At 44.8% G+C, this 141,204-nt stretch overlaps 7 protein-coding genes across 27 annotated transcripts; 3 read left to right on the top strand and 4 right to left on the bottom strand.

Moving 5' to 3' along the window:
• Positions 1 to 309: 309 nt before the first annotated feature.
• On the bottom strand, positions 310 to 10,113 carry RAPSN (receptor associated protein of the synapse). 8 transcript variants are annotated; one of them, XM_086612665.1, is made up of 8 exons: positions 9,799 to 10,113; positions 6,908 to 7,246; positions 5,615 to 5,773; positions 4,807 to 4,905; positions 4,590 to 4,712; positions 1,869 to 1,922; positions 1,053 to 1,252; positions 310 to 382 (listed from the first exon to the last, which is right to left on the bottom strand). In XM_086612665.1, the coding sequence occupies exons 1-8, from the start codon at positions 10,012 to 10,014 to the stop codon at positions 310 to 312; spliced, it is 1,263 nt and encodes a 420-aa protein (XP_086468791.1). In that variant the 5' UTR covers positions 10,015 to 10,113. The 8 variants fall into 8 exon arrangements, with proteins under 8 accessions (XP_086468791.1, XP_086468792.1, XP_086468794.1 ...); XM_086612666.1 differs by lacking the exon at positions 1,869 to 1,922 and having other exon boundaries at positions 9,799 to 9,990; XM_086612668.1 differs by lacking the exon at positions 4,590 to 4,712 and having other exon boundaries at positions 9,799 to 9,990.
• An 11,207-nt stretch (positions 10,114 to 21,320) lies between these two features.
• On the bottom strand, positions 21,321 to 74,923 carry CELF1 (CUGBP Elav-like family member 1). Of its 13 annotated transcripts, none has more exons than XM_086612656.1 (14): positions 74,886 to 74,923; positions 59,388 to 59,428; positions 43,484 to 43,671; positions 42,584 to 42,666; positions 42,122 to 42,170; positions 38,589 to 38,723; positions 38,316 to 38,395; positions 37,768 to 37,929; positions 36,305 to 36,386; positions 33,074 to 33,202; positions 26,729 to 26,842; positions 26,367 to 26,552; positions 25,360 to 25,503; positions 21,321 to 23,783 (listed from the first exon to the last, which is right to left on the bottom strand). In XM_086612656.1, the coding sequence occupies exons 3-14, from the start codon at positions 43,659 to 43,661 to the stop codon at positions 23,656 to 23,658; spliced, it is 1,470 nt and encodes a 489-aa protein (XP_086468782.1). In that variant the 5' UTR covers positions 43,662 to 43,671; positions 59,388 to 59,428; positions 74,886 to 74,923; the 3' UTR covers positions 21,321 to 23,655. The 13 variants fall into 13 exon arrangements, with proteins under 13 accessions (XP_086468782.1, XP_086468786.1, XP_086468787.1 ...); XM_086612660.1 differs by having other exon boundaries at positions 36,305 to 36,374; positions 38,589 to 38,720; XM_086612661.1 differs by having other exon boundaries at positions 26,729 to 26,839; positions 36,305 to 36,374; positions 38,589 to 38,720.
• Positions 74,924 to 75,316: 393 nt separating this feature from the next.
• Positions 75,317 to 77,879, top strand: PTPMT1 (protein tyrosine phosphatase mitochondrial 1). The gene is made up of 4 exons (XM_086613787.1): positions 75,317 to 75,487; positions 75,577 to 75,657; positions 76,092 to 76,283; positions 77,520 to 77,879. Exons 1-4 carry the CDS (start codon positions 75,317 to 75,319, stop codon positions 77,649 to 77,651), a joined length of 576 nt encoding a protein of 191 aa, XP_086469913.1. The 3' UTR covers positions 77,652 to 77,879.
• Positions 77,880 to 78,269: 390 nt separating this feature from the next.
• On the bottom strand, positions 78,270 to 85,655 carry KBTBD4 (kelch repeat and BTB domain containing 4). Of its 2 annotated transcripts, none has more exons than XM_086613217.1 (4): positions 85,609 to 85,655; positions 82,873 to 83,493; positions 80,280 to 80,386; positions 78,270 to 79,688 (listed from the first exon to the last, which is right to left on the bottom strand). In XM_086613217.1, exons 1-4 carry the CDS (start codon positions 85,625 to 85,627, stop codon positions 78,828 to 78,830), a joined length of 1,608 nt encoding a protein of 535 aa, XP_086469343.1. In that variant the 5' UTR covers positions 85,628 to 85,655; the 3' UTR covers positions 78,270 to 78,827. The 2 variants fall into 2 exon arrangements, with proteins under 2 accessions (XP_086469343.1, XP_086469344.1); XM_086613218.1 differs by lacking the exon at positions 85,609 to 85,655 and adding an exon at positions 84,002 to 84,066.
• Positions 85,656 to 85,778: 123 nt separating this feature from the next.
• Positions 85,779 to 91,228, top strand: NDUFS3 (NADH:ubiquinone oxidoreductase core subunit S3). Its single transcript, XM_086613797.1, has 7 exons — positions 85,779 to 85,854; positions 85,925 to 85,978; positions 86,995 to 87,092; positions 87,345 to 87,494; positions 89,478 to 89,603; positions 89,891 to 90,010; positions 90,980 to 91,228. Exons 1-7 carry the CDS (start codon positions 85,779 to 85,781, stop codon positions 91,145 to 91,147), a joined length of 792 nt encoding a protein of 263 aa, XP_086469923.1. The 3' UTR covers positions 91,148 to 91,228.
• A 2,467-nt stretch (positions 91,229 to 93,695) lies between these two features.
• FAM180B (family with sequence similarity 180 member B) lies at positions 93,696 to 96,360 on the top strand. The gene is made up of 3 exons (XM_086612826.1): positions 93,696 to 93,762; positions 95,402 to 95,481; positions 95,914 to 96,360. The coding sequence occupies exons 1-3, from the start codon at positions 93,696 to 93,698 to the stop codon at positions 96,358 to 96,360; spliced, it is 594 nt and encodes a 197-aa protein (XP_086468952.1).
• A 2,260-nt stretch (positions 96,361 to 98,620) lies between these two features.
• On the bottom strand, positions 98,621 to 99,724 carry C1QTNF4 (C1q and TNF related 4). The gene has a single exon (XM_009977963.2). It carries the CDS (start codon positions 99,722 to 99,724, stop codon positions 98,621 to 98,623), a length of 1,104 nt encoding a protein of 367 aa, XP_009976265.2.
• Between the last annotated feature and the right edge of the window lie 41,480 nt (positions 99,725 to 141,204).

Here is a 141,204-nt window from a genome sequence, read left to right as displayed (position 1 = left end):
TGAGGGGGAAGAGTCGGCGCGCGTCACGTGAGGGGGGACAAGAGCCGCCGCGCGGGTCACGTGGCAGCGGCCAACTGCGCGGAGCGGCGGCGCCGCCATGTCGGTGCGGGGCAGGGGCGGGCGCAGCCGGTAGCGGAGGCGACACCGTTTATTACCGTCAATCCCCGTACAGAGAAGCGAGGCGGGAGGGCAGCGAGCGGGGCCGGGCCCCCGCCGGGCGTGGGGGGAAACACCGAGGACGCCCCCGCCGCCAGCCCGGCCCCCGGGGCGCGGCCGTCAGTCCCGGCGGCGCGGGGAGCCCGCGGGCGGTCAGACGTAGCCGGGCTTCACCGCCAAGCGGCGGCAGTTGGGGCAGCCGCGGGTCCCGTCGGTCTGGAGGCACCTGCAAAGGGAGGAGCGAGTGTCGGGGCACGGGCGGCTCCGCTGTTCCAGCCGGTAACGGGAACACGGGGAAAAAATTCCCTCCCGGCGCGGGCAGAGCTCTGAGCCCCGCGCGGACGCTGCTGGAGACAAAGCCCCGGGGCGCAGCGGGCACCGCGCGCTGCCCAGGAGCGTCATCCTAGTGCTGGCGTCGTTTTGAGGCAGAGTTGTTAAATTCTGAGTTTTCAGAACGGAGGCTCGTGTTAACACTCGTGTTCCTTCCGAAAACAAAAGCACAGCCCGCTTCTTTCCTGGCAGTGGCACCGTGCCACACTGAACACCTTCCCCACCTCTGCCTCTCCAGACAAGGGAGAAAGGGGCGGTTCGGGGGAAAATCCCAAAGAACTGCTTCCCCAAGAGGAATTAAATAGGGATCTGTGAACTGGGCCAAGCACCTACAAGGTGAGGTCAGTGGTGAACGATCATTTAGAGGCCAGAAGTGGGAATGAGATGGATGTCACGGCTCAGTCTCACCCTTCAAGGCCATGGCATCCCTGGCACTGCAATGGGATCCTGCGGGGCACGGGCACGCAGGACAAAGCCCTGGGGAACAGCATGCACAGGGCTGTCCTACTCTGGGCACCAACACACGAATGGCACGACAAGGCTCTTTGGTACTTCCAGCTCATTACTTTAAGTGGAAGAAGTGGGAGCAAGGCAGCGCCTGGAGCTGGTTGTTCTTCTCCCCAATGGACTCTCCGCACATGCCACAGTACAGCTCCATCTCCTCCACGCACTCGTGGAACTTCACCACGTGGTCACGCAATTCTCGCTGCTGCCCCTTTGTGCGGTAGATCCTTTCGCACAGGCAGTGGAGCTTCAGCAGGCCCAGCTGCACACGAAGGGCAGAAACATAAGAAAAGTGAAGACAGACCAGTATCAGGAGGAGCGGAAACCACCACAGCCCCATCAGCCCACCAGAAGAACATCAGCACAGACAGCTGCCCCAGGGACAGGATCAGTCGTAAGGACAGTTGGTCTCTCAGCACTTCCTGCCAGTAACTTTACTTCTCTGTGCCACAAAAGGGGACACCAGGTTGGAGGCGCCCTGCAGCCCTGTCATCAAGATGGTTTTCCTGAGCTGTCCATTGCATTTCACTTCCCTTTGCCTCCAGCCAGCACTCAGCTCAGCTGCTGCTCAGGGCCATAGTATTTTTCAAGAGGAGACTCCCTAATCCTCTAGCTCTCCACCTGTTTCAAACCCCAAGTTTTTACTGCTCCCATTCCCTTTGTTTATTCCACTCTTCCCTCACTTTTCAGACTTGCACACTGATGGTCTGTGCAACTGCCCACAGCTGCACACTTCACAACAAAGCCAGTCCAGCATCCACTGGTTAATGTGGACACGTTAACACGCAGTAACAAGTCTGGACACTTGAACGCTTGGCTGCTTCAGCTGCCTGACAGAAGACTATGGACAGTGCTGAGGAGAAGCTGTAGGATCCTACCTTGTTCCCTAGTCCCTCTGCCAGCTCCTGTGCCTTCTCAATGCTTTCCAGAGCCTGTGAATGGAGAGCATGCATCATCAGTTCCCAGACTGATCCATCAAACCCAGACTTGTACGAATGCCCGTGGGAATCATTAAAAGAAAGAGGGAAAGAGGTATAGAGTAGAATTTGGATAAACAAGCATCCCTGCAACTCTGGAGATGCAAGGTAGGTGTCTGGCAGATTTCCCTCCCCTCCCAAAAGTTCATCTGTATGAACAGCTTGGTTTCTGAAAGGCCACAAATAATCCAAGAGCTACGTTTCTGTTCCAGCCACGCCATGCCAAGTAGGGGTACCATGCTGGCAGCGGCTGATGTTTCCAAGCAGAGAGAATCCAGACTCAGTTAAACTCAGTCACATATGGCCATCGGGGTTGAGAGGAACCACAAGCAAAGCAAACCTTTCCCCCATCCTACCCTACAAGCTCAATGATCGTTGGGCAACTCCAATTTCACTTGTACAAGAGAGGAGGAAAGGGACCAGCACTACCAACGCACCGCCTTCTTCCATTTTTCCCTGCTGCTCATATATCCACTTTATCCTACTTACACACGGTGTGATGTAGGAGTGTTCTGCTCTCTGTCGTCTTCAATGCGAAGGAAAGCATTCAGCATAGCAGCTGTTGCACCAAATGAGTCCCTACTTCACCCTAAATGCCACAGTTTCTCACTGTTCTCATAATCAGTCTCTGTTCTCCACAACTATCAAGATCTGCTTCAGATTTATAGAATGGTTAGGGTTGGAAGGGACCTCAAAGATCATCTAGTTAAGGGGAAGAAGAGGGCTCCCTTGTGAGGCAGGTTTTTTTAGGAGAAACATTACACAATTTCTACCCTATAAGTGGGCATTACTGCTATTCTAGGAGAAGGAGAATCTCCTATTCCAGATGAGATGAAAGGATGGATTTTGAATGTAGACCTGTGGTGACAGCAACAGCCCAGGAGAAGGAACTCGAAGAGGGAAGCAGGAACTGAAGGCTGGCAGGTAGAACACAAGCGAGAGCTGTGCCTCGGAGGAGTGGCTGTGTTCTGGCAAACCCTGAAATTAATGACCAGGACTAAGAACCAAAGTGAAGCGTGTGGGGTAGGGGAAGAAATGCCAGGAAGTCCAGGGGACAGTTTGTCTTCCATAGTCCTGAGACTGCACAAGAGTTTGGGCAAGCAGGCTGTGACGGCAGCCCAGGGGGATCTGCAGTAGCACTGACTACATGCAAATGAAAGGAAACGGACCAACTGGCCAAGGAGACTGGAAAGATGGGGGAAGCTAGGACAAGGACAGGGAATCTGCAAGTGGAAAGTTAGCAAACTGCCTTATTGGGGTGAGTAGCATGAGAAGTGGAAACTGGGACTGGTACGTTGAGGAACAGGCTTGGGTGAGTCTTCAGGGCCGTGACATTTGAGGAGGTCACATCTGGGGCAGTGAGCCTTAGGTCCCTGAGCACCAGGGCAGACTTCCCTCGAATGGCTGGAACAGCACACAAGATTCATCCATTCCTTCCCTTCTTTTGTGGGTTTTGGTGAGATGAGGACTCTGTGCAAGGCCCTCACGGGCGACAACTGCTTGCGGTGCCAGAGAGTGGCAATGGCTGGAGGAGGGGTCAGTGGATGCAGGGGTTTGAGGAGTGCTCCGAATATTCTCTTCTGTGGAAGCCTACCTGCTGTGTCCTGTCCTGTCCTGAATACGAGATATGAGTCTGGGAAGGGATTACACTCAGTAAAGTTCTTAAGCCCACGGTTTCTTCTTGCATTGCAAACATCATGTTTACTTACTGAGACTGCAAGGTGTATCTCACCCAAGTGGTTCCCTGCTGTGGGCAACCCAGATGCTGGCAGCACCTTGGACTTGTCCTTTCTGACAGACACATATTTGATTTCCTAATATCTGGGTTGCTTCATTTGAGCTAAAATTCTTTGTGTCTCATGAAAACGATACGAGTGAATCTTCATCACATCTACAACTCAAACCAGCATCCTGGTGTGGCACTGTGCAGGCATTCCGGATCGTTCAGCACTGGTTCAAGGCTGACCTTTGAGCAGTTCATTCCGTAGCCATGCCACGTTCCTGCGCTGCAGTCTGCTGCAGCTAGTGCGATCTGGATTTCAACACACATCACCTGCCTAAGGGTTTTCAAAAGAACCAACGTCACCCCCTGGTACTGTATTGATCAGTTGTCTGTTCCCAAGTGATTTTCTGCTCTCATTTCTCTTGTTTCACATCACAGTTTATAAACTTTCAAAGTTTTTTCTAGGAATTTGATGCCACACTTGCCTGCAAAGCACACAGTGGAGCTGTAGAGCTGTCTAAACATCATCACTATCACAACAACGACCTTAGTCATACAGCTACAAAGCAGGCAGTGGGATCTATTTCAGAGCATAAGCGTAAGCTGATTGCCTACAACGGCAGGAGAAGGCTCCCTTCCCTCAGTGTGGTCATCAGGACCGACTAATGAGACAATTCTGTAAGTCAGTCTGACTCAGAACGGGTGTTCAGACTGTAACAGATTCCCAGGACCCCGGGAGGGACCATTCGGAGAAATGGAACTGTACAAGAAACAGACTCTGTGGGCAGAACCAAGGGGTACAGGTCCCTACTGCACTTTGATGGGCACACGGTTCAGAAAAAGACACTATGCTCTCATGTTGTCTAACGCACTTCTGTAGAAACAAGCTTGTAACTGACCTTATCCAGCTCCTTCTGGATCATCCAGCACTTAGTCACTCCCAGCAGCACCTGGACCAGGCCCAGGCGGTTCCCAATCTCCGTCATGATGCTCATGGAGGAATCATACCGAGGAAAGGCTGTCTGCAGAAGCAGGGAGGAGAACACATGTTTTGCTGTGGCCTGCTTTTCACACCCTCTTCCTATCCCCTCTGTCCTTCCTGACAGGAAGCTGTACCTGCACGTCTTTGCGACTGCGATGGATGTCTGCAAAGCACAGCAGACACAGCGCTTGCAGGGGCCGGTCACCGTGCTGCAGGGCGATCTTCATGGACTCCTGAAAGAAATTGTCTTTGGTCGGTAAAAGAGCTTGTTCCAGGTTCAAAACAGCACTCCAGACACCGAAAGGTCAGCTCCAAAGAAACAGCACAGTGTTTTTTAAGGCAAGTAAAGACTTGTTCTCATGTTCCCCATCAAGGGCCATTCATAGACCCAAACTTTTGAGGCCCCCTGAGCTACTGAAACCACAGAATCTCAGAATGTCAGGGATTGGAAGGGACCTCAAAGGATCATCTAGTCCAATCCCCCTGCCGGAGCAGGACCACCTAGATCAGATCACACAAGAACACGTCCAGGCGGGTTTTGAACATCTCCAGAGAAGGAGACTCCACAACCTCTCTGGGCAGCCTGTTCCAGTGTTCTGTTACCCTTACTGGGAAGAAGTTCTTCCTCATGTTTAAGTGGAACCTCCTATTCCAGCTTATATCCATTTCCCCTTGTCCTACCATTGGATGCCACTGAGAAGAGCCTGGCTCCATCCTCATGACAGTCACCCTTTCCATATTTATAAACATTAATGAGGTCCCCCCTCTGTCTCCTCTTCTCCAAGCTAAAGAGACCCAGCTCCCACAGTTCTGAGACTGGGAGGCAGCAGGAATATCTAGAGTCACGAGCGAACGCCACGGGATCCCTCTTCCTCCCAGCTTTGTGGGCAAGATCCCCTTGCAGAGACCCCTGACAGCTCTGCACCCGCCTGCACCCTGTACCTCACAGCAGTCCATGGCATCTGCCAAGCGCCCCAGCTTCCGGTAGGCTACTGCCATGTGGTACTGGCTCATGGCACGGTACTTCAGGCTCCAGCCCTTGCCATAGTCATTCACCAGCTCAGCTGCTTTACATGGGAAGAACAAGGCTTTCTCGTAGTCCTGTAAGGCAGAGAAGCAGACAGCCAGCAGTTACAGCAAAAATAAAGCAAAAAGCAAAAAAAATAAAACCCAACTCAACCATTTTTTAATTTTCTAACACTGCAACAGCTAGCAGATTTTTGTACAGCAAATGAATTTTATACAGTATGCTACCACCTTTACTCTGCAGGAACTGTTTACCCTCTTCTGTAACCAAAGGCTGAGAACTTCCTCTGCTCTTACATCACCCCTGCTTTCAACATCTACACGGAGCCCTATGTTCTTCATATAGTGAGTCAGGATCTCCAAGAGGCTGGTTGTCCATCGTTGCAGGAAATGGGAAGAAAAAAATCATGGCCTCACCAAATCCACAGTAAGTAAGAAGACAACATATTTTCATTTTAAAGCATATTTTGCATTAAAGGCATTTAGAAAGAAATCTTATTTTACAATAAATATGTAAAACTATTATCTATGAATCTAAACCCATTCACGAGTAAGTTACATGAGACTGCAGAAAGGAAAAAGTCCTCATGTTCTTTAATTCTCCAAGATGCATGAAGGAAATCACAGGTTTTAAAATCTTGCTTTCTCCTGTCTTATTTCACTCCTTAAAAGTTTCCAGTACAATGTTCTTTTCTTAGTTTTGGTATTATGAGGGAGTTTTCAACACTTCAGTTGGTGAGTCTCCCGCTAGTGACAAAAACCAAGACTTTGTAAGAAAAAACTATTTGTTGCTGTTTGTAACAGAAGCTGGAACTGGCAGATCTCCCCCCTCCTCAGTCCCTGCCTGTCTGTGCTCATATAAATAGCTATTTGCCGGAGAGGGTGGTTGGAGTAGAGAATGCCCAAGTTCTGGCTGCGAGCCCTGCGTGCAGCAGCACCTCCTGTGAGGGGATCTTCTTTGAAGCAAAGTTTGATCTTTTCAACACGCAGGAATACTCACGGCTGCTTCTGCTACGCTCCATCCCCGTTACACTAATGCTCCCACCCTTACTGTGAACGAGAGCCCCTGATGGTTTTAGAGAGGAGATTTGAGCTTATAACGCGCTCTCAGTGCCTCGCTTTCTGCAGCAAAGTGATAAAAGCTGCAATTCACACCCCTTCCAATCCTTTCCTGCATCCACAAGACGACAATCACTCCGGTTACCGCACCTTTATCTGGGCGTAGAAGTTCCCGAGGCTGCAGCAGACTCGACACTCCAGCATCTTGTCGTCGTTGTTGTGTGCGTAGCGTAAAGCTTTCTCGAAGCACTCCAAAGCCTTCTGGAACGTGCTGAGGCCCAGGAAGGCATTGCCCATGCTGAGGCTCACCTGGCCGTTCAGCTGCAGGCTCACGGCGGTGCCCTGCATGTTCAGGCACGTCTTGCAGTAAGAGATTGTCTTCTGGAATTCACAGAGTTTCTCGTTGCTGCGAGCCAGGTTTAGGTAGCTCTCCGTAAGGAAATCCGGGTCTTCCAGCTCCCGCGCTGTGTCGATCTGGACCACTGCGAACTTGAAGTAGAAAAGACAGTGGTTGTAAAACGGTGCAGTTTATTTAAATGGGGATTTATTTAATGGGCAGTTTATTAATGGGGATTAGGGATGGTTGGACTCGATGATCTCTAAGGTCTTTTCCAACCTAGAAATCTATGAATCTATGAAATACAGCTCGGGCACCCACAGAGCAGCACCCTGTGCTGAAGAAGTGGTTCATCTCTGACCAGGGCAGAGGAGCCCAGCAGCACGGACTGGGAAGCACCTTCGACACCGAGCGGTCACCCAGTGGTTGGCAAGGTCTATAAGCAGTCTGGAGAAACCTCTCCCTCTGTCCACATGGTCTCTGGGCAAGGACAACGAACCAGGCTGGCAGTTAGCAGGGAAAAAAGCTGTTAAGTGGCCCTAAAGAGAAGCAGGTGAAGCAGGAAACATCTGACACAATGCAGCTCAGTTTTCTTTCGCTCAGTTTAATTTATTTCACTTTCTTTGGAATTCTTAAGATATTCAAGTACTCCATTAATAAAAGAAAGCAAGCAAGCTACTTCTTCCATCGATTTTATACTAACAAATTGCAATCTTGGCAGTTTTTGTTCTATAACCTCCAGGATTCATTGCATACAGTTCTCTTAAATGATTTGAAGTCTTTTCCTTTAGACTGCAAACTTATCAGCGGGGATTCCCTTCTGTGTTTTGTGGTAAATAATTATTTAGCAATTTTCTCAGAATGTGTTTTCATTAGAGATTAGCAGTTAGGTTTATGCGTAACAATTCCCAAGGGCGCCAATTGCTTCCTTTTTGTCTAATGACAACACATAATAATCCAAGCTGCTAGAACATTTTACATTCTCCACAAAATAAATAAAAACACCCAGAAATCACCTGTGTTTGGGTACATACGTTCCCAGTTTCCTTAGCACTTCAGGAAGGCTGCTGTGTGGACCCAGTAACGTGCAGTAGCTCATACTTCCCCGCGTTCCCTTACCTTTATACAAAGTTCTTCATTATTTCCCGATTGCCACAGCCTCTTTCCTTGGCGTGAAGAAATTTTTCTCTCCAAAAGAGGTTGAGCATCACAACCCTTCTTAAACCACAGTTAATGTCATGCCTTTCATGCTGACCCCTTTTCTCCTGTTATTTCCTCCCTCAAGGGTTTAGTGCTAAAGTTCTCCTTCCTCTGGCTTTGATCACTTGCAGTCTAAAGCCTTATTTTTCCTTCCTAATACTGGGAAGAACTAAAATTCACCTACTCTGATCACACTTTCTGTTCTCTCCTCAGGTAACGAATGAAGGTTCGGGTGCAAGGAGCCCAGTCCTTTGCCTGTTTCTTGTTTTCCCCTGGAGCCTTCAGCATTTCCTTCCAGTAGCTGCATCTTACCTTTTTTGCTTCTCTCTTCCCTAATTAAAGTTTCTGTCACCGCTAATTCCACATTATTTATCAGAATTGTTTTTCTTGACATGTTTTTTGAGTGCAATAATACCCCTCTTTTCTTCTTCATCCGAAACACTCGGTTTGAGGCCAGGCCTCTGACGTGTGCGGGGGTCTGCCAGCAAGATGTGCCCCCCCGGCCCCCCACCCTTCGAAATGGAGCTACCGAAAACTTTTCAGTGAGATGTGGACACCTTGTGCTAAACGCTGAATGACTACCAGTCCAGTAAGAGGCAACCAAAACCATCGGGACAAGAACATCGAGGCCTTTTAGCAAGACCCCACTTGAGGCTAGGATAGCTTCTTGAGACTATTACAACATCCTTTTGCCTTGGCTCCCAGCTTCCTGAGTCGCCCTCCCAAACACCGCCTGCTGCTCTCTGTATGCATCCTGTTCCTTCTCAGATCCACACGTCAGCTTCTTTTTGTTCACTTAATCCAAGGCATTTATCCTCATGCTCTTGAAATGTCACTTCAGCTTCTTTTTATTACTCTTCCACCAAGCCCACATCCCTCTTTCTTCTGTGCTGTCCTGACAACTGAGAGCCCCTCTCTGACCTCAACGGTCAGATGCCTCCTGGAGTGTCTCTCGACCCCTCTGCCAAAAAAGCATCCTCTTCCCCTCTTTTCCCTCTTAATCAGCCCCCTTAGAAACAAGCAATTGTAATAAAAACCAATGTAAGATCTATATTAGATATCAAACAGCAGTCAAACAAGATAACAGACACATCTCTACAAGGCTGCTGCTTATTCTTCGGAATCCATTTGGAGATCTCTTTTTACACGGACATACACAGTGTAAACAGCTTCAAGGGGAGCAAAAGCCCTGTTTTCCTACCTTTTCCTGAAGCCTCATAACGTGGCGTGTGTGTATGTGGGGAAGAAATCAGGAAAAGTCCTTGTAATTAACAGAACCTCAATGACCTGGGAATCCTGAGGGACCAGACCCAATGAGAAGTAGCGTTCTGTGTATCTCATGGGCTGGAGCTATGGGGCAACACAGTGATTACACAATCTGCACTCAACAGCTGGTGCGTTCTCTTACACACAAAATAAACCCCCAAATTCCCATTCTGATCTCCAGCCACTCTCCGTAGCGAGTGCGACACAGCGGCATGCATTCACCTCCAGTTCACCTTACCTTCAGCATCTCTTTGTACCTGCCCATCTCTGCGTGAGCAGTGATGAGGCAACCCAAAACCCGAAACCTGCCAGCAGGATCCGCGGACTTCTCCAAAACCCTCATCCAGACTTGCAGGGCCTTTTCGGTCTGATTAGACTGGTACAGATGGAGTCCTTTCTCTATCTGTTGCTTTGTCTGGTCCTGCCCCATCTCCCAGGCATTAAAAAGCCTCATGCACTAGCCTCTAAGGACAGCAAAAAGGAAGCACACAGAAGAGAACACGACACACAACGCCCCAACAGAGGAGGGCTGTGTGCTCAGGAGGCTCGGAGCCACAAAAGCCCAGCCATGCCGGGGGGCTGGAGCTGGGGGAGGCAATGGCAAGAAGGGGTTGCTCAGCACTGAAGGTAGAATCCCAAATCCACCAGGCAAACGTCTCGCTGGCTACGACTCCGTCAGCGCGTTCGCCTGTCCGCTCCCATAAACAAAGAGGAAAAGCACGACAGGGAGAGAAAGAAAAATCTCAGGAGTGAAACTCAATCCGAGCAGCCAGTGCTGGTCTCCCCCCCATTGGCTACAGCTGCGCCCGCCACTCCGGCTCACACGGCTCCCAGGAATGCTGGTCAGGCTGCCCAGCTCCCAAGGTCACGGCGAGCCAACCGCCCACCCCTGCAGCTTATAAACACCCCCGGGAGAGACCATGGGCTGCACTCACAGGGATGTCTCAGTTGTCTCCTTCCTCCCTCTCTGGCCATTCCCTTTCACAACCACTGGTGGTGGTGGGCCAGCCTGGGAGGTCGCAGCCTCGGCTAGGACCACAGCTTTAGGAACAATACGTGCCTTGAAAAGTAAGGTATGATCTAGAAGGCTCCAGCGTGTACGCACGTGCAGTATTATACTTGCAACAATGTGCCCGATACTTTGCCAGGCACAAAATTCAGCCCCCCTTTCGAGGATCTCAGCTGGCAGTGCCGACTGCTTCTGCGGACACGGGTCAGCTCTGGCACAGATTTGCTGCAAACATGGCACTGGGACCACAAGAAGCTAACCATCCTGAAAAACTTTGTTCACGACTGACTGTTGCTCACTGCCAGCCGGTGTCTGTGACAGTCCTCCCAAGAGTTTTCAACATCAGCAGTGCCTTTGACAACTCAAGTTCTGCATTCAGAACTTCATTTTTTACCACGAATGACAATAATGACCCAAAGCAACAGATTTCTGCACCTTCCGACTGCATAAGAGAATTGTCAGCCCAATTAGAAGATAGCTTTAACTCTTCTACACACCATTGAAAGACTCAAAGTTAGACTGGTTCCTCTAGCAGTCAAGTTTCATACCCCCATTGACGTGCTGTGCTTTTAATGGATCCAGTCTTGGTTAGCTATAGATTTCCTCTGTCCTTCCCAAGAAGAGATACCAAACTTGGGGGTGGTGGAATGTCTTTGGGAACTCTGATGTTTTTCAGATACCTGTTCTGGGATCCTTTTACAGGCCAAAGAGGAGAAATGGCAATTCAGAGTTTTAGCTACAGACCTGCATGCAGAAGCAGGCACGTCTCCAGCTGCCTCCCTGCTTCTGTGTGAATTTGGTGGCAGTTCTTCCCCAAGCAAAGGTAAACACCAATGGAATAATCTCACAGGCCACCAGCTGGTCCATCCTGGCCTGTGTCACGGCTGCCTAAGGAAACACAAACCCAAATGAGCCTTCCTGAGGTAATATCCCTAAGGAAAGCAGGACACAAAAGAAAAAGGAACCACAGTCTACCCAGAGGCTTTACATCACAGCAGTCATGATCTTAAAAGATTCCATCCATATCTTTATCCAAAATTTCCTCAGAAAAATTATTTTAAGAGGAAAAGCATTTTAAATGGTAGAAAAGTCTTGCTACAATCAGACTGATTCTGTTTTGGGAGCTTATATACTCTATAGTATTTGATTATTTAATTTAGCATTGTTTTTCAGAGCAGTAACGTGCCAGGTGATGTTTCAGCATAGACTGTGTACTCTCAAACTTTGGAAACAGCAACTGTGGAAAAAGCTACAGAAAGCTGAAGAAATGAAATGCTGAGGCACAGCTGCTTAGCGCGCAAAAATCACGTCAGCAGCACTGTAACTATCTAGGTACTTCATAGATTTTAGGGCTTCCATAAAAGTCTGATTCCGAATTTTAAAAAAAGTCTCTCCTCTCTGCAGTAATTCTTACACAACCCTCTGGAGATGGGCAGTGGGATGAACACAAGATGCAGAAGACTGATCCCCATGGAAAGCACTGATAACGGCGAGGCCATCCGGACTTAGAGGAGGCCAGGGAGAGCAACCACTGGAGTCTGCTCCATAAAAGGATCAAGCCAGGACTCATGAGGGGGGAAAACAAAACCCACATTGTTCTTTGGTGGAGCAGACTACTTTGCAAAATAAACCTGCCTGTAACTCACACTCAACCTGATCCTTTCGGACCACTTCACCAAAGCACTGCTCCCCTCAATGTTCACTCTCACGTCCCATGAAGAACAGGCAAAGTGAGGACACCTTGCAGCCTGACAAAACCCATCTAACAGGAGGGAAATATCTGTCCTGCCCTTTGCTGCTCACGCTGTACTCCCTTACTTTGGAGTTCTCCTATGAAACAGTGCTTTCTCTCTTAAGAATCAACTCACAACTCAGCTACCGAGATCAAAACTTATCCTAGTAAAATAAGGGCTAGATCCATCAAGCTCAAATTGGTCATTTTCAAAAAACCAGAAAGTTAAGTCTCATATTGATCGTACCACGCTGAGCCCAACGCAGCTGCCTACATAAGGAGGGGAAAACGGGCAGAATCACCCACACTGACCACCTGTGCTGCTCCGATGAAGTTACGGCAGAGCCACCGTCAGTCTGCGGCTCGAGACAGCTCTAGGTCGTGCAGGACCCAGGTATGGCTTCTACACTAAATGAGGCACGGCTTCTTCTCAGGAACTGCAAATGAACAAGCCTGCAAGGTGCAGGAAACACCAGATTAGGGAGTCTCACCTGTCGTGCAGTGGAGCTACACATGCAGTCACTTCTTCAGAGTGACCACACTGAGCTGCTTGTCCTCCTCCCCATTGCTCTTCTTAGTGTATCCCCGGTGACTCCTGGCCATATGGAGACAGCAGAACATGGCTGGTAAAGTCAGGAAGATTGGAGACTGGAGTCAAAACAAGTAGTGAAAGGTGGAGGTGGATGTGAGAGGAAAAAAAAAATAGATTTATCCTAAAACATTCAACATCAGGACTTAATCTATGGGTTTGTGTATTTCCTATTGATGTTGATAAATATAACAACTCATATGAAATGCTGATTATTTTCAGAGATTAATACGCTGGCTCTTATTCGTAGTTTAATTGTCTACTGATTGGTGGTGGCCTTTTAAATTAAACAAAAAGCCTTCAAAAAAATAAAAAAGCCACCTACCCAGAGGGATCCAGTGTCAGTTCTGTAAGATGCAATTGAGAGAGCTTTGACTGAGCAGGATGAGGCTAGCCAACTTTTTGCACGAGCAGGAATCTTCCATCCTGCCTCAACAACCCCTTTTTCTGATTCAATTGTTTCTCTCCATCCTTCAGCTCAGACATATCTGACCAGAACTCCCTCCTCAACAGCTGCGAGTGAACCGCAAGGATCCATCCCAGCATACTTGGCAACAGGTGGCCCAGGGCCTCGCTTCCCAACTGGTGGGCTGCAGGGAAAGGAATGCAGCGCCAAATCCCGATGCTTGCGAGTGCTCTGAGATTTATAATCATGTAGGAAGTAATGGGGTGGAACAGAGTACGCCAGATAACAGAGGGAAAGGACACGGAGGAGAAACACAGCTGCCCTGGAAACGCTTGCAGTCTGTGAGATGCAAGACAGCAGAAGGAAGGAATGACACCGCTGAATTTTTAGGAGCTTTCAGAAACGGGGCAAAGGCATGGCCATTGTGGTACTTTCCTTCTGAGAGAGGCAATATTAACATCAAACTTGTGGCAAGTCTCTAAATGAATTACACTTTGCCTACGCCAAATATTTCTTTTTTTTTTTTTTCCAACTCATTTTATTTCAAATGATTAACATATCTTAGTTCTAAAAGCAAAGCCGGTAACTTTCACTTATCGCAAAACCTGAGCCAGTAGCCAGTAATCCCAACCCATTTGGGGTTGCCCTGTGCAGCACTTCCAGGAGCAGAGGCACTGGGAACTGCGGGTACCTTCACGACGCAGAACCAGGCCAGGTCCAGCAGCCTGGCTGTGCTCCTGGAAGGGGTAAGGAGACAGCGGCGGGTACGGGGCTCGCAGGAGCAGTATGAGCTGGTGCCCATCTAATCCCACACACCACCACGCACGTGCTGCTCCCATGTAGCCAAAGTCTGGCGTTACATTGAGGTTATTTAGCCCCTGAAACGCCACGAAGGGCACTGCACAGACGGGCACGTGGCTACGCAGCACCGATTCTGAGAGGCTGGTTACGCCTACACCTCACTCACCAGTGTGTCATGGTTGCATTAGCCAAGATTCTCTAATGTCTCAAGGGGACCTGCTGCCAAATGACACAAAGTGGAGGCTAAACAACCAAAAAACCTTTTCCATTTCTACTCAAAGTAGCTCAATCTACATAGAGGTGAAAATTCAGGGCTATACTGTACATCTGGAACAAGTGGTATTGGGCCATGAAAACTTTTGTGGCTCACAGCTAAAAAACTGGCAGATAGTTCTCTCATCTCTCTCCTCATCTTCCCACGCTTGGACCCAAAAAGAACCTCATGTTTAAGACACAAATACAACACACAAGGACTCTTCTCAAACAGTTTAATAGCAAATAAACAAAGGAAGGTACCACACTTGGCATATACAAAATGACTTGTTGTCGGTGTGTCTGTGCAATTAAAACAGCTTTAAGTTGCCCTTTGGGACAAAAAGAAAAAAAAAACAAAAACAAAAACAAAACACACACACAAAAGGAAGAAAATTCCTTTAACACATACTCGCTCGTTCCAAACTTGTAACAAATCTTTTCATTTTTAAATCCACTACACAAACTCTGCGATCAGATCAGAAAAGCAACACGTGCTCCTCCACTTTTTAAACCATCAAAGTAAAATCCGTAATTCTCTACAGAGTACAACACCATTTCACACAAAAAGACATTTTGTTTTGCAAATCAAAACAAGAAAAAAAAAAAGGAACAGCTCAAACAAGGTAAAGAAAAGCATTTCTACGACTGAACCACGACTTCGAGTTGATTAAATCCCGTTACTGCAGAACAGACTCTACATTTGGTCATAGTGGCAATTTGTTTTCTCGTCACATTGTGAATCACTTTACATTGTTTTCTAGTAGAAAAGGCAAAAAACTGTACAAAACCCCTAGTGTTAAATACAATGTTTGTACCAATAAAAAAGCCCACAGGTTTGTCTCCAAAATGTAAATCTTCTTTTTAAATTATTCACAAAAAGCAGCCAAAAATCAGAAAGGCAGCTGCTGCTCCACTGTCTCAAATCCATTAAAACCACCACAGAACAATTAAAACAACCAAAGGAAGAAAAGGAAAAAAAGAAAGGAAAGAAACATCCAACGTTTGGCATTTTGGTTTTCTTGGGATATTTTTCCACAGGTTTCCCCCGAAGCTCCTTACGGAACCAAACGCGCGTGCACGGAGACGCGCTGGCAGCTCCTTGGCACGCTGCAGTGCCAGTGCCCCCCCCGACACGCAGCCCTGTGCATTCAGACTGTGGGACTGACAGCAGCCAGCCCCCAACCCTACCCCCAGATAAACCAGCCCCCTCCTCTTCTCCTTCAGCCTCACGCTCCACTCCCAGGCACGTGCACCATACCCAGCCGTGTTCTGCCTCTTGAGCAGAGCCAGGACTGTCTGCCCGAGTCCTGCCAGTATCCATGGAGAGCATCGTATCCTCAGCCAACTCAGGAGTAAGGTAGAACAGAAATCCTTTTGCGTCTTTGCGTTATCCCGAGCACTGGACAAAAGTAAGATCTCTATCCAATCAAACATGACTTGTTTTCCCAGCAAACCTGCTTCTCCTGGGATTTCATGTCACATTATGTTCTGCTTCTCCTCACAGCACACACTCTTCAGGTGCCTTCAGCTAGAAGCTCCCTCCCAGTTTCTACCTGTGCAGACGGTACGTAGGGTAGGGGGACGCCTGCTACCCAGAAAGCAGCAACCTGTTCTAGTTCCTCCCGCAAGCTGGAGAAACTGCTTAGCTCATCACCCAATTAAAAACGAAACAAAAAGTAAAAAATCTCCGTAGAGATTCCCCAGCTAAGGCCCGTGAGAAGAGAGCTGGGGATGGTACCCTGTTCAGGTCACAGCTTCAGAGGCTGTTGTATTGTGCTTGTCACTTGGGAAAAGAGCCAGCAGTTGTAGGATCAGGTTTACAAATGCTTTCTCTGGGATATTTCCAACACTTTATTTCAAGAGCTAACCTAGATCCCTCTCAGGATCCTGCCACCAGGGTCTCACTGATGGAACTCGACTGGGGCTGGACTTCACAAAAATGTGCCCTGAACTACACAAAACGCTCATAAAGAGCGTTTCGAAGGAGCCCGAGCTTCGGGTAACTTCAGGAACAGAAATACCGTGAAGTTTCCCCACCCTCCTGCTCCCCAGCTATCCCTTTCCACCAAAGCTTGCACTTCGGGAACGGTGCAACCAAGCCCCCGGGAGCCTCTGACGGCACTGGAGATGGAACAAGGTCCAGGTGCTCTGTCAGGCAGACAGTCTAATTGCACAGGGAGATGCCCTCAGGTGGCTTCTGATCAGACGGTTGTCATATCAAAACCACCAATTTAAAGGATACCTTTGAAACTCATTAAATTGCTCAGTTTTTGCACAAACTATAGAAAACAGAGAGGTGAAGGTGATATATACGAGGGTGTGAAGAAAACAGCAGGAAACATGCAAAACACTTCTGGGCACTATCTTAATTTGAAAGATTAAAACAAAAACATCACATTTTGCTGAGGAGATCGTAGTTACAAAAAAACCAAGCATGCTGGAGCTTAACAAAATACAACATCAACTTCGATCAAATTTTCACTGCAGACTGTTAATCACACGGGGAAGCGGCGGGGGGAAGGAATAAAAATAATTAAAAAAAAAAAATCAATAAACGCCAGGGCAAAAATGTAGCTACAATCAGAAGAAAATGTAGTTCAAGTGTTTTCTGCTGATGCCACTCAAGTCACAAGTTTGAACTCATAAAAACACATGCCGTCTCCTCAAGCACAGAAACCAGATCAGCAAAATGTGACTAGGAAGTCTCCTGAAAGATTGAGTCACACCGTATAATTGACTTTTTGCTTCGAAACTGTTTCTAAAACTAAGCACACAGAAAAAAACTAAGCCTAGAAAGTGATTGGCTGTATGTTCACAGAAATACAAATACTCCACACGGTATGCTAGCAAGGCTGCTCTGAAGACAATTACAAAGAATCAGATTCACAAAATCAAGTGGTTATTCTTACGAAGGTCTAGAAAAATAGAAATTCTTTTATATTCAAATGCAAGTTTAAATATTCCCCTTCAGCAGTCTTTCTAGCAAAACCAATTTGGCAGCACAAAAAAAAAAAAAAAAAAGAAAGAAATAAACATAATAAAAATACACATCAGCATCAAAGGTCAACACAAGGTCAAAGGTGAGAATTCAAGCATCAGAGAAGCTGAAGAGACAAGGATTTGGACGATGTACTTGAACGCCACATCGACATGCTTTAGGCACAACGATGAACAAACGGCAGGAATCTAGAAAAAAAAACAAACCAGAAAGAGGGAGACCCACTGAGTTACACAGAGCAGTACATCCAAACACGGAGAGAGAGAACAGGAATGGGCACTGTACAATGAGATCTCCTGGGGAAGGGAGTCGACAGGGAAGGGCAGCACATGCCAACGATGGACAAGTAAAAAGTTGAAGTACATGAAGGACACCAAGTAACATCAAACTGCCAGAAACCAAATGGAAGCAGAGGTCTGGATTTCCCTCTCGGCACCCGGTCTGCAGAGCGCTCCACGGCCCCGTGGCACATGGATCAGCACGCGTCCACCTTGCCCCGTGCCTGCTGTCTCCACTAGCTCTGTTCAGGAGACCAACAGAGCAAGCTCCCTCCCCAGGAGACCAACTCCAAAAAATACGGCTCCAGGGCTAACGTTTGCCCAGAGGTTGAGGCCATGAGAGAGAAGACAGAGGACACGAGGGATTCACAGGTGGTTTGACAGCTGAGACTTTTCTTGCATCCTACCATGGGAAGTTCTTAGGCAGTGGTAGCCCAGGAAATCCATGTTCTTTCCTTCAGCTACAGGCCCTTCCCATTCCCTAGGAGCCCATGAAACTGGGGGTGGGTGATTTGGAAAGGAGTGTGTGTGGGGGAAGTTACACAAGACAAAAACTCCACACATTAGAAAGAATTCCTTAAGACTTGACTGCAAGTTAAGACTTGTCCCAGCTGAGCACTTTTCATACCATTAGACCTGCACAGGGCTTTTCCGTTCCCAACCTTTTATATGAACAGCCCCCTGCTCCCTGGCGTGGTGAGGAGGGATTCTGGGCTCTGAGAAGCTCTACAGTCACTGTTGCCAGTTTGATGAGTAGAAAAAAAAAAAAAAAAAAAGTGTTTCCTGAAGACTTTATAAATAAAATAATTCTTATACCTTTGTTTCCTTCCCTCAGCTTGTGAACTGCAAGAGACAAGGAACATTTTTGGGGAAGAATGGGGGAGGGAGGGGGGAGAGGAAGAAAGTTTTTGCTTCCCCCCCACCCCGACTCCCCTTTATCTCCTCTCTGTCACCTTATTCTTCAGCACATCTCAAAGTTGCTGGGGAGAGACTTGCGTATCACCTTACAGCATCTACAGCATGTTTGGGAACAGCAAGTGTTGCATTCGAGTTCCAAAGCAACAAGGAGCACATCCTGTCAACCTGCAACGCTCCGCGTGCCAGAACTCTGCGGGGTTAACTCGCTCTTCACGCTTTCCCATCCAGGGAAAGGACTTAGTACGGAGTTTAAACCAACTCCAGCAAACAGAGAACGATGCAACCCTTGCAGTAATTTCTATAGTTCTAGAAATACTCTAGATAGTTTGCAGACAGCTGCCAGGTTTCAGTCCTAAACCAGAAAGGGAAATTCGTCACCAACTCAGGCTTGAAAAACAACAAGAGGTGTGAAATCAAGTGACATCCAAGCGTGCACCACAGACGTTCTTGGTGGGAGTTGTTTGAGGGTTTTTTTGATGGAGATTTTTCAAGTATTTCACTCAGCAGTTTTGAGGGGAAACACTAACTTTCACTAAAGCCCTGAGGAAGGACTGGCCTTACAAGAGCAGAGCCATGAGATGCTGGATAAGAACTTAAAAGACTTGGGAAAAGTTATTCCAGTTTGTCCTTGTTTTATTCTCACAACTGGGATAATTCTGCCTTCTGTTTTATGTTTTGTGGCAGGTATGCTCAGGGATATGGAACATCCTTGCGTTTAAGTGTTTGCAGTAAGAAGCTCTCAAAGCATTTTACGTGTTCACGGTTGCACCCTTCATTTCCCAGTTGCTTTTAGATATTTCCAAATGAAATACAAACAATTTCATCCTGCTTGACTGTTCTTCCCTGGCTCACAATCATTACCAAGAAGAAACACTTCAGTTAATTCTGTCCTGCGAGCAGAATCTATCATGCTATGTGACCTTCAGTATTCAGATGAAAAGCTTCTTCCTTACAGATGTACTTGCCAGTGAGAAGTTTTCTGGAGGTGCCTATTCTCCAGATAGTAGTGCCCACAGCTGGTAAACTGCCTCACCATTAAAATATAGAGAGATATTCACCATCATTGTCTCAGATGCTTTTGAAAAATTTGAACCCTCATTCTTCTTAGGATTAAAATTTAATCACTGTATATCAAAGGCATTTTCTAATAATGCAAGCTTCGTATTACTGGAAGAACAACCTAAACTACAAAGAGATATCCTATTTTGGACTGCTGATTATCTGGGGGACTGACCAATCTATGATTTTGTTTACTATAGTATTTGATACTAAGTAGCATCAGACTAAGACTTCAATTGTTCGTAATACTTTCATCTTATTACGGCATATCTAGTAAAACCAAATGTCTTCTGAGACAAAAAAAATATATCTATGAAGTAGAGCATTTCCACCTTGTTTCTAAACATAAGTACATACTTCCTGGTGGCACATGTAATATGGAATTCCATTTCATCAGAACTCATCATAGCTTTTGTTGTAGAAAATTCGGATTCTTTGGTTTATGAGCATACAGAATATTCTGTCTGTGTGGCTACTTAAGCCAATCCTTCTGCAGTTTATTTGAACTCACCCAACTCTTATCCTACTATCCAGGAAACTGATTTGATTTGCACTTGAACGAGAGCAAGACAGGAATTAAAAATAAAATAAAATTTAAAAGCCCCAAGTCCCCATAATCCCAGACTTTCCTGCTACTGAGTGAGGAAGAAAACTGGCTTAAGACTGGAAGGCAAGAAGAGGCTGAATGTCCAGAGTCAGCAGCAGCCACCAGACAGACACAGAAACGTTGACTTTATCTGATCAGTTCTCTCATCAGAAAAAAATCTGCCCAAGTCACAAACTTGATACATTTATTAACTTTGGCAACACATACATTAGTACACCAAGAAAGGGAAATCTGAAACAAATACACAAAAACGGGCAACATCTTCAGCTGGTGAAAACTGATGCAGGTCTACTGAAGAGAGCAGACCTGCACTGATTCAAACCATCTGAGGATCACATCTTTTAAAATTTAACCTGCATAGATTCTGTTTCCTTTTCTTTTTGGCAATACTTATAGTTATGCCAGTAAGGCACAAGAGCTAGCCCAAGTTAGGTGTCTCAAGGTGATCATGTCTGGGAGGAGTCACTGATCAAACTAAGCCAGTGTAAACTGGTGAACCTCCTAAAATCAATAGGAGCTGCACCTATTTGCAACAACGCCAAGCTCGATCCGTAAGTTTCAGTATTGAGGACGCACTGTAGGATGCAGAAGCTAAAATACCTAATTTTGGGCAACTGAAATGACTATTAAAGAGGCCAGAGCATCAGGTTAAAAGAAAAACAGGACAAAGGTCTCAGGCAGTACAGTGGGGTAGGGTGAAAAGAAGGTAAGAGTGACTGTAGAGACCCCAGAGCACAGTGCTCTCCTCCACTGGTTCACAGCGTTCGTCTTCCCCATTTAGCAGTTGTTGGGCTGCAAACAGGCCACTGAAAATCAGTAGTTTCAATCATGCACATCATTATGTGTGTAAAACAATCACATTCAGGATTCTACAAAACCCTGGCCTTTTTTTTTTTTTTTCCAGTGAAATAATTTAGGTAATAAATATTCTCCACCCTGGAGCGGTATAAAACTTCTATAAAAATAGAAACAACATTCTTGGTTACAGCAGGTTGCACTTGGAGCCGTTGCTCCCAACTATGTTTGTTTTTTTTTTTTTTTTCCTTTTTTTTTTTGTCTTTTTTTTTGAAAAGTATATTATTTATATATATATATAAAAAAATCCCATTATCACCCTGGAGGCCTTCACACTCCAACACTCTTTTCTCAGAAAACCAGGACACATCTTTCCCATTGTGCAGAATTCAAGTGTACATGGTTCACTTAAGTGTATGTTTACGTTTCTAGAGAGATTCAAATAATTAACACAGAAGGGTACCACATGCCAGCAGAACTGGGAAATTTGGCAGTCTGGCCTTTGAACTTTTGCCACCACAAAACGATTTGAATAATACTGATGGATTTACCTGTCTGTCATCAATACAGACAGACCGGCATCGACTAACTGTTTGATATCCAATTTCAGATCAGAAAGGGCTCTTCTTGGATGCTACAGGTCAGGCCTTGTACTTCTGAGGTCTGAGATCCCAGGGGACCCAGTCCCTGGGAACGCCTGACATGCCCAACAGACCACCACACATGGGTGCAGGTTCTGAACGTGATCTCGGGTCTGGTGGGTTCAGTGCTCCTTCTGCTGGAGCCGGACAGAAAGTCCCAACCCTACATCTGACCCACAGGCTCATTATTTAGCGGTTGGCTCCCAGATGGCAGCATCAGCTGGTGCCCTGGGAAACAGCATCACAAACTGGGGATACAAAGAAAACAAGGAAAAGGAGAAAATATGAGGTAAATTGAACTCCTGTTAAAGACGCACAGAAATTGTAAACTTCCTCTTGTGACCGAGGTGGATTTTGGTGGTTACGAAACGGGACTCGACTCTGATTTCTTGAAACGACTCAGGCCAGAGTGTCAAAAGTCCTTTGAGCCCCCTAAAACCAGTGTGCAACAAAGGCCCTTAGCAACGCACTAGCGATTTCACAGGTGTGCAGAAAAGGTGTGTGTTCGTTGAAGGGGTGTGTACGATCTTCCTGCAATGCAGAAGGCAACGGCGAGTACCAAAAGGCAGAGTCAGACTGAACGGCTCGATGCTCTGCTCTGGTTTCACAGCTCCTGCGTCGGTCTGTTTTGCACTGGTACACACCACCTTGAAGGAAAACTGCAGCATAAAAGAAATAGCTACCTACTGGACAAAAAAAAACACTGCACAAATTGGGTTTGCGTGTTTTGATGGAGGTTTTTTTGGTGGTTTTGTTTGTTTGTTTGAAATCAGGAAGTTATCTTCACAACAGAGCTAAGACGGAGAAATCCAACCCTACAAGAACCTGTATGAAACAGGAGCCTCAAGAGCTGTGTTGGGGTAACTCTGGGCTTTCTCTCTCAGTTTAACAGTCATTTTAATAGAGAAACAAACAGCACTTATATTATGCTTATCAGAATGAATTCAAAGTAATACTCTGCAAAAACGACACTATCCCATAGAAATGGGGAATGTGATGGACTGTTAAGAAGAAAAATTGTCAAAAAAATTCTGCAGGTTACCAGGGATCAAAAGTTTCTTGTTTCCAGCCCCAGATGTATTCATCCAGACTAAGCTGTCTGTCTCTATGCCCTTCTCTAAACCTACATAAAGTACGTAAGACAAGTTTTCTTAAACATGGAGAAATTCACTGCATCTTGTTAATATTCAACTGTAAATGGACAGTGAAATTTTCTGGGCAGGGACATCATCTAATAATTTTATAAAGTGCTGTGTACATTCACAGTGCTCTAAAAACACTACTTTATATCGAGCAATAAAAATCACTGCAGTTTTCCTTTGGCTTGTTAACGTGTTCACCCTCCTAGCCTGTCTCCTGCTTTCGAGATGATTTACTAGATGCCCACCATGGCATACTGTTAAGGAAATTTCCAAGAGTGGATGGGGCATGACGAAGGCTACATGGAGTCAGTTTTTTGCTCACCCAACCTTGGATGGACTCAGTTCTCCTTCCCATCTTTGCTTTCATCAGCTGTTCTGCATTATTTCCACTTTCCCTTCCCCTCTCCCCCATGGTGGTGTGGTGTCGGTTCTGCTTCCCCTTCTCCTCTCTATCCCAAAGCAGTGTGGTGTTCAGTTTCTGCTGCTCCCTTTAACCTTCCCTCCCCACCCCACGGAGCTGGCATTGGTCCTTCTCAACACACACTGGTTACAAACACAGCAAACTTCAAATAAGTGGGGGGGAAAAAAAAAAACAAAACAACAAAAAAAAAAACCACCTCAGCGATATGGCACCTAAACTCCAAAGTAAAACACTGGAAACAAAAGCACAAACTTGTCCTCCATCCGAAGCAGGATTCTCAGCAGAGGCTGCAGCCGAGTCTTCAAGGGAAGATGTGCCAGACAGAAGGCATGGATCAGCTTCCAGGACTGTAAAAACACAGCCTTAGGGCTTCGAATCACTAAGTGCGCTCCTCTCCAACTTACCAGAAGATCCTTCTCACTCCAGTGGCGGAGGGGAGGGTGCTCAGTATGGCTTGCTGTCGTTCTTCGAGCGCTTGAGCTGCACTTTCAGGCGCTTCATGCCAATCTGAAAGCCGTTCATGGACTGGATGGCAGCCTGGGCAGAGACAGGATTGTCGTAACTCACGAAACCTGAAGAAAGGAAAAGACCTAATTACACCGTGCCGAAGCTGTCCGGGACAGCTGCTCACACCTGAAAATGCAGGTACTCACAAAGTAAGAGAGGCTTGCATGAAATGCCATTTTCAGCTCACAACTGGTTTAGACTCTTCATAAAAACTTCTTACTAAGGGCTCTCAGACAACACATTGCTTTCTGATGTATGGAACTTTGGCCAAAAAAGATACACAAAGCTCAGGAAATTAAAATAACGTTTTCTAGTCTTCCAACAAAAATGAGTACTGCTGTTTGTTTTACAAGAACTCATACCTAGGAGAAAACCAAACCTGGAAAATGTTCATCTAAACACGAAAGCTCATTAAAGATACAAGACTGAAATCACCCTCTTGGCGTTATGGGAGTAGGTTTGTTCAGAGTGAAGTAGCTGTCAAGGCAGTGTGGCACTTGCACCGCTACTATGTTCAGGTTTCTGTCGGATGAAAAGGTGGATATCATTCAAGGGAAAGAGCAGCCTCAAAATAAACTTCTCCAGGGTTTTGAAGGAACTAATTTTAAATAACTCCACTCAATGGCTGGCATCACTACCTGGGGAGATCAATCTGTATGCTCGGCATATTTCCGTGTTCTCACAAAGCATCAGACTATCCACATCTTTTGGCTCAAATATTAAAAAATACAGGATATTATGGAGGTGCAAAGCTATCAAAATCATAGAGAAAAGCTCACCTCTCCTACTCCAGCACAAGAAATCATCTATCAAAACAGTCACGAGAGCTTACAGCACCCCAAAAACTCTACAACCACTTGCACTGGGGTTTCAAAGTATGGAAAATAAAACCATGAATCTTTCACTCCACGTGTGCAGCCTCCTGCTACATAAGCTGAGGAAGAATACGTTCTTCACTCTTTTGGCATCACAGACTTCAGCAGTTAACTGAAAATAATCTATTTGGATAGCAACAGTAGCACAACAGGTTGATTTACATTTTTAGGGTATGCTTCCCACCCTGATGTGTGCCTCCCATCTAAATACACAATAAGCAGAGCAAAATGAGATAAGAGATGCAACCAAAGTTAGGCAGTTAACAGCAGCTGAAATGGTTTTACTATTACAAAGTTTTCAAGAATTAGAAGGAAGCTTTAAAAATTGCCCTCAGAGCATTTAGAGAGTCAAATGCTCCTGTACTACATGGTAGCCATAATAATTTATACATTAAAATATTAATAGAAATCATTCATAATGATAAAAGTAGTATATACAGCAATGTAAACAATTAGTGAAACGACAGAAAGGGGGAAGAGGAGGAACTATACCATGATTATAGTCTGCAAACATAAATCATGGTGAATTATCTAGGGCCAAAACAGCACAATGAGGCATCATAGTAGGAAATCAGGAAAAGCAAAAAGTCACAATGAAAATCAGGAAAATACAGTTCCTTGCTGGAAGAGTTCAGATTGATTTATTTATTTGTTAGGAATATAGAGAGTTACTACTTGACTTAAAAGCAAGACTAGACAATACCCTGGAAAAGAGATTACTAGAAAGAAGTCACCTTTCTACTGGTAATGATTAGACCCAACATACCAAAACACTTGCTTAGATTGGTCTGCTTGTCAATGAAAACCTTGGCAGAGACGACATTTCCAAACGGCATGAACATCTGCAGCAGATCCTGATCCCCAAACTCCTGGGGGAGATGGTAGATGAACAGATTGGCTCCCTCCGGACCTTCAAACAAGTAGGAATATAAATTCAGAAAGAGCACAGGTAACACAGGCCCACTTCACAAAAAAAGTTGAAAGAGCCATTCAAGCCAAATTTTCTAGATAAAACAATGAAACTGCTGTTCGCACTTCTGCGCAGTACTTCATTCCAGAATAAATCAGCACCATCCTTTGGGATTGATCATTCAAATAATTCTAGCTCTTTCTCACCATTTTCGCTTGTAATTTCCACATTGTGCCACAACTGGTTCTCAGATCTTTGCTGTAATGAAAGCTGAACAGTAAGTTTGAGCCCCAGATGCTGACTAAACCAAAACTGGCCATGCAAAGCTTGTGGCCCAAAGAAACTACGCAAAATTTCAGTACAAAAATACAAGTAATAGCATTACTCATCATCTGACACTCTTTTCTAAATATCACCCTATGTTCTGCTGCAAACTTACTCCTACGTTCCTTATGACTTTACACTACATGTTAAATTGACTCTGGATCTGAAGAGATCGGCATTAAGTACCCGTGGGAAGAGGTGGAGGTCCAAGCAAACAAAATTAACCAAATCACAACTGATTCTCTGGCAGTAGGATGTACCAGGCTGAAGACTCACACTCTCCTGTCCTCCGAGAAAACGGAGGAGTACAATTCCTAAGCATTTAAGACTAGACAAATCCTGGGAGAAACCTCCTGTATAAAAACTGCTTTGGACAGCCCTTAACAGAGAGACCTCACAGGTTTCCCTCTTTATCTTTTGTAACTCCAGGATTCTAAAAAAACACTGCCAAAAAAAGCCCTGCAGATACAGTAGCTGCAAGGGCTGAGTTGGCCCTTTTGAAAATCCCTCTCGAGTTGTTTCTCCAACTTTCTGCCTACCTTCTTTCTGACTTCCCGCTGCACCGATACTCTGCTGTGTCAGGAGACTCTGGTTATAGAGTGTGGGCAGTGCAGCAGCAGCATATTGCTGGATTCCAGAATAGGCCTGCGTGAGGGCTTCCATTGTGCTACCCGTGCCATTGGAGAGACCACCACTGCCAAGTCCTCCATTTAAGGCTGCCATTCCTGCGTAAGAAAGAGGAAATAAAGATGACTGAGTGCTTCCACTGAGACAGATCAACTACCTTTTGAGTACTCAGCACTATTACTAAAAGCAGGGAGCAGGAAAAAACCCCAGAGGACTAGCTCAGCCTGAGAAATGATAATCAGCCATGCCCCCAGCCCACCACAACACAGCTTACCTGCTAAAGAGCTCACGTTGAGGCCCGCCGTGGCCCCTGCCAGTGTCTGCAACGCTCCAAGAGAAGCCATTGGATTAACAGAGGAGCTGCTACTGGAGCTAGGTGAGGAACCTGCTATTAAAATAAGATAATTAAGCTTCAAGCAAGATCCTGATAATTCAACTTCTTCATTAAGTTATTTCTGTAGTACGGAACAGATCAAGGCAACGCAGCATACACTATGTCAATAAAAGAATCCCAAACCCACACCACTTGATTGATCATACTGCTTGTATCTTCTAATTCCTTCCTACGTTCTCGAAAAATTTCCACTTCCTCATAGTGTCTACTCTTCATAGCAATAATAATTTCATTAAGTGTAAGACACCTGAGATTCAGACAACACAGGAATGTCAGCTAAACTTTGTACCTCAACAGAGGGTGACCAGCAGCAATGCCTGTTTCCTGCTGGCTAAAGAAAGAATCACTTGCTACAAGGTGAAAAAGACTTGAGGTACAGATACTAGGGACATTAAGGAAAGCTCTACTCAAACTGAACATGTTCTCATACTGCCAGAACAGGAACAGCAGATGCCCAGATTATTCTGACACATGAAATAATTCTTCATCAAAATTCTTGCTGCAGCAGCTGGAGCTAGGGCCAAGAAAAGCCTTGGAGTGTACATTCAAAATACATAGTCTATCCTCTGCTGAATGCGCCACTAACACCTTCAACCATGTTTACTCAGTCTACAGATACAGTACCTGCCAGACTGACAGCTTACACTGTCAAATTCTACAACAGGTAGAGCCAGCTCTACAGAAACAGGCAGCAAAACCATGAGAAGAAAGTTTGCCAAGCTGCTATGTCAAAAGAAACCAATGTTCAAATTCAGGTCACCTACAAAGATGATAGACATGATAACACAAGAAAATAATAGTATTTTTATGATTACATATCAGTGGGTTTCCTAACAGGTTTGTGGACTACTTAGAAATCTGAAGAGGGTAAATAGGAAAAGCTATGCATATTGCTATTAACCCAGAAGTTTAAATTTACTGCACAAGACGCACTGGAAAACATTTATGGTTTCTACAAATTAAAAAGATATTGAAGACTGGTGGTGTAGAGGCATCCTGTAGTCTGCTTTCAAGAGGAATTGATATGTCTGACCAAGCGGGTAACAGAGGAACTGAAATTCAGGCATTTTCAGTTTCCTTTGTGCTTTTGTGGTTCTCAGGTACGCTGTGTACATCCATTAAAACTTTCAAAAGGATTGTTAGCATCTTTCAAGCAGATTCACACACACGACACGTTCCCCACTTCATCTATGTGGCACAGAGTCTCTGCTGGAGTGGAACATGGTAACTACTGAAATGAGCTGCAACCTCTTATCAATGTTTACTTTTTGTACTGACTGAGGAAATGACAAACCTCCTCTAAGAAAAGTTCTAGACAAACTCTCTTAAGTCAGAAATCAAAAGACAATGTCCCAAACTGTATTTTACGATGCTTACTCTGAAGAAAAGGAGACATGTCCTGTCTTACCATCAGTAGCATGTTAAATGTTGGAAAAATATAGAGAACAAATTACAGTACAATCCTCAAGCTGGTAGAAAAAAAACAGCAGAGCTGGCTGAATCAAAGCCAGAGCTCAGAAATCATACAGCTGCCTTGATTTTAGAGTATCACTTGTTTCTGCAACACTTTATTGCTAATCTGCATGATTAAAAAAAGACATTACATTTGACAGATGAGAACCCCATTTAAAAAAAAAATCAAAATCTCACAATAAAATAGTAGCGGTATGGGGAAAAAAAGAGAATGAAGCCAAGGCTAGAGAGCAAAGTAGGAGAGAGAACAGATGCCTTCCCTACTTCAAAAAGGTTGTGATTTTCAATAAATTCATTTAAACCACTACAAAAAGCTGAACACACAGTTATTTTAGGTTAGCTGACTTTATCAGAAATCTCTTTAAGCAAAACAAGAAATACTTTAGCACTGAAAACATCAAGAAAAGGTAACAGTTTGGTTTATTTTCTTTATCATATATATATATATATATATATATAGGAATTGCTGTCCTGAGTCAGCACCCTATTTCTGATGATGAATAAAGCAGATAAATATAGCAGAGCAGAAATACAGGGCAATTACAAAGGAATACTTTCTAGGCACAGTCTATATACCAATGCAGCAATCTGCAAATCAGGATTTCTTCAGCCAAGGGCAGTGTCTTTACATTAAAGTTACAATTTTCATGCATTAATGTCAGGGCATTTTGAACCCCAAATTGTCTGACTCTGCTACGTTCTAAGGCACGAGTTCTGCAAGTTAATCATGCAAAGAACCAGCTCTTTTTATTTTTGAACCGTCAGCTGACAACTTCACCTGACAGCCTGTAATTCTTGTCTTGAAATATCTAATGACTGGTCTTTCCCTATTCGTCTTCCTCAAAACACCAATATATTTGTAGGCTTCACCCATATCCTCCCGTGCCAGCCTTCTATTTTTCAGGCTCCCTCATTGCTCCTAACAGGGAAGGAGTTCCACAGTTCTAGTCATCCTTTCTTTTTTCTGTTTTTTGTGTATTATTTTAGATCAGAAAACAGCACACATAGTAGGGATGGAAAACCAATATTGCTTTATACATGTTCTTTACTCCAGCTCTAATTCCTAACACAGTTTCTGTGCAGTTTTTGGTGGGTCGTTTTCAGAAAATTTGAACACGGAGGAAAGATAAAGAAACCTGGACAAGGACATCAACTACCAGCTTATGGGGGCAGGGAAACTGAGGGAACAGTAAGGACGTTCTAATTCAGTCATTTACCATCCAAGCAACGAGCTAAAGAGCACTAAAATTCAGGCAGTGAATCTGAAGGAACTGTACCAGAATTAGTTCCAGAAAAAGCAGAAAGACTACAATGTCTCTGAAAACAATTTTGCTGGAGACACACTAAGGCCAGCAAAGCCATCTAGCCTTTGCTGGACCTTTGAAAGGAGAAGAAACAGAAATATACATCAGCTTTTGCAACCATTATATTTTGCTCTGGAGCAGACAATTTTAATTGATGTTCGAGTTGAAAAGACGGCAGTCAAGATGTTCCAATCCTGAAATACTTCTGTAATATTTTCTTGGATGTCCCTTCCACAAACTAGCAGTTTAAATGAGTTTATCTAAGGCCACAGTTTCTGTAATAGCAGCAGTCTGTTCAGTTCCAAAGAGTAGCTGCTTTATTGCAAGGCTGAAGGTTTTGCTCTATCCTATTCTACACTAAAATACAGAATACTGCTTGGAAATATCTAAACAAAATCACCTGAAATCATAGAACGGTTTGGGCTGGAAGGGACCTCAAAGATCATCTCGTTCCAACCCCCCTGCCATGGGCAGGGACACCCTCCACTACACCAGGTTGCTCAAAGCCTCATCCAGCCTGGCCTTGAACACTTCCAGGGATGGGGCAGCCACAGCATCTCTGGGCAACCTGTGCCAGTGCCTCACCACCCTCTGAGTGAAAAATTTCTTCCTTAGATCCAATCTAAATCATCCCTCTTTCAGTTTAAAGTCATTGCCCCTTGTCCTGTCACTACACGCCCTTGTAAAAGACAGCACAACCAGCACAACAATACTACTTAACATCTCACAGTTCCACCATTCAGACATGTAACCTATCCATAGTCCACAGGCTCTGCTCTGTGTGGACTTTCAAGTTCCCCAAACACAAAAGGTATCAGTGCAGATGAAAGAAAATCAAAAAGTTAAGTATTCATCATGACTGTCCGGATTTTTCCGCCAATTATGCAATTGGAGGACAATCTGGGAGAGATGTCCAAATAAGCATCAGGTGAACGTTTGGATGACAGATGGACAGAAGTCAAGCCAGTAGCCATCTTATCTGCAGTCAGGTTTAAGAGGTTATCCCAGTAGATGTTGCCATATGTCCCAGACAAGGGACACATTTACTAACACACGTACTGAACAGCTACATACTGAGTGTTTTCAAGGTCTAGGCATGGTTCAGGAGGGATGCTCTGAGTGCGTGGAGTCCAGCCACCTTCTAGGTCAGCACATACAGTGTGAATGCACATATAAATATTAATCAAAAGATAATTTGAGGTTTGCTTTTATAAGAGGAAATAGCTAGTTCAGAGTAAAGAGTTAAAAAGTTATGATACTTCCTGTAGTTACACGAGATTGAATGCTGCCTGAACACACTGAGGCTTCCCCTGCCCCAATTTAAGTCTGTTTTTCACAGGTGAATCATGTTCAAACCTCTCATGAAAAGCACTGGAACTGTCTCAGAGTTTGACATCACTGACTACACACAAACCACATATTTTCTTTGAGATTAATTCAAACGACCCACCACGATTACTCAATTGCTGACACACAATCATTTATTGATGTGACAGGCGATCGGAAAGTTGTTTGGATTCAGCACAGAAGGTACTTAAAAATGGACTGATCCCCACTCTCCAGCATGATTAAAAATGGAACAGAGTCCTGAGATATCTGTCTCACCATGGAGATTCCACGCTTGGCACGTGGTTCCTGAGCTTAATCACTCTCATAGAATCATAGAATCGTTAGGGCTGGAAGGGACCTTCAAAGGTCATCTAGTCCAACCCCCCTGCAAGGAACAGGGATATCTCCAACTAGATCAGGTTGCTCAGGGCCTCATCATTAATTTTATTTTTCTTTTGTATTCGCTCAGAGTTTTCTCTGTTGCAACCTGTGTCCGTTGCCTTTGTCCTTTCACTGAACACTTCTCTGCCTTCTCTGGCACACCTGGCATTTGGACTTCACAGCTTGCCAGGCCCTTTCCCCACCTCAACACATCAGAGAACAAACTTGCTCCATCAGTAGATGAGAGAGCCACCAAGGAAATCTTAGTCCTAAACACCAATCACAGCAAGTCGTAACAATTCCAGAGCTGCTACTGCATGAGGAAACACGGGAGCAATTCTCAGATATATTCACCTCCGTGCTTTCTTTATGATGAAGCAGCATTAGTGGGTTATAGATGCAGCTCTTCTACAGCCTCAACTCTTTCAAGTTTTTCGGATAGCATAGGCAGAACAGGACACCATAGCTGGGAGTCAAGATAAATTTTGAAATTTTAATCTTCAGGGATTGCAGACCAAAAAGTTTTTATGTAAAAAAAACCTGTCCAGCAACAGAACACACTTTGAACTGAATTCTTTCTTGGGGATTTCTTTAAGTAGAAAACTGTGCAAAGCACCCACGGTTTAACTCCTGATCATGTGACAAAAGGTTTTCTAAACAGCTTTTCCTTGTAATCTCTTTATAATCTCTTAGTCCAGCTTCTTGGTCCTCCTACACAATACAAAAAGCTACTTGTGGAAATTTAAAACACCCCCTCAATGCCCTTTGGTCTCTCACAATCACAGGTGAGGATACGTCAACTCTGCAGGCTGGATTTCAAAACTGGATAAGCAATTTGGCTTTTTATGAAAAAAACCAAATCCACACACAACACTGAAGATGCTGTAGAGTCGACACCCTGAAAATACGGGGTCTCTCTTCCCATGTCAGGATTTAGAAATAACTGAAAATACAACAGATATAACTGAGTAGGATGCTGATCCTCGTTTGTGGTAAACACTGAGCTTTTTTTAAACTTAAAATCTTTTTTTTTTTTGTTGAATTTAATGACCACAGTTAACTGTAAGGCAGCAAAAGAACACTACCTGGACATTCTAGCCTCCCTGGATAATGTACCTACCTAAAGTGTAAAAAAAAAAACAACCCCAAAACCAAAAACCAAACACCCAGAAAAGCAAGATACTGATTTTTACATGCAACTCATACACTCAGTTCCAGACAACTGCTTTCCAATACATATGCTAGGGGTCTGTTTATTCTACTTCTATGAAGTAGTCACAGTATCCTCGTCTTCGTTCACGCCAGAAGAATATAAACTGTACTGTTGTAGTGTGTACAATGCATTAATTCAGGCTTAAGGCATCTTTTCTCTCCATGTCCAGAGGAACAGGGCACATCTGCCACAGTATCTGCCCAAAATCACAGATAAACCCAGTATGTGATGAGATTGTAATAACGTGACTGGAAGGAGGTCACCTACCTTTCTGCTTCATTATGACCTCAAAAATTCTTTTTGCTCTCAATTAATCTGACCATTTGGAGGAATGGACACGGCAGGTAAAAAAAGCCTTTGCTGGCGGCAAAGATACCTACCCTACACAAAGGCCAGTGAACCCACTGGTAAAACTGCTTCTCTGTTACAGAATCAACGTGAGGGTGACAAAGAGGGACAGACAAAGCAGGTGACATCTACCCTGAGATGACTCCTACGGCAGTAACAGCATGGGCAGCCTCTTACCTGAGCTGGTGAGCACACTCAGGGGACTGCTGGAGGAGGTGAGCGCAGCGGTTCCGCTCGGGGTACTCTGTGCTGCGCTGGCCGCAGCTGCTAGTGCAGCCAGGTTCTGTAACTGCATGGCGTTCAGACCTGCAACACATGGAAGAATGTACAGTTTCTCCTATAACAAGTCACCATCATCCAAGCTTAACAGATCCAACAACCTCAGCACATCACAAGGGAATAATGGGAAGGAGCTTAAAAACGACAGGCTCAGCACTAGTTGCTGATCTTTTCTACATTGCCATTCTTCATTATAATGAAAAATAGAAGTTTTTCTCTGCCCAGATAGGTGAGTTTTGGTAAAAGACCAGGAAGTTGTGATCCCAGATGTAGCCTCCTGAGTACAGAAGTGTTCAAGCAGTGTTCTCTTCAGTCACAAAAGCAGAGCAGCTTTAGCTGGGAGTAAAGCCAGCATCTGACAGCTCATCTGCACCTAGAGAACTTGCCTGGACACCAGGCCAATAACCCTCTTCTCTTGTGCCCCTCCGCTCCCTCTGCAAGGGAACAGCAATAACTGCAGAGTTCTTTCAAGAGGACCTACACACCACAGCGGCCACAACATCACACCTTTAACCCACCAGCAGCTGAGTATCAGCACGTTTTGGTTGGTGCCCTTAGCAGTCAAGAAGCGATGAGATAATATGAAGTGGCAACTCCTGACCACAAGACCAGCCAATGTACAGGTAAGCTGGGCAGCTGGTCAAACAACAGAGGGAAGGAAAACAGGAAAGATCAGGAATGTTGTGGGTAAGCAGCCAGGAATACTGCAGGGGGAGGAAGGTGTCCCTGTGCTGATGAACTTTTACTGGTCAATCTACTCATCTGACTCACCTTAATTTTGTGTCATAATTTTTGAATTAAACCATTTGGTCAGTGCTGACACTGTGGTCTGCCCTCTTTTCCTGCCATGGTATTAACATTGATACCCATCTTCTGAATTCTGTACTTCAGCCATCCTTTGGTAGGCTAGCTCTGTTCTTCCAATTCTGCTTCTCTTCCCTTTTCCCTCATTGCCCTTTGTCTCCACCTTTGCTTATTCTAACAATTCCTCCTCTTTTCAGCTAACTTCAGACAATCCCTAGTAATTCTTCCCTACAAAATTAAAACCAAAGTTAAATTAATCACCATTCATATAACACCACCAAAACGTCCCAGGCAGATGTGGCACCTCATCTTTTGGATGCTTAGTAAGTACTTGGTGCCAAAGCACGCATCTCACATAACTAAAAGCTCAGTTTTGTAATTTAAGTATGTAAACAGACAACATAAGAATCTAAGTGACAATGTAGTATAAACTATTTATTTTCTAAAAAACTTCTACTACCTTTACCATAGTTCATTTAGTTTTTTTAATCTTTTTCAATTGTTTTCTCTTTGCGACAGGGTCTGTTTCCTTAACCACATTCAGTGCCTGAAGCAAGAGGATTCTGCCTTTATTTAGATTCTCAAGGTGCTGTTGTAACATAAAAGCATGAAGTTAAAACCAAAAAGTTGGATTTTTTTGGTTTTGTTGTGCTACAGAGGGTTAAATGTGCAAGTGTTAGAGCTCGTGAAGAACAGAGCAGCTTGCTTCCTTTCTGAAGCAGTTTGGCATGTGCACACTGCACCTGTTCTCTTGCCATCACATTGTTTTCCCATCTGTTTTCAAACAGAGTGAAGATTAAATTTTGTCTACAAAGTCTGATATAGTTTGGGATCTAATCGCCTACTTAATTTTTCTTTCTATGAATTTCAAGAAAGGAGATCAGCTGAGATATTAGCAGGACTTTGAAACTAAAACTTTTTCTGTGAAGAATCAGAGACTTGGAATAATTCTTTCAAAACACCATGCAACATACTGTTTATATCTCCAAGTTCTCAATTTTTAAGGTGTTTTCAAAATAAGTGTGTTTCAAGGTGTTTTCAAAATAAGTGTGTTTCAAGGTGTTTTCAAAATAAGTGTGTTTCAAGGTGTTTTTAAATAGTGAAGGCAGAATTACCCTGGAAGCTTCACAACCAACCTCAGCTCGTTAGCCCCTTTCCCAGTCTTTACTGTAGTGACAATTAACGTGAACTGCTGTAGTGTTTTTCTCCTTTATTACCACTTGCTTTTAAACAGACAAGAGGGAGGAAAAACAGTACCATGCACATAACAAAATCTCTTCTAGATCACCACCAGGCAGGATATTAGTGAAACTGATTTCAAAACAATTGCTTTTGGAAAGAGTCTTAGACCTAAGAGCTCTGAAGGGGTAAAAAAGTAAACAGAAGCAGCTAAAGTTAGAATCCATTTCAAGTATAAATCAAAGTTCTTATCATCAAAAACTTTGCAAAAAGCTTGTAATTGTTACTGATAGGTGTACCAACACAAGTCAGATGTACAAAGACACTTGACTTTCTTAACACCTTTAGCTCAACCTGTGCACAGACAGGGCATGTAATATTGTGAACGGCCGAACAACTCCAGGAGGCAATTTTAAAAGCTTAAAACATTCAGTATTAAAACCAAACCTACAGCTTTTCTGCCAGCAGCAGAATTTAGAGTATGTGCTGAATAGTTACTAACGTGTTTTATTATCCCCCACCCGGTGAAGACAGGAGGAACAACCAGTTTGCAGCCCCAGTGCTGCTACACTTGGTGAACGTTCTGACTAGCGGTCCACAGCAAGGAATTTGGCTTGTACCTGTTAAGCTGATATTCCTCTAACAGCAATGGCATAATCAATTGTAACTCAAACAAAAGAATTAAAAAACTTGAATGAAGGATTAGTTCACATTCCCACCAACGTTGCGTTTTCAACTTCGATGTATTTAAGAACAAAGAATTTAAAATGGGAAACCCAAGAATCCATTGTCACTTAAACACGTGCATTAGTGCTTACTTCAAAACACAACGCTTCACCTGTGCACCTGTTTGGATGAAAACCCCCACACAGAGTTGGGGTTTGTACCCATAAGAAAGGTGATTTTCAATGCCAGAGGTAGGGGAGATTACCAGCACACCACAACTTACCTTGGAGACAAGGCTTAACTAAGACTAAGGAACATCCACACTTGTAGCAGAGGATTCCTGTCATTCCAAAGGAGTGGGTAAACTCAGGACCACTTATTTCAAATGTGTTAATGTGTCTACAGCCTTTTGGCTGCTTTCTCTACCCTCCTCTTTTCTTTGGCACTGAATTTGTCTTCTGGTGGAAAAAAAAAACTCACCTCCCATTGGGTGGAGGCTGCTCAACGTGTTCAGGTTCCCAGATGATGCAGCTGCTGTCTGCTGAAGGAGCTGCAAATAAAGCTAGACATTACACCAAAAAACAAAACAAGAGTGAGAGTGAGGGCTGGCTCCGCTTCTGGGAGAAACTGCATCACACCACAGCCAGAGCGCCGTCACAGAGGAGACTCCCACTGCCCGTGCGGCACACCGTAGCAAAGCGTCAAGAGAATTCCCAGAGCACAGCCAGAGCGCCGCCGCGGTGAAAACCACGCTGCCCATGCATGGCATCGCAGCCAAAGCCACGGCACGATGCGTTCCTCACTCAACGTAAGCAATGCTGAAGGAAGTTTAGAGCTGATATACTGAGACAAAGCCAGCAGAATCCATAGGGAGAAAGAACCCCTACTCAAAGCACCTCGGGCAGGACTGCCACCCCGAAGGACGCGCTAGCTCAAGCCAAACTTTACGGCTGACGCCGCCAGCACAGGACAAATGGCAAATGCCATACCAAAACCCAAGAGTCATCATGAGAGGGAACCCCCTCCACTTTCCTTAAGCACAGCAGCCACAAGAGAAATTCCAAGCCTCAGCTTAAAAGCTATTTAGAGGGATTTCCTATTCCTTAACTAGGTGGTGTTACAGAAAATTCCAATCGACCAAATCTAAGGCAGTAGTAGAAGACAGAATATCCCTACTTCAACAGCACATCATACCAAGACCAAGAATGAAATGAAATTTTCCTTTTCTCTTCCCCAGACCTTATACTGCATCAATACAGTTCTCATAGCTACTCTGGCAACCCACAGGAGCCAGAGCACATCAGTTTATGAAAAGTTCCCCCTTTAGGGACCCAGCAAAATCAACTAAAATCAGTGACAGCAGGCTACCTTCTGTTGTGTAATTTTTGTTAAATAAAGTAGTTTCTCTGTATTTTCTGTGTGGGTTTGTTGGTGGTGTTTTTTTTTTTTCTGTTTCTTTTTTGTTTTTTACTGTGCACTGTCAACTGCTTGGTGCTTCCAACCTGATGACCTTTTCTATTTGGACAGCACCAAGTACTTTTCTGGGTTTCACTGAAAGGGGATGAGAGAAATAAAGGCTGAAAAAGGAAAAATGGAAGAGGAATACAAGAACTACATCATCAGCTAGACAGGAAATGGGCATTTGTATGGGTAAACATTGAGGCCATAACATACGAAGAAAATCTTCCCAGCACAAAGTCATTCTACAGAAATGGGGGAAATAAAAAAAGTTTCACTAGTTAGGGCTACAGTGACTGGGGTTGAAATCCTCACTTAAATGTATCCTGATAACTTAATTTCAGCCTCCTCACCCACAAAATGGGGACTAAGAACCCTGCTCCTCTCTATCAGTAGCCTTCTAAAAACGAATACATTAAACACTACAAGACAGTCAGACACTGTGACCCCTGAAGAGATGAAAAGAACCCAAATCAGAAACTCACTGCTAAGTACTGGGGTCCAAGTGTGTTGAGACCAGCCAGGTTTCCCCATACTGAGGCAGCACTGATCTGTTGCATTTGTTGCTGGAGTTGCTGAGCAATTCGTTTCTGCTCTTTGTCCTTCTGCGTGTCCGCAAATTTTACCACAATGGGAGAAGAGCAGCCCTGCAAACAGCAATTCAAACAATTATATACTTGCTATCCCCAGCAGTCAGAAAAATACTGCATTAAGACCCAGTCACTGGAAGCATTCCCGTCCCCCCACATGCATACATACATATTTATTTATTTCCCCCCCAAACAGCATGTTTCATTAAAGGTTCACAATCTCATTTGCTTTTCATTCTACTTTGTATTTTAGTATTTTCTCTGCAGGTGAAGTTTCTACCTCGAGCTCTAAAAATAGGAGCAGAACAAACACAAAGGTCCAGGAACACTATTTGTGAAGAAACACACGCTGCACTTCACTTCTGTGCTCTCTAGCCCTTCAAACTCCATAGTGACCACCTGACAAATTACATCATCTCCTGATGCCCACTAACTTGTTTTACCTCCATGGTTTGTGCTTGGTGCATTGCTTTGATTGCTGTTTGTGCCATGGCTCTTGTTGTAAAAGTCACAAATGCACAACCTGGGGAAACAACAAAAAGGAACCAAGTAATTCATTACCTCCAGAAACGAAAATGTCTTCTGGGGGCAGGGGGAGGATGACACAAAACACAGACAACTGGAAGAGTCACAGAAAGAGCTGAAATGCCACCCTGAGTTGTAAAAGGCAGCATCCAGTGGAGAACCTTGAACTGTTGGAAAAGCCTCCTGCTTACCTCGGCTCAGGCCGTCCGGGCCCCGCAATATCCTGCATTCTTCAATCTGCCCAAAGGGGGAGAACATCACTCGGATATCGTTTTCATTGCACTTCTTGGATATCATTCCAATAAACAACTTCCTGTCTTCTACTGCTAAGAAACCAAAGGATAAGAGTATTACCAGCCAATACGTGCTTACTTATTTTGTCAAACCATCTCCATCAACAGCAGTTATTTCCCTTGTGTTTAGAGTAGGGGTTTGTCAAAACCAGATTCCCAATAATGGAATCTCTTCAGTTTAAGAGGATGCATACAAGACACCTCACCAAACCTGAAGGATGCCTGTTTTATAGAATCATAGAATGGTTTGGATTGAAAGGGACCTCAAAGATCATCTAGTTCCAATCCCCCTGCCATGGGCAGGGACACCCTCCACTACACCAGGTTGCTCAAAGCCTCATCCAGCCTGGCCTTGAACACATCCAGGGACAGGGCAGCCACAGCTTCTCTGGGCAACCTGTGCCCGTGCCTCACCACCCTTATGATGTTTCATGTTTACATTTTGCTGACTGTTTCTCCCTTGCAAGCCTGTGAACTGCAAGAATGTAAGAAAAGAAAAAATCACATCAGATTCAGCACTTCCCTATATCTCCTACATTCAGTTCCTGGTGAATGAGAGAAGACTTCTATGGATTTTATTGGACTATTTTAATTCTCTCTCCTCTGTCTCTTCTATCTTTAGATTACCAACATACCTATCTAAACAAGTAAGCAAGCTGCAAAAAACCTTCTTTCTAGCCTGTTTATCACATCAATCACTTCGATTTACATCTGCCTACTTTCTCAAGCTCCTGTCTCAACAGTGGAGGCAGCAGCAGTTGCTAAAACAGAACAGTTCCCATCCTGTTTCAGATTTGTGCATTCTGGTCTGTATCAAAAGCATGACAGTAACACTCCAGATCACACCAATGGACTGCGTGCCACTGGATCTTGCCTCTAAACGCTGACACAATTAAGTACAAGAGAGCTGAAGAACACCTTTCAGACTATTTTAAAAATCAAAGGTTCAGAAAGGCATTTCTCTTAACATTTTGGTTAATGGATACTACCCTCAATTTAAGGTCACTTAAGGGCGTGGGGTAAACTCGAATCCAGAGCAGAACTTTACACCTCTCCTTTTTCTTATTTAAGGATGCTAATTACCTCCTTGCTTTTAAAGGATGAAGCAATATGCAGAATAACACATGGAAATAAAAAACAGTTTGCAAATACAACATTCAGCACAACATAAGATACAGCATGACAAAGGCTGTAGCACAATTTGAAGCTTCAAGAGAGAAGTCTGCTCCTATTTCCTGCTGTGCTGAGGGGAAATCAACTTATTTGTTGAGTCTTCCATGGTGATGAAGAGGAAAACTCCAAACTATTCCAGATGATATGACTTTAACTGATTAAATATTAATGTTGTACCCAGTTCACTATCAAGCTCTTAGAGCAGAAAGCTGCTCTCAAATCCTTTGCACAGTTCATTTTAGTTCAAGAGATCCAGAATTCCTTTTATTGCCAACTTAAAACACTTTTTTTGATGCTTTCTTATTTATATTTTCACCCACACCTTTTACTAAAACTCATATCATTATAAAATAGCCTCAGAACTGTCAACCTAAAGTTCTATTAAATATTTTTTTTCCTCTTTTCATTATTTTCCAGGATATTTGTGTGTGTGTGTGACAAAAGATCGATTTTAGTTTAGAGAACCTATTCTGTTCTCCCAACCACACTTCAAAAGAATTACTCCTTTTTAGATATATTTACACAGAAACATATTTTGCAAACAAATGGAGGAATTTTCAGATGGAATTATTCCTACTATATGTAACCCATATCTCCCATCTTCTGTTCTCAATTAAGATACAAGCTTTCTGGAACCAGGATTATCTTCTCCATGATGCAACGCTAACCTTCCAGTACTATGGCAAATGAAGAAAATAAAATTCAGCCAAGCCTAGAAAAGCTGAAAGTACAAGATGCTGAACACTTTCTTTGCTTATCTTGCAGCAACATACATAGACACACACACATTTGAGCACGTATATGTGTACGTATATAAATTCATGAAGGAAATGCCTGGGTAAACAATCATTTACCTAATGGCAGATGCTAAATGTTTCCATCCATCTGAAATGGTCAATGCACAGAAATATTCACCAGTCCTTCTCTACTGAACTGTTGTGAATTCTCCCTTGTACACTACAAGTTTTGACTCCCATCCTAGCTGCAACAGGCCTTGCTTCTAATTAGTCAAGCACTTGAAAAAGCATTTCTAGATTTCATAGAATAGCTTAGATTGAAAAGGTCCTCAAAGATCATCTAGTTCCAACCCCCCTGCCATGGGCAGGGACACCCTCCACTACACCAGGTTGCTCAAAGCCTCATCCAACCTGGCCTTGAACACTTCCAGCGATGGGGCATCTACCACTTCTCTGGGCAACCTGTTCCAGTGCCTCATCACCCTCTGAGTGAAAAGTTTCTTCCTTCTATCCAATCTAAATCTACCCTCTTTCAGTTTAAAGTCATTGCCCCTCGTCTTATCACTACACGCCCTGATAAAGAAGCCCTTCTCATCTTTTTTGCAGGCCCCCTTTGGGTACTGGAAGGCTGCTATAAGGTCTCCCTGAAGCCTTCTCTTCTCCAGGCTGAACAGCCCCAACTCTCTCAGCCTGTCTCCAGAGCAGAGGTGCTTTAGCCCCCTGATCATCTTCGTGGCCTCCTCTGGACTCACTCCAGCAGCTCCATGTCCTTCTTGTGCTGGGGGCCTCATTGCTGAACGCAGCACCACAGGGAGGGTCTCACAAGAGCAGAGCAGAGGGGCAGAATCCCCTCGTTTGACCTGCTGGCCATGCTTCTTCGGATGCAGCCCAGGATGTAAGTGGCTTTCTGGGCTGCAAGTGCACGTTACCAGCTTATATTCAGTTTTTCATCCATCAATACCCCCAAGTCCTTCTCCACAGGACTGCTCTCAATCCTGTCATCCCCCAGCCTGTATCCATGTTTGGGATTGCCCTGACCCATGTGCAGGACCTTGCACTTGGCCTTGTTAAACATCGAGGTTCTCACAGGCCCACCTCTCCAGCCTGTCCAGGTCCCTCTGGATGGCATCCCTTCCCTCCAGGGTATCAACCACAGCACTCAGCTTGGTGTCATCTGCCCACTTGCTGAGGGTGCATCGATCCCACTGTCCCTGTCCCCAACAAAGATTTAAACCACCTTAGTACAAAGAAGAACTCACTGGATGTTTCCCTAACTGACAACATGGTTCTACCGCAAGCAGCAGCAGCGGGAGATACTGAGTCATGGAATTTTAGAGACATCACTTACACTACCTACTAAATTCAAAACACATTTTACTTCCTTTTTCTTTCCTGTTTAAAAAATATCAGGTGTCCAATTCAAGAAGACTTCATCAGAAACTGTTCAACCAAAGGAAAAATCCTCAAGCTTCCCTATTAGCACAAACGATGCCACCGAACTCAGACTTTAGTAAAGCTTACCATTACTCTTTTCACTGTCAGCTGGTTTCATCTGGATAGGATGGTGCATCTGAAACGTAAAGAGATTATTTAATCCTAGATGCATTCACTTTATCCTGTATGAAACACATCCCATGAGAATTGTGGAAGAAAGAAATGGCAGCCTAAATAGTCTCTACAGAAGTGCATACCTAACACCACACACGTTTCTAGAGGAAAGAAAAGCTTTCCTAATGATATGCCATCATCCCTCCTCAGAGAGTATTACAGGAGCCATATCCACCCACTTCACTATCATATTATTCTCCCAAATGTTCCAAAATTCCCTTAAGATCTGTTATCACACAAGTCTCATGGCATCGCTCTTTCGAGTAGTTCTTTTAAAACACTCTTTGAGGGCAAGACAACAGATGTTTGTTCATCAGCGGTGCCAGAGCTCAGGAAAAGACGACAGTTGCGAAGAAAGCAAGGCTCTTCTCTTACCCCTGGGAGGATCTTCATGTTGTGAAGAGCATTCTGTGCTTCTAGTGCAGCTTTTCGGGTATAAAATGTAACAAAACAGCACCCTGCAATCGAAACACAACGGTAGGTGAGAAAACTACTATGAATCTTGAGGTGCTGCACAGCCATGGCAAGTCCCACCTCCATCCTTCCAATGCAAAACGCATGACGAGAGGTTAGATACTGAAAGAGGGAGGTACTACTGACTGTGGCTGCTTAAAAAAAGATTTCTAAATGTAACCAAATACGAATTCAGAACTGACCCAACATCACCAATGCATCACTGAAACAAACATTTAGATACCCAAATGTATCTACATTTAGCAGCCCAAATAATTGTGGGCTACTTCCATTATCATACTCGACAATTATTTGCTAGTACCAAAAACTTATCTGGTTTCCCAGGAATAAGATATTGCATGTAACTGAACTGCAAATCCAGGCCCAGCATTTAGTGAGGATTTGATGTGCACGAGGATTTGATGTGCACAAATGCCCAAGACCTCAATTATATCTGAAACTGTGACACTTTCAGCAATAATTTCATCGTATCATAGCGTCACAATGATGCTCTGGAGCAACACAATACTAATTTGATGTTTGGCTTTGCAATTATAATCCAGACTCTTCAAGCATCCCCATCACTTCTGAGCTCTAAAAAAAATGAGAGGTTTTCCTCAGCTCAGCTAATGACTGGATCACAGTCCAAGTATAATTAAACACACACACTTAAAAGACTATAATAAAGCCTGGGCTTGCACGCACACCTGGTCACGCAGAGCTCCAACACACAGGCATGTCTGAATAAGCAAACAGGTAAGACTAACTATGTGAAAGCAGCTGAGATCCCAAGTCTCACAAGAGAAGTACAGAAGTTCTCACCTTTGCTTTGAGGAGGGTTTTGGCTCCTGTCCCTCAAGACATTGATTTCATAGACAGCACCATACTGTTCAAAAAGTTCTCTTAGATCCTTCTCACACCAGCTCCGTGGGACCTGACCCACAAACATCTTGATAGCATCTAGATCAGGTTGGTCTGGGTGATCCAGTGTGCCATTCATTTTCTTTGAGCTATGAAAAACAAGGAGGAATTTCTGGTTTATATCTTTCCACAGATTCTAGCTGCTATTGCAGTTAAAAGAAGCACGCTTACAGTGAGATTAAAAAACCACAGTGTATTTCTACACATATAAAAATGTATATGATTAAAATATTCATATAAAGAGAGACTCTTGCACGTTCCCAGTCCTGCATATCAGAGAATATTCAGAAACATCATTCACAGTCATTGGCAAGCTGTTTACTTGGAAACCAACCACTGTTTCAAACTTTTTTTTAACATTAGTTCCTATAACGTAGTCAATATCTGGGATTCAGGACATAAATCTGTTGAGATGACTAAAAAATATCACCAGTGCAACTATGTAAAATTTTACAGAAAAGGAAACCAGAATAGGAAGGAACCTAAACTCAGTCTACCCACAGACAACTGAAGTTATCAGTAACCACTGAAAATGAGAGGATAACGTTTTTTTTGTTGTTTTAAAATGCGGCTACCTGGAACTAGACACTAGACACTAAACGAACAGATGAGAAGTTTTATTAAGTTTCATTAAAGGTTTACAAGGCAATAGCCGTGTGGAACTAGGGAGCTTTCAACAATATTTGGCAAAAAAAACGGGTTTAGGTCGTACAGGAACAGGTTGGGATTGGACAATCTAGTTCATTGCAGGCTGAATCAAGTTGAGTAACGGCAAGGAGTTAGCATAGAACAACAAGTCACTTCTTAGGCTACACCACCACGGAAGTTCTGAGTATGGGAATCTTCAATAGGCTTCGAGGCGTTACATCCAGCCATACCAAGAGCACACAGCCTGTTAACAGAGCTGTGTTCTACCCTGCCCTGCCAGCTGAAAGTCATGCACTGCTTTCTGTATCGACTCCTCATCGTGTGCCAAGTGCAACATGAGGTCTCGTTAACGACAGTCACAGCCTGGCGTACCGCAGGACCCACCTCTGTGGAAGACTGACTATAACGACATCCTACTGTACCTAGAGTGATTAGTAGGTTAAAATTGCTGACAAGCCCTGTAGAGTCTAGAAAGAACATAGGGAGTGGAATAGTAACTCTACAGTGATTTCCCCCGCCCCCAAATTCTTTATTGAAGAATACAGGTGGCCTTCTTCCAGAGTAGTCAGCTCTCTTCATCTCTGCTTTCTTCCTTTAAAGACAGTTTTTGAATGGCTTATTAACTGAACGTTACAGTAAACAGTGTTCCTCTCACTGTCCATCTGCAATCATATTCCCCCCTGAATAGAATCCTAAAAAAAATAAAAGAAAATTTCCAAACCAGGTAATGTTTAGTTAATTTTTCCCCTCAATGCACTGCTGTTCAGAACCTAAGGAAAAAATTACGCCTGGGAAAGCTCCTAATTTTATAGCTGTATGAACAGACCTCAGAAAAAACAAAGGTTCGTACTAGAAAGGAAGGGAATCACCATAAATCCTTTCACTCCTCTGTACCTTTCCACTCGGAAAGGGTCAGCACTTCTCCAAATAACCAAGGCAAACAATGTCTTTTACAAAGAGGTAAACTACCTCTTTTCACTCCAATTGAGCACAACTGGAAACTGTTTACCCTCTTCCAATAATAATTTTCAGCCCTGCCACAGCAGTAGTGATGGATAGCTTCAAGTGCACAGCATTGCTTCTGTTAACTGGGTAACTCTTAACGTGACCTCAACAGCATTCAAGGAATCTTTGATTCCCCATTAAAATGTTTAGTCTGGAGTCATTAATAGGGAAGAATAGAAACAGATTCTCCCAACAATTGATTTAAATAACTAATTTTATAATATCAGCACCCGTAGCATACTATAAACAGTACTGCCAAATAGCTTTATTCCTCCTTAGCCCTCATTCCCAAAATTATCTGATTATTTCCCCCTATCCAGAATCCAACGTCAACTGCCAATCCACTAGGATTTCTTCAAGAAATCAGGCTCTCCTCTCTCTCTTCCCACCCTGCTCTCCCCCCTCAAGGAGAGTTCAGACAGCAGGGGCTTCAGAGACAGCGATCCCAACTATCGCCTTAGTTGTAAACTTGGACATGACGACAAAATACTTACACAGGGCTAGCATTCAAGGAGCAATGGTCCACCATCATCTCTGGGAGGAAATCCAACTTGAACGCAGCCATCACCTCAGTCTGTGACAAACTACTACCACTAAACCAGTGTATTGCCTAACCCCCCAACAACGCCACTTCCAAAAGTCCTGCAGGTCTTAACGCTCAGCCACACAAAAAACACTCAAACCACAGAACAGAGGCTCAGGGAGACCAGCAACAGACACCACAGAAACAGGCTGGACTGGGAAAGGGACATGGAATCCCAGATTAGAAAGGGGATGTGACCATGTGAAGGGAGGCTCAGCTTAATACACAATGAAAATGCTGATGCACTGGGCTTGTTTTGTGCGATTTTCCCTGGCGAAGCAGTACTGAGTGCACTGTCAGATAAACAGAGTGTCAGATCCATGAAGATAGCAATGGGTAACAGAGCAGAAAGAATACAAACTCCAGTCTTTCCATCCCCAACTAACTCCTTGCCTCCCAAAACGGCAGTCCAAGGCCTTGAGGTTCAGACAGACACTCCCCATATCACCAAGATTAAGGTGTGAAGTCAGGAGGTTACTTCACCATAAACATTTTCCATGGCTGATCTCACTTTTTTCGCCTTGCGCTCTACTTGACACTCTCTTAACTTCTAGGGTGAAAAATGTCAACTGTTTCTCTGAACCTGCCAAAAAAAAAAAAATCAAAGCTAAAAAGACTGATTACTGAAAAATTGCTTAACTACCACAGAACATCAAAACCTATTCCTTTTATAGGAGCAAAACATACATTGTTCTAAAACGACACCTTGCCCATCATGCGTCCATAAATCCAGAGATATACAGAGCCTACAGATGATGAAGAAAGGGAAAAACACAGTGATTGACTGAAAACTGTTTTATAATCTCTGAAAACACTGGTCAGAATACCTCAGCCACTTCATCATTAAAACAGGAATAACATGTTGAGCAAAGAACCGTGAGGTGTATTTATACACACAACACAGACCTCTTGTTAAACCTCCAATACCCAAACTAGCGAAGAGATAATCCGGATAATATTGGATGCATTGGGAGCTGTAGAAATATTTGACTGCAGAGAACAAGCGCTGCAGAGGCAGCTGGCTGTGTCCAAGCACTCCAGAAGGGATGGTTAATTCAAGTCCAACACAAATCCAAATAAGTCTTGTGCATATGGCCAATACAACCACAAACCAAATTCTTAGAGCATCAAGGAGCGCACGCTGGGGCAGCTGGGATCACTTCTTTCTTCTCTGCCAATGACTGCAACATGTTCCTGCAGTTATTTGGAGTGGCCAGCACATACAGCTTGCTTTATGATTGCACAGTACAGCTTGCCAATTGTTTTCTCATAACTAACCGTTTCCAAACTCAAAAAAAAAAAAAAAAAAAGAGAACACTTCTGATCTCCTGCCTACAGTGAGGTTAATTAAAAGGTTATTAAAAGGAATTAGGCCTTGTAATACAAAGAGATATGCACCTTACTGCAAAAAAAGAGGACAGGAATTTAGCACACATTAGATACTCAACAGTAACTACTTTATGCATGCTCCTGCTAGGTGGTAAATGCAAGAAAGCTTAGGCACTAGGGAGCACAGGTCAATTTATCAGCTCTCAGCAAATTGTTCACACCTACCTTCAGGCACATCTCAAAGGCTTCCTATTTGAGAAATGCCATGTTGTGTAAAACACATCATATTCAAACGTTAAATTGAGCCTGGAGCCCACGTTATGGATTTCTCTAAAATGAGTCCACAGAGAGAAACACTTCAGATTTGTATGATCAGGACAGCAGAAGATATGGTGGGGTTCTTGCCACTGCTCATATAAATCTGTAAGATCGACACCATAAATTCTGGTCCTACCTAGGAAGACCAGAATTCATTCCTCCTGGTCTTCCAGTCATCTTTAGCTTTTTTAAGCAGCCAATAAAATACCCCAGTGGTCATGCTCCCTGTAGGTTTGATGAAAGATGATGTTGGCAACAGATAATCTAGAAAATGGATTTTAAGAAGGTTGCTGAGATTGATCAGTTTACTGAAAAAAAGTCACTGAGTCATTATGATTCACCCTTTCTCTCATCTCCGTGCTCCTCAAAACAGAAGTCACAGTCTCTTGTTCCATTACAACAAAACTGCAACAAGTCACAGGTATTGTCCCAGTGTTACACTCCATGTCAAATCCAGTCTACTGGCTCTAATAATTAAAACCAATACTAGTTTTGTGCAACTATCCTGCTACATATTAATTTTTAATCCTTGTAATACTTAAATTTCTCCTGTGATGCGCTTACTTCATTTAATGAACGGTGCCAAAAACATTTCACGTGCTGTTATGCACAATTTGAGGGAAAGGAAGAATTAATACTATAATGATGATTAAACATCTGAAGGTATGCTAGCCAAGACTTGGTGCTTCAGGATACCACACTTCTGCAAGTAATGATGGAATTTCAGTGACAAAACACCAGTGTACAAACAGGGTTTTTTTAAACATTATTTAGTTGATGGTGTCAAGCTAGTGAAATTGAAAGACTTATGGACTTCACTTGTGAAAATATCAGAAACAGTGGAAAAAGACAGTATTTTGCTTTCGCTACTGCACAGAAATAAGAATTAAATAAAGAAGCAGTGTTCTGTTGGAATTCTAGAAAACACAAAAATCATCCTAGCTATTGCTCACACAGGAAGAAAGAAACACAAAATAAGAGAGCTAAACACACTGATTTTTTGCTCAGATGTCAAATTCCTGCTGGCTTCCAGATCCATTCTTTGACTGTTTCTATTCAAAGGATAACGGAAACAATGTCTGAAATTCCAAGCTCTATGGACTGTAGCTACACATTTAAACGTGGTGCTAATCCGACAATACGAACACTAAAAACTTCTACATACTACAGATTAAATCTCTCTTTTTTTACACTTCTGAAGCCCTGGATTATGCTGCAGAATGTAACGCTATACATGGTCCTCGGAGACTGAGGAGTGTAAACGCTACAAGTTTTGCTTTTAAGTTTACAGAACTACATCACATCCTGGGGCACAAAACCTCAAAACCAACCCCAACCCACGAAACAAGAAACCTGTGTCAGATTTTCTCTCTAAGGAAGCCTTGTCCATTTCAACAAGCAATTAACTCCGACGGCTACAGATAACACCATCTTTCATTTTATACAGTCTGAACCTCAGACAACACACACAAATCCGATGCCGAGGGACTACTGGGATGGAGTGAGCCATGGGAAAGGACGCAGGCGACGGTGAAATCAGACGCTGTGAAGCTCTGAAGGAGACAGGTCCCAGAATAAACTTCCCCTCGTATTATCTGCCCACATCCAGATCCCTACAGCGCTGCTGAATCGCAGTTTTGCTCTTGAACAGATGACCCCTAGGTGACACACATCAGAATCCAATATCAATACTTATCAATATTTTGTTGTTTCCTTGTTTGACCGTGCAAGCATCTGGTCAGAATGTTTTCTGCCCGTGTTGGAGTCCAAGCACTCTCTCCATGCCTCTTACCTCGTTGCCAAAACCGCCGTTTCTTCCTCTGCCCATCTCTATGGCACATTCAGAATGTTGCATTCATCATCGAAATACATGAAGTATTCAGATTAAATTAACTGAAAAACATTTCTATTTATAGGAAGTTTTTGTAGAAGATCCTAAGTGGAGAGAAAGGACAGGAAGGGATGACGATTGCTTTTATCTCAGAAATAGCACTCTCTCAGTGCTCTCTCACACATTTATATGTGAGAACATGGAATTTCTCCATACTCTTCAGACCTAGATGGATTTTAAAAGATTAGGTAAGTAAATTTTATTCTAAAAATAGCTTTTAATAAGCTTTTTTTTTTTCCCCTCTCCCCTTCCTTAAAATACTTCTGGGGGAAAAAAAAAGAAAAAAAAAAGAGATAAATGAGTACATTCTTGACCTACTTCTCTGGCTTGTGAAGGAAGTTCTGTTTACCTGTAGCTTTTACTCCAATTAATTCTGTGAAAGCTCAAAAGGAACAAATTCTGAACTTTTGTCTGACTGAAGAACCCCCAGGACTCCCAGTTCCCTGGCAGCAGATGAAGCAGCAAGTCGTCTATCCCTCTGGCTTACAGGATGGATGATGTTTTTTCTGCCTAAGCGTTCTTAGAAAGGGAAAAAATAATGGCAGCTAAACTTACCCTTTTACTTGATAGTAAAGACAAATTATTCAAAATAAATTATACAAAACCTATTTTCTAGAATGAGGGAATTAGGCTATTTTTCTGGAAAAGGAAATTTGTTCCTCTGATGAATTCTAAACACTGGGGCTTATAAAAAGAGAGACAAGAAACACATACAGGTACGTTTTCCTTTCTAATTGTCTACGGGCTTCCTCAAATACATACGCCTCCTTTGAAAGCTCTACTTCTGTTCTTCCTGCCTTCTTACTGGGATGCAACATTGACTTGAAACAGAATCTACACAATTCACAAAGCAGTTACAGTTTCCTGTGCTCCTACGAGTAAAGCAGGAGACTGGCAAAGGCAAATCTGAAACGGGTAAGAGGGAACACTTGTTACTAAATTTATATATAAAATAAATACTTAGTGGTAGTGACTTGTGTAATCCTGTCAAAGCTTGACAGGGTTCAAGCACAACTGGATGCTTGCAGACATAGGTTTTTCCACTTCTATTTACTGGACATTTATATAAATCTCAACTGTTGTTGTTTTTTGGTTTTGGGTTTTTTTTTTAAACAGGTAACCCATGGGCTATATGCATCAAAATACTGCATATAACCACCACCTTCTAGGTAACATTAGGAAGGAACAACTAAGTAACCTCATCTTTAAACACAGACTAATCAATAATTATTAAGACTTTAGACTCATTTGTCTAACGCACATAGCACCAGAAATTATCAGAAGGAAAGCACAGACCAGACTGTGTCCAGCGCTGAAGTTCAAGTTCCTTAGTCACAACTTTCTACCTTTCCAGATCAACACATCCAGTGCAAAATCTTCACATGAAAATAGATATGGAAGACATCGTTTGGATTACAACCACAAAAAGTTACTGCTTCCATATAGCAAGCGAGACCACAATGGTGAGGCAGCAAAACACGACATGTCTGTTGTATAAAGGGCTTCTGAGCCAAGCTGGCCAGAAGAGACCGACTTGAACACGCTGTTCCAGAGAGGCACCGAGGGATTGCAAGCTGTGGGAGAAAAGAAGGCTCTGTTCCCAGCTCGATGCAAAATCCAAACAACTTCCCTTAGCTCCTCAAATTCCAAGTGTCGCCCAGGTGAACCAGGATACAGCGATGCTTTCCTGGGACACAGAGAACTGAGAATACTGTTTGCTACACAATAAACCTATACACTAGGGAGGTAACCCTTAACACAAGTATGTGAACACGTAACCAAAAGCAGCTCTAAAACCAACAGCTGCTCCTAAGATGTATCTTGGCTCCTTACAATAAATCTAATGAGTCTCAAGATCCTTCAGTGACTTCGGCCTGTTCAGCTGGGCAGACTGTGGCCAACAGCCACGTGCACACCGATGGGCAAGAGCTGAACCTTCTGATTCCACCTCCCCCTCACTTAATGCTGAACGATTAGGAACTTTTATTCTAATAGGAACAGCAGATCCAAAAGTTTTCAGGAAGGAATGACAGTGTAAGGCTCGTGCACTGTTTCCTTTAAACACAGGCCAGTAAAAATCCAGCTGAACTCTCTGTAGCAGGTATCTGTTATTTCTATCAATCAAAATACTAGAAATCTAGAAAGATTAGAGCACAGGCTGCACAAAGACTCCAGTTCCTCCTGTTTGTTCCCCGTGCTGCATGCATTAGTGCAAAGGCACTCCGAAGGGCCGCAGCAAAGCAGCCCAGCACACCAGGTGTTTCGACAGGCCAGTGACTTCAAGCCATCATTTTGCTGGAAATAAAAAAGTAAAGTCCATGAATCAACTAATGCTCTGCTAGAAACATCTTTGACCTTAATGTAACACTAAAAACAAGTGAGGAAGACTTGTGTCTACAGTATTATCCACACTAATGCAATGCTAACCAGTTCTGCTTTGACTGCCACATGCTTATTTGTCTGACCAGACTAAATGTCCCTCTTGTTTTAACTGGAAACAAGAACCAACGAAGTGAATGCACATAGAACTGTAATAGGTCGTGTGTGGCTATTATCTTCTTAAGCAGCCAGTATCTCCAAACTAACTTTCCAAATGACAGCTAAGAAAGCAAAATCTTAATGACTGATACAACAGCATTCCTCTGAGGAGGAAAGCAGAGGGTATTTCATACAAAGGGTAGTAGACTTTTGGAACTCCTTGTTGGCAGGAGAGTGCAGATGCAATAAACTTACACAACTGCAAGAACGGACTGGACAAGAACTTGGAAGAGACCCATCAGAGCCTACCAGGCAAACAGTACAGATTATTAGTCTTCGTGAATGGCAAAGATAGGTCTGGATCATGCCAAAGAGCAGAAGAATGTCTATGCATTTGTGTTGGGACAAAACAAAGAGCACTATGGAAAAAAAGAAGAGTTATCCTGTTAAAACTACTCAAGAACTCAAGCTGAGTATTTTTAATTAGTGTTTACCTCAGCTATTATCAGCACTATATTCAACTGCTTTAGTAAGTAACACCAACCCCACTCCACCTCCTCAAACCACACAACAAAAACCCCCAAAACCACACCTCTGGACTTCAGTACATGTTACAGCACAGACAGGAATCAGTGTATCCACCTTCCCCTCTTTTTAAAACGCCTTGCAATTGCTTTCAGTGTGCCATCACACAACTGATGAACAAACCCAATCCGTGGCACACTCAGTATCTGGCTCGCTCCTGAGGACAACGTACACCAAACGGCAGATGGTAGCTCTGCAACGACAGCTCATCTACCAGGACACAGGTTACAACATCAGCTCAAATCCAAGCAGCCAAGAAAGCCTGCAATTAGGTCCTGCTCTGCCAATAACTGCTAGTAACACTGCTAGTGACAGGACCTCGAAGAAGAACTTGGAAGAAGCTGAGTTATCAGCCTTAAGACCCTCTTACAGCAGATGAATGAAGTTCACAAACTTCAAGACAGCAGCCTCCCAACTTCTTCAATTATCTTCTCATCTCCCTCTGCCATATTGCCTCTTCATCCGCTCGCCTGGAAGCGGACACGAGCGCGCTTTGAACATCCTGCCAGGGCTGTGGGTGTCCGAATCCCGTGGCATGAGCGACCCACGGCTCTGCAGACCACGACCCACTTCTCCGGGGCAGAGCGGGTGCGCGACACTACCCTGAGCCATGTTTCTGAGTGCATGAAGGGAACGCGGCAGCGCCAGGCTGCTCACCCAGTGCCGGACCCGCGGCAGCTCCTTCGGTGACGATACTACCAAGGCTTGCACAGGCACTACCAAAAAGAGAAATAAGTATCACAGACTGGCCCATGAAGCTGCCTCCTGACAAAGACCTCAAACACCCATTTCAGACCATAAAATTTCTCAGTACCCTACGAGCGAGGAGGAATCAGCAAGCTGACAGCCTCCAAAGCTCTCTGGTTGGAGATACCTCAAAATAACGCCAAAATATTTGAGTAATTTCACAACTATTCTTTCCAGAATCTGCATCTATTTAATTTTTTTTTTTTTTTTTTTTTTTAAACACAAAGGCAGAAACTCAAAAAAACTTCAAATACCACAGTTTGCAACAGTGACGCCTTTGGTTAGTATTTATGTGGATTTTTCCAAAAGCAGCCAGTATCTGCCCATCCTGTTTTCAAGGACAGCACCTGTGCAGGATAATAGTCTACTACATTAGCACAGTGAAATAAATAAGACAGAAGTCCATGTAAGATCTTTGAATTAAAATATCTTCCTAGAAACTCCATCTTCTCTTCGGTGTTTAATTATTTCCTTCTTACACCTGTTTCCTAATGATGCATTAAACACTTCCATTAATCTTAAGTATGATGAGAGGTATGTGGACTGTTGTCTTTCCCTTGTAGCGCAAGACACTTTCTTTTGCTAGCTTTAGACTTCAATTTTGTAATGAAAGCTCCCAATTGTGCCCTTCAGAATAGTGATCTGAAACGTATATTAAATTTCTTTCTAAGCTAAATTTTGTTCCTTTATCCTACGTATTTCATTATTTTCAAACTAAGGGAACAGAGAGGGAGACAAAAAAAAAACAAAACCAGCACTATCAGCTATTTCTTGGTAGTAGTACTGAATTCAAAACAATAAAAATAAAAAAAATCACAGCACAGTAAAACTTGCTGTGATGCTAAGACGACAGCAAAGGCCTGGCTGAGAAAGAACTGTATGAAAGATATTAGACACAAAACAAATAAGCAGATGAACAAATTGCCAAAAGACTAAACCATGAATTTGGAGCAATTAATGCATGACAACCTATTAGAGCATCTGTATTTGAAGAACAGATAACAACAAGTCTTAATGTAGGCTCCCTAGAATAATTAATTTTGGAAAAATCATAGACAAGGAGTAATCATCACATGTTTATCCCTCTTTGCAAGACATTTTACAATTAATAATTGATATGAGGTAGAAGCTTTGATGTGTGAATTCCAGGGTAATTGCTTTTAATGCAGAAGCATGTAGGTTTCTTCCTCTCATTCTATGACGATATATAAATATTAAAAACAACAACAGCAAAAACAAACTGTAAAAGATTTAATTCTTTTATCCTTATCTGTATCTTGTGGTTTGTTGGGGTTTTTTTGCAAATAGATGTGAAATGTGTATTTCAGGTACTGCTTAAGCTGTATGGGAAGGTATGCAAAGGAAAATTTCAGTTAAAAATTATTTTTTTTTTTTTAAACCTCTGCCAACATTCCAGTAGACATAGTTTGGGAAGCATTTGGGAGTTATCATCACAATGCTAGAACACAACAATGCTTGTATTTTGCGAGAGACAAACTATGGAAATCTTAAGTACCTATGGGAGATCTGAAAGATCTGTAAGCACTTTGGCACTGCGGATAGCAAAAAATTCCTGAGAAAGTAGGAAAAGTGGCTTAGTCACAACAATAGTAAGAGGAAATAAAGGCAGCAGTCTGACACCAAACAGGAGACGAGGCAGGAAATGAGGGTGTAAGAAGTGAGGACACGCATTTCTATGCTGTGAAAGGACAGAGAACTGCTAAAAGGAGACAGAATGGAAAATTTAAGGCAGCAGCAAGGTTTGAGAGGCTTTCCCCGCCACCCTGGCCCCCTTCTTTTTGTTTCTTGACTGAATTCAGACCATGAGAGACACAAAGTATGGATGATAAATCACGCTTGCACTTCAATGCTTAAATCTTCAGTAGAGAAGATTAAGAATACTAATGCTTGCAAGCTAACAAGCTTACACCACCCTTCTCCTTTCTCTCCCCAAACATTGTCTCTGAGCTTACAAAAATGATTTATTTTTTTTTTAAGACTGGCCAGAAGTTTACCTTCAGGTATTTCAGCTTCTTGTGTAAGAAACCACTCTGCAAGCAATTCTATGAAACAGAATGCTTTACATCTCCTTCAATTTTTTTACTTTGTAAATACAAACCCAAGACCTAGGAATCTCGTTTCAAACAGGCCTGTATTTTGCTCTTTTCCTGTATCACAGGAATCTGCAGCTCAGTCCAAAAGACGCACTGAAAACAAACTTTTTGTCATCTCTGCAATATCTGCTAGAGAGATTTTGAAGGAATCAACTACACATTTTAGCTTAGTTTTTTTGCTGCTAAAACAGAGCCAGAAGTTATTCTTCTGCTAAGGAGCTGGAAATCCACCAGGTCCTGGAAAGCTCTGAACAATCTGCTTTTCTTCAAGTCAAACATGCCACAAAGCACTACAATGGGCAAGGCAGTTGCACTGGCACAGAGAATTGCTGTTTGGCTGCTTATTGGACCCAGGGGAGACTACAGAACCAGCTATACAATTCCAGGACAAAAGCAGGCATGAAGATTGTTGTATTACCCTACACAAGAACTACAGGGAACCAAAAATGCCTTCAGCTGAGGTGTACTGCAAGCAACATACCTTGTGCCTGTGCAAAGTTAAACCTTCAAGTAAGAACTGGTCAGAGTTACTTTTTTTACTCAAGAAATGTAACGTGATCTTAACTCAAAGGAACCAACTTTGTATTATCAAAGGATTTTAAAACCTCCCCTTACTCAAGTGTCTTAGAATAGCAGTCAGACCTGTTAAAAGAAAATAAAAATGAAAATCTTTAAGTATGATACAAGCTTTTTTTTTTTCCTTCCCCTGTTAAGTTTCAAGACACTTTTTGCACTAAGCAAAGCAACAAGTGTCCTTTGCAGAACAGCCCAAGCCCTTTTGAGGAGTCCTTTCATCTCAAGTGGCTGCTACTAACAGCACCAGACACAAACAAGAATCAGTTAATGTTATGCTACAGTAAAAATTCACTCGCTATTTCTCTCTTGTTTCATTTTATCCACATGAAAGGTTTTTGTCGCTCGTTACCTGAAGAGAGTTCAAACGCAGCCCAGCCAGCTCCAGGAGAGCACACTATGCAGTTACAACAGAAATCAGTGCAATAGTAATTTCGATGTAGTGCATCAGCTTAGAGCACAGTAAGGCACCATTTCCCCCGGCTCTTGGCACAAGGCAGCAAAGTATAGCTCCAGTATTGTCCATGAGCAGAGTGGAGGAGATGGGAACAGGATGTGGTATCCCTGGAAAAGCAAACAATTCAAGCTACCGTACACATTGTGGTGCAGAAAAGACTAACAGACACAACAAGGGGAGCTCCAGCAGCACTCCTGGCACAGAAGAAATGTGATCCACTCAGGAAGTCGTTATTTTGCTATCTTGTCTCCTATCCAAAGCTGAGACTCCTGCTGCATATTCTGGACAAGCAGCCAGCTGCAAAACTTCACTAGCTTTTAAGCTACACATGCAGGACCATAACCAAAACGTCAGAGTATGCTTCTGAAAACCACCTAAACTTCTCTTTAATAAGGTCTAAATAACCATTGGATTAGATACTACTGTAGGTTTCAACTTCAGGAAGAGTTAAGCCCAGAAAGAATGAATACTACTCTGATCCAGAACAAACCCTATAAACAAATAAATCAATCTATAACCAAACAAATTCACATCTAATTTTCTCAACTATAAATGGCTTTAGAAGTACTGAGAAAGAATTAACGTCTCTTATGGCAGAAGAACTGAAGTTCCTTCTAAGCAGCCGAATCTGCAATCTTTCAATGTCCGTTTTCATCTTCGTGCCATGGACTCTCGTTTTGGAAGTGGCTCAGATCTGCAGAAATTGTATTTGAACAGAGACATGATTCAGGTAAAAACAGGTAAGCTGCTTCTCTCCATCACACAGAATGCCTACAGATCCATCTCAACGGAGCTGTCACTACAGCTGATCTTCAGGAAAACAACCAGATCCCCCTACTGGAGGGGCAGGGCAGGAGGAACAATACCAACAGCACAGTGCTCTTTATTCACAGGGCGTCTCCACAGCAGAAAGGCGTTTCTGTCCTCCAGCACGGTGGATGTGGATATGCCAAGAGCCCGTACAGAGGCAGGAGTTCATCAGCTGTCCATGCTCATAAGGCACTCTCGAGACAATCATATCTGGCAGAAGAATAACTGCTTAATCTGCTTTGGCAAAGCGTGGCACAGGAATTGTTGAATACAAGCAGCAATCCTGAGTCTCAGAGTAAACTCTCTCTTCAAAAACTTGTCTGGCTAAAGGTAGCAGCTACCAGAAAAGCGGGGAACAAAACCAAGTGCTATTTCAACGGCCGACTGATTTCCTCATCTCAAAGCAAAGCTGACTCCCCCTCAATTTTATTCTCTGTGCCAGACCAGAAGTGGAATGCCATCAGTTTTATTCTGATACATTTCTGTGGAATTAATTTATGGAGTTAATCATCATAAGAGGTACTTCACACTGGGACGCATATAAACAATTTTATATACCATTATCAGATGTTCAAGAAAAGACTCAATCCTCTTTCCTTTGGACACCTTTGTACACTCACATTAAGGCAGACAAATTCAACTTTATGTCGCTCTTAAGATGAGAGACCATGGATCTTGCACCAAATGGAAGTTTTCCATTTCGTGACTTATTTTCAGCAACTGTTAAAACTGACTTATTTTCATCATCAAAACTTGATGACTGTTTTGCTATTTAAATAATCTGATTATTTTGTTATTTAAGTAATCCAAATCTATCGATTCTGGACCTGTGTTTTGCAATCAGCAGAACATCATGAGTTTGAGAAACTAGGTCTAATCACAGATTAGCCTGTCTTGAAAGATAAAAACTCTTCAGACAAAACCACGAATGTTAACGACCAGTATTCTTTCTTTCCCATCTTCTGTATGGTCCTAATGGAGCAGCAAAGGAGCAGGAAGGGCAAAGAACAGCACCAGCCATTTAGGAAAGAAGTTGAGTGTTCTGCAATACCCACAATGGCTGGAGACCAATGCCCTCAAACCAGTACTTCCAAACACAGAGGTCAAACACCAATTCTCTCAAAACCACTTGAAAATGAAGGTGCTCCTGGATTTCTTAATCCAACTTTAGCTCTTTCTATTCTGATGAGTAACATATGGAGAGACAGGATATCCTGCACTTTAAAGACAAATTTGATGTTCCTTCTGATACAGACATGACCAAATCCTTTCCAATGTATTTATGAAAACTGTAGCAAATGTCTGACCATAGTGAAAAACAAGTGTTTTCTCAAGACAGTATCAAAACTCAACTCTCCCTGGTTGTCTACAGACTAAGGCACTCCTTAAATATTTCTGTCAAAGCAGAGATGATTCATCAGAAGAGCCAGACATCACACTTTGAGCATGATAGTGTTACTTAACACAGCAGTTACAGGGCAATTGTCCTCAGAAGTGAACTGAGACTCTTACGGTGCACCGTTACAGACAGCCTGATCTATTCTTTGGCTACTCCTCTGACCACACAGCAAATAACCCAAACTCACTAAACCAGAGAAATAATGACTCGATCAGAAAAGAGCTTTTTCTTGGGCTGTCAAGCTGACTTTGTCTACCACGCAGTCACACTGCCACAAGAACCAAGCACAACCAAAGGACACAGGACTACTCAGTTGGAAACTAAATCAGAGAAGAAGGGGGAATTGTTGCAGCTGTCTCATGAAACTACACCCTTGCTGGGCTTCAGGCGTTAAGAAAATTGCACCAGAAGTTCCTCACATTTGACTCCAAGCATTTCCACCATAGACTGTGTTCCCCTTCTGCTGCACATAATTCAATTTGTCTCAGCCTATAGAGAGTTGCTCCACTACTCACCTTCAGGGTTTCATGTACTACAGAGCACTTCAGATTTGTTCTGATGAAGAAATTACTATGAAGACAAGTATTTCTACTTCGTAGTTAGTTATGTTTCTAAAATCATTAAATTACAGAGGGAGCTAAAGAAGCTTATTGACTTGGTGCTGGCAGCCCTAAGTTGTTAACGCTCCCAACCCCCTTTAGCAGCACAAAGGCAGGAAACTGCAAAGAGTTTAAGGATCAGGGAGCGCTGCTCACTGCAGTGCGAAATGACTGCTTTCATCATTCAAAGTAAAGACAACTTCTCTCTAAACCTTTGAAAGGAAGCTCCAATACCCAGCTGAAGGATACAAACCGTAGTTGGTTCATACCTGCAGCTACGCACCTCCCTCTAGCTGTTCCAGTCTTCACTCTGAAAGATAAGGAAAAAACAGACATTGAGTACTCCAGAGTTAAAATCAGGTAGTAACAACCACTACAACGTGAATGCCATCTTGTATGATGCTGAGGACTGTGAAAGTAAAGCGTATTTCTAATAACAGAAGTCATCATAAGGTGGTAACAATCCTCTCCAGACTCAAAAAGGGAGCTGCACATTTCAAAAACACAGAGACTAAACGAAAGGGTGCATAAACGAAGGACTGCCAACACGTCAGGGCTGGAAACAGAAGTCTTGTAGCTTCCCAGTACCACTCAGTGGACTCATCCCACCTGTGTGTCTTTTTGGCTCTCGTGACAGAAGCAGCAGCAGCAGCCACAACCCTAAACTCCTGTATCACGGTATTTTGACAGCGGCAGCACTAACAGGTGACAATGAACCTGCAGATAGGAACTCTAACGCAAAACAGCACAGACAATGTACAAAAAAGCTCTGAATTAGGGACCACAAAGAACTAACAACACAAGGAAAAAATGTTATTTCTATGTTTTAAGCCAATTACTAACCAGGAGCCATACAGACTTTCTGTAGCAGCACCTTGTAAGCAGTAAGGGACGCTGCTCTCTGATTCAAGGTTCTCTTTTTGCAGATTCAGTAACTGACCCACAACACAAGATCGCATATATTTAAATACAAACTTTTGATTTTTTCTAAAAGTTTTTCTGTGTTTGTTTGGGGTTTTTTTTTAAAGATTTTCCTCTCCTCTTCCTCCTAGGTTATTTTGCAGAACTACACTCACGGTAATCTAGCATTATTTTACAGAAAATCCAAATCCGTTTACTGATCTATAGGTACCAAACCAAAAATTGCATCCGTCTGCAAGGAGAAGAGTTGTATAAGGCTATAAGTTCCCACATTTTCACTGCTGTGCAGGCCCCTTCACAACTTTTACTCTGTATTCTTTGAGAATTGTGGATAAGTGATCCGTATCCTCTTCTAACTCTTCTGTCCTCTTCCTCTTGTCATATATACTTGGATATTTATTACATGTACTCATGTCTTCTTTTCCAGAGGGAGATCTCTCGAGAATTTTTTTACCCCTCTTTTGTAGTAGTTTTCAACTGTTCTAATTTCTTCCTAACTTGTTCCATTGGTTTAATAAAATATTATAGCCTTTAAAGGAGCACAGAATCCTAAACAACAACAACAAATAATTTTCTTATAACACCAGTTAAGAACAACAAAAATCAATCCACAAACCCTGAGAAACATACCTCAGTTATCCAAAATGTTTATTTTCAAAACTATGCATTTATCTTTTCTAGAATATTACTGAAAACTGACTATTGGTCAGGGAACGCTTTACATACTTATTTTTGTTCCGTTTCACAATAACATTCTGGATTATGAAGCTCCTACTAGTGATTCAGGCAAATTCATTACCTGAGGACACCTCCTTCCAGCTCACCCACATTCCTTTGCTTTTTTTTGAAGTTTAATTAAAGAATATTTGTTTATGGCCAAAAAATGGTCTCAGATTCCTGCCAAGAGACCTGGCTTCAAAACATCACGTAACACAAAATTTTTGTTTTCCTCCTTTTAAACTCAGTGTTTGCCAGATATTTAAGCCCTATGGAAGTTGTCATAAATGCCAAGTTATATTTCTGTGATAATTGGCTTTCAGAAAAAAAAAAAGAAATACAAAGCTCGCTGATCTTGTAAATGCTTAAGAATATACTGTTAAAGAACTTTTTTAACATGACAAAGAAACTCTTCCCTTCACACATGTAACTATTTAACAATCTAAAAAATTAATTTAAAAACTTCAAAGGAACTAAAAGTACAGCTAACATAGCCAGAGGAACCCATAACTCTTGAACATCTTTGGGAAAAAAAATACACTTCAATGAATCAAAGGCAAAATCCACGACAATAAAAGCTTTAAAAGGCAAGCAGCAAATCTGACACCACCTGCGGAAAGCCTGGGAGAATGCTCTTCAATCACAACTGCTTCTCAAAACAAAACTGGTTTAGTGTGGTTCATTTAATTGCACGCAGGACGTGAATACACCAAAAACTCGATCCAAGTTTATACATCACACAAATCTGGCCCGAAGGCCAAAGAATTTGACAACTGTCTTTCTTCTCAGAAACAGCAATTTCTGCAAATAACGGCCACAGCAGCGAGCTCCTGCGCAAATTGCAGACGAACCCCAGCCCAGCCTCACACCCTGACAGCAAACTGCTTTCTTTTGTAGTTCCTGCAGTGCAGGTTCTTAGTGGGGCCAGCAGAACAATCAACAGGTGTAGACTGGGACATCTTACCACAGCTTTGGCAAAGATTTTTCCTGCAGTTGCCTCCTTGACCCAAGCGCCGCATCCGAGTACCGATGTGGCTTCCAACTCCTTCTGTGCAAAGCTGGGAGGAACTACGACACCACCTGACAATTCCATGTAGGAAAACCAAAGGTTTAACACTTGGATTGAACACTGAGTCCTGCCAGATCTAAGAGGGATGAAATACACTCTCGCTGATGAACAAACAGTTGTAACTTCTGGTACACAACAGAATATAAATAGAAGTGCAGTTGGGAACAACAACAAGTGGCTCTACCCACTAAGCACTACTCAGTGGATACGAGCCCAATAAATCCAGTGATCCTGCTTTGATACTTAGAGGCAAAACTTCGGTCTCACCAGCACCCAGGACCATCTGCAAGAGAATTCTGGATCATTTAATGGATTCTGGTCAATGAAATTACTGTCACAGACAGCACTTGTCTAGACCAGTGAGTCCTGATGTCTCATTACACCTTCCAGGAATCAATCTTTATGGATGTCAAGATTACCAAGGACAATTAAAGAGGCTAACAGATAAATCAGACCACATGGCTCAACCTCAGATATATAGCCTGGCGTCAGCAGTCTCTTGCATAATCCAATGTTCAGTCTGGACTCACTAGGGATTTACATACTTGCACATACAGAAGGTACACACCAACACGAGGACCCAAAATACTCGGAAAACACACATTCCTGTTTTGCTTTACAGATACTGTACGCGCCACAGGAAGACTTATCAAATGTAGCATAGAGTTTCATGTCTTCTTTTGGGGAAAGTGAACAGAAACAATAGTCCCAGTTTAACCACTCAGCCTACTTCTAGAAGCAACCACACTAGCTGAACTTGAACAACCTCGTCCATCTCAGCCACAAGATTCCAATACTAACACTTTCACTTTCCCATCATTAAAGGCAAGATCAAAAAATCTCAACAGGAAAAGTCATCCCTGTGCAGTGTTTGGACAGACACGGTTTGCCAAGCTCTGCATTACAATAAGTCTTTTATAACGATATCAAGGTATTTCTTTCTTTTGATTGCACAAAAGGGAATAGATTTAAATCCAAAAAGAGAAGAAAGATGTCCTGCAGGACTCCCGACAAAGATCCTCGAAAGCAACTGGTACTCTGCACTACACCTAAAACACCAAAAAAGGACACACAGCATATAACCAGTTCCAGCACCTACTGCCAGCTTCAGAGAAAAAAATAATTCTGAGGTGTTCCAATTCTGAAAGATGGGAATCGAACTGGATACAAAATTCTGAGTAGGCTTGAAAGTCTGTATTTGCAAAATGTTTACGTATAAACATTTATATATTATCTCAAAGAAGCACAACTAAGAGACTGATGTACCTTAAGCTTTCACATGTCTCTTGCTTGGCTTATATTAAACAAACACTTGCCATGAATTTTATTGTGCAGCATCTGCCATTGCCACACCTGCAAACCAAAGAGTAAAAATGTGCCAATTATTTTTTTTTTGTCATAGGCACACGGTCAATTCCTTTGCAGAAGTAAATGGACACAAGTCTCAAATTACACTTATCTACATCTGCAAAGAATCAGAGTCAATGCTCTATTTTAAGGAATGAACACCGATTCAAATCACTTTCAACAGCAAAAAAAAAAAAATTCATTAACACTTCAAGAGATTTAACATTGGGTGTATGGAGCTGAAGCCTTAAAAAAAAATACATCATACTCTTTCTTCTTCAGAGGCAAACACTGGCGTTGCTGTGGGAATGTGAACTTAGGAATGTCCTGGGTTTTGTTTAAAAACCCTAATGAAATAAAACCTGACCATTTCATCGCAAAGGAGTTCTTCCTAAGCTCCCTGAAGGTCTCATTTGTCATCATTTCAGCATTGTTTGTATATACTCTGGTTTCTTTTTTGCAATATTTATCCTCCCCTTCAATATCTTTATATAGTACTTGAAGCATACAAACCACAGTAAATAATACAGAAAAAAAAAAAGAAAAAAATCTCTGCATTACTCTACAACCTCATACCTACTGAAAACACATCAACACGAAGACATGCAGCACCCTGAAGCATTATTTTTGTCTGAATACCATTCGCAAACGTAACTCCACACTTCAGATCAACTTTTGTCTGTCTGAAGAAGTCCAACTTTCTTTCCTAGTTATGAACATCTAAAGACAACTAATAGAACATCTTTCCTACTGGTATCAACAGCCTTTTGCTGCACAAACGACCCTCATGGCCTATTTTGTGACCTTGAAAGATGCCCTCCAGGCTGCTCGCCCGTGGCGATGAATGCCCACCGTGCCAGCGCAGCTTCGCTTGCTCCTCTCTTCCCACCTGATCTCAGACTTCTGCTGGGCCGGGAAGGATCCAGAGTGTCAATGCACTTTGGCAAGAACTAGAGAGACTAAGGACCTGCCTGGCGTTTTAGGCAGAGATTTTCAGACATTCTTCACTTACACACTTATCCATCAATTCTTTCCATTCACTTTTCCTGGAAGGTACAGTATGACATCAGCTGGTTTCCACCGCTAGCAAGAGACTCCAGAAAGTTTATGAAAAAAACAAGAGCTATAAATACATCTTTGGCTGCATGAGGACTCAAAATAGACAGAAAATCCTCTTACATATCTTGCTGGATTCTCAGGGTTTCTACACCTCATTATCTACATTCTGGAGGTACCTCGTATTTCCTGAATCAAAACCTCACGCGTAACAGTCAACATGGCACATTATCTTCTCTCTGTCCTCATGTAAGGAAGGTTCACCGATTTCTTCCCAAACGAACAGCAGACTTCTCTGTACAGCAGCAAACACTGCATTCATAAATACAAATGTTTACTTCAACATCTGTTAACATCTGTTTAACATCTTTGTCAGCGACGTGGAGAGTGAGATCAAGTGCACCCTCAGCAAGTGTGTTGGTGACACCAAGCTGTGTGGTTTGGTCAACACGCTGGAGGGAAGGGGTGCCATCCAGAGGGACCTGGACAGGCTGGAGAGGTGGGCCTGTGAGAACCTCATGAAGTTTAACCAGGCCAAGTGCAAGGTCCTACGCCTGGGTCAGGGCAATCTCAAGCACAAGTACAGGCTGGGCGGAGAATGGATCAAGAGCAGCCCTGAGGAGAAGGACTTTGGGTATCAGTAGATGCAAAACTGAATATAGGCCGGCAACGTGTACTTGCAGCCCAGAAAGCCACTTATATCCTGGGCTGCATCCGAAGCAGCGTGGGCAGCAGGTCAAGGAAGGTGATCTTGCCCCTCTGCTCTCCTGAGACCCCCCTGCAGTGCTGCGTTCAGCTCTGGAGTCCCCAACACAAGGACATGGAGCTGCTGGAGCGGGTCCAGAGGAGGTCATGAAGATGATGCGAGGGCTGGAGCACCTCTGCTCTGGAGACAGGCTGAGAGAGTTGGGGCTGTTCAGCCTGGAGAAGAGAAGGCTCCGGGGTGATCTTATTGCAGCCTTCCAGTACCTAAAGGGGCTACAGGAAAGCTGGAGAGGGGCTTTTTCCAAGGACAAGGGGCAATGGCTTTAAACTGAAGGAGGAGATTTAGATTGGATAGAAGGAAGAAACTCTTCACCATGAGGGTGGTGAGGCACTGGCACAGGTTGACCAGACAAGCTGTGGCTGTCCCAACAAGCTGTGGCTGCCCCATCCCTGGAAGTGTTCAAGGCCAGGCTGGATGAGACTTTGGGCAACCTGGTGTAGTGGAAGGTGTCCCTGCCCATGGCAGGGGGGTTGGAACTAGATGATCTTTGAGGTCCCTTCCAGCCCAAATCATCCTGTGATTCTATGATATGTTACGACATTTAGTACCTCCCTATCTAGAACCAAATTATGTGCCACAGCAGGTAACACATGCAAACAATTCTTACTTCATTTTTTTGGGTTATATTACTAGAGAGACTGGATATAAGCTCTCCATAAAGATTACATAGGAATAGGTTGGAAATACAACGGAATAGATCAAGATATTCCTACTGCTGATCCAGTTTAAGTCAATGCTCTTGCTAAAAGAACAGAGCACGACTCTTTCCTCACCAGTTTCCACCCCCACCTCTGTGTAGCAAGCCTGAGAAAGGAAGTGATCCAGGTGTGATGGAGCATACCAAGAACAGCAGGAAAACAACAGTTTAAACCCAGCCGTGCTCCCCGGTTCAATCCACCACACAGCCACACGGAGGCTCCTGGTGGCACAGGGGAAAGGGGGAATGCAGGAAAGATGGAACAAGCCCCTTGCAGAGCAGCACTGGCTCACCCTCATTCAAATCACTCGTGGAACCACATCATCAGGTTTAGGTGCTGAATTTCACATCACTAATTCTCTATTGATTTCTGCTTTTTGAAGGCCTCAAGCGATAAATAAGGCTCCCACTACTGCTGTTAAGAAAACACGGTCCTTGTAAGAAGTGTATGCCTGCTCTTCCGTATCATCACCTTCACCGTTCCAACTCTTTGTCAGTGGAAAGTCTCCAATATTTAGACATGGCATTCCCTATCCTGGATTTAACTATATGATTCAGCTTTTTAAAAGTCCAAGGTAAATCTTTTTCAACTTTTATTTTTCACTTACGCTTCCTGGAGTTTAACACCTCTAATTGATGTTCAACAGCAGTTATAAGTTTAACTAACTTCATATGAACACTGGACTTCATTCTAAATTCCCATAATCTTTCCATATGGCCATGCTTAACCTAACTTTATTATTCAAATACATGATTATGACATTAAGAAAAAAATATTTTCATAAAGAATAAAAGTAATAAGAACAAAATAAAAAATTACCCCTTCCTGTGGTATTTCAGAGCCTTCAAAGGATGTCAGACAAAAGTTAATTTCTCAATTGTCTCCAACCATGATGAAACCTTTTTTGCAAACAGGAATAACGCAGTGAATCCGGAATAAATTACTGTGTATTCTCTCCTCAACTGGAAGTATGTACAGCAAATATGATTTCCTGCCCTTTTACATCTAAAACATTCTATTTTGCTCTATGAATCACTTGAACTCCTGAAAGTGGGCAGAGCACTAAGCCACCCTTTTGGCACTAGTGGGCAATAGATGCCAGATGAATTTACTATATACGTAGCTCAAAGCATCTGCCTTCCACGAAACACAAGTGACAGCTTAACTTGGCTCTGAACAACGCCACTTTCTTACATATTGCCTTTAGGAAGATTTTTACAAAATGGAAAATTTAAATCCCCTAGTGCCATTCAACAGCCTGGCTTTATCTTTCATCTAGTCAATGCACTTCGTGAAGATGTATTTCTTCAGTGCTCTACCCATTTATCATGGCATCTTTCACCGAATGGCCAAACAATATTTTTTTAAACATGCAACAGTGTATTTCCAAGAGGCCTTTGAAACTGCCTAATGATATTCCTGCTACAAGACTGCAAGCAAAAATTAAGTACTCTACCAGAAAACACTTTGAAGTAGAGGAATTGTCCAACACTGATCACCAGCAAAGAGTACCAAGAATTAAGTTTAATTGGTATTGTACACTCAGAAAGAAGTTTAGATTATGTTTTTGCAACTTTGCTCTGGCTAGTGGAAATTAAAGGACATCAACTGGGGAGTCAGGAAGTGGAAAAGTGGGAAGAAAAAAAGGCAGAGGGCTTTAAGAGGGTGCGAGAATTGGGAAATATATCAGGACACTTAAGATAACAAGCTTAACGTCCCAGAAGCTGCATATTCACAATTAATTCCATAGGTTTTCCAGATGAAGATGGAACAACTACTGCAGCGCACCCCTGTTAAAGAAAACACGACCAGAAAACAGCCACTCCACAAAGCTGCTGGAGTTCAAGCAGTTCAAGAATGGGATGACCCTCTGTCACACAGTCAATCTGTGATTCAGACATTGCTGGGCAGCTGAGATTCCCAAATTTGCCTCCAGAATTTGCTTCTTTCAAATTCAAGATACACGTAGCTTTCTTGGGAGGAAAGACACTGAAGACACTGCAGTGGTAGGAAAGAAAAATAATTCGGACTGAGTTTATGGAACATGGTCCTCAAGAATGATTTTAGCAAGATGCTGCCTTCTGTTTCACAAGTGGAACAACTTTTTCCTCGCTCAAATTCCAGACACAAAAGGCCTGATGTCTTTTCGCACAGACATCCAAAAGGAAGTCGAATTTGTAAGTGGACAGTATCCCCTAAAAGACAAAAAAAATACCCTAAAACCCATTTCCCTCTTTCTACCTCTCCGAAAATTCATTGCCAGTGTTGGATCCAGTTGCTGCCACTATTTTGAGCACCCTTCTGCTACTCAGAGAACATCATACCAACAGTTTACTACAGCATCAGCAGCTAACAGACTGCCTGCACTATTTGTTCCCCTGACCTACTACTTAAGAACAGCAATTGTGAGTAGTCATCCCAACGTGCGAGATCCCTGAATACAAAGTTTATGCCAGGGAAGTCCTAGTTACAAACTTCCAGCTCTTCCTAACAAGGTATTTCCTGCAACCCCATCCTTCAGCACTGACTCCTTATTCCATACCAGGCGGTCCAGGGTCTAGCTCCTTGTTAATCTCCTGTGCCCATAACAAGCAAAGACAGCACTCAGTTCTTCCAGGACAGGATCTAGCTTTCTAATCTCCATGGCAGACAGTGACAACAGACCTTTTATGGAAAGATACAGGCCCTGGCTAATCACTTTCCAAGGCAGGGAGGGACATTAAAACCCTCATCCCCTAAGACAGCAGCTCTTTCGGAGGTTAAATCTGTATCTTCCTGATGCCGCTGCCACCCAGTGCATACTCTCCCTGCAAGACAACTGCTTTCCCTCCTCCTCTCCCACTCCCTAGGCTCCCAACTTGCATTAAAAAAAAAACCCAAACATTCACAAACAGATCACCTTTCACTTGGAACGCCAGTCCTCCCCAGAGACAGACAGACAGATGGACAGATGTAACAACACAGCCTGCAAGCCCAGCTCTGGATTCTGCTCGGCGCATGCCGAAGGCACCCAAGGCCGGCCGCGCTGCCGGGGAGCCGGCGTGTGCTGCTGCTGCTGGACAAATATAGCAAGCAGAAAGCGGAACCAGCGTTCCAGCAGCACAGATCCTGCTTAGGATCCTCCCTCCCGGGGAGCTGCACCAGCCCAACCGCTTTACCCATACATGGCCTCTGGAAGGGACCACTGCTGAGCCAAGCTGCCTTCCACACACCCCCCTCTCACCGTCACACCGCCCGGGGAAGACAAGAATTCAAGCATGCAAACTTCAAGGAGTCACTGCTCCCAAATGAATTCCAAGTCCATTTTGCTGGAGCCCACCTTAATGACGCAGAAACATCCAACGCTCTTCATCCAACAGAATCCGGGCAGCAACTCAGACATGAGACAAAACTCTCCCTTGCAGGGAATCCCCACATCCAGTAGCATTTCAAGGAACACTGAGCTGGCCAGGTCTTCCTTGTTGCTTTTGGATGTATGCATCCACACGCTAAGCACTTGGTCTGACCTTCCTCCCCACCACCCCAAACTCAATTATAGCAATCTTTTCTCTTTTTAAGTATTTTCCTAAACCAGCAAGCATGACCTTCCCCGCTGGGTGATACAAACTACCCTGGTGACCTGCCGTATCATCCCTGCTTTCCCAGTAGTCCCTTCTGCCAGTGTTTGAAAAAAAAACAAACTTAACCTTTATCTATGCATTCTTCTCAAAACCAAGAAATTCACTTCCAACGCAGCATCTCTTCCTCTCCCTTTTCACGTTCTGGCACAGAAAAAGAGCAAAATCAGTGTAACTCAAACCCCAAATCCTGAGGTATTCAATGAAATAAAAAAAAGTGGCATAGTCCCCGATTTTCTTAGTACAGAGGTACGACAGTTCGCAAACTCGGAAGCAGTTTCACTTATATTCAAAAGCATTAACTTTTCATAAGAGATTTATTACCCTGTGCTGCTGCCTATTTCTTAGACTCAGTGCACCTCTCATTTCTGTGGTGACACAAAACTATCTTACCAGAAGTTACCAAAAAAGTTCTCTCATACAAATAAGTGGAAGCTGCAACTTTTGGCTAGATCAGGAATGTAATAACCGATTCAGAACTCGGAGAAGTGCACTAGTCAGGTAGTTTTGTTACTGTGACTTGCAAGTAGATATAAAAGTGCTGGTATTTAAACCAACGATCTTGATATTTTTCAAACTACTTAAGACTGAGATAATGGTTTAGGCTCCCTTCAAATTCAGGAAGACACCAGCATACTCGGAATCAGCTGTATGCCTAAGCATATCCTGAATTATTTTGCTCGCAAAAAAGGACCATGAATATTTGCCCTAATCCTGCTCCCCTGAAAGCAGTCAATAAATGCCTGTTAATCTTGAATTGAATGAAAAACACTTTAAAATCCAAAGAAATTCTAAAGCAAATTCTGTGTCAGAGAATCAGTGTCACAGCAGCACCCACACAGTGAAATACACCTACAGCCAGTCTCTGACAGCCACCAAATTTTGGCACTGAATGCACAATCCAAAACGTAGTACGGGTGGCTTTACTCCATAAATATCAGAATATTCTCCCTTACTTTTTCCTAAGTCACCAAGCATACGACCACAGATTCCTGAGCAGTCAAAACTGCTTTAGAGAAGTAAATATACAACCCTTTTTTTCCCCACAGATTTTGCATGTTGGTCATTTTCAGTGGTACTATCACTTCTAATATCATTTATGACTGTGCAAGGGATCTTTACTGTTTCACTCAGAAATTGCCCTAGACATTGTACAGTCATAACACAATGACAGGCAAGACAAAAAAAAAAACAAAAAAAAAAAACAGAAGAAATACAACTCTTCACTAAGTTGACCTGTCATCAAGATGTATGTTTTTTCATTTAGAAGTTTAAATGGAAAACAGGAATTTTTGGAAGGCAAAGGCACAGGTGAGTTGGCAAAAAGATTGTGAGATGGTGCTCTGCTTAGGAATCTAAGACTATAAACGAGAGGAGAATTACTTTTACACTGTGCTGTGCCTGCAGGATATGCAAGAGCTGAATGTGACACTCAAAATACATTCTTTCTTCCTGAAAGACGAATATTTCATTGCCTTCTGAAGAATCATTTATCAAAGCTCTACCTTGTAAGATTTTGCAGAGATACTGAGATGCCTGGTGATCATCCTGTAAATCTCTACCTATAGTAGGCTAAGAAAGATGCCATCATCTTTTGTAGATCTGGGTATTGTCTACTAAATATTCATTCAAATGACAGACTTCATAAATAACCAACTCCTCTGCTTTCAAAAAAACCAACACGAATGTTCCCTTTCGACCAGATTCTGAAGGATTTGTGGATAGCATGCATATGTTGGTGTATCTTTTGAACTGCACAGTTTGAGGCAAAAATAGCACAGAATATCAATGGATTCTGTGAAAACCTGAACTCTAAATGATGTTTGAAGAACAACAGTTTGACATGCAAAACACTGAGATCTAGTGGAAAAGAACCACACTATTTTTATGAAAACTGCAATATGAAACAGCCTGCAGACAGAAGTGAAAGATACCAGAAAGGACGATTTTGATGGAGGGGAAAAAACAGCCAAGGTCCTGAAAAACTTCGATTAACTTCAAGTAAGTTTCACCAATGTGAAAACCCCAGGAAGATACGATTTTAAACCCGGTTTATATACTCTTAATCTAGCTGGACCTTTACCACCGCAAGCCAAGCTATTAAATCAGTTACAAATCTGCTTTAAAGCCATACACACTCCTTACCAAAACTTGCTGTCTGTCAGTTTGCCCCTGGCACTCTGGCTCTACCAGAGCAGCCAGTAAACCAGCGCACCTTTTCTAAAAACAAAACCAAAACCAGACCATGATGTACTGAGAACACTGAAGACAGAAGGGGAACGTGCATACTCGGGGCAGAGAAGACAGCTTATGGACGACGATTCCACTGCTGGCACAAGGTTTTCACACGCTTATAGCTGTGTCACAAACTGCACCACCTGAACCGAAATCCTCCTTTTAAAACGCACAGAGCTAAGATGGCTGGAAGTTTTACGCTACTCAGGATGTCAGGAAGGAGACTTCCTCACCCGGGATGATGACTGTGCTGCACTATATTGCTGTTGAACAACTAAGCCTGCTCATCTGTCACAGTTCAGGCTTGTGAGCTGTTCATCCCCACAGCAAAGTGTTTGCAGACTGATTTGCACTGCAGCTTGGAAGCAGTTGGCATTTTCTCCTTTCATCTATCCAAATTCCCTGCTTTGACCCGAGGTACATTTTAGCTTTACATGCTTGAAGATCACATCAGGTGCAAGCGAGATGATGTTCAGTTGATGTTTGGGAATCTCCTCTCCAAAACGCAAATGCTCTCCCTCTTCCCTGTTATGCCCCAAACACACAGCGTCTTGGCAGGACAATCTGAAAGAGGTGTAGACAGCAACAGCAGAGAAGGCGGTATCTTGCATTTTTTGTGGAACACAACCATCTCTAATGACAGGAAGAAGGGCAATAAAACTACTGGTTACTTTCTTCCAGTCAAGATAATGCCTCTTGCCTCAAGAAATCTTGTACCAAGATCACAACTTAAGATACTCTGTTGAAATACTTCAAAAGAAATACCCATTAGAGGGCCTAGATAACTTTTCTCAATTTACAACTCCCATTCTAATAAACCCTGAAGTATTTTACCCTGCTTTGATTTATACTGTTTTTTTTTCCCCTGCCAAATAACTGATCAATGGATAAAAACGATACTTTCTTGCCTGAAGGCAGTGAATAACTCTGTACACAGTCTTGAGGAATGGTAAACTAAAGGACAAGAAGCAATAACGAACATGCCTAGATGGAAATTAAACATTTAAGACACGGCAAGACTGATAAATAAGAATCTGAGTACGCTGGACTATTGCTGCTGTTTCAGTATCAAAACTTACATTATGACTTGGAAAACTAGACTGGTTTTCCACTGGCCCAGCCTCACGGATGTATCACTGAAAAACAGTCTCTATTTCAACAGCCAGAACAGTGGGTTCCTCTTAGACACCAGAGTTAGAGACTAATAATCAGAAAACATCAAAACCAAGGAGAATTTGTATCACTTCCCACCTAGCCTAAAAAAAGCCCTAAAGAAAAAATTAGTGGAGGCTGTCTGAAGAGACTTGCAGCAGAAGACCCAGAAGACAAATGGATGAAATTAAGAAACACAGTAACTGATACTCAATAACAACATTTCATAAAAAAATGCAAGAAATAGTTAAGGAACAGTCCACTCACAACAAAGTTTCTTACTAAGTTCAGTTAGAGACTGGATTACAGGTAGGATTTTACTTAATGCAAGTGTAAAATATTTAAGAACCACATAAACATCTCCCTTTTATGAAATTCACCTAATCCAGCATAACACCATTTGAAGTAATTTCAAAAGAAAAGTTACACAATATTATAAATATTTCTCTTACATCAGAGTGCCATAATTTGTCTCATCTAACGGACCCAATTGATGTAAAGGTTACTTGCAAAGGACCCTGCAAATTCTGGGTTACTGATGAGATATACCATTATTGCAGATCTGTGAGGTGGTAGGATCCGGGACTGATTTTTCTCTAAGGTGACATTAGAAATCTTGACAGGGAAAGGAAAAACACAGCCACCCAATCATTCAGAAAGGGTGAATACGCTCCACGAAACAGCATACCCTTTTCCAGAACAAATATCTGCAATAATTTTGAAAGTGAGCACAGGCTGAAAGAGAACAGTAAGCACCTTTAAAAAAAAATAAAAATCTTTTACATCATTGTATTTTTAATTCCTTATTTAGGGTTTTTGCTGGTATATACATCTGCACCCATATCACTGAGCAGAGATAAGAATCGTGCTCCTGCCCTGGGGACTCTTCATCAGCAGGAATGCAAGTGAACATATTAATTTGCAGGATGCAAGCTGCACCCACCTTAACGTTTCCTATTTCAGTGTAAAAACCTATAAGTAGTATTTTTACACATCTACCAGAGCAGCAGTATTTCCAGCAAAGCTGCCTCTTAAAGACTTGGGTCCAGGCACAACTGGGGGAAGTACAGTGTCTCACATGATGCAGCGCTCCCAAGATCACAGCTGAGGGGAAGAACAAAAAACGTGGCAACTTTATTATGGATATGCCATGCCAAGTCAGTGCAGTGAAATATGATTAACTAATCTACAGAAAAGCGACAGAGAAGACAGCAAAAGGCACCGCGAGATAATTTAGCAATTATTGTGATCACTAGGACAAAAAGTAAGACTAGAAGGACAGACACATGCATACGAAAAATAAAACAGTGAGTTCAAGGTACTCAGAAAGTCCAAGCGCTTGTAGGCCAGAAGCAAGGCACACTTCAAGATACAAATCCCCACCAAATATTTTTCTAAACGGAGCGAGCTCCCGGTGAAACACGCCCGAGGACCTCGCTCAAGCAGGACGTACAAAAAAGCTGCAGCATTTGGAAAACGCTCCCCGACAACTCCGAGCTGCAGAGAAAGCCTGTGCCTTCCAGGTGAAAACGTCCGGGCGGCTCCTCAGGAAGGCGAAGGAGCGAAGGTTCCACGCTTCATTACAACGCTGCCTCTCAACTTCCCACTCGTAACCAGCGCTATAAAAACGCCGTGCTGCTATCAGCCTTTATTGCTGCTCCGTGTATTCAGCGTCCATTGCCGCTCCCGGGTTTTATATTCCCCTTCCCACTCCGCTCCAGCAGCGCCCGTCACGCCTCCCGACTCCCGAGACCGCAAATCCCGCACGGTGCAGCTCTCCGGTTCCCCGGTCGTGCTTCCCGTGCGCCCGACCGCCCTCTGCCCCCTCGGACACCGCTTCACGCTTCCCGGGTGCAAACGCCAGGCCCTCACCGAGCCCCGGGGCCGCTCCCCCGGCCCGCGGGCCGCGCCGGGCCCGCCGCACCCCAATGGCGACGCCGCCTCAGCGCTGCCCCCGCCGCCGCCCCGCGGCCCGGCGACGCCCGAGGCGCTGTCAGCGCTCGGATCGGCTGCGACAACCGGCGGCCTCCGGCCGCGGAGCCCGGAGGAGGCTCCCGGAGGGCCGCAGCGCCGTCGCACCGCGGGGCGGGGGGGAGCGGAGCACCGGCTGCCGCCGCGGCCCGGCACCAGCGGCCTCACGGCGGGAGCCCGGCGGAGAGGAAGGCAGGAGGAGGAGGGAGAGCCGTTACCTGCGCACGGCGGATCGCGCTCCCCGCGGACTCCGCTCCGGCCCGAGCTCCTCCTGGCGGCCGCCGCCCTCACCTGCCCCCGGGGATCCACCCGCGCCCCGCTCCGCGCCCTGCGCCGCCTCAGGCCGGGCTCCGCAAGATGGCCGCGCTTCCGGGAGCGACCACGGCGGGCCCGAGGCGGAGGGGCGGCGGCCGCGCGCCCGCCCCCCCCCACCTCCTCCCCTTTCCGCCCCCCCCCCCCCCCCTTCCCCCGCGGTCGCGGCCCCTCTGCGCGCCGCCGGGCACCGCCCCGTTCCGGCCGCCGCCGCCGCGGGCGCGCTCCCGCCGCGCGCTCCCGCGCCGCGCTCCCCCGTCTCCTCAGGCTCAGTGCGCCCGCCCGCCCGCCGCGCTCCTCCGCCCCTCGCTACCGGCGCGGCGCGGCGCGGCCCGCCATGGGGCTGGCGGAGGCGCTGGGCGCCGGGGCGGCGCGGCTGCTCTTTTACCCGACGCTGCTGTACACGGCGGCGCGGGCGCGGCTGCCCGCCTCCCGCCGGCACTGGTTCCACCGCATCGACGGCGCCGTGCTGCTGGGCGCGCTGCCGCTGCGGGGGCGCAGCCGCAGGGTAAGGGAGGGATGGAGGGCGCGGCGGGGCGGGGAGGGTCGGGTCGGGCCCGGCCTGGCGGCAGCGGCTGACGGTGCCCGTGCCCGTAGCTGGTGGCGGAGGAGAACGTGCGCGCCGTGGTGACCCTCAACGAGGAGTACGAGACCCGCTTCCTCTGCTGCTCCGCCCAGGTGAGCCGGGGGGACCCTCGGGAAGGGGCTCTTGCCTCTCGGGTGCCGGTGAGACGCGGCTGCTTTGTCCCCGAGACGGCTTTTAACACCGTGCGAGAATCATGGAATGGTTAGGGCTGGAAGGAACCTTCAAAGGTCATCTAGTCCGACCCCCCTGAAACCAGCTAAGACGCGAGGATGCGAAGACAAGCCCGTCGTTTGTTTCGGGATGAGATCCCAGCTCCCCTCCTTCCCTTTCCTGGAGCCGCTTCAGTTCCCTTTCACTCCTTTCTGATCCAGCACTCAAGTTTTCACACCCCCGATTTAAAGGATTGGCATTCAAAGCCTGCTTCCAACCCCACGGAACTTCCCAACTATCTCCACAGGTTCTGGGTTTTCCCTCTGGAACAAAACCCAGAAGAGTTAACTGATGGCATCTGCTATGTCCGTTTCAGGAATGGGAGGCGATGGGAGTGGAGCAACTTCGTCTCAGCACCGTGGATCTCACTGGAGTCCCCACCTTGGAAAACCTCCACAGGGGTGTGGAATTCATCCTGAAGCACCGAGCCTGCGGGAACAGCGTCTACGTGCACTGCAAGGCGGGACGCTCCCGCAGCGCCACGATGGTGGCGGCGTATTTAATTCGAGTAAGAAGGGTTCTGCGCCAAGTGGGGTTTGTTTTCATACAGGTCGGGCCAATACAGAGGCGTTAATACTCCATGACTCCGCAGAGTTTGGACTGGAGACCCGTTTTAGGAGAGGTAGAGAGCTGGGCCCCGAGCTTACGTTGCTGTTTTGTAGAACGTGGCAAATACAGCGTAAACGGAACAACTAAAACTTCACGTTTGCTGAACTAAGGTGTGAGCTGTCTCTGATAATCTAGCTTATCTTTGCACACCTTGTTCGTCTGCACTTGGGATACTCCCAGGATGCTTCCTGGCAATAAGATAGTGGTGAAGCTGCCATTTTAAATGGTCTTTTCGTTCAGCTGTGTGGGCTGCCTCTGCCAGCTCAGTTACTGGCAAAAGACGTCCTGATGGCATGGGGAAGAGAAATTGTTGCAGCAAAGCTTTGGAACACATGATCTGACAGCATCTGCTGATGATTCTGGCAGATCAGTCAGACATCAGGAGGCTGCTCCAGGTTTTCTGGACCATTAATGTAGTAAGTTCTCAACAGGGTTTGAATGATTCTGCCGTTAATTCTTTCTATGGAGGAACAGATTGAGATGGGAATAACAAGTCACTTGTGAGGGGAGGTTCACCGAGCAGGTAAATATCCATTTTTGTTGTTGGGATTTTGTCCTTGGTTAACTGAAATGGTGAGCCTCTCTAAGCTTTTCAGTAAATACAGTTCAGGATCAAGAGAAGTGACTTTGGTTGTCTGAGTTCCTCCACAAACTCAGCTGGGTAAGCCAGCAATAAGAAGAAAAGTCCCACCTGGGGATTCTTCTGTTGGCGTTATTAAGTGCACCCTGGAAAATTTTCCCTTGGTGCTGAAGGGAAAATTTTCTCACCAAGTGCCACGAAGTGCGGTGGGAGTACTAGTAAAGTTTTTTTTTAAAAAAAAAAAACCAAACAAGCTGCACTTTTGCTCTGGTCTGGGGGGACTAGGACAGGAAACGATTCACAACACGATGGAAGCATGAGTGAGACAGAAAACAGAGGTCGCAGGCAGCAACCATCCCTCTTTAACTGGGGGACTGATTTAATGAACTTGCCCTGACACTCAGGCCCCTCTGAGAGGAACACGAAGTAAACAGAAGGGGCAAAGCAGCGCGTTTTCTTAACAACTCTCATGTTGCCTGCAGCTTCCAGGAAGGCTCCATCAACTGGTACAGGGATGCAGTGGATTTTTTACTTGCAGGGTTTCTGTCTTTGCAGCTGCATCACTGGAGCCCTCAGGAAGCAATAGCGGCCATTGCCAAGATCCGTCCCCACATCCTCGTTCGGCACAAGCAAGTCCAGGTCCTGGAGGCATTTCACAGGAACGTGGTCGCTGGGACAACTGCATAGCGTCAGTAAGAACTATCAAAACTTCTGTCTTGGCTGCTTTAAAACAACCTTACGTTTTAATGATGTAATGAAGGAGTAAGTGTTGTACTCCTTGACCATCAATAAAGAAGTTTTTACATAAATTACAGTCAAGGGGAGGCTGGGCTGTTTCATTAAAGCTTTCTTTCCTCTGGCTAATATCTTAGTTCTCAATCAAGGCTCAAGTGTTGTACTCCTTGACCATGAATAAAGAAGTTTTTACATAAATTACAGTCAAGGGGAAGCTGGGCTGTTTCATTAAAGCTTTCTTTCCTGTGGCTAATATCTTAGTTCTCTTGGAGCCCTGTAGTTACTCCCTCCCATACACACTACCGGTGCTGAGCTGAACTGCAATCCACAGGAAGTCCTACAGTATTTGCAGCAAAGGAAAAGAAAACTTTGTCTCAGCAGAGACTTTATTCAGATTCTTACCCAAAGGGTTACAGTGCCAACAGAGAGGGGGAGGCGGGAGTGGTCTGAATTCTGGCTTTCACCAACACTACGTTGTGATTACAGCTGAGGAGTCCCTGTACAGCAAAGGAAGCCAACGCTCATAAAAACCATCTCCCTCTTTATGCCGGGTGAAGACAGAGCAGTTCCCAGTTTATTACCACTCCTCTAGGAGGAGTGTTGAATGATGCCACCTACTAACAGTCTTGGGGTCAGCTCTGGAATCTCTGCTGTAAACGTTTCTGCCAGTCTCTCCTTCCGCAGTGGGGCCACAGGAATGTTTAAATGGGGCCATCCCTGGAGGACACAGTGCACGTCTAACTCTGTGACTGACATGGCAGGAACACACAGTTAAAACCAGCAGTCTGGGCCGAGGAGGACGTTGTCCATATGCCATAGGATTTGTTACTGGCGGATAAAAAGACGTTTGCTGCAGTTTGGGCCTCGCACGCAAGCAGCTTATCATCAAGGGATCACAGTAATAGCATTTAGTCCATCCGAAATCTAAGATGCAGCAGTTCAACTTTGATAGTGCTGTGTAAAAAAAAAAAATGGGCCCACAGCCGGAAAGCCTGTGCTTCCTCTGCACAGGTGTAGAGGTGTTGGGAACTCGTCGTAATTGGGACTGGTGCTGAGGGTCGTGGGTGCCTCTGAGCTGCGCACAACACCGCTGCTGCCCCTTCTGTCACTCAGTCCTGTCTGTCCCACTCAGGCCAGGACAAACTGCAGGTTAGTGAGCAGCACTTTGATGCCACTTGTGACTGTTACAACAGAGGTGGCTGGGTTCAGTTTAAAAGTATTCGCGTCGCCCTTTTTATAGCGGTCGCGAAAGACGTAGATGCTGCCGTTGCAGCTGGCGATTTTCCAGAGGGATGGTACTGAGCTCCAGGCATCTGGCAGGCACAGCCGGGTGAAGCTATCCAGGAGGGGATTGTAGCAGAGCAGCGAATCCCCCTCGGCCACAACGAACACCACATCCTTGTGTACGGCAGCGTGCATGCGCCCTGCGAAAGGCAGTACGTAGGGCTTCACGTGGCATTTCTCCGTGTTGGTATCGTAGCACTGAATTAGCCGAGAGGGCTTGGTGAAGAAGTCCAGGTCATTTTCCTCCCCACCCAGCAGGTAAATGACACCGTTAAGGTTTACCCCTGCAGCTCCAGAGACTGCCACTTCCAGCTGGCTGGTCTCTGTCCAGACATTGTCTCGTACTCTGTAATATATGACGGCATTGGAGAGAGTGTCCTGAAGAGTCTTGCCCCCCAGTGAATATATCGCATCCTTGGTTGGCACGGAGACAAGGGTGTGCTGGAGCCGGTCGCGGGGCAGAGGGGCACACCATTCCCAGTCTATGGTGGCGTTGTTGCATTTCCACATGCGCCGCGGAATGGAGCCGCCCACGACGTAGAGGTCGCTGCCGTGCTTGCAGGCCGCGGTGATCTGGTGACACAGGCTGTTCTGGCCGCTCACGCTGATGGAGTCGTCATCGGCGCAGTGCAGAGAGACGGCGAGCGAATGCGTGCGCGACGACTCCTTCCCAATCAGGTAGATGTGAACGTTTTCTCCAATCACCTGAGGGAAAGCAGGAGCGTGTCAGCAGAGTTAGACCCCGTTACGCAAACATCAGTGATGCCTAAGACTGAATTTTTCAGCTTGGGACCCACCTGTGGGTCCGAGATGTTTGCCCTGCTTCCCAAGTCCTGCCACCCTACAGCTACAGCGTGCAGGATTCAGAGCCTCAGAGCCTTCTCAAGATACCAGTCTTATCTGACACAGCAAAACAGCAGCAAACTTCACTGGAACCCAGGTGTCTGCAGTTTAGGTGAGGGCTGGTTACATCACTGATGGAGTGGAGTTATTACAGAGGGAATGCCAGACTCGGATTTCTGAATGGCCTCTCTGGTAACTGAGCATCTGGTGAAATAAGTTTTTTGTGGCATTGCTCCAATCACTAGTGAAAGCAGCCTCAGGTTAAATTAAAAGAGCTGTCAGTGGGATTGCTATTTATGGCAACGAAAGTATTCCTCACGCAGGCACCACGAAGCGCAATGGAATTTGTGTTTTGGGACTTGCAAGGCACACCTGTGAGCAGAACACCCTGCCTTGGGAAGTGTGAACCCAGCGAGTGCTACACCAACCCCAGAACAGAAGGTCTTTTTATACCTTCAGACTCGACCGTAGTGTCTCCGAAAAGCCCGCTCGCTCCTCCTTGTTGAAGTTGATCCAGGTTTCTATGGCAACTGCTGGATTCTGAGAACACGGAACGCCATCTGCGGTTTGGGGACAGAAAGGCATTTATGATACCCAGACAAAGGTGGATGTACTCAGGAACATCCTTTTCCTGCGATTCACTCCCACCACAAACCCTGCTTGCTAGGCAGGAAAAAAAGATCCAGAGGTTTATAGACTCTGGCGGGCACGACTGGCACTGCCAGCCAGACATCGACACGAAATTAGTTTGGATAAATATCAGGAGCTGCCAGATCTTAAGCACTTTGGATGAGTTTCAACAAAGGAGCCTCCATCCAAGAGGAAGAGGAGAGGGAAGAGAACTTCCATGCTTTGTGACGATGAAATATTTTCTTATTTAGGCAAAAAGATGCTCTTATTTGAGAATCTCGGCAGCTGCCTTTCTTTCTGGCCGGTCCCAGAAACCCACCTAGCAAAAGTCATCAACCCTTAAGGCTGAACATTGCTGCTGGTGGTGTTGCTGCCATCCTCTTAACATTTGGGAATCCCCAGTGAGCTCCTATAGCTTCCCTCAGCAGTGTGACACTGGGAAACACTCACCAGACTGCATCAGATTTCAGTTTGTTTCCAGACATAACTGGGAATTTTCGTTATGCCACAAACTACTGAATTACTTAGAAGATTTTAGGTGTTTACTTCCAGTTGGAAAGCCAGCAATCACACCTGTCTGCGTTGAGAGGCTTCCTGATGAAGCGCTCTGGTTTTGCAGGCTGCTGTCGTGACAAACCCTGAATGCAGTGATGCTGAGAGCATCAGACAAATTCCAACACTTTTCTCTATACCGGAAGGGAGGAGAAAAAGGGTGAAACAAAAGCAGGTATTTCAACTCTGTTTGTTAGTAAAAGGGATTTCCGTAAGCTATCCGTCAAACGTAGTGGTTAAATGGAAAAACTTTCATTTCGAAATGGGTCCTGGAGTGCCACAAAAGGTAAGCTTAATAAATGACTATTTCATTAAATTAAGTTTAATCCTTGCCACTAGCAGCTTCCTCTACTTAATTCCCCATTAACTAAACAAAGATGCAGGAACTGCAAAAGAAAAAGATTTTCCCTACCAGCAGTAGGAGTGTTTTTCAGATTTTAATCCGGCTTATGAGCTAAGTTTCAGCATAAATACTGAGTAAAGTGATTCTATAAATGGAAACAGATGATGCATGGAAAAAAGGTTTTACTGAGCAATTATTTTAATTTAGGACTACAAACACGGAAGGCCATAGTCCTAAAGCTATGGTTACTACTACCTGGAATCCCTAGGAAGTTCAGAGTGATTGACCTCTATAGATTTATTTCATTATTTTAGAATTCAATTATTTTTAATGAACTCGCAACTTCGTTTAAAAACTTCAGCTAGAGAGTTAACAAAATTAGAGTAATTTTATCATAGGTTTTTTGAGCTGTCAGTACACATTCTCATTAGGTTTGTGACTGTGAATTTATTTAGATGCAACAGAGATAATACAATGGAAAATCCGTAAAGACCCTCACATCCATAGATAGCATCGACTTTAAAGGCTGTTTTAAGCCTTAAAGACAGATTTGCCAGCATTCCAAAGCAGACAGTCACAGTGGATTTATTCCTGTAACAGCATATAAAACACATGACACACAAAGCATAGCGATTTACTCATTTACAAAATTACTTAATTAAAGTAAGAAAGGGGCAATCTCCCCGGTCCCAACTCCAGCACACTGCAATGGATGAGCTGCTTCTACGTTCTTGCTTCCTCCAGCAATGACTCGTAGATGCACAACAATGGAGTTGTGACTGCAGCATCACGGAGAGGTTCTCAAGGACTGGCTGCACCCATCAGGGCAGCAGAGAACCTGGGAGGACTGGTGGCAGTTGGAGTACGCTGTCGGTGTGCTGACACATCCTTCACACCACTGAGTCATTGCACCCATTACCGTGGAAGGCTAGGAAGGGTAATTACTGTATTACCCAAGAGGTTAAAATGCCTCTGTTTCGGCCAGCTGAGTGGCTAGCCTAAATAATCCTAACTATTAATAATAATCCAACTGTTAATAACACTAACGTAGTCTAAAAACACGGCTGGTGCTCCAGCCTTCCTACCAACGTTGAGTTGTTGCATTACTGTGCGAAAAGATGACAAACTGAAATAAAAAATGACTTTCCTAAGATGCTCGTTTCTGGTGAGTCTTCTTTTGTCTTACTTTTAATGCAAACAAAACCACAACAAACTGTTGAAAGTTACTAAGTTACGTTGAAAAAACCTGTAATATTTCTGACCTGTTGACTCAGGAACTAGGAATTACCAGTATCCTCTGTGTCCCTTTCCTGTAGCTTATATGCTTCACGTCCAGCAACGTTCCGTAGTTTTTTTTCTGATCAAGTTATCTAGAATGTTTTGTTTTGCTTGGTTTAGCTAAGGCTCTGAATAGAGAGTGATTACGAAAGCTTGGATCTTTCCATCTATTTTGTTCAATCCCCTACAGACTGAAAGTCTCTCTCCACATCCACATCCCAGCTGCTCTCCGGAACTCCTTACCTGTAAGGATGTCCGTCAGGAGGCGGAGAGGCAGGTGCAGGAACTCCTCCGTGTCTTGCAGCTGAGCCAAATGCGACTTGGCGCAGTGTTTGGCAGCCGTGTAGAGCTCCACGTCGCTGTGCTGATCTGCCAGCCACATGACCTGCAGGCAGTTCCTAACCTGCACCGTACGGGCCAGAAAACGGGAGCACTCTTCAAAAAGGGCAGTCAGCTGGTACATGTCTGCCACTTCATAGGTTTCCTGCAGCTCCTCTGCCCTCAGCTTCACAGTCCCGTGGTAAATATAGTCCACGAGAAGCTGGAAGACACTCTCGCTCACGTCCTGCAGCTCGATCACCCGGTTGTGGGCCTCCTTTAGGTTGGAAGTGAACATGGAACGAAAGAAGCAGCTCTGGGCTGAGAGGACCAAACGGTGCAGCTGGAATTCTTTGCCTTCCACGGATATTGTAACATCAGCAAAGAGCTCATCCTCCAAGCACAACTTCATAATGCCCTGGGCCACGCGGCCTGAGTGGGAGCGGTCGGTGAAGGTGTAGTTCACAAAGTAGTTTTCTTCTGCAGAGGAGCCTCCAGTCTCTTCTGACGAATCCATGGTGCTGCACAGATCAGACCTCCAGCAATCTGTAAAATCACAACAATTACACGGCTTTCTCCCTCCCCTAACGAGACCATGCAGCACTTCAGGGCACTGGGAAAAATCAAACATTCTGGTAAGAGGCCAGCACATTTTAGACTGAATAGAAACAGCGCAGCCAGAAACTTCTGCTTGAGCTTGGGAATCTCCAGCAGCCAGCGAGAAGTTGGCATAATTAAAATGATAATATATCCCAAACTTCCAGTGCAGCGAGCATCACGCCGCAGCAGAACTTGGGAGACGTGCATATCTTTTCACCGCTCGTTTCACCCACACAAAGAAACGCAGCGGCGGTTAATCAAGTGGAAAGTCCAGCAACTGCTCCGGGAAACCCGCGAAGCCAAAAAAATGAGGAAAGATGGGAAAAAGGATTACAGTGTCACCCTAACCAAGGGCACGGACAGCAGTTTGTATCATCAGGAGAGGTTAATTACCATCCAAACCCAACATGATGAACCTGCACAGTGCTATCGAGTAAGGTGAACGTGTTTTTACCCAAAAAGACGTGCCAGAAGTCAGCCAGACACAACCACCAGTCCTTCGAGCTCACCAAACGAGGAAGCTGATGGTTATAACCAGTTTGTTAACACGCCACGCAAAATAACCCGCCAGATGTTGTCAGCTGCTGCTTCCCAAGTGCCAAGGAGAACTCCAGGTAAAAGTTAACACCTCTTAGTCAGTACCAGAGGTTGTTTGCAGAGCTCCAAGCAGTTTCCAAGTCGAAAAGGAAACCAGAGGACTGCTGCAGAAAAAAACTCTTTTTTGAACACGGCTCTGGACAGCACTAGGAGCAAACAGACGCCCGCCTGAGTTGGCTTCACACTTATTTTTACACCTCAGCTCCCAGCCATGGTGGCTGATTTCTCCATTTAATTTCTTCAATTATTATTACACACGTTTCTTCAAGTACTACTGAACATGAAGTCCAGTACAATGTTTCCCAAAGATGGGATTTTTCTCCAGGAGATTCATTGTTACTCTTCCATGCTTTATTTTGCCAAACACGCGTTTTCTTACAATAGCTCTGCTGGATACAGCAGGGCTCCTACGTTCTTTGCTCAAGTTCTGCTCACGGGAAGTAGTGTCTACATCCCCACCCAGCAGGACAAGTCCATCCCACCCGTGATGACGGCTGCCTTAACTGGGCCTTTAGTGTGATTTTACAGGAACTGTGGTCTGGATGAAAAGTATCCATACATCAGTCTGGACGAGACTGAGGAGCCGTGATTAGCACGGATCACGTCGCCGCTATTTTTCCAGCTTTACCGAGCACGAGCCTCTCCTGCAAACCTGCTCCCCACTTCAGCTCTTTATCCCGACCGCCGAGGGGCTCGCAAGCTGCAGCCCAGGACGCCGAAGCGGCCACGCAGAGCCCCAGGATGGACGAACCACTCCGTCCCCTTGGCACAGCCAAACCAGCTGCCCCCACCGCCCCGCGCAGTTTCCAGAGGACTGGTGCCACGTCACGAAAGACGCGCCAACAGCAGCCAAAGGCTCCCAAAAACCTCACGCCCTTCTCTGCAGACACAAAGTTCCCCTTTGCATCCCTGGCATCCCCCCTCTAAAGAAAGAGAGGCGCAGGAACAGTAACGCATCCCAGAAAGCCAAATCTCACGCTCCTGTTTGGCATTACCGGAGGGAGCAGTGACCTCCTGTATGCCAGGCTATGGGTGCCGGGGGTATGACCAACACCTGGCACTGCCCCTGGCAGGGTGGCGGGTGCCGTGCCAGCGCCTGGCATCAGGGAACCCCCCCCACAACGAGGGGACGGGAAGAAGGGGACGGGAGGAAGGGGACGGGAGGAAGGGGACGGGAGGAAGGGGACGGGAGGAAGGGGAAGGGAGGAAGGGGACGGGAGGAAGGGGAAAGGTCCTGGGAAAAGCGAAGACCCCCGCGAGGGCGCCACTAACGCCATGGAAACCGCCGCCACGTTACCCCAGCCGCTCCCCCCGCGCAACTCCAGCCCCGGGCTCCGCCGGAGCCCCCGTGGGCGGCCGCATCCCGCCGCCTCCGAGCGCGGCCCGGCGGCAGGGCCGCTCCTACGCGCCCCCAGCCCCCTCCCGGTGCTCCCCCGGCCCCGACACCCACCGCACGGCCCCCACCTGCGCCGCCTCCCTTCATGCCGCCGCCCCGGGGCGCCCCAGCGGCTCCTCCGCAGCCCTCCCGGTGCGCCGCTTCCGCCCGCCGACCCGGAACCCCCCCCCTTCCCCCGCAGGAAGCACCGCCTTCCCGCTTCCTCTCCGTGCCCTTGCGCCTCCGTGTCCCGGCGGGGATGTTGGCGGCGGCGGCGGCGCGGGGGGTGGCGCGGGCGGCGCTGCGAGGTGAGGGGGCGGCGGGCGGCGGGACGTGCCCCGGGCCCGTTTCCCCGGGCCGGGAGGCGGCGGGACGTGCGTGACCCGTGCCCGTTTCTCTCCGCAGGCGCGGTGGCGGCGCGGGCCCGGCCGGCGGGGAGCTCCGCCGCGGAGACGCGCCGTAAGTGAGCGGGGGCGGCGGGAGCGGGACCCCGGGGCGCTCCCGCGGTTCGGGGCGGGAGGGGCCGCGCCCGAGGTGGGGGGAAGGGTCTCTGCGCGGTGTCACTGGAAACTGGATGTCACTGGTGTCGCTGGTTTAGTGGGTGTCGCGGAAACCGGCGCCTGCTCGGGGTTGCCGTCCGCGTCTCTCCCCGGGGGCACGTTGTTGCCCCGGATTCGGATGTGCGCTGGGAATCGCGACAGCGGCACAGCGACGTGAGGCCCTCGGGTGTTTTGGGTAGGGGGGGTCTTAGGTGCTGGCACATGGACCAAACCAGCATTGTTCTGTCTGGGAAAAAAGATCCTTGATCTTGTCTAGAAAAAAAAAATCCTTGTTCTTGCCTAGGAAAAAAAAAAAATCCTTGATCTTGTCAAAAAAAAAAAAAGAATCCTTGGTCTTGTCTAGAAAAAGAAAAAGGGATCCTTGATCTCGTCTAGAAAAAAAAAAATCTTGATCTTATCTAGAAAAAAAACCATATCACACACCAATAATCCTTGCTCTTGTCTAGAAAAAAAAAATCCTTGCTCTTGTCTACAAGGAAAAAAAAATCCTTGATCTTGTCTAGGAAAAAAGGATCCTTGATCTTATCTAGGAAAAAAAAGATCCTTGATCTTGTCTAGAAAAAAAAAAATCCCTTGATCTTGTCTAGGAGGAAAAAAAAACCTTGATTTTATCTAGAAAAAAAAAAAATCCTTGATCTTGTCTAGAAAAAAAAGATCCTCTGTCTAGAAAAAAAGACCCAGGCTGGATGTCGTGAGCAGTATCAAAGTTCAGGTTGTTTAGCTCCAGATTTGTTGTGTTTAGCTCCAGATTTACCATAAATAAACTTTGCGGATGACCTGAAGCTGCCAGAGCTACTGGGACACAGCTAGACCAGTTAAAGGGATTTCTAAGTCAGGGATAGGAGTTGCTGCATTTTTTTCTGTAGCTATCGGTATTCCCTGCCATAATCTTGGGAACTTCATTTTCTCCTTTAGCTACTGTCAGGCCGAAAAATGAAGTAGAACAGAAGCAGCTCTGTGCTTTTGGGGAGTACGTGGCTGAGATCCTGCCCAAGTACATCCAGCAAGTACAGGTAGGTGCAGTTCAAGAAATTGTTCTTGTGGGGGAGGCAGGACCCAGTGAACACGCTACTTGTTTGTCAGCTGTTTTCAGAAGCTGTTCTGGGCAGGAAAGATGGTCAGAATTACTTGAAAGCCCCTTTCTCTGATGTCATTATGTGTCTCCTGTACCATACGCCCTCTTTGTTTGGATGTTCTCCTGGATTCAGCGCAGCGTTCAGTCCTGTTGGTGTTTGTGCTCATCCCCTTTCCACTGTTTTCCTCAGGTGACCTGTTTCAATGAGCTGGAACTTCTGATCCATCCAGATGGGATCGTTCCAGTTCTGACCTTCCTTCGAGATCACACTAATGCCCAGTTCAAATCCTTGGCTGACTTGACTGCTGTCGATGTCCCGTCTCGGCAGTTCCGCTTTGAGGTACGATCTGCTCACAGGGGCAGGACTTGGAGAATTTCCCAAGTGCTGATGGCTGTGGGTGCAAATTTCCTAAGGGCTGATGGCTGTGGGTGCGAATTTCCCAAGTGCTGATGGCTGTGGGTGCAAATTTCCCAAGTGCTGATGTCTGTGGGTGCTGTTGCAGCTCTGACCGCAATTTCTGCTTTCTGACAGTGAAAAGAAAACCCACTCTGAAATGCTGGGTTTCATTTAATCTGTTGATCATGGAAGCAGTAGCAGAATTGATGCTGCATGGATTCTTAGTCTGGCTTTCCTTTTGTGCTCTGCTGAAAGTCTCTTTTTTGTTATTTTGTTTTTATTTGTTTGGTTGGTTTTTTGTTTGATTTGATTTTATCAAAGTGTCTAGAGACTTCTTTCTGGCCATCTGTGAATTGGTGCTCTTCCTTCTTTCCACTTAGGCCTGTCAGCTGCTGTTGACACAACTGATCATGTTTTTCTTTAAATCCCATCAATCTTCATAACAGTTTTCCTTTTCTTAAAAAAAAAAAAAAAAAGGCAAACCAAAACAATATTTAGTTGTTTTAAAAACATTGGCTGAAGGTGTAAACTAAATGGGAGATGAGGCAGATTCTCAGAAAGCTCTCGGAAGATTTCAGGCACTGAACTTCCACTGACTTTCAGTGAACACTGGAGATTTTGAATGTCTCACTTGATAGCTTTTCAGCTGAAGAAAAAGCTGCAAACAGAAAGAGAAAAGGTGCATCTTGGGGGAAACCACAGACTCGGCACGTTGTCTTCTCACCTGCTGTTAGAAAACTTTGTTCATAGCATTGTTGCAAAGACTTTATTGTAGTTTAACTTAGGAGGATCTTTAAAAAACAGTGGCAGAGGATACCTCGGGCTCCTGTGCCGTAGGAGGCTGACTATTTTAGGCAGCCTTACAGACAGAGAGATGTCTGTCTTCCCCCGTTTAATCTGGGCAAGAGAAGTGAACTGGTAGACTTTTAGTTCCCAGCAAGTAACAAGGATCATGACAAGTGGCTGATATATTTTCCCCCTTTGGTTTATCTCGTGGTATTAAATCATAAGCGGTGGCAGCTTTGCCTTGTCTATATTGGCTCATCAGATATTTTTTTTTTTCAAATGTAGCTCCTTGTTTTGCTAATAGGACCTTTGACTTTTAGTAACGTAACTCGTGATTAGGCCAAACCCCTGAGAATTATGGAGAGAGTTTAATTAACTCAAAAAGAGTGTTTAATTAACTTCATTCTCTGAAGAAGTTGAAGATTTTTTTAATTCAGGATTTTTCTTTCAAAATTCAAGGTAGTGCATTCATAGGAACAATAGAAACATCGACCTTAATGAATTCACATGTTGTGACCGCCTTCACAGAGGCAGTATCAAGCAAGGCTACACAATTTCTTACAAAAGTTTGGGTTTTTTTTTTCCAGTCTGCTTGTAGTAAGTATTTCCCCGCTCTCCAGAGGTTCTAGTAATCCTCATAAGCAGCCTTTTTATTAGTATTTCGTCACCAGAAGAGTTAGAAATTTTCCCCGGTATCCAGCTTCTTTGCTGAAAATGAAGTGTATTTCTTCTTAGCTTTCTCTCACTGGATGCTGAGAGTAGTTGACAGCCATTTTCTTTGTGACAGACTATTGAAGGACTATTGTCAAGTGTCTCCATCCCTTCAGTATTCTCTCTTTTTAACATTTAGTATCCCTCTTTACTTCAGCTCTTCTTCATCAGTCATGTTTTCTAAATCTCACGGAATTCTTGTTACATTTCTAACACTTCCAACTTGGGTCCTTCTAAGGACCAAAGTGATAAGCTACTGGAACCCGAGTTGTGATAGTGTCTATAGTGCCCAGCTCCGAAGTGCCGGGTGTGATTGCGCTGATAAAGACCAGCTGAGGAGCCTTTGTGTGCCTTTGCTTGGCCGGTACTGCACTGCAGAGAGGTCCTTAATGCCACCCAAGACCAGTGCCTTCTTTTATTCTGCTTCAGATCGTGTACAACCTCCTGTCTTTGCGCTTCAACAGTCGGATCCGTGTGAAGACGTACACCGATGAGCTGACTCCGGTTGACTCAGCGGTGTCTGTGCACAAGGCAGCCAACTGGTATGAAAGAGAGGTGAGTGCCAGCGTGCTGGGCAGCAGAGTCAGTGTGGAGAGGGGTTGTGTTTTCCTAATTGAACTGATTGCCAGGGCCCTGAAGAAGAGAGAGAGGGAAGTGTTTCCCTGGCTGCCTTTTCAGAGTAGGAGATAAAAGGGTGTTTGATTTGCTTTAGAACGAGTTCCTGCATCGGTTTCGCTGGCACTGCACAAAGCCAGGCATGTAACTGAAATTTTACAGGTGTAATACATGAAGGGTTTTTTTTTTCTAATCTAATTCAATTTACTCATCTCCCTTTCATTTAGGTTTGGGACATGTATGGCGTTTTCTTTGCCAACCACCCTGACCTAAGGCGAATCCTCACAGACTACGGGTTTGAGGGCCATCCTTTCCGGAAGGACTTCCCACTCTCTGGTTACGTAGAGGTAGGAGATAACGCTCATGTCTAAGCTGTCAAACCTCTCCAGTGCTCCTATCTGAGTTTCTTTACAGAGATGTCACTGCTTTACAATCCTTTGTCCAAAAGGTACTAAGAATGTGTCACTTGTCTGTATTCCAAAGGAGTTGCACAGATCCTCCTGCGTGGAATTTTGAAGTCGTCACAAAGTATCATCAGTAATAAGGCAGCCTAAGGGCAGACACAATTAGCAAATTTTGAGTGCTGTGTGACAAATACATTTGTCAGGCAGGGAAAGTGCTTCTGCTTTTAGCGTGCCTTCTGGAAGATTAACCTTCCCACTGCAAAACTGGAGATTCCCAGAGGAATAAAGGACTGAACTGATCTTAACACAGTTGAAACTCCACTGTGTTGAGTTTTTGTAGACCTGGATTATAAAACTCCAGTTGAACTGACCCTTGCCATTTATCAAATAGTTACCTCTGGTAAATATTCACCTGCCTTTCACCCTGCTTTTCTTTTTGCACTGTGCTCTGGATGTTACACTAAGAAGCACAACTCCAACCAACCAACCTGCCATATTATAAGGATTTGTGAGAGTAGTCCCCAGCTGTGCCAGGCAGATGGGCCACCTTATTTCCGTGACTGAGGAGAAATTCCTTTGTCATATGACAAACTAAATGTGTTATTCCATATGGATGTTATACGGACGGTAGGCTGGGCGGTTAGTCAGGGTGGTTAGTCAGGATGTGGTGTGTGGCAGCAAAGGGAGGGGTTTTCCTGGAGAGTCCAGAGGTCTTGGTGGCATCTGGAGGGCTCTTGCTTAATAATGAGGAGGACTGAAGCTGTGGCAGAGGCCTGTGGCCTCTCCATGGCGTAAGAAGTGGGATTGGCTGTACTGGAGGGTGGTCTGGGTCGTTACTGCATACAGCTAATTGCAGAGATGCTGTGGGGACTGTCTGAAAACAACTGGCCTGTGTCCTTTGCGCTGTTCTAGGTGCGGTATGATGATGAAGTGAAACGAGTGGTGGCAGAGCCTGTGGAGCTAGCTCAAGAATTCCGGAAGTTTGATCTGAATAGTCCTTGGGAGGCGTTTCCTGCCTATCGTGCAGCTCCAGAACCCCTGAAAATAGAAGCAGGAGCCAAGAAAGAAGATGCAAAATAGCAGCAGAATGGAGCGGATGCACAACACCGTTCTTTCTGTTCTGACATAGTATTTATAATAATAAAAATCGATATGAGATTCTCATCTTGGTCAGATAAATAATGTTGTTTTCAAACTAGATGAAAAGCACAGGGTGAGGGATGATAATTTACAGTCCTGGTAATCCAACTGGTAGGTGTTTATCTGCTGTTTTCAGTCGTAAGACACTGGATTTGTCTTTTTGGTTTGCAAATTGGATGGAGTCCAGGCATTCCCCGTGGCTAAGATGTTTCATATACACTGCTGCTGCTTGCTGTCCCTGCAGGCATAAATCATAACCTGAGCACTCACTAGGAGACTGCGCTGAAGCAGTTGGTGTAGCTTAAGCAACGGGACAGCTGTCTCTCAGCTCCAAGATGAGTGTTGGGAAGACCATAATAATACAGCAAACAGGCAAAACTTTTGTAAATGGTTCTAATACAGATGTTGTTAGGACAACATGAGATGTACCTGGATCCAGACCAAAACAATTCTGGAAATCTCTATATTGTTTCCTTGAGAATTAGGTCAGTGCCTGTTGTGGCAGAAGAAGGAGCTGCAGGTAACCTCTCACATGCTGGCTTTTTCTTCAAAATCAAGCAGTCTTTACTTTCTCCAGCATCTTCAGGTTGTGTTTTTTTCCTGCAGTCAAAAATACCTCCTTTCCCTTGTCCCACAGACAAGAGTCTGTGCCTTTTTGTCACTATTCCAATGATTTTGAGCTGTATGATATAATAGCATTACCACTAGCTTTGCTCTTGTGGAAAAAGCTGGAAAAATCCTGTCCACCCACCACCTGTTTGAATGAGATTACGTTACAGCAGTCACCAGTTAATAATGTCCTTCCTCCAGAAAATGCATAACCCAGTTCTGCATCAGAACGCTGACTGACCTCGCTACGATCTGAAAACTGTTGCAGAAGAGATTTCATAAAATAATTCACAAGCTGTTTGTAGCCATTCCCCAAATCTACCTAAGCTTTTAAATTGTAAAAGCACTAATTAATAAAGGGGTTTGGGGGAGGTTAGAGTATGGGATGGAGGAAGGAATAGGCCAATAATAAATTCAATTAAGGAAAAAAAGGGACAAGTACTCATTGTGACTAGAATGTGATCTGTTTTCAAGAGTGAAGAGCGGAACTGTATGGTGAGAATCAGTTTTCCTGTTTGTTTGTTTCCATCCGAGCCTTGCAAGCATGGGCTGCTTAAATTCTTTGTTTGTTTTTTCTTTTTTTAATTTGTTTCAGGCTGCTGTGGCCGGCAGTGTGACTCAGAACAATGTTCTCTGGTTAAAATTAATAGCATTTGCCGCTCACCTTAAAAGTTACAGCTCTTTATGGGAAAGAGGAAAGAGAAGGGAACACGAATCAGCATAAGTTTGGGGTTTTATACAATTCTTAGCTCCGCTTTGGATCTGCCACCGATCGAGCTGATTAAATAGGAAATGCACTTTTAGTCCTTCCTACCACACATTCCACAGCTGGTTCAGTTTTTCGTGGCAGTGGCTCCTTCTGCGTACCGACGCCTATTGCAGAAGGCAGAAAAGTTCCTGGCACCGTTTCTGTCGCAGTGAAAATCCTTTTTAAAGCACATTTTCCTCCCCGTGTTCTCCCTGCCCCATCCCAGGTCGCTTGGGGCACCGTGCCAAGACTCATGGGCTACGTACCACAAAACCCACGTACCTCCCAGGACGTAAGTCAGAAGACTGATGGCAGCAGGAACAGAAGGAAAACTGCCATTTAAGCATCATGTTTGTGCAAAGGGAGAATCTGATCGACGTAACAGGGAATCGGATGAAGTTTCATTTGTGTCTTTCACAGCACCTAAGGCAGACCACGCTCGGCGTAACGCAGAAGTGTTGTCCCAGGGGAGGATGAGGAGGTGCTGAAGCCTGGCCAGCTCTGCTCCTCTCTGTTTGCTGGGTCGGTATATTGAGTTCTGCCTTCGGGAGGTTTGATATGGAACTGAGCAAGTGACATTTCTTCTGCCTGCGTGCGTATTTTGGCTGCTGCTGCCCTTCCGTGGATCCGCACGGAGTGCTGGCCTTACCCGTTCGTGACGTTTCAGGATTGTTGGCAGATTTTCCAACTCGGGGAAAAAGGAAAACTGGAAATGAAGCCAAGGAGCTGAGCAGAAGTGTCACAGAGATGTGACAGAGGTGCTGTGAGGGGACGGAAGGAACCAGGAGGTCCTCCCTTCTTCAGAGGCGATCGTGTGCAGTGACATTTCTCGCGACTAATAGCTTCCTACAATAAATCGCAGCGGGAAATCAGCCGTTGGAAAAGCAGCTTAAAAAAACCCTGCCAAAAACTTCACAACAAAGTCTTCCAAGTTTCCAAAACACGAGGGAAGATATCCTTCGGGGTCAGCGAGTCGAACGGCAAGCCCTTCCCGGGGCCGCAACCAGAAACGCGGAAAGACGGACCCGTTCCAACAGCGGCTGCCGGGACCAGCCGCAGCGAGGGACAACGCCGCCGCAAACCGCTCCCGCTCCGCGCGCGGCACCGTCCCGGGGTGGGCGGCAGCTCCCGATGGCCCAGGTGCCGTTCAACGCCTGGCTGGTGCTCTGCGTGTTCGCCGGATCCCGGGGGCTGACAGGTAGGAAGGGCACCCGGCAGCGCGCGGCGCTTTGCCCGCTCCTTCGGGTACGGCCGGCGTTTCGGCTCGCCGTGCCCACGCGGCGCGGGAGAGAGGGAGGCACTTGTATCTGCTTTCGGGACGAAGAGCTGCTGCTAGGTTTGGTGGCAGGGGGAGGGTTTTCTTGGGTCTCCACTGAACAAGTCTGCGCCGGTGGTAATGTTTGTGGATTTTCTAGATGCTTTTTTTTTTGCGGAAAAAGAAACCTGTTGGCTTATAAAGGGAAGTAAAGGACCATTTTCCCGTCTCCGGAGGATATTTGTGTTATTATTTCAATACGTTATTTGTTACGCTTTGTGGAATCTTTGTTTCGCTCCTCTCAAAAATGGAACGCTGCGTAGATTTGTGAGGTGGTTGAGCAGTTTGGCGGCTGCTCAACAAATCCACGGAGGGATCTGTGAACGTGGCGCGGCAGTTAGCAGAGAGAAGCCCAGCAAAGCCATTTTCAGATTGATGCAGTGTTTTCACCTGAGCTAAAAGCCTTGTTGGTGCATCCAGGGAGGAATAGGAGGGAGCAGCTCCGTCCTCGCTCACATTCCGAAGGCACAGCTGGCTTCCATCAGGGAGCCTGCAGCTGTGCAGAGAAACAAACCTCTGCAGCCTGGGGGGTGGCAGAGCACTTCAGGCAGCTCGTGCGTCGCCCTGAAAAGCTTTAATCAAGAATGGAAAGCTGGAAGTGGGGTTTGGTAGTAGTCATCACGCTCGTAACAGTGTTAAATCGTTTTTTCTACTCTTCATAAGCACCTGCTGACCTCAACTCTGCAGTACTCAACACAAGTTCTCCCTGTTTTTTGTACAAAAAAGCTTCCATCCATATAAAAATGAAAAAAAAAAAAAGTCAGAGAGTTTAGTATTTTATACAAGCTTTTCCATTTCTTGTTTCTTGGCCTGAAGGAGGAGTCTGGAAGAAGCAGAAGGTCTGGGCTACGCAGCTGTGCTGATCAGCACAGAGAAAGGAGGGGATGCAGCCTCCCCCTCGCAGCCTTGGCCCGAGGCTCCTCGTGTCCCCTTTTTCACAAAGAAAGAAAGAATAAAGGCAAAATAAATGCAGAAAGGTAAAGAACTAGAAGTGTTAGTAAACGAAAATTGAAGAATTCTGAGGATTAATGTGATTCTCATATGAATAAACTCCTGTTTCCCTGGCCTCATATCCATTTTTCCCAGTTTAAATGATGTCGTGTGGCCCGGTAAGGAATTAGCTGGACATGAGAAGAGCCGGAATGGCTCCGACCGGGTTTCTTTTACCCTCACGCTCTGCCCCTGCCAGTGGCAGGTGCTCAGGGAAGAAGTATAAAAGCCCGATAAGCATCAGGTTATGTTTCCACCAGCTGCCTGTCAACGCAAGAGCCTTTGCTGCTGTCAGCTTTAGCTCTGTTGGCAGGATTAAGGGCCATCAGATCCAAAATTTACGCTTGCCTCCCTTAACCACTTCTGCTTCTCTTGTTTTGCTCCTCAAAATCCCGTGGTCAGCATCCGGCGCGTTTGGCAAGCTGCGAGCGGCAGTTCGGAATTATCAAGGACGTTATCGACAACCAAATGACAAAAATAAACAGGAAGGGCCGTGGCCTTGTGCTATCAAACTCTGCCTGCTGTCTTCCAGATGGACATCCTCGCAGCAGGGATGGTGACGGTGCCAGAGCACCCCGTCGCAACCCGGTGGACGCCAACATCATGTTAGAGGTCTCCTGGGATTGCTTGGAAAACGCCTTGGCGATGCTCTAATTGCGTTTGTGCTTCCTCCCGTGGTGGGGTGCAGCTGAAGGGGGCTCCGATCCCCTCCATGGCACCTCACACCTCTGGGGTGGGACAAGGGACCCCCTGCAACCCAGGGTGACCGTGCTGGGGAGCTGCTGCGGGTGGGACTGCGGTGGGAGAAGCAGGGTGGGAGGCAAGAGCTGGATGGGTCCCACGGGGAAACTGAGGCACAGGGCTGGTCAGAAAAGGGGTGTGGGGCTGGTGGAGAAGGACACGGAGTCGGACTGGGCGGGTCGTGGGCAGCGAGTCAGGGAGCGGCCGCCTCTCAGTCTGGCCTGAGATCTGGCAGCGTCGGAGATGGTGTCACAGCTGGGTTTGTGCTGGAGGGTTTGTGCACGCGCTGCTCTTCTCTTCCAGATGCTCTGGGGAGGGCTGGCTGTGGAGGCCGACGGGACGATGAGGCTGCGGGATGAAGAGCTGGCCTCCCTGCGCCCCGCGCGCCGCTTCACCCGCGTTTTGGAGGACGAAGTTCCCAAAACAGCGGCGGAGGTCGAGCAGCACCTGAGATACTATTCCCTGAGCGACACCCCTCTGCCCCTACCAGAGTTCGAGCGTCTCCTCTTCACCAGCGTTTACTGTGCCCATCAGGTTCGCTCCAGCCAGGGTCTGGATAAAAACCTCTGGATTCATTTCTTCTCTCAGCTGGTCGATGAAATCTTTCGTGATCTGTGCAAGGGGCTCTGCGCTGCAAACACCACCCTCCTCCTGGCTTCCTGGTCCGGGAAGGAGAAGCCTTCCCATTTAGCATCCCTGAAACATTTCTATCCTTCTAACCTGGCCAGGACCAAGAGAGACACTTCCTAAGGGAAACTGCCGTAGGAAAGGACACACCGGACTTCAGCTGCACCCCCGGGTATTCCGAATGCTTTCCACATGATTCAGGACTTTGTACAAATACACCACGCCTTGTCCTCCTGCTTTCTGCATTGTGCTGCCAACCCTCTGAGGATTCACACGCAGGCTTTGATTTTTAAATGAAACAGGACAAAACCATAAAGCGCATTACACTCTTTCCTGTTTGTGGGGTTTTTTTTCCCCTTGTTTGTTTTTCGCTCCGAGTGGGCTGTGTTGAAGGTGGCAGTGCTATTCAGATGTGTTATCTATCTTGATCATCACTGCTTACTGGGGAGATGCCCTGGCAGTGTTTTCCCAGGATGTTACCCACATGTCCTAGCTGCCTTCATTTCAGAAAATTCAGTTCAGCCTCCTTACATCCCCCCTGTGGCTTCAGCCACATACAGCATCTTTTCTCCCTTCCAATAACCAGCTAAGCAGGTTTTGTTGTGTTTCACCATATAGGTCGTATATTTAATTTCAGCTTTCTGCTCATGTGGCATCACATTTTATGTGTCTGTAGTAATTTCTCATCTCATGTTCATTTTTGTTTGAAAAGCAACCTCCAAACGAATGTATTCCATTAAGCTTTCTGGTGTTTGCACATCATACGTACACACACGCACACTGCTTTGTGTCACTTACCGGTTGGAATATACTTCCTTAAATCTCATTTAAATTCCTAAGGATTGTGACCTAGTTATTTCTGCAGCACATTTTTCCTCTTCTATGAAGTTTTTTTTTGTACGACTATGGCGCTTTACAAGCCAAACATAACAAATACACAATCTCTATCCTCAAAATCAGAAAGATGATTATTATATAGAAAAAGATTATTAACCTTTCTCTGTCTTACACATTGCAGTGTGGAATTAAATAAATGGAATTATCTACTCAAGAGGGTTTTGATTTTTTTTTTTTTTTTTAGTTTCTACTAGATTTGCTGTTTCCATTACAAGTACATTAATTTTGAACGTTCATTGCATCTGCTTAGATGATGGGATCCATAAATCTCTTTCTATCAGTATACTCTGAAGTTTTCATGCTCAAGGAAGGAGGCGTGTGTGACATTCAAAGTGGGAACTGATAGCTTTCGACCTAGTTAATCTTTTCCCAAGCTGTTGTCACCCAACAGATGGAGAGGAGAAATGGTGAGGCAGAGATAAGAAGCCTAGAAGCAAGGTGCCACAGAGAATGGTTTTAGAGGTCAGGTTAGGTCTAGGACAGGGGAAGATAGATGTACACAGCTCATAAAGCAGGTTGGTTGTTGCTTAGGTTTGTTTTGTTCTGTTGTTGTAGTTTTTTCTCCCAAAGGATGTAGGAATTAAGATTAGCATTTTATTTGAAGTATAAGTTTTAGTAAGCTGGTGTCTCACCTAATGTTCTTCTGTTCTTATGCTGGTTTTTACATACCTCCAGTTTCTACTCTTCACCCTTTTCCCAAATATGCCCCCAGACTTTGATGTCTAGGATATTTAAGATGGGGACAAAGGAGCCCGAACCGGGGCTGGACCTACACTGGAGAGAGGGAGGAGGTGGGGGAGCTGCCTGGCACGGCTGCGGCAGAGAGAGGCCTGAGACCTGAGAGAAATGCCCACCCAGACACCAGGTCAGTGAAGATGGTGCGGGAGGAGGTTGTGCTGGAGCCCGTGGAGGTTACTGATGGAGCAGAGATCCCGTGGAGACTGGCTTGGCAACACGTACTGCAGCTCGTACGATCACTGTGCTTCTTTCTCTCCTGAACTGGTACCTCAGCTGGTGGCAAGCACACCAGTCTCACAAGTAACAACAAATTCCAATCTGAAAAAAATTTACATCTTATGTATTTTTATTAAATTCATTTCTCATTACATTGATTCCCTCCCCGGATACGCAAGGAAAGTAAGCACATCCTTCGCTTTCTAGATGCTGGGGATCTGCAGCAACATGACGGCAGTGGCTCTCTGATCCTCAGCGTCTCACTACACCGCCCCACCCCTGCCCCAAAACTACCTCATGCTTTATGCTTGAATCAAACACCAACACAGGACACACACACACAACCTGCAAAGACCTTTCCACAGATGAATGGCAGATCCAGCAGCGGCCCTGCAGACAGGCACAAGCGTGCAGCGTCAGGAAAGCACCGGACACATGACAGCATGCTCAAAGTAGATGATGACATTTGAAGGGGAGCTGTACCCAAGTTCATGGCACCTTGGCTTTTCTTGCGCTCCTTTCACATCTGCCTTTAATTATTTGACCCTCGGGGTGAGCCGGCGCCTGGAATCCCCGTTGACTGAGCCTCTGAATAGATGAGGAAGCCGGTGAAGGTGATGTACTTGCCGTGGTTGCTGTAGGCACCATAGCCATCGTGCTGATGGCTGTAGAGCCAAACGGTGTCCCCGTATTGCAGAGGCAGCATGATACTCTGGCTCTGCATCTCCCGCCTCTTGGAGTGGTTGTCATCATAGATCATGGCCTGCACCTCGTTATGGTTCTTCATGAGTTTCACTGACATAGTCTTAAAAGGCATTTTGCCAATGGTGAAGGAGAAATAGTATGCACCGGGTATACGGCACGAGAAGATGCCAGTGGAGGAATTGAAATCTTTCCCGATGTTCACAAACTCGGTGTCAAACGTGATTGGCTCATGCTGGATTTGCTTCTCATCTGTCCCCAGGAGACTTTGGGAGCGGGCAACGGAAAACGCAGAGCGAGGGTCTTGTTCCCTGTCCGGCTGATCGGATAACACGTGTCGCTGCGAAGCTTCATTCTGCTCTCCAGGAAGCTGCTGAACAGTGTGATGGTGCGGCCCCAGCTCTTGAGAGCTAAGAGCATTCTGGAAGAAGGCAGAGGTGTCTGGATAGATTAGGTAGCCGTTGAAAGTTGTGTAGGGGCCCACGTTGCTGTAAAGAGCATACTTGGGATCTCCGTGTAAACGCAGCCAGACTGTGTCACCGTAGTCAAGCTGCAGCATGGCACTCTGGCTGGCCACCTTCCGCTCCTTGCGGTGATGTTCGTCATACACAATCACCTGCACCTCGTTCTTGTTTCTCATCAGCATGACAGACAAGTTTTTCTTTGGGTATTTCCCAACGGTGAAGGAGAAGTAGTAGGCTCCAGGGATCCGACAGCGGAACAAGCCAGTCTTGGGATCAAAGTCATTGCCAATGTTCACATAGACTTTGTCAAAGGTAATGACCATCTCAGAGCTCCCTTCCATGCTGCTGGTTCTGGCCACAGAAAAAGCCGAGCGATATTCAGTACTGGTGTCTGCTGGGAAGCCATCTGTAGGCAGGAAAATTGTGCAGCAAAGGAAGCCAAAGAGGATCTGAACCTTCGGTGTCATCATTGTGTCTGAAAGGAAAAAGAAGCATATTTTAGCAGGAATCCCATTCATTTCCAGCTCATACTCCAGTTGAAACCCAGACCTGAATCTTGCTAAATAGACATGAAGGTCTATGTCCAAACACTGAGAAGTTTCCAGTGCATTCTCTGATCAGTGTATGGGACCACACCTCAGTTCAGCTCTCAGCACCATTTTGACATTTTCCTAGCGAAAGCTGGACCTTTTTTCGCTGTGCTTGCAGAAAGAAAGAGAGTCTTCTCCTTTGAAAGCCTGGCTATCCTGCAGCTTGTCTGCAAAACACTGTGTTTGTTGCTTCCCATGCAGAGGCACCTCCGAGCTTGCTGGGTCTTTGCCAGAACTCCCTTTTGTAGTGCTTTTATTCACAAGACCGAGGACAAAGCCCTACACAGCCCCTGTGTTATACAACTGAGACACAGCTGAAGGGCAGGGGCACGAGGACATACGCTCTGGAGACTCCCATGCAGATGCCATCGCCTGGCACTGTGTTAGTGTTCTGTAGTATGTGGAAGCTGGAAGCCAGAGAAGTTGGTAGAGCCCATTATTCAGACAGACTTCACCATGAGTCCACGAGAGCGTAAAGAAAGTAGAAGAGGGAATGTTTAGGGAAGGAGGGAAGACAATGGAGAAAAAGAATGAAATTAAAAAAAAAGAGAAAAAAAAGATAAATAAAAGGCAAGACTCCCCAAGTATAGCATCCCTAAGAGAGAACTGAAATACTAAAAAGAGGGAAACAACTCCCTATCTGGATAATAGACCAGACAGAAAAAACTTCTTTGACCCTTAAAAAAGAGAGAGAAGTTAGGAGCTAATGAGATTTTCTGCTTCTAGTTTCTGTGGTTTTTTTTTTTTTGGACTGAGGCCAGAAATCATCTATTAGTGCTTTCAGGCTGGAAACAAAACTGCCAGTCATTCCAGGGAGAAGCTTCTCTCTCTGTCACCTCTCCGTGCTTATTAAAACATCATTCAGACTGGGAGGCAACTGCCTGGTTCGCAGTCTGCCCCATGGGTCACCCCGGCACTGGTGCCTCGCCAGCCCGCAAACAATGAATTCCCAGACCCGTGGAACGGGAGCAAAACATGCTACTCGTTGGGAGTGGGGGTGAAGACAAATCCTGTATTAAAAAGGATAAAGGGGTGAATATTTGAATGGACTGGGATGGCCCAGTAATAGGAGCAAAGCAGATGGAATCCACATAGAGCGTGAGGTGGCAACGGGATCCTGTTTTGGCCAGAGGTGATACCCAGAATCACTCACCAACAGGAATTCAGCTTGACCTACAGTCACTGCTCTTTTCATCCTTAAGAATAAAACTGGAATCTGAGATGCAGCTCTAATAGATATGAACCCAAGAACGAGTTAGATTCTCACTTAATTGCATGAAAGCGACACACTAGCAAAGACAAAAAGAAATATCCATCCATGTTTTAATCAGATCACTTCTCTTACAAACATCTTGGTACTTTCCTCCGTGCCTCAGAATTCAGAACGTTTTTCCTGACTGAGCCTGCTGTTCCTGAACACACCTGTGGGACCCCAAGGGCTGCACCGAAGAGCGTTGAGAGAGCTGACTGATGTCATATTGAGGCCACTCTCTATCACCTTTGAAAGGTCGTGGAGATCAAAGGAGGTCCCTGCTGACTGGAGAAAGGCTGGTCACTAACTGGCTGGGGAGCAGTGCTACTGAAAAGATCTAGGAGTCCTGGAGAACAATAATTTATATCTGAGTTAGCGCTGTGCCCTGCAAGTGTTGAAGGCTAACAGCACACTGGGGTACATCAAGAGAATGTAGCCAGTAACAACAGAGAGATTATTCCCTTTTTGTTGGCACTTGAGTGACTCTAGAAGATGGCAGCCAAGATGGTTGGGGTCTGGAGCACCTGCCCTGTGAGGAGAGGCTGAGGGAACTGGGCTTGTTTAGCCCAGAGAAAGCTTTGAGGGGATCTTGTAGTAGCCTTCGAGTACCTATGAAGAGGTTATTGAGATGACAGAGATAAGTTCTTCACTGAGGTGCATGGTGGGAGAATAAGAGACAACGGTCATAAAATCCAAAGGGGAAAGTTCAGACCAGATATAAGCAAAGTAATTTCACTCTGAGTGCAATTAAGAACACAACAGTTTATCCAGAGAGATTGTGAAATCTCCAGCTTTGGAAGTTTTCAAGACCAGGCTGGATTAAGCTGTGAACAACCTGGTTTGCATTTTTTAGCAGGAGGTCAGAACAGAGACCTCCTAAGTCATGATTCCTGACTCCGTAACCGATTCGCAGAGCTACTGCCTTCTCACAGTTGCAAACTCCCTCGCTACTAACCCTAGCCACGACACTCACATGGAACCAACCAGCTAACGGCAGGTCTGACAGACAGACCCTCTTTCATGCAGCAGATCAATTTCAGAAAGCATTTCCAAAGGAACTATTAAGCCATGGCTAATTGCCATGCATCTGCTCGCACGCTGTCTTTGTTTTTCCTTACTTTGCCATTTAGTTTGTGAGCTCCTCAGGGCAGAGACTCCCTCTCTTTCCATGTCTGTAGAGCATTTGGCCATTGCTGCTGTTTAAACAACACCAACAGGCCCCAACATCTCACCCAGAACTACATCCCAGACAGTCACACGGTGACCTCAGCCTCTGGTTCAGCAGAATCACTTTTGCGGAGTGCAGAGTGCTACATCCAGCACAGCAGGCTCATTTCAGCTGCCAAACCCTAAAGGCAAACTTATAAGGGCTATTAGATATTTCTGATTCTTACTCACTCATTGTTATTCCAATGATGGCCATGGTGTGGCCACACGGAGAACCAGGATGACTGTGACATGGCTGCATGCTTTCGAGACAAGAAAAGACTGAAAGTCAGCAGAAATCTATGAATCTGCAGAATTCTATGATTCTATGATTCTATGATTCTATGAAAGGATTTGTTTTCAGCCACACTAACCAGCCTGGTTCCAAAATGCTGCCTGTACTCCAGAGCTCACTCAGCGTATCTGGGAGTCAGGGAATAGACTGCAAGCACGTCACTGCTGGCCAAAAAAAACCACAAAAAGACAAAATAGTTTAATAAACTCTCGAGTGACTCTGACCTTCCTTCAAGTTCCTTCCTTCAAGTTCCTTCAAATGACTGCTATCCTTGTTTCTGCCCCAAAGCTAATTTATCTGCAATAAGGTAACTTGGAAAAAGGTTGGATCACTCGGTTTGAGTTGCAAAGACTCTCTGCTGCTGCAGTCCCTCATTTAGCAGCTCTTCCCAACAACTTACTGGCGAGTCATTTCAATAAGGCAGTTAAATGTGTTTCCATTAGCAAGTTGTTTCCTTTACAGCTCCCACTCACCACTTTCAGGACTATTTAAGGTTTTTACCTATTTAAAATACTTCAGAAAGTATCTAATAACTGCCTCTTACACTAAACGAGCCTAAGAACAATTTGCCAGTCATTGAGAAGACTCAGCTAGCTACAGGGCTGCCATAAACAGAGGCAACTACGAGTATTAGCATAGTAATTCCGAAAGATAAAACTTCCAAAACGCTCCATTGCTCCCCCAGCAAATGCTTCTGGTGCCCAAATCTTTTACTGGGAAAGCTTTCTTCCATCAGGGCAGAGAGAGCCCCGGGGATGTGAGGCTGGCCAGGAGCACTGTATCAGCCCTAAATTTATGCTATGGCGTAAGTTTTGCCACTGCTGAGTGGGGCGAAAGACCCGGGGCAGAGGTGGAAAGTGGGTTTCAGCACGGGTCACACGTGTGTCATGCACAGCAGCTGTGTTATTCTTGTGCCACTTTGGCCTCCACCCTACCATCCCTCATGATGGTAACACCACGGATGTATGGAATGAAGCCGAGCAGAGCCAAGGGACAATAAACAAGGTGTGCTACTGCCTTTACGCAGTTGGTACGCCCGAGGCAGTACCAACAGGGACAGCAGCCCCCAGGGAAGAAGACAGAAACTCATTTTGGAATAGGAGGCACAAAACACATGAAGGAGCTAAACAGTTCTCAAAGGCACTGACATTAAATTAATGACCTGAATAGAAGGGGCTAAAATTGTAGTGACTCACACAGCAGAACAGGAGCTGCAAATCTTTTTTGAAAAGAAAGAGACAGAATTCACCATTCTCATAAACCAGGAAATTTTCACAGCTTTGTGCCTTCTGCAGGTGATTTTTCCTGTCCTGGAACAGAATCAATCCACCAGTGGGAAGACAATTAGGCTTATTCCTCTGCTGAAATCCATGGATTTAGAGAAGGACTTTGAATAATAGAGAGGTCACCCCATTTCTAGACTTGCAGGCCAGATCATCTTGTAAAACTCACACGGGTTTTCTTTTTATTCTAAAATATTAACGAGCTAGATTCCCTAGTCCTACCTCAGGCAAGAGTCCTTTGATTTCGGTGGGAGCTTTATCCATAAGATCACTGAAGAATGAGATACGAAACAAAAGCGAAGCAGTGCAGTTGGATTAACTGTCAGGGAAAGTTCTTAAAATCCTGTAAGCTGCAAGAGCAAAGCCCTGTTCTTCCCAGCTCTCACTCTAATATTTGAGGACAGCTGCAAATGTTTCAATTATCCAAATCAGTGAAAGCCTGTGCGACGACAGCCTTCTCGGACAACGGATAGCAAGATTTTTTTTTCCCCAGATACCACATACTGTCTGTTCCACTCATCAGATACAGATTAAGAGCATCAGATAATGATGCGAACGCATCGGTTCTTCCAACATCAAGGAGAAATTAATTGTAGCAGATCCTCGAAAGCAAAATCCGTACGAAGAGTAGCGTGCAACAAAATCAGGGATTCACGTACGGCTTTGGCCTTTCTCTGCTTTTGATGAATGTGATGTTTTTGAACTTTCGGGCAACCCTGAGAGGTGAAACGTTATCTGAAGCATTCGGAATGCTTTTGGGAAACTATAAGCCACACTTCGAGTAACGGAACTGTATGGCATTAATATAGACAGTACTTAATTTTAAATGTTTCCTTAAGTCAACGAGTCCTTTAAAATAATAAACCAGCTTCTGTCTACTCAAAGATCTGTGGAGAGACAAAAATTCTTTTGAAGTGTCTCAGCTCCAGCCATACTCGGGAAAAGGAAACGGAGAGACCGTATTTTGGCAGAAGCCTCTAATGTTGGCCTGCACTTCAGAATATTAATTAAACCTGCTTTATTTAAACTGAAGCCCCAACAACTCTGTTTAAGCGAAAATGATGATCTATAAGATGAGATATATCCACTGATCAAAATGAAAACACGATAGTTCTGACATTGAGATTTTTCTTCCTATAACAGCATTCAGGGGAATTCGTTATATACGTTGGAAGTGACAGGGTGACACACTCTGTATTCTGTTTTAGCAACTATGTGCATTTTCAAATTTATTCCTTTAGACAGACAAAGTGATGTTTTAGTAGAGAAGATGGCTGAATAAACTCTAGGTGGGAGCAAGGAGTTATTCTAACAGACTAACATTTTAAAATGTAACAATTTTTTTTTACATCCTTTTCTAAATGTACAAATTACACAAATCCAACTTTCCACTACATACACGCTCCGCAAGCAAACAAAACTCAAAACTGTAAAGCAAAGAAACGTTCTCTAACACTGGTCAGAAATGGAAGAACAGGAAACATTGTTAGAACATTTGAATTTAAACCGTAGTTCATGAAATGTGTTGAATACTTTAAAATTGTTCTGCACATGCAGTTAAACTGCTGGTAAACTGTCCTGGGAATCACATCAGGAGTAAGAAGAGAAAAAACGCAGGCACTGCTGGGAATGGGTGCAGTGAGAAGTGGTTTCTGTGAAAGCCCAGGCCAGAGAAGACTGGAAACCACACCCTGAGAAAGCCAGAGGTTTGTTGCTGTGCAGTTTCTTTAACACTGCTACCTTTAGCCTGAGACCATTTCAACAGCAGGAATTTTTGCATGGATCCAGTCACAGTATTGCCAAAGTTAAACCATCTCTTTTCCCACCCCCAAGCCTAATTTCCTTTTTTGTTGTTGTTTGGTTTACATGTGCTTTTCTTTCTCCTGGTGTGCACGAGAGATGCTGAGACTGTGGGACAAGGCTTTGGTGAAGCATCCCATCTCTCCAGGAGGAACCAACCTGCTGCACCAGAAGGCAGATCATCCTGTTGTGAAGGATTAACAGAGACAGCCTGGCCTGGAATACCAGGAGGTATTTTGGGAGGGAAAAGAAAGTAATTGGTAGTTTGGCAGCATATACCATAAAGATGTTGGTTGAGACAAAGGGACAGGAAGGCCCCAAAAGACAGACTGGCCAGTGCAGAAGCTGGCTCTAAAGAGACAGAAAGAAAAATTCCTTTTCCATACTGCCACTTCCATTCACATGCCCAGTTGTCCAGCAGACCTGTCAGGTACAGCACCATCAGTTCAGAAAAATCTTGCAGTAACCCTTTCCTGTTCTCCTCTCGACCCCTCATGAAGAGTGAAACCAACTGTTAATAGCAGGTTTATTTGTCCAGGAACTAACAGGAACCTGTGGAACCTGCCACCCATGAAGGTGCACTAAACAGGAAAGTAATTTTGACTGTCTATATGGGACAGGAATCACAATTTTTGTGTTAGACCTTCCTGTTGAAGGCTGTTGTACATGAGATTGTGGAGGTATTATAAGAGACATTGGAACCTGTGGTGTACTGTCAAGGTTTGTCCATCGTCCTCTCTGTAATGGTTTGATGTCCTCAATTTCCTTTCTGTGTCTGTGCTCCTGTACTTTGTATCAGCCAACACATGATTTCAATTTAACTGCTATGTAAGGTCCTAATCAAAAAAGGATCAAGTTTTAGATTTTTCTTGTCAATTTTCTTCTCTAGCTGCGTAGCCACACCTTCTCTCTCTTACTTGAGTGGGCACAAAATTCTCGTTTTTCCTGGAACTCTCTGCCTGCAGTAGTTGCTTCCAACCTGTTCCCCCACTCACTGGAATGCTGCCCTCCAGTCACTGCTCTGAGATCTGCCACATCACCCACCTGCGTAAAAGCTAGAGGGAATAAGCTGGTTCTTGCTGGTCGATCATCAAATCACAAGTTAGGACGAGTCTGTGGAGTCCAGTAATCATCCCCTAAGGGAATTAACGGATCACTGGGTGCCAGCTGAGATTACATGCAGCGACAACAAAAAGCATTCTTGTTTCTTAGCCGTGTCTGAGCTCACTGGCTGCTAAGAGCTGATTTAGCAACACAACCAAAGATGTCCAAAGTTGGGCAGCTCGGGTCCTCCCCTTTATTACCTGCAGTTAGCAGAAAACTGACAGAGTAGATGAGGTCGAGTTCCCTTTGCTCGACAGCTCAACTTGTAACACTACGTTTGAGCAACAGAAACGTGATTGCTTTGGTCTTTTTATCCATCAGAAGCTGCACTATGACAGACTTGAGAAAGTGTCACGTGTTATTGACCGGCATTTTCTGACAGTAGGTTTTGCAAATCCATCTGAAAAAACTCCATCCATACTGGGGCATTTGCCTAAAGGAATGCTGCTTTCTTTGGGAGTTTTTCTTCTTGTCTTGACAGGTAAGGCAGGACGCCTGCTGTCTTGTAACATCTGCCATCACACTCAGCCAAAAAATCACCTTCATTTCTTTTCGTGCCCCGCTGTTTCATTACTGCGAAGACAGTCGGAGAACACTGTGAATTGCACCGCAGTGCTGCTCTTCCCTGCCAACATGCTGCAACATCTCAATTTGGAAATTCACTGAGCTCTACTTTACCGAAGAAGGTGATCAAAGGCATTAAGATCTGTGTATCCTCTGTCTCTGCTCTGGCATCTTCCTTTCTGCTCCTGCTCCTGCTGGGTCAGGACACAGGCCTGGAGCTGGAGAACTGAGAAGAAACAACCATCATGCACTCAGCATCGAAGCAGAGGCCAATATTATTCCAGAATGAACATTGTGCTCTGCCAGACTCTGGGAAAAGGGAGGTGTCAGTCAAAGTCCACCTATGTAATGATTTTTTTTCGGTTCTGCTCTCTAATCATCTGACACAACAGTCCTGTTGCTTTCACAGCCAGTGAACTGGTAGACAGACAAAGAAACAATCATTTAAAGAATAACCCTTGCATGTAACTACCCCCATTTTTGTCACCAGCCAGTCTCTTGAGACCCAGACTTGCCCCGGGTGGTACAGAAGTTCCCAACTAACAAAGAAATTCTGCAATGCACATGGTGCTCCTCAGTATCAACTGCTTTTCATGAGTCAGGTTTATCAAATTCTAGGCCCAGTAGCATTCTTTCTTCTATGTCTACAGATACAAAGCTCAAAGTAGCAAAGTAAGCCAGCCAAGCTGGTGGGTGTCATGTTTGTTCTTCTCTTTGATCCTTCACAATCAATTCTTGCAATGAGCCCTGCTGAGGCATGCCTACAGACAGCTGGAGCCTGGGCCCTTTCAGGTTTTTAGTCATTTTACTGACAATCATTTCTCAGAAGGCTATAGCTGGTGCAAATGACACATCCCAAGGCTGTGAATTCATAGCTGATATCTTCAGGAGAACCCCAGTTTCTGCTCCCACTTTTTAAACTCGAGTATATTTTAGTCCATGGGTTTAATCAGCTTGCCATCTTCTTCAACAGGGAGCTAGGAAGTTCCTCCTTTGAACACTGTACAAGTCAAGTTTTTGCAGTTGTGCTTTTGAACTTGGATTTTGCTGTGACAATCTGACACAGAGGTGCTGCTGCCCACACGGCAGAGTCTGCCTCCCTGGCTGGAGGGACAGAGAGAAGCATTTGCTGAACAATCTCCTCAACGCACACATAGTCTTACAAAGTTCTCCTATACCAGCTGTCTGGCTTTATGTTGTTTCCAGTACTTAAAAAACGCCAGTCCTCTCATAATGGCAACAGAAATGTTTGTGTGACTATTTCTGGAAAACTCTATCTGCTCTGGGAAGCTGCTGGTAAAAGGCTTTGGCATTCCCACCAAAAGCACTGCTGGACACTGCTGTTCACTCATCAGCTCCTCATTCACAGTGAGACAGTGCTCAGAGTCTGTCAAGTGTTCGCAGACTCCGGGCTCGTCTGCCTGACCAGCCAGCTCCCTCCTCGGCAAAATCGCCTTGGACAGCTTGAAGCTGCTGCCTCTGATTTTTGCTTATAGGAAAAGAATTTTGCTAAAATACTGAGATAAAGATTGCAGCAAGCCACTGGTGGCAGGTTTTACATAACTTTTAGACCCTAACTGGACATAATATAAAAGAAAGGAAAAAAAAAAAAAGAATTAACATGAAGGATACAGCTGCTCTGAACACTGTTTTGCAGATGCTTTATTTAAAGCAGGCTTGGATATCTTTACGTCGCATTAAATATGCAGCTCACACCAACAGAAGTGCTGTTTGCAGTAGCCTACATGATTTCCTCACAACCACACTGAGAAATTTCAGCCATGCACCAAATGTTCACATTAAGTCCACGTTTCAAGCCAGTGGTCCCTCTACTCAAATTATTATTTCAGCCCCCTACCTAGAGCTAGAGCTACTTCCAACACCTTTCCTTTTCAAGACAATTACCAACAGCTCCCAGCAGGAGATGACCACCTGCAGAACCCCCTCCAGCATGTTCAGTGCCCAGCCTGCCCCAGATTTCCTCCCAAGCTCCATGAAGAACAATCCCTGCATCTTGTTGCCCCCTCCTACTAGTAGAAAGGAGACTTTTTACATTAGCTGTCTTTCTCTTTATCTCCTTCCAGAACCCAACCTTGTCCCAGAGCTGAACCTCCCGTAGCACTGGGTCACAGTAAGCCTTCATTCGGATACCCCTTCTGTCTCCCAAATAAAGACTGGGTTTCATATGCTCACACAAAAACCAAAGAAAGCAGAGGGAAGGATGGGCCAAGGAGCAATAATAAATATTATTTATTTAATAATAATATTAGTAACATTACTGCCTCAGAAATAAAGTGAGGCAAAGCAATATAAGCTGATGTGAAGCACTGGCCAGTCCTTGGGTGGAAGGGATGTGAATCTGGTCAGTCCTTGGGTGGAAGGGATGTGAATTTACTTGGAAATATCTGGGGCATCGAGTGACCGGCTTTCTATAAGCAAATTATTATTTTTCCCAAAGTGTTCAAGCAGCAATGGAAGATGGGGGCGATGGGAAAAGCAATTGGAGCTTGCATAGTGTCATGCTTTGTGCTCACACGTCACAGACTAAACCAAAAGATGAGGATTTCCATCAATTTATGGATAATTCCAGGGCGAGAGTGCTTAAACGACACCAGATTATAATGCTAATGCGCCACAGTTCACTGAGCAGCAGCTCCCTGAAAACAGCCTTCTAGCAAGCACGGCATAATTCTTCATTTATTCCTTGTCTTTTTCCTTCAGCACAGACTCTTTCCAGCAGGTGCTCTGCAGCCTCTCAGTCCCACAGAGTACCTGTTTTCACAGAAAAAATTCCATTTCCACTCTTCCTAGTATGCCTTTAACTTACTTGAGAGCTTTTCTTTTTGCCTGAGTGGAAAGGTCTAAAGCCTGAGGAGAGAGGAAAATCCTTCTCCCTTTAGAGGATTACCAAATTCTTCAGTTGGACTCAAAACATGTTCTGTTCAGGGTCTCGTGTGCAGCTCACCACGGCAGCATCCAAAAGAGATGATCAGTACTCTCTTATTTCTTTCCACCTGTCTCCTCACAGAGATTCAGCATTTTTTTCACCACGCACAGGGGACTGTCTGTTCCATTTATATTAAACAATATATGTTAAACTATGAATACTGCAGGACCTAGATTTTCTCTCCCTGCAGAATTACCTAAAAACATCAATTGTAGAACTATGCTTTATTTTATTCCTATTCTGACTTCCATTATTTTATTTCATTTCATCTCTGCAGAAGCACTTTCAGACTATGGTCTTCCATTCAAGGAGTAAAATACTAGAAGAGTTTGCATTTTCAGTTCAGATCATTTTACTGACTGCTAATCTGCATTCATTTTTCTTTTTTTTTTTTTCCTGCACTATGTCCTTGGTGTTGTGCTAGCCTTGGATATCAGGCAAACATCAGAACAGGGTCAGCAGGCGGCTTTTATTGCATTGACATGAGGTGAGCATATTGCCTTCATAAGAGGATAGAAGAATGGTCTAGAAGAGAACTTCAGATGTAAAATAGCCCACGGTATTTTCCCATGATAGGATCACTAGCTAAATTCCATTCTTCACAGATAATTGTCTAACTCGTTCTCAAAATGATGGAGTCTTAACAGCCTCCCCAGACCAAATATTTAACAGTTTTTATCATCCCAGGTCCTAGAAAATTATTCCCGCAGTCTAAAATGATCTGCTCCTTCTTGCTTTCTGCTCCATCCGCCACGAGCCCAAATAAAAGATCATTCCCTCCTCTATTTTGTATCCAAAGACTCTAATATTCCTCTGTCAGCTCTCCGGTCTTTGGGCTAAATAATTCCAACCATCTCAAATCATCTTGCAGGTCACGTTTTTCAGACCTCTGATGGGTCCTGCCGCCCTTCTCTGCACTGTCTCCAACTGAACTGCACCTGTCTCAAGGTGTAATAACCAAAACTTTGCACAGCCTCCACGCTGAGGCTGTAGCAATGCTGAACAGAGCAGGAGGATTGCTGCACACGTCTGCCAGGCTATGTGTCTTTTATGTATCCTAGCAGGATGTTTGCCTTCGTGTGCAACAGCATGACATTGACTCATGTTCAGCTTGTGATCTATCACAGCACTGATCCTTTTCGGCAGTTGCAAGCCAGCCATTTGCTTCTCTCTCGTGCTTATGCTGTTGATTATTCCTGCCTTATTGCAGTACCTTGCATTTATCTCTACTGAATTTCATCCAGTTCTTTCCCTAGCAGTTCTTCCCATTTGTTAGAATAATTTTTCATCTTAATCTTTTCCTCCAGCGTGTTTCAAGTCTCACAGTTTTATGTCCCTGGCAGATGTGATGGACCCACTCTTTGTATTACCATCCAGGTCATCTAAGAAAACACTGAACAAAAGCAGATCCCGGATGCACCGACACAGCTGTCATACCAGTTTTAAGCAGCTTGTGGCCTCTCTGAAGGACTGGCACAGACTAAAAGCATACAGATTATGAGCTCTGAATCTTCTGATATTATTTAAAGAAGATCTTCCTGTCCAGAAAATCATGTTTACCCAGTTCACAGCCTCCTTCACCTGCTGTGCCCTGCGCCTCACCAAAGCAAATATATAAAATTAATGTACAGCCACGACCAAGAATCTCAATTTTTACTTAAAAAAAAAACAAGTGAAATCTCTCACTCTATGCCACAAAAAATATTTTAATACGTAAAATGAAGAAAAGCCAGTTCTGTTAGAATCTGCTGGAAAACCGAAACAATGAATGGGAAAGATGTGACCAGCTCTCTTCATAGACTCAGGGATATATCAGAAATGCCAAAATTTGTTGCATTTGCTGTAGTTACACCAGCAGCACACACTGGAAGGGATGCGCCAAGGCAGCTCATTGATGTCAGTGAACTAAACATCTTATTTGCATCTGCCCTTGGCCAAAGGACTGCAGGTTCCTCTGCTCCGAGCTCAAATGCCAGCCGTGGTGGTCACAAGCAGACACTGACAGACAGAAAGCCTTTGTGGACATCAGAATAAAGATCATCTGATGTTCCTCCTGACAACAACTCCTTGACTCTCTCATCTGGCTCTGGCTCTCATTTCAGGAACCGCTTCCATAGTCTCCCCAGATTCCTTAACCCACTATGGACAGTTGTCCTGGCACTGTGGCTGAGGCCCTGGCACAGCAGAAAACATGAATGAGATCGATTAAACAGCTGGAAGAGGGAAAAACAGGACTTTATGAATTTGTACTGTTTCCCAGTGGGGCCCTGGTAATCAATTATTAGGCTTTGGAGTAGCCACTTACTGCTTGCTCTGTGATCATCTCCTGATTCTGGCTGTGTCACATCTGCTGGAAACCTCAGACCTCTGATTAGATGCAGCAGGAATTCCTCTTTTGCTCTCTAACCTGTCTGGAGGAAGTGTGAAACTAGAGAGAGGCTTTATAGGGACAGGAAAGCACTCGGGGAGACACGGGGCCGACAAGAGAGCCAGCGGCACGGCAGTTGTGCATTGCTGACTTACCTCATTCGAGCATCAGGCACGTTTCCTCTCCTGGGACAGGGGCCAAGGAAAAAGTAAAGGAAAGCTGGAAGGAAAAATGAAGTCCTGACTTTGCTTCAGCATGGATGTGCTTGGCAGTGGGATCTAGACAAAATTTCTGGGTGTCAAGAAGCAGGGCTGAAGGTTTTAACATCTACTGGGTCAAAGTCAGAATCAGTCAGGTAGATTCTTTCAAATAACACATGACGAACTATCAAATTGCCAAATTGGATACAACTGGTAGTACAGAGCCCCCCGCCCCCACAGACTAGTCAGAAGCTGTAATTCCAAGGCAAGCAGAACATCGTTTTCCTTAACTGTGCACCTTGCAGTAGGATGCACACTTCATACTCTGGGCATTTAAAAGGCTGCGTGAATGAAAGAGTTCAGGAGTAAAACCCACCAAATCCTAACATCCGACCTCAGATGTTGGTAACAAAGTCCTGGACTTCGGTGGTTTTAAGAGCCTAGCATTTTTAAGCCCTATTTTTCGCTCTGTTCTCATGCCTTAGGGTCAGCACAGAGATTAATAACTCTTGGAGGGAGATGTTTCTCAGCTGAGAATATTATATTCTCGGAGGTACTCTCCACCTTGGAAATGTACCGTCACTATCAGATTAGTTTATTTCAGTGCTCTCTGCCTATAACTAACTACAAGACTGTGGAAATTTTGGCAGAAGGACAGTGATCACTTGGAAGCTCACTTTGCACCAGCGCTGGCCTCTTTTCCTTTTTGTCCGCATGTTTTTGGGTGCCGTGCAAAGAAAGTTCAAACGGTCTTGGCTCTTTACACCTGAGGCACACAGCGTTTCTCTGGGTTCATCTGGGTTACTACTTGATACAAGAGTGAGTATTCCAAGAACTGGGGATGAACAGTTGGCCTTGCTGCTGTTTGGAAATAAGTCTCTTATTAAAATGGAGAATATAAAAGCTATCATACCCCTACTCGACCACAGACTACTGCTATCCTACATTTCCACAAGCCATTCCACTGCCACTGGGGGTCCACCCAGCCTGCTGTAATTGGAAAACCTGAATGGTTCTCAGTTTATCAATGAGCACTCTCTGGAGAGCACAGCACAACGGGCAGATGATCACACTAGTAAAGCACAAACAACAACAAGAGGGATTCCAAGTTTTGCTGCCAAATCTCTGGTTTCAGTGTATTTCGTTTCTGCACCTGTTTCTTCATTTGCAAAAAAGCAAATGTCTGCCACACTGATGAATGATCAGATTTAAATCAATTCCATGTTGAAGCCATAGGTCCTCCATTACGGAGACCAAATGTACTTTGAAGGCTTTGCTTCTTCCAGGTGGGAAATACAGAACTCCGTGGTAGAGCCAAGTCCACTAACCACTCTGGTCTCAGCTTTATTATGGCTTTTTAGAAGGGAATAGAAGGAATGTAGAGGGTAGTGCTGCCCTACTGGGAATCCTTATTCTTCCTCGACACGTCTTTTACCGCTCTAAATTAACCCTTAAGAATGGCTAGACAAGCAAACAGCTGCCACATGCCTGGATAGGATCACAGCCTCAACGGCGGAGTATTTCCAAGTCTGGTTACACATCATGTCCCTGGAGAAGGGAAACTGCAGAAGGTTGCAATAGCACCGGAATTAATAATTGAAGCACGGCTCGTTCAGTCTGTGCACAAAGCGAAGGGTCACGGTGCTGCCTGCTCATCCGCCGGCAGCGCAGAAACTCGGTGTCTGATGGAAACAGCCACTGGAGATGCTGACCCACTTCCCTGGGAGCCTTTAGGGAGTGGGTTGAGGAGACGACCGTGGGATTGCCAAGCACCCAGAGAAGGATTAAGCTGGCTTAACTGACAGAAAACGGTACATTGTGGAACCAGTCGTGTATGCTAGCCTCAGGAAAACCCTTGGGAATCAGTTCCCCGAGGAACTGAAGTAGAGCTCCATGCAAGCGTAATGCTATTTCCCACCTGAGAAACTGCCCCTGTGGGAATTTTTCAGGATGCTCTTCTCCATGGCTGGCCCCAGGGAGGCTCTCCAACCTCGGCTTCAAGCTAAGCAGAGTCAAAATTTCAGACCCTTGCCGACACAAACTCTACCCATTGAATACTGGAAATAAAGGAGGGGGAGCGCGTGTAACTCGGATATTTCCCGCTATTGTCCCGCCTCTCGGCGGGGACGGAGAGGACGCGCGGCCCACCCGGGGGCTCGTCCGCGCCGCAGCCGCTGCTCCCCAGGGCCAGGAGCTCGGCCCCCGCAGCGCGTCCCGAGCGCCAGAACCGCGGCCGCCGCCGTGAGAAGCCCGACGGCCCCCCCGCCGCCGCTCCGCACCGGCGGCCCCCCCGCAGGCCCGCCCCCGGCCCCCGGCCAGCCGGGGCGATCCCCATCCCCATCCCCATCCCCATCCCCATCCCCATCCCTCGCCCTTCGGGTGCAGCCGGGCCCGCAGGCGGCGGCTCCCCCGGCGCGGTACCTGCTGCCTCCCCGCGCTGGCGGCTCCGCGGCGGCGGTCGGCGGCGCGGAGCTGTGCGCGGAGCCGTGCGCTGTGCGCGGAGCCGTGCGCGGAGCCGTGCGTGGTGCGCGGCGCTGCCTGCGCACTGACAGCTCGGGAGCCGCGGCGGCGGCGGCGGACGGGGCTGAGCAGGGGGGGACGGGGCTGAGCAGGGGGGGAAAGGGCTGAGCAGGGGGGCTCGGGCACCCGCGGCTCCGGCGCCGAATCAGTGGCAGGAGGAGGAGGGCCCGGGGGCGGGCGGCGGGGCGCGGGCAGGGCGGGGAGCGCGAACGGCGGGGCGGCGGAGCGCTGCGGCGGGGGTGAAAGCGCCGGGCCGGACCCCCCCCGCTGCCTTCCCGGGGGGAGAGAGCTCTGCAAAGCGGCGCCGTGGGGTTCGCTACAGGGGCGGCGGCGGGGGCACCGGGCGGGCACCGGGCGCGGTGGGGCCGGAGGGGCCGCCGTGGGGTGGCGGGTGGAGAGCGCAGCGCCCTCCGGTTGCGGGCGAGGCGGCCCGCGGGGCAGAGCTCCCGCAGCGGCGGTGCCCGGGCGGGTTGGTGAGGGGGAGGTAACAGCGCTGGTCAGAGCTGACGGTGGGCACGGGGGGAAACCGCGGTGCTTTTGGCTGCTCAAGGCCATGGTCGTGCCCGACCTTCTCCTGCTCCGGAGATTGGTGAGTCCCAAAGCTTGGCTGCAGACTCGCTGTGTTCCTCGGGCCTGCACAAGCTGGCATCTCTCCGGAAAGCTTGGCTGGCCTTGGACCATCATCACCTAACAGCGAGGCTCCTCCGTGCTCCTTGGAAGGTCGGCATTGATTTTTGCTGGCAGCAAAACAGCAGGCTTTTCGCCTTACTGTGCTGCGTTGAAGAGCAAATCTGGGGTTTCGTAAAGCATGTTTGTTGTTAGCTCTGTAAAATCTAATGTGGACATCCAGAAAGGAGATTTAAAGATCTGAATGTTTAAAAAAAAGTTCTAGCTCTCCAACACCGAAGGTCTTTCCTTCTCCTATACCCACCTGCTTTGGGAGAAATTGATATGCCAGCATACTCAGGGTACAGATGGGGCACCTAGTGATGCTTCTCCTACAGGATGCTCCAGCCTTTGTTGCCCTGTGTTGGCATGCTCTGCCTTGCAGCCTCCATCTCCACTCACTCCTCTTGTGGCAGGCACCAGGACTTTCCTCTGTGGCAGTAAGCACTGGACTTGGGCACCACCACATTTGAATCAGTTCTCACATCACCCCTTCCCACTCCTCCCCCTTCATCACCAGGTGCCAAAGCTCAGGTGCACCCATGTACCAGTCACGAGGCTACACCCCCCTGCCCCAATAGGCAGTGAGAGAATGAAAATAAAGAAAAAGGAAAAGCTTTCCTCGGAGAGGAAGAGGACTGTCAGATGGAATGACCAGAAAGGCATTTCCATTTTACTCCAAGGATGCAATTTATGGCATAACAAGATCTTCCTTCCACCCTTTTCCCCAGTAGCATGTCCAATATGGTGTGCTTATTGTATTAAATACCTGCCACCCTGCGAATCCTTCCTAGCTCTCAACCCACGTGTGGCTGCATCCATCCCTACGTCGTCTCTTTCTCCCACTCCCCTCCTACAGAGCAAACCAAAGGGGACGATGAGAAGTGGCAGCTGAATGGAATGTCTTGGCCGGGCTCACGTCTGGCTGGTACTGCTGGCTAAACATGTTTTGTGCTCTCTTAACAGCTTCTTTCCCCGTTTCAAAGGACGGATTCCTTAACACCCGATTTACTGGTCCTGGAGGAATGAATGGACTGCTGACTTCCAGGAGATGAGAACGCTCATCTTGATCGTAGCCCAGACAAATGCGTTTCTTTTAACCACCTAGCAGTGACAGCAGGGGTGAGTAATTTATCAACAGGATGATGGAAGTGCTCTTCTAAATATCTGCGTTGCCACTGGGATCAAGACGATCGAGTACGAAGATACTATGGTGTTATAAAGTAGGCATATATTCTGCATTGTCCTGGGTAATCCAGATGAGCTGTGCTGTGCTCTGCCTCTGCCAGTTGTGCCTCTGCCTCCACCAGTTGTTGTTTCTAACTGGGGCAATACTGCTACATGGCTCCTCTGCGCTGGTTTGTGTTTTTTTGTGGTCTGGGGTTAGTCTACTTAAGAGAGGTATGCATGTTTCCTTTAGAAGAATGCAAAGCTTGAGCCTTGGGGTCATTGATCATATCAGGTATCTGGAGTGTGTTGTAAAGGCAGAAAGCCACGAGGGGAGATATTCTGGGTCTGTGGAAATCTGGAGTAGGTCCGCCTGGAAAGGTAGGTCAGAAGGAAACTACGATTACTTCTGCAGAGCAGTAGCTCTCTGCTATGTGCATGGATGAGGAGGGAACAGCAGCTGTGACCAGTGCTGGACGTGCTGTGTTTTCCTTTTTTTTGCTAATTGAAAGAGGTTTTGGGTGCACATGGTGCAAGCCAGCAGAAACGCAGCATAGCTTATGTTCAGGTGATTAAAGTGTAATCCTGGGTACAGTAGGAGCAAATTAATATTCCCTGAGGGACTAGATTGGGAATCATTGGCAGGGGTCACAGATAAAATGGTCAGCAGCAGGAAACCGCAGAAAAGCAGAAACCCGTGTAGCTGTCTGGCAACTTACGACGCAAGGTGAAAAAACATCTGGAAAACGCTGAACTTATTGAATTGGTGTTAGATTCTCAGCAGGCCACCTACTGAGGAACTTATCTGGCAAATTGTAAGAGAATTGCTGGAGATATCTGATGGGAGTTCCTGCAAGAAGGTAGGCAAGAGCTGCTGGTGACTCCGTAACAAAGCAGCAGATGAAGCCAAGAGCACAGCAACAGTAGGGCAGCACGCTGCAATTTTGCTGTACTTGATGGGCACCAATGCTGATCTCCTTCACTGGAGAAACAGGCAGTTTGACAGCAGAAGAAGGAGACAGAAAAAGTACTGTTTGAACTGTGTCTGGCACATATAACGTGTCAAAGAATCTAAAGAGAAGAAATACTTCGCTTGTTTATCTCTTAATGCTACAGCCTGAGAAACAAGGATAAAAATTGACAATTCTTGACAATAAAGAGAAATTTGATGCAACTGACAACACTGGAATGTCAGAACAGTTCTCACCACTGGAATGCTGAGGGCTCACATAATCTGTATAGGAAGGAAGGTGTGGTGTAATTCCCTGAAATGTAAAGTTCTGCCAAGCGTTTCACTATGACCAAACGGGAAAAGAATGTCAAAAATCCTCCCGAAAGAAACGATGTATTTTCCCATATATTTGAAAAAGTGAACACGTCAGAAAGGTGTACAGCTCTGAATTCCACCGGGACACCTACAGACACACATACAGGCCTTGTATATTCTCAACAACAGATGAACTGACACCACAATCAAATCTGTCTCAGGAGAAACAAGCGAGTCAGCAAACCAGCAAACAACAAGTGCTTTAAACCCGTTTGCATAACCACTAATTCTTCTCCAACTGTCAAAGAAGAAAACAGAACCTTTCCAGGTACTGGCTTTCCCCTTTCAGTCTCCAACCCTTTTCCTTACAAATATTCTGGGCAATTTAACCCTGTCACATATCAATGGGATGCGAGTTAATGTCATAACCAAGTCTGAAATGGTTATGTTCTATGGTCTTGTCCCAGTACCAGCTTCTAGAGATGAAGCTCAGCGAGCATCTGCAGATAGCAGAGATTAACAAGACCATTGTGCTTGCATCCATTCAGGAGCCCAAAAACACCCCACCATCTGTAGATGGTAACTATGTAAACAGAGACACAATTATTTCGTTATTGCATAAATATCTTAACTGAAATGGTATCCACTGACAGCTAAGTTCGGAGTTTTTTAAAGTTGGTGAAAGTTTCCTGAAATTTTAAGAACTCGTAGATCTTTTTACAAAACTATCTTTTAGATCCAAATGAAGATAGTATAATTCTGTATTTTAGGCACACAATAAAACCGTGTTGAAGTCAGCCTGTCCTCAGTGTGTATCTATATACATGTACCTTTGGTTTTCCCACAAGTCTCCTGAATTAAATTCCGAATTTTGTGGGCATTTACCCGCAACAGCTAAAATTACTTTTCAACTCTGAGCTGTTTTCCTGAAAATCTGAATATTAAACTCTTCATCCTTACTCCAAGAGACTAACCAGAAGAGTCAAAGAAGCTGAGAAAAGGCTTTACAGGATCGATCAACCTTTTCAGTAACGAAATTCTTCAATATTTCAACTTGACAGTCTGCATATTGTCAGAACCCTGCCCTATTCCTCACACTTAGGTAGGTTTAAGATTTGTTTCCTCACATTTTTTGAATTCTGTAAATGGATAAATTTTTATTACTACCAACTCTCCTTTAGCCATCCTTGGCATTCAAGATCTCTCCTTCTTAGTTGAAATTAGAAAACAAACACCTCGATAAGCTATTTTTACTAATAACAGCACACCTGGGAATTCCTCCACCTCTGTGAATAGAACTGAACAAAGGTAAGCAGTGCTGGTCTAAGCAGTAACCTCTAACCTTTTGCAACTTTTTCTTGTTCTTCAGATGTGTTCTGAAATATTTCAGGATAAGTATTTAGGCTGCCTTGTGGTAACCCACATTAGGAAATGGATTTGTTGGGAAAATAGCCCAAGAAAAAAAGTAAGGAATGCAGTTCATCACCTGGATGAGTTCCCTGGTCCTGTTCATTGTGCATTTCCTCCACAAACTGTTGTCCTGGCATGTGTCAGAAGTCAGGCATGGGCAAGGATGGCCTGAGGCAGCACTGCCAGTAGAAGAAATGTTTGTTGACTTGCATCCTCAGACACATACACTGCCTCCTGCAAATATCACGTTAGGCCTCTTGATAAGGCTTATCTAAACCTCCTGGATGTGCTTGGGTAGTTCTTTTGAGTGTCTCACATGGCTGCAAGCCCCCATTAACTCTGATCCCAGGCAACCATCAGCATGCAGAAACACGCCGGCTCGTCAAGATGGCCTTTTTCACTTCCCCAGTTCTCAATTTAGCACTTGGCTGTGTTGGTGGAAACCAGCTACCAGTCTGCATGTGTGATAAGTCACATTATTTTGAGTGAATAATGACACAACAGAAGTGTCTGCAATAAATCACCCCTCTACACTACCCTGCCCACTCAACAGAACGCAGCCATGAAGTCTCATTTCCTGAGTGATGATTTCTTCACTGGTTTTGATTTCAAACAGTGCTGTGAAATAGCAGACTCCTCTTTCCCCTCCCTGATGAAGCTAACTTTGACTGAACCCCAGATCTCCATAACAAACTCCATGGCATTCACTACTTGCACATTTCTGCGAAGAATCGGAGATCAGAGGGCGGCATCAACCTCAACTCATTTTTGAAAAAAAGTGAACAGTGTATTTCTTGAACATGTCTCCTACATTTGGAAACTACCTTCTCTGTCATTCTTGAGACTTTGGTGCTATGGAAGACGGCTCCAAGCCAGTATTATCACTCAAAAGCAGTTTTCCCTCAAAAAATTTCCTACACTACTGCTATCTGTGGTAAGTGCTATGTATTCAACTCAAGAGGCAAAAGAAGGTACTTTTGTCTTCCCATCTGTGCCAGCTCCTTTGTCTGCAAACAGAGACCTTCACTATTTGAATCAAAATATTTTCTGCTACTCACATCTCTAATTGAAATCCTAGGATTAACTTAACACACATTCCATTCATTATAATTTATGAATAATTTTCTTTTCTTGTTTCTCATTGAAGCAAAAACACTGAAGTACAAATTGTGTTCCATTTTTTTCTAATCACCCTGCATAACTGGACAGAAACTGTCATCATGCCCTACTTTCTTTGCAATTCGGCCCCACCTCCAGCAAAAGACTGCAATGGTGTTGATTTGCTTCTCCATAGGAAAAGGAAGCTTGAGCAGATTTCTTCTGTTTGGTAGTTTCTAATGCTGCACATAATATATCCTTGCATTAAGCTGTTTAGAACATTTCCAGTTCTTCTCAAGATCCCAAACATTGAATTCCTTACCCAGTATGCTCCAGTCCCCCTGAAATCTCACATGTGCATCATGCAGTCTGGGATTGTTAGCCACACAATTTTCTAGGCAGTTCAGACATGCAGAGGTTGCACGCAAAGAAGTGGCAGACATTATGGTGTGTGTACTTCTACTGTGCACTGCTTAAAACAACGAAGGACCCAGTATTCCTTCAGAATGCCAAGTGCTTAATATTGCAGGAACTGCATGTTTGTTGTAAACCTTTTTCTCAGTAAAAATTCAGTTTCTCTTAAAGAAATAGCTAATACCTTCAGAGAAACTTCTTTCCCATTATGGCTGTTCTAGATGACATCTCTTGGGCATTTGCACACTTGTTAATAGTTTGGAAATGAATTTCATTTTCCACCATCTACCTTCTTTGGATGTAGCTTTATTATACACAAAGGTTTCTCCAGACCCAGGCATTCAGCCCACAAATTCATGTTTGTACACCCTAAAGCTAAATCATTTTAAGGCAAATCTGTTCTACTAAATTAAAAAGTACCTGGTTTGTATTTTTTTTTTCACAATGAAGTGCAGATGCAAAGCTACACATCCTACTCCGACCAAAGCTTTCTACAGGCTGACTTCAACGTTTCTTCCTGATGATCAGCACACTCTAAACCTACCTTCCCCGATAATACTTCCAACTACTGTTCCAAATTGCTTAAATACAACGGCCCATAAAGCTGAGCCTCCGAACCCAAATGTCTCCAATGAATTAAAAACAGCCCCCGCAGCAGCAATCACATCTCCTGTGCCTACTCATCGCAGGAAGCAAAGCCATTCCTGAGGAATTCCATCAAGTTAAGCTACAGCAACCAGCAGCTTCTTTCTCATCATCCCTCTGTACTTCTGTGTTAAAATTCCCACCAGTTGCATAAAAAGTCTGCCCCTCTCCAGCATGTATCAAAGTTCAAAATAAAACACAACACATCCAGTTCTTCAACATTTGTCTCTCCGGTTGCGTGGCCGAAGGCAACCCCCCTCTAAGGTCTGTGTTTTCTCAATCATTTCCCTTTCTTTTAGTTTGTTTTTCCCTTTCTTGCTTCACAGATACGGTCGCTGAGCAGAGGAACCTGGGTACTTGTGGTGAGCCCTCCAGCTCTCGATATAGCAGGACTTTGTGGAGAAAAACAGGTATTTCGTGTGGTAGGACCTGACATGGATTGTTAGAGATAAGTGTTCAACACTTACCAACACAAATTATTATGTACTTCAGCAATTTACCTCTAACATTAATATAGTGTCTTCTGCTACATTTGCATGAAGGGTTGAGTGCCTCCCATGTGTTCTCTGTGCAAACAATTCGCCCACCCACTGATTTTTTTTTGTTTCTTTAACGACTACACAGCCACTAACCACACAACTATGCCTGTACGACTTACGCGACTAAATATGCTTCTGCTGAAGTGTTTTGTGCTGATTTACTTGATTTACACCTTGAATCCTGCATGTCCTGAATGTCCATGAATCTGCTTCGTGTCACAGCTGCCGACTGGGCAGCCTATTCTTAGATCTCCTCTACGCTGCCAACTCTTGCAATACAATTGTCAGTAATGGGTTTTGCCTGTCCTTGAGCCTGCTGCAGAGTGACACGAGAAGCTTCAACTTTCTTGTATAACGCGGCCCTCCTGGGGGAAAAAAGTATAAGAAAAGCCAAATGGTCTAATTAGCCTCACCCTCACAGTCTGGAAGGGACAGACATCAGATCTGCTTGCTGCAGGAAGCAAGAAGGTTCTTTCTCCATCTCCTCAGGGGCCCATACTTTTCCCAAGGGAGCAGAGTTAAAAATACGAGACAGAGAAAGAAATAAAGGACAAAGGAAAACAGCTCAATTCCCACTTTTGTACTTTTCTCCTCGAAAGCTGGGATTTGTTCCTCTTGACTTGTCTCCTTCAGCAGGTAACAGCTGCAACAGGATCTAATGGGTGGGAGGACCGTGAGTGCTGGGAGAAACAGTCACTAGCTTCCTGGCTTCTGGAAAGGGCTGGCTACGATCTCACCACTTCAGAGAAGGAGGTCAGGACTGAGGCAAGCAGAGAAAACTCCAGTTTCTTCCGCATCCACCTTGGAAAACCTGTTCTTTATACCCCATCTCCCTTTCATCAGCAAAATAGAAACAGTGTCTATAAATGCCGTGCAGGCACTGTCACTGTTTGAAAAATCCTGGGCTCTGATATATATGATTAGCAGCACGCTCATTCTGCAAGTAATTCCAAAGGCCTCTGTGGAGGCTTCCTGTTAAATGAGGAGCAAGTCTCCTGAGTAAGAAAATCAGAATCCATTGCAAAGTAGAAGCGATTATAAAGCTTCCTCTCCCAGTCTATAAAAAGGGATGCTTACACTAGAGAAAGAGATCGGAAAGCTGAAGGTCCTGGAAGATTCACGGCAACTCAGTTCTGTCTTTCCCTTTCTGTACGTGAACGGTATATTTTATTTCCTTTTCTAGCTTTTGCCTTTTTGGCGCAAGGATTTGTCTTCACCTATTTGCTTCAGACTGGAAGCAGGAATAAATGCTTGATACAGCACAAAACGTAACGACCTATGTCACAAAAGATGAGTAAATAGATGGTAAATACAGCTGAGGGACTTCTGTCAAACTTACATGCCAAACTCACACGTTAAACTCACTGGAATGTCAGAGGGTTATCACAGAATCATGGAATGGGTTGGGTTGGAAGGGACCTCAAAGATCATCTAGTTCCAACCCTCCTGCCATGGGCAGGGACACCCTCCGCTACACCAGGTTGCCCAAAGCCTCATCCAACCTTGCCTTGAACACTGCCAGGGATGGGGCAGCCACAGCTTCTCTGGGCAACCTGTGCCAGTGCCTCACCACCCTCAGAGTGAAAAATTTCTTCTTTAGATCTAATAGAAATCTCCCCTCTTTCAGTTTAAAGCCATTGCCTCTTGTCTTATCACATATTAGCTTGTAAAAGTCCCTCTCCAGCTTCCCTGTAGGAAAAATCTTATGAAATCATATGAAAGATTGGCAGGCAGGTACTTGAAGGGTCGACCTTTAGTAACAAACCTGCGTCAGAAATTCTAACAATACACTCTGAGACTCAGAATCGCACCTGCTAGAAAAGAGAAGAATTAAAGCGGGCGATTGAACATTTTTTAAAATGTCTGGAATGTGGCAGAACTACATCATTTAACGGGTCATCTTTCCTCTGACTAAAATGGCACAGAGAATAGTTTTAATACATTAGCATCATCTGCTGGATAGTGCGGGGAATACAGTTTGGAAATGGTAATTCTAAATATGTAGCATTATCCTATTTGGCAAACCATCCAGAACAGGCAGAACAGTTCAGATTCCTTTTTTTATAACACATTTGCTCTTCTTTCTGGAACTTTTCCTCTGGACAAAAACATGGGGATTAGATAGGGATTTTCTGCTTAAGATATCCTCACTTCATGTAGCAGAAAGTGCTGTGTGATAACTGTAGGAATAGGAGACATTCCAAAACTACAATATCGGCATTTAATTACAAATTTTACATTTACTGAAAGGAGCTTAATTACTTTAGCTGCAGAACAGTTCGAGCATCTCCTTATGCCCATATTGCCATGGGTCATGGGGGTTCAGAGAGAAGAAAAATGCAATTTCAGGAACATAGGGATGTCACCACAGAACACATGAGGGCATCTTTAGCCTATTATCCTCTGTGACAGAAGACAATTAGTATTGTTTTATTTTATACTGCGATTGCATCTAGTGTGGTGTAAAAAAACCCCGTAAAGTGAGTATTTATTTGAAATATTTTACTTTCTGAACACAGAAAAAAGCAAACCTGTAAATGCTGGAAAGGAAAATGGTGTCTTACAAAGTCATAAACTTGCATTATATAACACTGCACCATAGCCCCAGCTACTGATCAGCTGTGTCTTGAGATGAAGCACTGTGGTCCTTTCAAATGCTCATGAATACACATAAGCAAATATATAGCCTGTTTCTGCATCTTGCAGCAAATGTTGACTAAAGATATTCTGCTTTGATCAAATTATTTTTCTGTATGTTTTTGACTTCTAATTTCTGGATTATTTTCATAATTTTATGTGTTTATTTGGATTTATGTATGCTGATACTAGCAGCTAAGACTAAATCTGTAGGAGTTGAGAATGGTGGGATTCTAGTTCTGGTCCTTTATTAAGTCCTCCAGAGATCCTTGTAAGCCTTCCCAGCCTCGACTGACTTAAAAAACTGCTCTTTTTTCAGCATTTTTGCCACTCCTTCCATTTATGCCCTCCTTCCAAAGTTCGTCGAGGCTTCACAGAGCCTCATTTCTTTTGAGCTGTTTATACGCAGCCATGCAGCAGGTGTACAGCCCCAGCCTTAAACCACTTACAGCCCTACTGGCAAGACAGAGGGATAATATAGAAGTGAATTCAGCGATCGAATGGTTAGGGATGGAGAGTGAGGAAGGTCAAGTAATAACAGCATGAGCATGTTCTGGTGTCTGCCTGTCATTCCATGTCGTTTTCTAGCTGCTTAAACGTAGGTAGATGCTGCTGTTTCGTACAAGGTGGCAGAGGTGAATTGCAGAAAAGGAGCTAAAGGAGATATACTTTATTTTTTCCATGACTGGCTATCACGTATCAAGGTCAGTGTAACAAAGCACCAAGACACCAGTACAAGTTGTGGAATAAAATAAAAGAAGTTGGAGACAATGGTAAAGTGAAGGGGCTGAGAGTGATGGTGTACGATAAAAGCACCATTATATAGAGAAGGGCACTTGGTTATGAGTTCATGTAGCTGAGGAACAGAATAGAACTTGGCGTAGCAGAGGAAGAACAGCACAAAGGAGATCATCAGTTGAAGAAGCAAACAGGGAAGACCACAAAGTCATCAACATTTTGTGTGGCCCAGGAGGAGAGACTCCAGTTGTAGTGGCACAAGAGAAGGACCCGTATGACATGTTTTGATGTTTGGTCAAGAATAGGAGGTTGGATCTCAGAGATATTATGAGGATAAACAGAGCATGACAGCTTGCGTGTCAGAGCCATGTAAAAATCATGGTGTATACACAAAATCGTGACTATATCCAAATGGCTGGGAAAGTGTGACTGACAGTGAAGGAACACTTGAGTCTTGGTCAGCTCAGGATTTGAGTAAGCCACAGAGAGGACAAGGAGAGGACTACACAGAAAGAGGGACGCGAGGAGATGGGAGCTGGATTTTTGAGTCTCTGAGTTCAAACCATGTCACAAAGAAAAGAGGTGGTGTTATGGAAAAGAATCATGTTGGATAATAGCTGAAAAAGAAGGAAAGGAGGCAAATTATTCCTGTGGTTCAGACTACGAACTAGCAGGGAGAAGCATTAGAGAAGGAAATGGAGGTGAACAAGGATGGAAGGATTTCAAGCAGCAGGGAACAGTGGTATTAAAGGCCGAAGACAAGATGAATGGGGCAGGACTTGAGACCCTGAGATTTCCTTAGGATGGTGGATCGTTTGAGGCTAGAACACAAAGGCTCCCCTTCAGCACTACCTGACACCTCTCTGTCTTTTCTGAGGGCATGACCTAACCATTCAGTCCTTCCTCTTCTTCAAAAAGGCTATTAGCATGAAAGAACAAAAAGAAAATAGCTAAAAATATACAGTGATTCATGGCAAATTATATCTACTGAATTTCACAGTGTACTGCTATTGCCATAGAAACCCTGGTTGCTAGATTACTGCAAGCTGTTTCTTTGCTAAATTTTCCTGGAAGCTTTGCCAATTTTCAGTTTGGTTTCAACATGAAGTTTGATAAAGATTAACTCTGAGAACTCACATTGCCTCCTTCTATTTCTTTTTTGCCACCTCCCCATTTTATTCCCCTCTCTAAGAGATAAGTCCTTTAGGGAAGAGTTTTCAAAGGCACCATTTGCCAAAGGTGCAAATGGATTTGCACAATCTGTTAGGTTTCTGACTCTTGATATCCAGTCGAGTGAAATGCAATCCTCTGTTGGAAAAAGAGGTATTACAGCTGCTTTCTTTGTTTGTTTTTCTCATTCCATCTAATAAAAAAGTCTAGCTCATCAGTGAGACACCACCATACAGCACAAAGCAAGGAAAACAAAAAAATAGCATGAGAGGGAACACGAAAAGAGACGTTATCTCTTTGTCCTTCACTGTTTTCCAAAACTGACAACTTCCAACCCTGATAACAACCCCCAACCGGAGAAGTGTAGGAACTGTAAATTAAGAAGAGGACTCAACCAATGGACTTATTTGGTGACAGTTTCTTTCTCAGACATTGCAGAGCTGCATTTCATGTGTGCTTTGAAGAACAGAGCTTTGTATTCTGCCTCCAGGTACATATAACTTGTCTGCTTTTTTCTTCTCTTACCCTGTGGAAATTTCAGAAAACGAGCACAGGTAATGTATCGTGTCACAACAGAAGATGGTCTGACTGACCAAGTCAGAAAAACTTTGTGAGTTAAACTCGCTATTGCTGTTGATGCCTGTTTGGTGGTGCACAACGAAACATGTGCGGTGTTACTCTTGCAGAGCCACGCTGGTGGCCTTTTCCGGTCAGAAGTGGAAACATGTCCAAAAGAATGGTATTCTTCTGGCAGATGCAGAGGCTCATGAGCTAAGTGGCATCCTCAAATTGGCATCCTTTGGCCACTATATCATGAAGCCATGATGGTCAGAACCAGACCATGTTTTAGATTTTGGAAATGGACAGATGATCACTTTGTCCATCTGACATGGCTGATCATAACGCAAAACCCAAATGCCTCTCATTTTTCTTTTAGAGGAGAAATAGGATGACTGTGGACATCTAGGTTGGATTAGATGATCTCTAAGGTCCCTTTCAGCCTATGCCATTCTGTGATTCTATGATCTAGAAGGACCAACAACATACTCATGTGGAAGATTAAAACCATTCAAGGGAGCACTCTTGTGACAATCAAAACACCAGCTTGTTAGAGACAAGGGAAGAAAACATGGTGTAAAACTAGGAAGTTACTGTTTGACTTGATTCTTGGGCCTCTCAAGCCAAAGGCTGACCAGTCAAAGAAACAACTTTATGAGACATCAGGTGCAGAAAGAAACTTTCATGCTTGCTGTGAGCACACACAGAAATGTAAAAAGGATGTACAATGGATCTCTTTTGCTTTAAGAGGAAAAATAACAAGTTAAAAATAGACCTGAAGGCAGTGCTTCTGGTACAAAGAGCTTTTGGAGTCAAAGCTCTTAACCTCCTAAAATGTGACTCAGTCATCTACATAAACTTATCTTGGGGAATACAAATTTGATTCTTGCTGCTACATCATACTTTGGCCAAGCCTGTGGTTGAATCATAAACTACTATGTTTCATCTACAAAACGGGTCAGTAATTTCCTTTTGTTGCTGCTCCCTCCTTCTGGGTGGTAAAGAGGAACTCAGTCAGTTCTCTGAAAGCGAAGAGGTATTTTCTCCTTAATAAATAAACACACAAACGTCTACTAGAAACGAGAGTCAGGGAAGACCTGGTGGGAATCAAATACTGTGCAATAAAACAGGAAAAGAGAGCAGCTGTAGGAAATATAGGTGTAGTGTCCCTTAAAAGATTCTCTATGCGAGTGCTTCTTTTGGTGAGGGAATTTGGTATCACCAAAAAAGTGTACAGCTGTAGACGGGGAGAAACTACGGAGAGTAGGAGCGCGATGGGAGGCTGAGCTCTGGGATAGGCTACAAAAATTCACAAAACACTGGGAAGGTTTACAAAAGAGAGATCTCAAAAGTTGTAAGCAAGGAGCATACTCAAACGTGAGCTCTTTCAGAGGAAATTGATGGTATACACCCACAAGTAGGTCAGCTCTGAATCACTACATTAATTTTCAGTATTGAGTTAGGAAAAAATATTTTGTATCTTTTATATGAGAGAATATATATTTATTTTATATTTATATATAAGTATATATTCATAGAATCATAGATGAATGAGAATAGAGATTTGTGATTCTATGATTCTATGATTCTATGATTCTATGATTCTATGATTCTATGATTCTATGATTTTATATTTATATATAAGTATATATTCTTAGATATCTATTTTATATTTATATATAAATCTCTCTCTAATCATATTTACACAAGTCAGCTTTGGGTAAGCTATCTCAAATTTCCTCACATCTACTCTCAAAGAAAGATCAGTCACCCTTCAGCAACCGATACACAGCGGCTTATTGTTCCGGTGCCTACACGCACGCTGTTTCCTAGGAATAAAGTCTAAGAAACATCTCCTCAACACAGAAATCTAAAATGAATGTTGGATTCAGGGTCCTAAAAGGTGAGAGAGAGGTCATCTTGCATTTGAATTCATCTTTCCAACTCCCTTGCACAGTAAGCATCCATTAATGCTGCAGGGTGATGAGCTGTCAGGCAAAATTAAAAATCCCCCAGTCCCTTCCAGGCTTCCAGTAAGTGATGCAAGACCTGTCCAGGACTACCAAGAAGGGATCCTGGGGTTAAACTTCCAGTTGTGGCCATCTTTTCATAATGAAACATGTAAGGAAATTGGAGAAACATCAGATGCTGATATTTCAAAGTGTGTTAGAAGTGAAAGGCTGAGATTCTTACAAATTTTGATAGTCTGTGCCTTCTTCCTACCCTGTGCGGCCACATGAAACTGGTGCAATCCCTCCCACGTATTGTCTCCTTCAATTAAAATTTCTTGTCAGGCTGTGTGGCCAGATGACACTCAGTGTGTCGTAAAAGCATGGGAAGGTTTCCAAGAGAATTATCACTCCGATAGATCAGTTCTCCTCCTTTGCCTTTTGGAGTTGTGGCAACTCTGAGGGGGAAATCCTATTTATGCACACACCAGTCACTGTAGTAACATTTCTCAAGTCACACATCGTGGGTGCTATGAAGGACAAAAATAAGGGTTTGCCTCACTGAACAATGCACCCCGAGCCTAAAACTGTGCGGTGACTTTCCCTGCAAGTTACTCGAAAGGGAGGAAATAGAGAACCAGTAAGGTTTCTCCATTTGACCCAACAGGGTCAAATTCCAGGGTGGAGTAATTCAGATAGAAGCCTCCCAGTTAGTGACTGCTCTTGTTTTAATCTGGTTTTCTTATGCAACAAAGATCACGTGGTCATGAGGAGAGGGACATCCCATTACCCATTTAAGAGGAATTAGCTGGGCAGGGAGTCAGCCTGGAGGTATTGAGCAGAGAGTCGGCTCGGATGTAATTGCAAACCAGTAACCCAGCGAACCATGCTGCCCTTTGTTCAGCTAAGCACGTAGAAACTGGGAGAGCAATCTGTCTGGAGGTACCGAGGGAGTGCAATAAGGAGGAAAAACCCAGGGACATAGCTCTGTAGGTCACTAGGCCCCATTATTTCTGCTACTGATAAAATAACTTTGCTAAAAACATAGCGAACCAAGGGCTTTCTCAGCGTTCCCCTCAAAGTTTCGAGTTCCTTGTTGCAGAAGAGCCAGTGGAAATGCAAAGTGTGTTCTGTGCTTAATGGGTGGCCCTTGCTGACCTCCAAAACCATACAGGAATCCCAAAGCAACCAGATTGCTTCTTGAACTGCAGGACGATTACTGTGAACTACCTTTGACATCACAACTTGTGTTTGTTCCCTTCAGTCCTCCGCTTCCTTGGCAAACAGGTTGCAATATGTGAGGCTTGACCTGGTCCAAAATGCTCCCGTCAGCAGAGGACAGCAGCACATTCACGTGGGCAGATCTGCACGGACACACACTATATACTGTCGTGTTCTGAAGTTGTTCTTGTTTGAATTTCAGACACCGAGCCAAAGTAGTAGCTAACTTCTGATTTTAGTACACTTTTTATCATGGTGGTGGGTTTTAAATTGATTTTCCCAGCAGTGACCGGTTCCCAGTTATATAAAGTTAGTTACTAGGTCTGAAGACAAGCTCCAGCAATGCTGCTTGAATTGCAATAATTTTAAGCAGTTACAGAATTTAAAAGGTTTATAGTCTGATTAAATACTTGAAACCCTGACATTTTAAGAACAGTATACAAAAAGGAACATATAATTACTACAATTTCATCTAACAAATTTTAACCTGGAGAGGGCCTTGCAAGTTTGGATGTGAGAATGATTCAGTATTGGATTTCTTATTAGAAACTCACTTAACTAGCAAAAGTGTGCAATTAATCAACTACTTAAAATTTAGTCTGAAATGCCATTTCATGGCAAGGAGACTCCAAAATGTAGAGGAAGTGGGCAGGTAAGACATTCTAATCTCTCCCTCTTCCTTAGTCTTGGGAGAACTGTGGTTTATTAACAGGGTTTTCCGACAAGGCTATGTGAAGAGAAAAGACTTGATGAGCCATTAAGTCCTTTTTTGTCCTACGCTCATAGGGTGAAATTTTGCCAGAGCCAGGGGACAACCCAAAGCCTTCAACAGAGTCTAATCTCTGCCTGAGAAAAACCACATCCATCGTCGTTTCCAGACCGTAGCCATTTCCAACGGAGTCTGTTGTCTAGTGGATGTAGCCAGCCAAAATATTTTAAAATTTCACCTGCAGACTTAGAGCAAGTTTTGAGAGGAGGCACCTAGGGCAGAGCAGATGGTGCTAATAGGTGATGTCATCCCAGAGTATTTCCATCATGCATGATGTAATTTAACAAGAGGTTAGGTGATGTATGGGCCCCTGGGGAGGCCCATCAGAGCTGTTAAAGCCTATTAGTGCACCATGTTGAACACTGCACCGGCCCTGACAGACCAAAACTAACCTCATCCACACCGGAGGCGCCTGGATTTTATGGTGTATTTCCCTGGAAACAGATGTCCTTTATCAGCGCTTTCCATCCAGGTAACAGAGGTTCCATTATATCCTTCCGTGTGCTCGTCCGGGTGGTCATCAGCCCATCAGCCTCGAAACTGTCTTCTGTCTTTCACCACCACTACCAGTTAAAGCTGGTTGAAGGCGAGCGGGTGTCACGTAGGGCAGTTATGGAAGGTTGCTCACAAGAATAAAAAGATCTGCTGAGGGTAAGGTTTTAGGCTTCATTGCCATTAACAAGGCCACAAAAAGTTGTTAAAACGAATCCTGGATGCCTAAGGTGAACACCGTCTGTTTTGATAGCGTAGGTCTAAACAGCACACTGATGTTGCCTTCTTTCCTAAAACCAGAATTCACTGGGGCAATGGTTTCCTGAACAAAAAATGTTAACTGTTCTACAGGTGCTTCTCTTAATAGCCAATGCATTTTTGAGACAGATCATGAGCAATGTGAGAGCTTGCTCAGAGCAAGATCTCCAGGATTAAATTTAATCAGCTTGCTGAGCAAAAGCAGCGGACTCCTTCTTCCCCTGCGTGCTCTTGTCTCCAGTGTCAAAAGATGTGGCTCCAAGCGGCCTCGCTACACCGAAGGCTCTCTGCATTCTGCCTTCAAACCAGCTTTGTCCACACTACACTGGTAGCTGAGAGTGGGCAGCAGATCAGGTGCAGTCAAGCTGCAAAGCTTTGAGACAGGAGCACAATCAGAGATTCCTGCTGCTCTCCCCAGGATTTGCACAGCCCTGAAGACTGCCGGCAGTTCCCTACGCCTGTTCCACCTTTACGTGTTCTCACTGAGCTGCACCTAACATAGAACCACAGAATCATGGAATGGGTTGGGTTGGAAGGGACCTCAGAGATCATCTAGTTCCAACCCCCCTGCCATGGGCAGGGACACCCTCCATTACACCATGTTGCCCAAAGCCTCATCCAGCCTGGCCTTGAACACTTCCAGGGATGGGACAGCCACAACTCCCCTGGGCCACCTGGTCCAGTGCCTCACCACCCTCACAGTGAAGAATTTCTTCCTTAGATCTAATAGAAATCTCCCCTCTTTCAGTTTAAAGCCGTGCCCCCTTGTCCTGTCACTACACGCCCTTGTAAAAAGCCCCTCCCCAGCTTTCCTGTAGCCCCTTTAGGTACTGGAAGGCTGCAATAAGATCACCCTGGAGCCTTCTCTTCTCCAGGCTGAACAGCCCCAACTCTCTCAGCCTGTCTCCATAGCAGAGGTGCTCCAGCCCTTGGATCATCTTCGTGGCCTCCTCTGGATCCACTCAGCAGCTCCATGTCCTTCTTGTGTTGGGCACCCCAGAGCTGAATGCAGTATTCCAGGGGGGTGTCATGAGAGCAGAGCAGAGGGGCAGAATCCCCTCCCTCACCCTGCTTCCCACGCTGCTCTGGATGCAGCCCAGGACATGGTTGGCTTTCTGGGCTGCCAGCGCACGGTGCCGGCTCATGTTGAGCTTCTCATCCACCAGCACCCCCAAGTCCTTCTCCTCAGGGCTGCTCTCAATACATTCTCTGCCCAGCCTGTACTTGTGCTTGGGATTGCCCGACCCACGTGCAGGACCTTGCACTTGACCTTGTTGAACTCCATGAGGTTCTCACAGGCCCACCTCTCCAGGCTGTCCAGGTCCCTCTGGATGGCATCCCTTCCCTCCAGCATGCCAACCCCACCACACAGCTTTGTGTCATCAACAAACATCACGGTACCGGAGTGACTCCGATCCACTGAACGGACAGACACTGGGAAAGTATTTTCTGCATCCCCAGAGATGGGAGATGGATGTCATGCAGAGCATTTAAGCTTCGGAAGTGTTAGAAAACAGGGACCATTTCTGTTATGCAGAACCACTAGCAAATAGCTTTGCGTGGTTTCCACGTTTCTATGCTGCGTATCCTGCACCGTGCAGTAGTATGGCAGAAGCCAATCAAAAAATTTCACTGCAATTTTCATAGAAGGAAATAAGTTGATCAGACTTGTCTTTGTTAGATCCTCATGTTTAATTTAAAATAATTTACAGCAGCCTCTTTATGTTTCTGGACATTCTTAATGCACATACATTTCTCCTGCTGTAAGGTTTATTTCTTTTTAATGTAACTTGTATTATTAAAAGATTAGTCTTTCAAAATTGTGTTGATATTTCAGATTTTTTTGATGAGCTCTGAGATTTACTAGACAAGTTTCATAAATCTCTTAACTTAAACTACACTTGAGGTTCTGTTCTATGACATGGGAAATTTTACTTCCGTGTATTCGCATTTGGTTCCATCGGTCATATTAGAAACAAGGAGAAGAGAAACATGCTTAAGGCATTAAGAAAAGAAAAATGAAAACTATCAGAGCTAATCACAGCAAGCATATGTCCACATATTCAGTTGCAAACGGATGAACCAAATTAATCCCTTCGAGTTCAATAAAAAAGAAAGTAGCTTACTTTCTGACTATCAGTCCAGATTCCCAATGAAATTTTTTTTTTTTTAAAGTGATGGGCAAACTTGTGACTATGAGGAGTATGACAGTCTATTCTCAGAATTAGTTGCTCATTATGTCTTGCAATCCAAAGGGATCTAGCAGAGAAACATAAACAAGGATGAGAATTTCTTCTCGGAATTTAGCGTGGTCCAGCTGTCAGTCCAGGGACTACGCAGTACACCCAGCCCGTCTCCGCTTCCTAACTGGGGACAAGCATCTGCTGGTGGTGTGTGCTGTTTGCCCAGCCAGCCGAGCAGAGCTCGTGCCTGCAGAAGGCAGGGGCTGTAAGACTGAATTCCGTGGGAGAGCAGAGGGAAGCTGCAGCCCTACAGGAGCACGGCCCAGCATTTCCAGTCCCTGTGAAACTGCCATCTGTCCTGTGCTGCTGGAGGAACTGAACCGTGTTGCTCTAAGATATCAGAGAACAGGTGGTTAATTGGGCAAATGTGGAACCAGGCAAGGATTAAATTAGTGTTACTTTAACTGAATCTGGAAGTCCTGTAACGCCATTATTTCCAGCTATCACTGTCTGGATTATCAGTTGTCTCAGGTGTGACTCACATAAACTGGCTAAAAGGAAAAGCTACCACCACCCTTTTTTTCTGTGAATAATACAAGTTGGCATCAAAGTGGATTATCTGTGGGTTGACTGTTACTGTAAATTTGCCAATACAAGCTTAACGGACACCTGGTCTAATGTGAATGAGAAGTTCAAAAGAAACAATTTCCACCTCCGAGTACGAGATTTTAAACCATACTTTCTGTTAAACCTACTTGCACCCTTGTAGGTAAGCGAGCCCACTCTCTCAGCCCTCCTGGGCTGATAATCCCTGGGTTACCTTTGATCTGTTACATCCCTGAGGAGTTGTCTGGTAACCACTAGGTTGTCGACTGACCCTGCTGCTGGGTAGGGTGGGACTGCACCCTTGTTTGTTGTTGGGCTGCTACCAGCTCCCCTTCCCTGGTGGAGCAGCTCTCTCCTGCTGCTCCCTCACACCGAGTCACTGGAGCCCATTCCTAAGGGTCTTTTCTAGTGAGACAGTGAAATCCAAACACAATCCCAATTACCAAAGGTGTAGTTACTTATATGTAGCAACTGATGTAGTTTCAACAGCGTACCAGAGCGAGCCACTGGTAACAAAACACGTGAGAAGCTGCTAGAAGTGGTCATCTTAGACTGAGTCTGCTAAATCTCCCTGACAAACTGAATAATCCTGGACTGCATTGTTTTCCGAACAGGATCTCAGCACTGTTTTGGTTAGTTTGCTGCTCAACTGCTGAAGGCAGAAATGCATTTTGTTTGCATTCTCCGTGGCACGGGAAGGTACCTGTTCTCGTTCATGTGCTGTAAAGAAGCTGTAACATATTTCATCATTTCAAAGGGGAGCAAAAGAGGAATGTTTAAAGCCACGACTCTTCCTCTAACCTTTTCTGCAGGGAAAGAGGCGTTCTGTTTAAATCCCATCTGATAAATTTATTAGAGTTTCAATGTATTATTAGCATGATTAGCTTTAGCAAGAGCTTGTAGGAGGTTTTGGAAGAGGAGATTGATTTCAGAAACAGTTAATAACAACATGATACGTGGAGTAGAACTGAAGTCTGACCTCAAAAGCCTCTGATACATAGCGATGGTATTTCTCCTGGGACGTGTAATCAGTGACAGTCACTCTTTTTATACTATCAAATTTCTATTAATTTTTTAATTACCTGTAAGCTCAGGAAGCTGCTGGCCACTGCCTGGTACACTGAGTTGTACAGGCAGGCACTCCTTAAAATTTACTTCTCTTAGCTCTGCAGCTCCTCTGTTCTAATGAAGCCGTACAGGTTGCTGGCCTTAAAACTTTCAAACTCTAAAGCTTGCCCCTCAAAATTGAGCAAATATCCACAGATTCCCTCACGGTCTGTTCAAACATGGGAGCTGTCTCTGCAAAAACCTCACAGTTCCTCACACTGGACCTGTTGCGACTGTAAACGTGTAATTGGAGCCACTACAGTGGGAGCACCCGCGAGACTGAGACACCATAAAGCCTCGAAATTCCAACTAGGCAGTTCATCTGTTAGCAGCTACAGTTCAAGGACTTATCAAACCTGTTAGATAGGTCTTGGAATACAGTACTGTGAATCTGACACCATTTTGGCTTGGAGGCCACTGTCTTGCTTCTTGATTTTCAAGATTAAGATAGTCTGGATGGAGAGCTGTTTGATGAGGAAGGCTGGAAGTGCAGTGGACGTCTTGACCTGACCTCCAGCCCCTGGTGTATCACTGCTGTTTGCAGGCCCTTCGGCATGGCCAGGATGAGGGTGCCCCAAGGGGTTGCTGCTTCTTTGCATAGGTGAAAGCCAACCGTTTGGCCTGGCCAGATGGATGTTACCTATTTGCAGACTTGGTGCCAGTCATCTGATTCCTGCTAATAATTGCAGGCTGGGTACCATTATCTCAGTTCTACTATTTTTATGCAACTATATCAAGCAACCAGGTATTACGAAATCTTTTGTTTCCTGAGTTAAACCACATAGTCTTGTGGTATGACTGGGTGTGAGGCAAATAAAACGTTCCACAAATAGGCCTTCATGCTACAGATCCTCCCCAAAACCCTTACATAAATATTTAACTTCCTTCCTTTAGCACTCTGAAATACCCTCTACTCCACTCTGTGAAATACCTTCTACTCTACAGTTTCTTCTTCTGCCTGGATACAAGATGTATTTTTAAAAAGCTTTTTCAAAACACTTCGCTTCCTAACGCTCTATTGGAAGTGGGGAAAAAGGTTTTTAATGAGTCCTGAGGCAGCCTAGAGGCTGTGCTGACCAAGACATCACATTTTTAACAGAATTTACTTCCTTAGTCTAACTGTGATCTCTTCACCCCAAACCTTTCTCACCTACGTTCAGGCTCTCTCCCCCTTGATCTACCTACACAGTTCCGAATTTCAGTTGCAAAACAATAATTACTAATTCAGCCAGATAGCTACAATTTGGTCTTGAACAGCCTATTAGAACAGCTTTGTGTCAGACTGACAGCATTTCTAACCTTATGTCATGAGATCTATTGGAAAATCTTAAAAATTTAGGAAAACATTGAGGGTTTTTGAGTCATTAGGTATGGCTCAGATTGTGTGAGCTTGGGGGAAAAAACAAGAAAGCAGGGCCACGTGCGATGTATTTGTGCCACTGGTTATAGGCAGATCTTTGTAAAAGCGAAACTAAATCTATATTATTTTCAGAGAAAAATTATTTCTGATTTAAAATATTTTCTTAAATCTACGTCTACAAAACTGAAAGGATGAATTTCACCTTATGCTTCCATCAAGACTGCTATTCACACGGAAAGAGAATGAATAGAAGACTGACTACCTCCACTTCAGACATTTTTGTATTCCTAAACTATCATTAAAATGTCACAATCCCACGGCAGTCTCGTTCACTTCAGGATTTCTCTCTTGTCACAGCAGTCGGCAGGTTTGGGATCTTTGCTTTTCTTGCCTTTGTGCACGATTTAACACCACCGTCGGATGAGGATAATGATTGCACGTTACAGAAAGTTTTTGTGTTTTCAGCTTCATCTGCCAGAGTGTAACTGAATCTGTTGGTGATTTAAATGATTCCCTCAACTTTTCGAGGTTTTGAAAAGCTGTCTGCTCCTCCTCCAGTAATAATCACAGACTGTGGCAAACCAGCTCACTTTCTTGGAGAGAACTGGGAAGGCCTATTTACAGACAAAGGACTGATAAATTTCTGCTAAATTTTCACACCTCAGTGCTCTGACAGGTCACCGCCCAAGTTCTAAAAATTGAAATTTCTCGTCAAAGTTGGTATTTATTAGTCATGTATCACCCCCTGGCAGAGGCCAGAAGCTTAACACACCTTGGAGAACAAACTTCCTTCATGCTCTTGCAGGTGATTTCTCCAGATGAGTGAAAAGGCTGAAGAAGACTGGATTATCTCTCTTTGGAACTCAGAGACATCAGACATCCTTCTCAGCCCCGAGGAGGCAGAGAGGATCCAGAAGACATCAGTGCTCTGTCTTCCAAGCGTCGTAGGAGCTGTCTTGACACTGTGAGACAGGAACCTCCCAGTTGCTTCTCTGCCCTTTGGAGGAAATGGGAAGTCCTCCCCACATCTTCTGTCCTTTCCAAAGCCTTGAAACCCTTCCGTCCTTGTCTCTGGTGGACAAACACAGAAAGCAGCAGTGTGAGCAGTTTGCAGGAGGGTGCTCTTCTGCAGCTCGTGTCGCAGCTGTACAAAGGCAGCAAAGTGCACCAGCGACCACAAGTATGTGTATATTGGTGTAAAAAGAAAGCCACAGCATGTCTGAGAGCTTTCGGATCAGTCGGGGGACTTTTGTGTCCGTGCACTTGATGTATCTAAGGCCCAGACTGAATATGGCTCGTGAGCAGTTCCCTGTCTCTGAGACATTTCTTGTCATGAATTTGCACTGGGGGTACCTGAAAAGCAAAGAACTCCAAGGCTTTCTAGCTGCAGCCTTTTTCGGCACCAACTTAATTCCAAACAGGATAGTCTTGAAATCGTTGGGAATTAATTTTAGAACTTTAGCAGGAATGAGAAGCATCATCTCTGGACCTGAGTTTGGACAGTGACTCCTGATTCTGGACTCAGCTATGGCCTAGTTTGGATCCACGAGCTCACAATGTTTTCCAACTCTGTGTTTTGCTACTAAATTTATGTTTCTCTGTGAGTGTAAGGAAGACTACTCAGCTAGTGCTCGAAAGCTTTGTTCTCTGTGTTGTCGGATTCCCTTCCCTCCACCTCTGAAGCTGCCCCATTATATGCTTCCAAGGATTTCTTCTCCTGTAAGCCCCTCTCTCTTCTCCCCAACAGACAGGTGACTCTGTAGCAAAACTCACTGTTGTCAGAAGACCTTTTCAGAGCTCATCTCCTATTCTGTTATGACAACTTTATGGTGCAGGTTTACTTCCTTTTATGTTTCATTTCAATTCTGAGCTCCAGCTGATCTCACACAAGACCTTTAGTTCTGCGCAAACCACCTCTTTGCTTGCTGTTATCACTTAGGTTACTCCTGGGGTTCTGGTTGATGGAAGGAACTCCATACCTTCACAGCCTTCACTGTCCACAGCTCAGACTGTGACTCCTCTGCTGAATGGAGCTGAAGTGACCTCTAGCAAGCTGACATTTGCTTCCTGCAAGCTTAAACCCCGATTACTTAAAAAGCCCTCACACTCTTTCCACCCTTAACAAACATTCCTCTCCCGTCAGACGAGTCATTTATTTCCATTAAAGACGAAAGCCCCTATACGAGGGTCTGGTTGGACAAACTCTTTCAGCAGCATGTTTTACCCGATGGGTTAGACACAAGTGCACGTGCAGCAATAGATGCTGTCCCCTTTCCTCTGCCTCTGCTCAGTCATGGTGGTACAGACCAACCCTGGTGCGCGTTGTTTTCTCCTTGCTTCCTACTCACAAAGAAATATTGGGCCATTTAGTCTTTTATGCATATTTCCGGACACATTTACTTTCTTAATTAAGCTATTATTTATTTTAAGAGGATGCCATCACTATAAAAATCACACTAAAATGTTGAAGTTACCAGCTAGTACTGAAAGAATGAAAATTATTTGCTACTCTCCTCCTTAGCAGTGTTTGGTTTTTCACTCATCTTGGGGTATGCATGCTGAAAATAGACCAGGAATTTTCACTTCTGCTTAAGACTTCGCTTTTTTTATTCTTTTGAATTAGAACGAGGCCACTTCGAATAGGCTGCAAATGCAGTAGCAAATTACATTCATGACAGATTCTCCATAGAATTATAGAGTAAGAGCTAGTTCTCAAAGATTTCTGCATATTTTGGGTTTTACGGAACCAAAGAGTGGTGTTCCGCTGGAACACTGAGTTTTAAATTATCATCTGCAGGGTGTGGCCAGCTGCCTGTAGCTGTTTTATTTCATTGTACCAGCAGAAAGAAAAAAAAGTGCAGTGAAATACATTTTAAAATTCTCTCTGACATCTTGTATGTGCTGAGTTGTGAGACTGAGTGTCTACATGGGAAGTTCCACTTCCTTTGGATTCTACTGAGTACAATCTTGTGCCTCATTCAGAATAATCTGTGCCTCAATCCAGATTTATATGAATTATATCTCCACTCTGGCTTGCAAATGCTGAACCTTGGGTAGTAACTTGGCTGAGTAGAGACTTATCCAACCAAGTCAACCAGAACGGCAATAACACCTGCGAGTTTGGGGCTGTTACAAACGGCTCATCAAATCTCTGTTTGTGTCGAAACGCATTTCAGATCTTAGGAAAAAGATGAGACATAGTCTGGTGTCGCAGATATAGATTTGATCTGAAACTGTGTCAGAGGCTGCCTGGAGCAGCATGTCTTCTCTTGGGTCTGCTGGTTGCTCTCTGTGTGCGGTGAAGGAAAAATAATAGACAGCTGCAGGTGAGAGGGGGTGATTGCTCTAGAAATCCTTGCCTCTAGTTTGTTAGTTTAGCACATCTTCTCACTTTCTTCCCTGCCTGTCCTGGAGCTTGACATGTTTCTTGCTCAGTTTGTTCCCACCACAAGGACAGCACCACAGAAACTATTTCAATCATCTCCATTCAGTGATAGTCACTCTGCCCATGGAATCCAAGGAGCCAAAGTAGCTTTAGAAGTTCTGTGTAGCTGAGCAGCAACTAAA

The sequence above is a fragment of the Tauraco erythrolophus genome, chromosome 6 (assembly GCF_009769465.1).
Source record: "Tauraco erythrolophus isolate bTauEry1 chromosome 6, bTauEry1.pri, whole genome shotgun sequence".
Taxonomy (NCBI): domain Eukaryota; kingdom Metazoa; phylum Chordata; class Aves; order Musophagiformes; family Musophagidae; genus Tauraco; species Tauraco erythrolophus.
The sequence above is the reverse complement of the archived record's forward strand: the minus strand, read 5'-3'. Positions and strand labels throughout refer to the sequence as shown.

Bases quoted from the DNA above. Each gene is read 5' to 3' on its own strand.
- NDUFS3 (XM_086613797.1), top strand. From the start codon at position 85,779: ATGTTGGCGGCGGCGGCGGCGCGGGGGGTGGCGCGGGCGGCGCTGCGA. The intron at 87,093-87,344 runs GTAGGTGCAGTT...TGTTTTCCTCAG, and splicing joins AGTACATCCAGCAAGTACAG to GTGACCTGTTTCAATGAGCT. The intron at 89,604-89,890 runs GTGAGTGCCAGC...CCTTTCATTTAG, and splicing joins CCAACTGGTATGAAAGAGAG to GTTTGGGACATGTATGGCGT.
- PTPMT1 (XM_086613787.1), top strand. From the start codon at position 75,317: ATGGGGCTGGCGGAGGCGCTGGGCGCCGGGGCGGCGCGGCTGCTCTTT. The intron at 75,488-75,576 runs GTAAGGGAGGGA...CCGTGCCCGTAG, and splicing joins TGCGGGGGCGCAGCCGCAGG to CTGGTGGCGGAGGAGAACGT. The intron at 75,658-76,091 runs GTGAGCCGGGGG...TGTCCGTTTCAG, and splicing joins TCCTCTGCTGCTCCGCCCAG to GAATGGGAGGCGATGGGAGT.
- RAPSN (XM_086612665.1), bottom strand. From the start codon at position 10,014: ATGAGGCTTTTTAATGCCTGGGAGATGGGGCAGGACCAGACAAAGCAA. The intron at 4,713-4,806 runs GTACAGCTTCCT...CTGCTTCTGCAG, and splicing joins GCAGTCGCAAAGACGTGCAG to ACAGCCTTTCCTCGGTATGA. The intron at 1,253-1,868 runs GTAGGATCCTAC...CTTCGTGTGCAG, and splicing joins CAGAGGGACTAGGGAACAAG to CTGGGCCTGCTGAAGCTCCA.
- CELF1 (XM_086612651.1), bottom strand. From the start codon at position 45,800: ATGGCTGCGTTCAAGTTGGATTTCCTCCCAGAGATGATGGTGGACCAT. The intron at 43,672-45,729 runs GTAAGTATTTTG...TGTTTTTCATAG, and splicing joins TCCTTGAATGCTAGCCCTGT to CTCAAAGAAAATGAATGGCA. The intron at 42,171-42,583 runs GTAAGAGAAGAG...TTTACGTTTCAG, and splicing joins ACATGAAGATCCTCCCAGGG to ATGCACCATCCTATCCAGAT.
- FAM180B (XM_086612826.1), top strand. From the start codon at position 93,696: ATGGCCCAGGTGCCGTTCAACGCCTGGCTGGTGCTCTGCGTGTTCGCC. The intron at 93,763-95,401 runs GTAGGAAGGGCA...GCTGTCTTCCAG, and splicing joins CGGATCCCGGGGGCTGACAG to ATGGACATCCTCGCAGCAGG. The intron at 95,482-95,913 runs GTCTCCTGGGAT...CTTCTCTTCCAG, and splicing joins ACGCCAACATCATGTTAGAG to ATGCTCTGGGGAGGGCTGGC.
- C1QTNF4 (XM_009977963.2), bottom strand. From the start codon at position 99,724: ATGATGACACCGAAGGTTCAGATCCTCTTTGGCTTCCTTTGCTGCACA.
- KBTBD4 (XM_086613217.1), bottom strand. The intron at 80,387-82,872 runs GTAAGGAGTTCC...CCCAAACCGCAG, and splicing joins CCTGACGGACATCCTTACAG to ATGGCGTTCCGTGTTCTCAG. The intron at 79,689-80,279 runs GTATAAAAAGAC...GCTTTCCCTCAG, and splicing joins CACTACGGTCGAGTCTGAAG to GTGATTGGAGAAAACGTTCA.